Source organism: Opisthocomus hoazin, chromosome 2 (assembly GCF_030867145.1).
Source record: "Opisthocomus hoazin isolate bOpiHoa1 chromosome 2, bOpiHoa1.hap1, whole genome shotgun sequence".
In the NCBI taxonomy this organism is placed as follows: Eukaryota; Metazoa; Chordata; class Aves; order Opisthocomiformes; family Opisthocomidae; genus Opisthocomus; species Opisthocomus hoazin.
In genome coordinates this window covers 80,185,600-80,307,495 of record NC_134415.1, presented here as the reverse complement: position 1 = coordinate 80,307,495, position 121,896 = coordinate 80,185,600, and the positions used below count along the sequence as shown (strand labels likewise).

General features: G+C 44.8%; 1 protein-coding gene across 2 annotated transcripts; it reads left to right on the top strand.

Moving 5' to 3' along the window:
* Nucleotides 1–315: 315 nt before the first annotated feature.
* Nucleotides 316–118,606, top strand: SOBP (sine oculis binding protein homolog). Of its 2 annotated transcripts, XM_075414273.1 has the most exons (7): nt 316–483; nt 9,625–9,763; nt 11,652–11,837; nt 23,820–23,971; nt 67,292–67,387; nt 101,826–103,780; nt 118,518–118,606. In XM_075414273.1, exons 1-6 carry the CDS (start codon nt 388–390, stop codon nt 103,776–103,778), a joined length of 2,622 nt encoding a protein of 873 aa, XP_075270388.1. In that variant the 5' UTR covers nt 316–387; the 3' UTR covers nt 103,779–103,780; nt 118,518–118,606. The 2 variants fall into 2 exon arrangements, with proteins under 2 accessions (XP_075270388.1, XP_075270389.1); XM_075414274.1 differs by lacking the exon at nt 67,292–67,387.
* The last annotated feature ends 3,290 nt before the right edge of the window (nt 118,607–121,896 follow it).

The following is a 121,896-nucleotide window of genomic DNA, read 5'->3' as shown; positions in this document are numbered from 1 at the left end:
CAAGCCCCGCCCGCCGGCGGGCCGAGGGCGGCCTCCCCCTTCCCGCCGCCGCCCCCTCGGCGGCAGCCCGCCAGCAGCGCCACAGCAGGCGCGGGGCCGGCTCGCTCCGCGCCGCCTCTCGCCCGCCCGCCCCGCCGCCCCGCCGCGCCGCTCCCATGCAGGCCGGCGGCCAGGCAGAAGATGGCTGACTCGCCGGGGCACCCGCGCCCCCGCCCGCCCGCGACCCCCGCCCGCCCGCCGCCGCGCTCCCCCCGGGCCCTCCGCGGCGCCGCCTGCCACCACTGAGAGCCGCCGCCGCCCCCCCCCCCCCCCCCCCCCCCGCGCCCCTCCCGGCCCCCCCAGAGCACCAGCAGCCATTTCATCTCCACCACCAAGTAGGCGCAAAAAATGGCAGAAATGGAGAAAGAAGGGAGACCTCCCGAAAATAAAAGGAGCAGGAAGCCGGCGCACCCGGTGAAGCGGGAGATCAACGAGGAGATGAAGGTGGGTGCCCGTGATGGGGAAGGGAGCGGGGGTCCCGTCGTTCCCCCCCCCCCCCCCCCCGCCTCCGTGCATGGAAAGGAAATAAGAAAGGATCTCTTGTCATTTTTTTTTTTTTTGTAGGATGCACTGAATGTGTCTCAACTCCGCCTCCTGGGCTGAAAACAGAGACGAATTCACAGGCTGCAAATCCTGTTCATTGACCAGCTTTGATTTATTTATTAAAAAAAAAACACCACAAAAAAACCCGCTCCCTCGTTGGGCTTTTAAGCTCCGTGGGTGCCAGTGATGAGCATTTTTTTCTTTTTTTCTCCCCCCCCCCCCACTCCCCCCCCCGCTTTTGATAGCCACCTCCTCAGGTAGCTGGGAAGCCCGAAAGTTAAGGGAAAGAGAGGCACCTCTTTTAAACACTGTATTTCTCTCCTTTTCCCGCAGCCGGCTGCAACTGTGCAATTAAACGGCCAAAGCGAAATGTCGCGGTCGGAGCCGCGCACCCTCCTCGCCCCCGAGCGCGGGGAGCCCGTTCCGCTCCCTCCCGCCGCCGCTCCCCGTGCCCGTCCCGGGGCGGCTCTGGGCGGCGGGGTGGCTGCCCTGCCTCCCCCGGGCCGCTCCCCCTTCCAGCTGTGCGCCGGAGGCGGCCGCTCCAGATGTTGGGATGGCCGCGACCGCACGAAAACCTGGTTTCGGGACTTCTTTTCTCGTTAGGTGGCGGCTCCGGGCTTGGCCCGTCCTATTTTTTGCGCCTGTTTTCCACGGCTGTTCCGTGTCTGTTTGACTTCTCTAATTCCCCGAAGTTGGGGGCAACGTATGGCGAGACTTCAGCCGAACTTGTTGTTGTTGTTGTTTAGCGCGGAGATAAAGTGACTAAAACGGCGTCGTCGGGTTATCAGATAAAGCTGCTGACATTTCATTTGAATCTGTCATTGGTTAAGAGGCTGGCTGTGTGTGGAGGACTGCCTGGAAAACGTCAGGCGTCCGCATAGGACGCATACTACACAGCCGAGTTGGTAGATACGCACGATGCCTAGTGAAAATGTCTTTGCTTTCTGGAGCGTCCATCTCCCCGTGTCAAATCGAACGGGAACGCACAGTCCCCTCCCCTCTCCCCTCTTCTGCACACCGCTAATTTCGGCTGGGTGCCCTTCGCTGCCGAAGGCAGGCGTTCGCAAGGAGCGCGTCCGCAGCTCTGCGTCCGCAGCGGCTGGAAATGTGGGCAAGAGTAGCATGAGGGGAGCGAACAAAATCGCCCGTCGGTGCATCCCGTCGGAAACAAACCGTAGTAGTTTCACGTCCCGAGGAGCGGTATTATTCTTTGCGAGATATGTGGCACATCCTGTTTTGGGAGAGGGCTCTGGGCAGGCACCGGAGAGCGAGAGTCGTTGCTCATTGTGATCCCACGTAGTCCTGAGGACCGCGGAGGTCTGTAGTATAGGGCATTGGCCCCTTAGAGCATCGCCTGGTGCGATCTATATGGATTGCAGCTTTTGAGTTTCATAGGTTCTAGAATTACAAATTAGCTAATTTTAATCAAAACATGTGAAATGTTATCCTGGCTGGATATAAAGGCTGACTGTGCTGGATCCTCTGGGTTTGTTTTGTTTACTTTGGCTGCGGGCACACTCAGCGGTTTGGGAGATAGTTGTTCTTCTGCAGTATAACAGATGTTTGTCTGAAAGGGTGAGGAAGAAACAAAAACAACATTGTGTGAAGGAGAAAAATTACACAATTTTAAACTAATGCTTTGGTATTAAGCACTGGCGTTAATGTCTGTGTAGAGGGTTTTTCTTTTTTTAACCATGGGTGTCTGCATAAAACCTCAAGATTTCGTCTGACTTAAAAATTAAAGGCAGGTAGAAATGGCATTTCGAACCGATGTGATTTCTGGTCGAGAGTGAGGTCGCTGACGGCAGAACCTTTCACAAAACACAGGCCGCCGTTCAATGTAAACTACGCTGTATGCGCTGTGCTGGGGGACTGCATGTTTAGGAGGACGCCTGGCTGCTGTCATCCGAGGAGGGGAAAGAGAGGGGGGAGGAAAAAAAAAAAAAAGAAAAAGTGGCTTACGTTTTTGACTGGTTGAGCAAGTTAAAATCCTGTGGCGATCGTTTACTCTTTTTCTTCACTGATAAATTAAGATGTCTAGTTGCTCTTGGTAAACCCGAGGAATACAATAATGCAACAAATTGGTTACACTGTGCAAAATGTGTGCAGGGAAGTGACAGAGGGAGCACAATGTGCCCTTGTGTAGGTTCATATCTGTAACGTTCAAACAGGCTGACCGTTTCCCTTCATCTGAACTGCTTTCATCTGGACCAGTGTAAAATAAGCTCTGGTAAGTAATCACGGCAGAGCAGAAAGAAAGGAATGTATACAGCAATAGACAGCCTAAGCTGTAAAAACTGTAACCCGAGTATCAGCAGCAGATCAGATATCAAGGCTTTAAGGTAGGGGAAATGAAAGAGATGAAGGGGAGGAAAAGACGAGAGAGGGAATGGAAAAGTCAGCTTGGAAAGTGAAGGAGAAGTAGGAGGGCCCCCTCAGGGAAATTTGGCTCAGGGATTAGGGAATTTTATCATGGTGTACAGTGACCTACTCAGGTTTCAGCCCACGTTAGATCGAATTGCCTCCCTTTGCTAGCAGAAAGAAAAAGGACTGGTGTATATGTGATTTTTTTTTTTTTTTTTTCCTTTGGGTAATAAAAAGGCCATTGGTACAAGTGTCTATTTTAAGTACGGCAAAGGCAGGGCACTATGAATGAGCAATGAAATTACCTCATCACAGAGACCTCCTTCAAGATTTGCTGTTTGATACAGTTCAGATATTTACTCAAGAAGGAGCACAACACCTAACTACTTGGTTTGGCGTCTTCCAGCAGTAGTGTCACAGCTTGGTTTTAACATGACTGAATGGATATTCAGGTTGCTTGCACTTCCCTTGTGCCAGATATTAAGTTACGTTTTTGTTATCACTAACCTAATGTACATGATGGTTATAACAAATTTTAATTCGATACAATGTGTGTGCGAAAAGTACATGAGTCTGCACAGTTTTCTGAGATTACATTTCAATGAAAAATATATTCAGGAGGAATTGTTTTGTTTTGCTGTGACCTTCAAGCATCTCTTTCTTTTTTTCTAGTTATTTTTTTCTTTTGTTTCCTGTCCTCCTTCAGATGATACTTTCCATTTTTATTTCCAGAGGTAGCATTGTTCATCTCATGCTTTGGAAGAAGAGCAGATAGTTATTCCGACATGCAGTGCAATGCCATTTCTCGCTCGCTGGTGAATAACAGAACGCCTAATAGATCCAAAGCTATCACAATCAGGGAACCTGATGCTATTTTAAGATCAAAATATTTCTTCCAGTTTAATTGATGCAAGCCCTCGTCAAGGCGCGGTGATGGCTTCCCCATCCCTCCCTGCTCAGTGTACCGCCGTGTGCCATCCTGCTGCCCGGCAGCGGTGCTGCTCGGGAGGAGCAGCCGGGTGCTCCTCAGCCTTGTGAAACGAAGTTGCATCCAGTAGTGGATTGCACTGGAAGTTCTCCTGAACAAATGAGACGAAGCATCCGTGTGTCTCTGTCAATTGAAAGGCGAGCAATTAATTTGTGCTGTAATTTCACAGGGTTACTCCGTGTGCCCAAGGAGTTTACCATCTATAAATATTCTCAATAACTAATTTGTATCTAAAATTGGACTTCGTTCCTGATGCCTAGAGCTTAAGACAGCCCCATCTGTTATAGTTTAATAGTAAACTCATCGGAAGATCTTGCAGTTTAGTGTTTTAATGTTCCCCGTTTGGCATTTAAAAGTACTACTGTCAGAAGGAGGAAAGCGGTGAAGCAGGCGTAGCAGCGCTGCACTGGGTGCCAGACAGATCGCTCGGAGCACTCAAAAGGTTCCAAGGAAACTCCTCCTTTCTCTCCTGAAAAGCAAAAAATGTCTTTGGGAAAGTGGAAAAGCAGACAGACTTTATCAGTTGTACTACTTCAGGAGACCGAGGTGGGCTTTGCATGGAAGGAGCTTTCTGGGATGGCCACAAAAGGGGGTTGCAGTGTCCATAAGGGGAGCCTCACCTGCCTGTGCACAGTAGAAATCGTGCGACCCCAAACGAGGTGGGTGTCACAGAGCCAAACGTCTATGTGGGAGGACAAAGAGCATTCAAGCATCAAGATATTTTGCTTTCTGATAGCCTAAAGGTCTAACCATAAAATTCAATATGGCGACAACATAAATAAGCAAGGAAAGTGAGGGCCAGTTAAAAAAAAATAAAATCCCAAGTTCGTATTGTGGCTATAGAAACATTTTTATTTCCTCGGTGCAGTGAAAGTGAAACGTGAATTTGTGGGGCTCTGCACCGAGTGGGTTATGCAGGCAAGGAAATGGAAAGGAGCCACTGTGCTTCCTCCCAGATCTGAAATAAACATTCAGCAGTAAAACCTAGAAGAAAATGAGTCTGACAGACTCGTTCTCCCTTGCGTTTCCTGCCTCCGTGTTTGCCAGGCCTCGCGCGGTGAAGCCAGGCCTTGCCCCCTATGAATAAGGTTCATAGAGAAGGGAAGGTGAGAGGTCTAAGATGGAAAGAGAAGCATGGCTTAGCTTCAGAATGTATTAATTAGCAAAGATTTGGGAAAATGGTGCATTGGAATGTAAAAAATCAAGCTGTAGGTGTACTGTTACAATGAAATGAATCCTGAAGGAGGAATAAATGTGATTGTATTTTTACTGCCTAGCATGCAAGTCAGTCTCACAGAGGAGAGAAACCTCAGTCTGGCGAGTCAACGCACTCTTCTTCATCTTTCCTATGAATGGGAAGCAAATTCAAGTCAAAATACGAACGAGCATAATAGTTAGTGTTATCCTGGCTCTTCCAGGAGGGAGGATATTTCTGTATAGTACAAAGATAGAGAAAACGTATAGTTAAAACACGCAAATTACGCGTTGCCCAGCAGTGGTGATAAGTGGTGTGGGAATTAGCAGGGGGCAAAAAAAGAATTACCGCCTATTAGGAAGGGGGTGCTTTGGCGGTGCTGCGTGACTGGGGCCACTGGAGCGTTTTGGGGCCAATTTTCTTGGCAGGGATGAGTTGGTTGTGCCGCAGCCGTAGCGGATTCCCCGGCAGTGAGGCACCTGCGGTGGTGCTCAGCTGCACGCCTGCACTGTCGGCCAGAGGAGCGCAGGGAGCTTTGGCTCTGGTGGGATGTTAACCGAATGATAACCCAGTGCCTGGATGCGCGGGCGGCTGATGGGGTCATCGGTGCTCCCACCGCAGCCTCGGGAGCCTGGCTGCTTGGTGCGTGCACAAGAGGCCAAGCGTGGCGTGGCCGTGTGAGCACAGGACACGGGGTGGGATTTCTGTGCTCCGCTTCTTGGCACTGGGCCACACTGTGAGCGGCACCGGGGCTCCGTCTCGTGGTTTCCCGCAGGGGACTGAGCATTGCCTCACCGGCAGGGCGAGCTTAGCTCTGGTGCCGTAATTTCACGATTAAATCCACGGACCCCTGCAGAACTCCTTTTGGGCTCAGTGGGATTCGCTCTGGGCTCAAGGGTCCCAGCCTAGCAGTGTGATTGCTGATTTGGGATTTTACTGGTGATGGGCAAGACCTGGTGCGCTGGTCTTTCATGTCATCCCAGTCCTTTGGCAGGGCTGTGGGGTTGGGGTGTCAGCCTCTGTCCTGCAGACCCTCCACATCCTTTTGGGGAATGGTTCTGAAAGTAGGCACAGACTAGCTGCCTCTGCTGTGTTGTTCCTGCAGAAGCTTGGAATTGCAGCTCCTTGCACATGCTCCATCTGGTCATCCATGCTTGTCTTCACATCTCCTCCTCCCTGGGCTTTGGCAGGTCCATCATCTCTCAGTTTAGCTGGTTTCTCTCTACCCTGCTTCATCATTTAGCTGGTTTCTCTCTACCCTGCTTCATCAATACTTCTTCTGCTCTGCTACTGCAACACAAGGTCCTGCATTCTTGCTTTTCTCAAGCATCATGGTTATAATCATCACCCTTCTTTTCACTAAGCCTTTGAAGGTTGTGCATCTTCCAGTGAGCTTCTGCTCTGCATGTACAGAGCACGTAAAGGTTATGTATTAATTGGCTTGCTTCCTTTCCTTAACTTCATCAAGAACTGGGCTTTTTTTCCCCCCCTCTGCATTCACACAGAGAAAAATTTTCTCATCTCGTTGTTTGTATTTTGACTGTTGTGACCACACTGGTCTTCACATATCCCATCTTGTTGCCCTGTCTTGAATCCACGTAAACTGGGTGTACCATTGAAATGGAAAGAAGGGAGAATACCTGGAAACAATGAAATAACAGTGGCCACCTTCGGGGCAGTGGCTTCACCGAGCACATGACCTGTATGACCATCATCTAGGCTGACAGGGTGTTAGACATCACTGCAAACAGGTATTTTAGGAGTCTGAGGGAAGGTGATGTCGTAGTTCTGTGGATGCCCATCTGCGCAAGAGAGGTAGTGAGGAAGACAAAATTTCTCAGCCTTGACTGTCGGCTGGCTAAGGACAGAGTTATCCGCTTGGTTTGCCGTGTACAGTGTGCTGTGTAATGAAGCCCTGGCTGCTAGTCACTGAGAGAACAGTATTGAGTGATCACCATCACTGTAATAGGTAAGCTAAATTATGAAGGAGAATGAGTAATTTGAGAATCAAATGTATTTTTTGTTGTTAGGGCTGTTCATTTTTGCGTGTCACTCATCATGAATGGTAAAATGAGGCTTGAAAGGTACTTAAGCTTTGTGCCATTACAAACCCAACCATCACTTTGACTAAATTCTGAGGAGACATACAAGTGTATGAATTTTCAGGGAAAAAATAAACATATATTTAGCCTTGCTTACATATTCCTCGATAAGTAATTAGAAATTACTCATTGCCTGAGTTGATCAACAGTGCAACTAAAACACAAAGCATCCACAGGAGGCAAATTTAGAGCTACTCAATTAATTTGGTTGCATGGGGTTTAAGTCAGGAAGACTTTGTCAATTGGTCTCTACCTTGCTAGATTAGTCTCTAAGGCTGCATCTCCACAGCTGAAATTTAGCAAAGCGAGGGAAGCCAGCAGAGCTTGCCTCCGGGCCTCCATGGACCCCATCAGGCCATTCTGGGTGGGCTGCAGTGGTGAGGTTTCAGTCCCCGTCTCCAGGTCATTTTGTTGTTGGATTCCAATGCGTTAGAGACAGGGTTAGTGCACTGGGGCTTTCAGTGCTGTGAGAGAAGTTTTCTAAAAAGCTAAAAAACCAAATAAACTTTAGAAAAATCTCCCGTTTTTTGCTAGTATTTAAAACATTCACAGCACTGCATCATTCAAATGAGAGTTTAAATATATATTTTAGAAACGAGTGCAGGTATTAGCCACGTTATACTGCATTGTACTCGCTGTTGCAAACTGTAGTAGTGACATAGTTCAGGCGTAACGGGCTATTGTACTTCCAGTGCTGACACTAGAGGTAAATGAGGAGGGATGCTAGGTTTTCTGGAAGTTTAGGGCTGCACAGGACAGCCGTGGAATCAAGTCTTCCAGCAGGAGGTCAAGTGAAAATGAAAGGGGAAAAACCAGCGGGAAATCGATACTCCACGGGTCTGCTGTAGGTTTTTGGTTTTGTTTTTTTTCTTTTCCTGAAATGTGTGTTTGTAGCACAATCACACAGATGATACTCCTGGAAGAGTATAAATTGCTTGTGTTTATTGCTTATAGCTGCTTTACAGTGCTCCCTGAGTGACAGGAACACCTATGCAATCTGGTCTGATGAATGAGCCAGGAGCAGTGCAGCTCGCTGACGTTCTGGGGCAGAGTGCCTGCTGTAGCTTTGAATTCGGAAGCAATTATCATCTGATTAATTTTATTTATTTATTTAAAAGACTGGAGAATTGCTGTGTTCTATCGTTAGACTTGCTCCCACTCAAAAATTAATCTAGAGCAGTTACTAGACAAAATCTAGCAACCTGCAAATTTGACACGTACCATTTGTTTTGAATTGGTGCCGTGTTCTCCTTATTCCTTTGCTGGTAGCCAGAGTCCCAGAAGACGGTGCTTATCAGAAGCATTATTTTAGATGTCAAGATCTTACAGGAAAATGAAGTTTGGAATTTGTTTTAAAAGACTGATAATAAAAAAGTGTGGAGACCAAATCGAAAGGCTGTGTGTGTGGCTTTTTCATTTCATTTTATAGTTGTCATACTACTTTAAACTGATCTTTGCCATCGCAGTAATTCATTAGCTGGTTTCCTTTGGTAGTTTCCTAAATCCATAAGCCCTAGAGCTCCATGTTACTATTTGGTTTTGGAAAGCTTTGTTGCCTGGCTGCAGATTTCTTAACTTGCTCCACTAAATCTCCTGGCCCAGTAATGAGCGTTTTCTACAGAAATATTTTTGCCACATGACCTAGAGGATGTGTTTTTAATAGAATTTGAGAGTTATGACAGTCATGTTCCATATTTTGCATTTCCATACAAACATTAAATGTAACCACACGGCTGCTTGGAAATCGGTTTGAAAATAAATATGGCAAAACTGAGAAAGGTTTTCTTAAACAAATGCAAGAAATGTTCATCTGAAACATTATGGTGAAACGCTTTCCTGGTGAAGAGTTTTTAAGTGGCTTGACTATGCAAGGGCTTATAACTGAGGAAAAACGTCTTCGCTGTGATTTTATTTGATTTGGTTCATGGGCACCTCAAGGAACTGCAATTGTGTCAGTGACCTGCTCCAGCTCAAAAGACTGTAGCGCAGTAAGATTGATTAACTGCTGGTTGAAAAAAAAACCCCTAGATTTCTGTTATTCTCTAGCTGCGGTCTTAGATATTTTATGGCAACACAGACAAGTTTCTGTGACGAATGTATGTTAAAATATTTCTGACATTGAATGCCAGAGCAAAAGTCATAAATAACTCTCCTTTTCATTTTCTTTAAATTACAGACATATGAGCCTCTGTCATAATTACATGTGCCAGTCGGAGATTTAAATGCATTACACTTTATGCACTTGACTTGTGAAACGGACATTAGTCTATGAGGAGGTGGGCCAAGCCTGACACTTCCTCGTGTAGCACAGATACAGTTCGATTTATGCAGTCCTCCCTTCCTTCCAAATGGTTATTGATTACATAAATAAGTAGGTAATTTTTCTCTTTCAGAACTTTGCAGAAAACACTATGAATGAGCTGCTTGGCTGGTATGGTTATGATAAGGTTGAATTGAAAGATGGAGAAGATATTGAATTCAGGAACTACTCGGCAGATGGGGAAAGCCGCCAGCACATTTCTGTTCTCAAAGGTAATGAGACTTAATGTTTCTGTGTTCACACAAAGAAGGATTAATATCTCAAGCCATCTGAATTGGCGTGGACTGGGAAGCATGTTCTGCTGCTTGCTTCGTGGCTGGTTTAAACAAAAATATCGAAAGTATGAGGAAGCCAATAGGGTATGAGGAAAATTACTTAACAAAATTGCTGTTAGTAGGCACTTACTAATACATCTTCACAAATAATACCTTTTGTGAGTCAGTTGAAAGTCATGTACCTGTGGTACCAATAAACTACTCACAACTGGAAAAAAGAGAGCGTGCTTTCTTAGCAGCGTGGCTTGAAGGAACTCTTTTGCTTTCAAAACCAAGGATTTTTGACCTATGGCTTTTTAAAATGCTGAAAGGTTTTGTGCTGGAATATTCACAATGCATGTGGGAATAGGCATGGACTTTCACAAAAGGTTCCTCAGGGATGTTTGTGCTATACTGCCTTCCGCAAGTGCTGTAGGAGTTCTCCGGGGGTGGAATTTGTTTGGGACAGCGCTGGGTCTTCGCGTACTGTAGTATGAGATGGTTCAAAACGTGAAGGGCAGGATCCAGTCTGTTTGTTCAGCCACTCAGTTGCTCCCTTCTGGCTCCCCAGCCCCAGCAAATAGGTAGGGACTTGTGATCAGAGTGAAGAGCAATCGCTGCATCTTGACTAACCCAACAAGAGTTCCTCAAAGGTGAGGCAGAGAGAGGAAATTGCCATGGCTTTTATGCTCTTGGACTGCCACTTTTCACTGCATTTGTGGCCAGCAGTGTTTGGCTTTTCGTTCTGATGGCTGGCAGCAGCGCTGTATTCAGTGAGCGTTGCAATGAGTACTGATACCAGAGAGACCAGTTTGGATGGAGAGATGGCTAGCAAAAAGGTGGAAAAATTAGAGGTAAGGTGAAACAATCCAATCGTGATAAAACTGAATGTTTGCAGCTTGTTAGTTGTATCGTGACACTGGTGATCAATGCTTTATTTTTCAGTGAAAATGTGATGTTGTTAAGCCACCTTTGAAGAAACTTGTTCCTGTGTAGTAATGTGATTCATTTATTTGTGTTTCAATAAATAGCTCTTTTATTGAATGATCTGTGGCTCCAGTCTGTGCCTGATGGAATGTATGACATACCTTTTTTCATAGACACATGTTACAAATCATATGTTTTATGTACCAAAGAAAGATGTTGACTACCTGTTCCAGGTAGAAATTTTTGTTGTATGCAGTCTGTGAGAGGGGAGAAAGAGTGTATTTCTTTTTCAGAGAGATGGGAGGAGAGAGAATAATAAGAATTAAGTCCTGTCCCATAGCTAACTGAGGTGTGTTAGAGAAATTCCTACAAATAAGAATCCGGAGGTGATTTGGGACTAAAGAATTAGAATAATAACTGTCATCATTTCATGCACACTTTGTTGTAATTTCAATTTTTTGTTCCTTCCTTTAAGTCCTTTCCATTACTGCTACTACTCATATTATTGATAGAGAATTAGGAATTCTTTTATTTTTCAGTTTATGCTTCTTGCGTTGGTGAAGTTACAGTACACTGAGTGTGATCACCTTGCAAACAGTAGAAGTGAAGGACAGAGAGAGGGTATTGTTGATTAAATTAGGCATACTAAGGATATGTACGACAAAGTAATCCCATCTTTTAGAGTAAAAACATACAATTGTGTTTAGTGTGAGTTTGATTTTAAAAAACGGAGCATTTCTAAAGAATATTGGAAAGTATCCATTTTTTAAAAGGGACAATATCTGGGGGGTTTTGTGCACCCTTCTTCTATTAGGGTAAGTAATTTAATGAAATGAAATTCATTAATGGGTGATGGTGTGTAGGGGCATTTAAGAAATGTATTTGTCATACTGTACAATGTGTTCTTTGTGTTTTACAGAAAATTCTTTGCCAAAACCAAAATTACCTGAGGACAGTGTTATTTCACCGTACAATATAAACCCAAGCTACCCAGGGCTTGCCGCAGGAAATGGACTTTCAGACTCACCAGCAGGGTCAAAGGATCACGGGAATGTACCTATTATTGTCCCATTAATTCCACCACCTTTCATAAAGCCACCAGCAGGTAAATCCTAACGAACGTTTAAAAATGGTTGCTGTCATTGACCCATGTCCTGAGATTGCTAGATCATGATCTTTTTGTAAGAGAGCTGGTTTCAAAATCTTTGAAAACCGGTCACAGGGAACTTTAAAACAGAGTGGGAGAGCAACTTTATTTGTTAGTATTCCTGAGAATGCAATGACAACAGATTTGTGCTGCTTGTGACACACTGCGTGCTGGATTGTACTCTCAGTACTTCAACAACATCTGCTTTTAGAAAAAAAAAAAAGATTTTGTTTTGATGAATAAAGCCTTTAAATAAATTGATGGAAGATGATTAAATTAAAAATAGGCTCCATGAAGAAAACGGCGAAAGAGACAAAGCCGTCAAATCCATATCATGTCTTTCTATCAGATTAACAAGCTCATCCTGGGAAAACTGTCTGTTGATTTTCATAGAAATCCCTGACCGTGGTCTCTTGAGGGTTTAATATGATCTTGACTCTACCCAGGAGACTGCACTGAGATGTTTTACATTTTCATTAGATTTTTATCAGGAGAGATTTTGTAACATGTCAGTCCTGAGAGTTTGCGTGAAAAATTATTTATTCCACGCTGCATGCTGCTTACCATAATCTGTGAAAGTAACTCTTACGGCTACCCCAGGGTGATTAATTGCCATGTTATTATTTACTGCTGTACACGATACGATAATTGGTGAATTCAGACAGCAGCAGGATCAGTCCTGCTTCCGCGGATGTCCCTGGGTGTCATTCTGGGTGCTCTTGGGTGACCGAGGCACCGAGGAGCACAGGGTGACCTGCAAGACCAACCCAGGAACGGTAGCTCTCTGCGCAGAGGGAGGCAGCTTGGCTAAAGCGTCCCTGCCGGGTGTGAGGACGCTTCTGCAGAGGCAGAACAGCTTGTAGGATCAGGTCCTTGGTGTTAGACGGTCACCTCTACCCTTTGCTGCATTGACAAAAGGTGACTGTAAAATACCGATTGACCCACCAAGTTGTTTGCCTGTTGACAGTCGTGTGAGAGACTACAGTTTCCCCTCCCAAATTATTTATATGCCATTGAGTTTTATCTTGAAAGAAGTATACTAATATGCTATGAATAATTTTCAGATGTTACTCAATATGCATTCCCTGCCAAAGACTTTTCATCTATTTTGTACAATATTTGCTAATTACCAAAGCTATTTGGGCCCATTCCTGCAGCCTTTACACAGCTAAAGATCTCGGGCCATATGGGCTGGATCCTCAGCTGTTGTTGATTTGGCCCTAAAGCTTTAATCAAGGGCTTGTGCCATCCCAAGCTATTTTCTCCTCCAATCTGAGTCATGAATGAATCCAGAATGCTGAATTTGTGGTACACCAACACAAGGCTATAACACGCATTGTGCAAACTGCCACAGTTGCTGGATTTTTATGACATCAAACAAGCAGGAGGAGATGAACTATGAAGTAGAAAAACAAATTACTGCAACAGTAGTTAAGGGGACACAGGGGAACCTTGGCCAAGTCAACTGCCTTCTGTTCTTTGCCTGTCCACCTACTGTGTGTAATCCCGTGTTCAAATGTACTGGTAAGAGTAATATACAGAGAAGGCTTTTCGTGGGTGTTTTCCAACTTTAGGTCTTTAGTTCAGTAATTTATAATGAATTTTGTTGTTTTACTCACATGGGGGATATGAACGAATAATCTCTGCCTCCTCTGACTTTATCCCCTGATCAGTAATGAGTGCTAGATTACTGTGACTTCTGAGCAGATGAGCATATTTATCTCACCTTTGTTTTGGAAAGCAAAGCTTGGGAGGACCAGAGGGGAGGAGAACCACAACCTTTGTGGGATTTGCAATAAGCATCACTAGTAATAATTTTGTTTTATCTTAGGGCGTAGGTGATCTTAGGGCGTAGTCATGATCACCCCAAAGAGGCTGGCAAGAAACAACTGGTGAATACAAGTAGAAAAGGGAGTACAAACGAGCCAGGAGAGCCAGCGTGCGAGGCAGTGATCTTGGCACTGCACTTTGACACCGTTCTGTGGGCACCACATCAAAGCAGAGAACTTCAGAGTGAGGCAAAGCCAGACAAGAGTAACTCTGGGGATGTTTTCTAGGAGCCCCTCACAAGCACAGGGGGCAACGGCACAAAGGTGCTTCTTCGAGTTGAGCAGGCATATGAAAAAGAAGTCATTAACTGCTAAAGCTGAAAGTCAACATTTTCAGCAGGGGTGGAGACAGGCTATGACTGATCTGCTACAACAACAGAAGCAGCTTACTTTGATCGTGTTAGTAAACGAAGAAAGGGGGACAGGAGGGAGAGGCAGAAAGAATCCAAGAGAAAGCTTCAAAGTTAAGATGCTGGGCAGAGAAAGGGATTTTTGCAGCCCATTTTGAATGGACATGCATAGGACCAGGCTATGTTACAGGCCAGAGAGAAAACCAGGTAGTGATGCATTGCAGCGACTGAGATGCTGAAAATCGGGATGAGTCCAGACTTTGTGGATGCATGGGGAAAGCTTTTAGATACTATACAGGAGAAAAGTCTACAAGATCTAAATATAGCTCAAAAGAGTGTGCCTACAGATGAAAATGATATCTAAATCATGAAGCTGAAGGACAGGAAAGATGATGGTGTGGTCCACCATTATTGAGCAAATAGTGTGGAGTGAGCACTCAGGAAGAAATTAAGACTTTAGTTCTTGCTGTATTGATCTTGAACTGAAGGGTCTGCACCAGTAAAGAAGTGTTAGAGAGACTGGCTGAAGTATTCATTTGGACAGGGGAGTAGTGGCTGGAGAGGATAAGCAGATCCAAGAAACAGTCACGATGAATTATTAGTTGAATAATTTTTGCAGACCAGATTCTATACAGATAAGAGGGAGAAGAGAAAGAGCAGAGCACGAGGGGTGCTCACAGAAGCCTGAAGAGAGAAATCACAGAATGTTCGGAGTTGGAAGGGACCTCTGGGGATCATCTAGTCCAACCCCCCTGCCGAAGCAGGGGCACCTACAGCAGGCTGCACAGGACTTTGTCCAGGCGGGTCTTGAATATCTCCAGAGAAAAAGAATCCACAGCCTCCCTGGGCAGCCTGTTCCAGTGCTCCGTCACCCTCAGAGTGAAGAAGTTCTTCCTCATGTTCAGATGGAACTTCCTATGCTTCAGTTTGTGCCTATTGCCCCTTGTCCTGAAAGAGGAAGGATACTCCGCAATGTGTGCTGATATAGCAATTGCAGAGGTAGAAAAAGCACTAGGGGAGGAGAGTCAGGAAGCTGAGGGAGACAGGATTTCCAGGGAGGCAGGTATGATTCTTGGTATCAGAAACAGCTACCAGCTCAGGAAGGAGGAAGAAGGAGTGCTGATCCTGAACCGTGTCTAGGAAACAGTCATTGAAGATTTCAGCAGATTAGGTCTTCCTTGAGCGTGCTGGGGAACTTTGGACGGTGTCCTATCTGCAGTCATACTTTGAATGAACAGACTAAAACCTTGAACAGTTAACAAAATTACTTTTTTTTCCACTCCTGTTTATTTTACAGTAATTTTTTTTTTTTTCCTTTGGAAAATCAAATAATTTTGAGCAGTCTGACTAAAATTTTATCTCCAGGCCGCTCAGCTTTCTGGTTTAGTCAAATGAAATATTAGGTAAACATTTGCTTATACAATCCTCGAAAACATTAGACTGCTACCTGACCAAATACAAACAGCTCCGGTAAAGGCACTGTCTCCTTGCCGTGTTTAGTGCCGGCACCAGAATCCGAGTGATCTTCAGGGTTAGTCTCAAGTACAACCCATTGCGACAAACTGATCTCAAGATTAGTTCTGCTTGGTGTTAGAACATTTTTATTTTCTACACGGCAACGTAAAGGAAGTATTCTTTTCAACTGAAAAATTACGTAGAAACAGCAAAGAACAGAAATGCAATAGCCAGGAATTATCTAGAAATAAAAATTCCTCCACAGCTGTGCAGGGTATATGGCCATAGTATGCAGCACGCAAACATCCCAACTGTTATTCTGCAGCCCTTAGAGACAGAGTAAATCTGAGAGGGCACTTAGGGTGACTCTGCCCTTTTGCTCAGACAAGTTTGGGCGGCTGTTATTACATGGGATGAAGGAAGGCTAAAATCAAGACTAGTCAAGGAAGAATGCAGAAAATTCTTTCAATGCAGGCGAAAACATGCTGCCTCCTCCCCCCGGCACCTGCTGGAGGCTTCGGTGTCTCAGTTTCCCCGGTCTTTAAGAGTGTTCTTTGATTTACTTTCTCTTGTGATCCCCGTGGCAGTGCCTCGGTAGGGGAGGTACAATGGCTGTCTGGTCTGGCCTTTGAGCATGGGTGTTGGGAGAAGCCTTCCCTTCCCTGTGCAAGGGATGCACAGAGCGCGGCGGCTGTTCCAAGCACCCCAAGCAAGAGCACTGCAAAGGGGGGTCGCTGCCAGGGGACGCGGTGGAAAGGGAGGCAGAGAGGTTGATACCCTGCTGTTGACTGAGCTTTCCACAGGGTAAAGAAGTACAAGGGAAAAATAACGCTCCCTCCCAGGGTTTTCACAAGATAATGAGTGCGTTTGGGAAAGGAAAGGGAATTTAAATCCCCTAACGCAGATCAGTGCCTCTACATAATGTTTGGTTTGGTGGTTTCCAAGTGATAATGGTTTTGTACCAAAAGTTATCAGAACTAGTGAAAATGAAGGAGGAATGGGCTGGAGGAACTGTATCTGATGAGGCAAAATGTCTTAAAGGAGGAGCAGAAGCATTTCCAGTACTGAGTACCTTGTAAGATAGGCCTGCAACCAAAGTTGGCAAAGAAATGTCATTCAAATGCTAAAACGAGTAATTAGATGTTTTATAGAAAGGAACAAGTGATTTTCTGTGTTATGGCTTAGCATAACTTTAAAATTAAAGTTTATGGGATTTTTTTTGTAAATATAAGTGTGCATGAGTAACTTGGTGCGTCAGCAGGGCTGATGTGCTGCGACACGTGGGATTAAGCAGAGTCGCTGCCCTGCGAACACTCTGGAACTGCCCCCTGTAACCTCTCTCGATATTTAAATTGTATTGGAGGAATCTGGAAGCAGAAAAGATGTTTTAAATGGTAGTTAGCAGGGCTGTAAAAATGATTTTCAAGATCATTTGTCTAAATTCACCGAGGAATTGGTTCTATGACTGCTTTACCAAGAAGTCTGAGTTCAGGTGGAACCCAGTGGCAATTTTCCTTAAATAAAGACTGTATTATCAAATCTGACGAAATCTATATATTGAGGAGACTTTCATTTTACTACGCTCTGGATTCTGCTTCATTATTTCCCAAACCTTATTCCAGTTGCTAAACAGCATTACAATTTCTCTAACTGCAGGTTTAGGTCTCTAATAAAAGACCACCGCAACAAATCCTATAGTCACTACTTTTCAAATTCTTTCTCTTGTTTTCAGTTTGAAAAATCGTCTAATTTACATTGATCGTAGGGTTATTAGTGCCTGTGTTTTAAAATGCCAATGGTTGCCAGGATGCCTGCCCCATCTAGCCCACTGTTGATGTCTTTTGGTCTCTGTGGAGGGCCAGGTGTTTCCTTTGTGCTAAAAAGAAAATCACAAAGTCCACGTATGCGCTTTAATAGTATATATTAAAAATACACAGGGAGTTTCCCGCCTATTAGATGAAATAGCTGCTTTTTTATTTGCATGTTTAAAACCTGCCTAAGTGCCTGCTTTTATTTGTGTTTTACTTTAAGTCCTTCCTGAACTATGCAGGAGAATGTGCCTCAACTCATGCATAGAAAACGTAGGCATGCCATGGTTCCCCAAAATGATTTTTTAAAAGGAGCTGGGACACTTTGCTTTATTGGCAGAGTAGTGAACTCCAAGAGACTGGTCCTTAAAAGGAAACGCGTTGTAGAGCCCCTGAGGTATTTCCATAGCGATGGTTGCAGCGAGCTTTCTGTTGTCAGCCCTAGTTTTTAATCTTCCTTTTGTAATTGCTTTTTCCAAGGCACTTTTTGTACCTTAATTTTGTCACACCCCCCATCTATTTAGAAGATCAGCGGTTAAGTGCTATCACAAGGGGGTCTGCAGCAATGTCTCAGGAGTTTTGTTTGTTCATTTTTTAGTTTGTGATTAATTAGATAAAGCATCTCAGATGCGAGAAAAAGGTCTGAAACAGTTCTTCTACCTTGCTTGGGATCGTCAACCTCAGGAACTGCTTTGAAGTGAAAAAACGAAACACGTGCTGCTTGGTTTTCTTCAGTGGCAAGCTGGGGTTTCAAGAGTGGCTGGTGGGTAACTCAGAATTAACCATTCTGAAATCCTGGCATGTCCCAGTGGAAACAGTGAGCCTGTATTGTTAATGCTGCAGATGCTAGAGTCAAGTTAAGATCTAATTTCTTTAAAAAGGAAGTTTTGCAGCTTTTCATTAGAAAGTAGTAGAGAAAGCAGCTAAAATATTTAAAGATGTATGCCAGTGGATTGAGCACAGTTCCCAGCATGGGGTAAAAGGGCCATTCTAGCTCCCCCAAAAAACCCTGGGATCCAGACTGCCCGTGTGAGGAGCTGGGACGCAGCAAAGAGAAAAGAAAGGAGAACAGAAGAAAGCGGTAGTGGGGAGACACGGCTGCTGATGGCTGTGGTGGAAGGAAACTCACGTGCCAGGGAGAGATGGGTGGCGGGAGCCGTCGAGGAGGGATGGGGTGCCAAGATATTTTCTGTATCAGATCACAGATACAGCCAAGGTACAGGTTTCACACAGGCTCACTCAGTCCTGGGGATGTACCCTGAGATCTCAGTCCCAAACCCTGTCCCCTCATGGTCTTCTGCACACCAGCACTTCTCAGTACTGCAGTTGGACACCTTCAGGTGTGATATTTCCTTCTTGCCAGAAGAGTTGAGTATCTCCTGCTGAAGTTCTTGCAAGGAAATGTGGAAAGTAAGGTTTTGGAGTACTTGTCCAAGGATCATCATCATCTGCAGGATTAGAGCTGTAGCTGTATTTAGTTTCACTCAAATTCTTGAGACTGGAGTTAAAGTTGAAAATGCTTATTAGCTAGTTCAGAACAGTACTAGTAGAATATTGCAGCCTAAAAGTTAGTGAACTGATCAGGATTAAACTCTGCATTTGTAAGGATTTTATGATCATCCTGCTAAACACTGTAAGCTGTGCTGGTTTGCTTAGACAAAGAGACCGAGCTGTACATGATGTTTTATGCTGCTGTACTTGTTGCTTTCCTTCTCTTCCCCCCACCTCTCCAAATTACGGTTCCATACAAGATCGATTAGTCTAAACTGCTGCTCCTTGGGTTTAAGAGGAACAATTTTCTGCAGCTCCTTCACACTGGTTTGAAAGGAAAAAAAAAAACCCCAAACATTCTGTTTAATTAAGTCCTAAAGAGGCGGTGCAAACTTTTGATGATTAATTGAAGCATGCTTTAGACTGATGCATATTTAGTTATTATAATGTGATAATTTTATCTTGTTATACAAACTGCTCCCTTTGGGAACATGATTTAACACTGCAAACACTCTGTGGTTATTGCATTGTTCATTATGAAAAATACGCAGGCTAAAAAACATGGGGAGATGTATCTGAGCAGTATCTGTGTGGTGGGTGCAGGGAGTGCTTCTTCCACCTGTAATGACACAACCCAGGGGCAGAAAAACGCAGTATTGGAACTCCCACAATAGCTCTCCCTATGAAGAATTGAGAACTCGGAGAACCAGAGGCTGGAAAGTCGGATCTTGTGCTGTATGTGGAAGGAATATGTCTTTCTGTTACCTGGTGTAATTATGGAGGACAGTGGTACCGACATTCAGCTGAAAACCCTCCTGTTACTATTCAGTTGTATGTGTGCCAGCTCCTCTTTGTCTCACCTGTACGAGCACCCACGCTACCTGTCGTAAGCATGACAGATCTGAGAACATGCCGGGCACATTGCTGGAACAGGTCAGAAAGTCGCAAGCCCAGATGGAGAAAAAAATACAGTTGTTAAAATATATTTTCTTTCACTTCAAAATGATCTGTACCACGACTTGCAAATGTTATTTTTTTACTTCACTCCAGCGAGAGCTCACCTGATGGACACGGGCATGCTGTCAGGATGAGCTCTTGTTAGCCCAGCGGATATGCTAAGCTAGCCTATCAGCAAAAGTTTGTCTGTGAGCAAAGGAGAACATTGCCATGGAAGAATACTGATATAATTATTGTGGAGAAGCTTTCTTAGTGCGGACCTAATCTAGAAAACATTTGGATAAGTATTCAAGGCAGATAAGCAGTCTCAAACTACTGGATTTGAAATTCTCCCCTTCCTTGCTTTCTTGTTGCTGTAGGTTCTTCTTGCTGAGTGCTTTAGGGATGGGAATTTGATACATTTTCCTGAAAGAAGGGCAAGAGTCTGGTAAAGTGATTTTTAAAGAATTTGGCCTTACAGAACAGAGGTCTGTGAAAAAGTGAGGGGAAATCTTATCTTGCATGGAAAATTTGAATTACTGGTTTTGGATTATTCCAATTTGTGTTTAGCAAAAGACAATGATTAAATCACCAGCCTTTGGCTTTCCTTATTTCACACACTCTTGCTTTTTTTTTTTTTAAATTATTTCTTCCCACTGTTGTGGATTGTAATGATTGAAATACATGGACTGTTGCTTTTCTGTTAATGTGGCAGTCCTCTTTTTTGGTCACTAAGCTTGAAACACTGTAATGAAACATCCCTGTTAGTTCTTTTCACAACTTCTGCTCAGATCTCTACTGCAACCAGTGTCAAGAAGGAAAGCACAAGATCGGATTTGAACATTTATCATTGTCCCCAGCTGTCCTCCACACCCATAAGCCGTAGGGCCTGGCTCTGTACCCATGCCAAGTACCAAGAACGGGTCCTTTTCTCTACTGTTCTTAGCTTTACTTGAAGCTGAAGGAAAGGGTTTGGTTTTAGAGCAAGTCTTCCTCCCAGTGGGCTGCACATGTTGGTGGTCCACAGGGAATTTAGTCATGTGATATCGGATGTTTTCTTCTTTCACCTGATGAATTGCATTACAAGAAGTTAGAGTTGCATTGAAAGTTTACTTGGGCAAGCATACACCTGAGGGAGCAAAGCTGACTTAAAAGTGCCATATCAGTGTACTGTTCCAGGAATCGCCTGCTCTAAAGTGCTGCTGTTTCCTGGCTGCTTTATGTGGCCGTGCTCAGCTAATCCTTTTGTAGCATGTTCCTGAGTCCACTAGATGAAAGAGGCATCTAGTTTTATTATTACTGTTACTATTAAAAGGGTTGTATTGTATGTCACCATTCTTTGATGACTGGGGGGAGAAGGGAGTAGAAGAGAGAAATAATAGAAGTTCTTTGTATTTAGGCAGACTCTTTCCCTCCCTTTCTCCCTTTCTTCTTCCAAAATGATGAACATTTTGATTAATATTGATGATGCCTTCTGGATATCAGCTGTCTCTTCCTGGAAGTGCAGACAGTGGCTCAAAGTAGTAGTTTGCAGACCATTTTCTGGTTTTTTATTGACTGTCAGATCCATGGACCATGAGTGAAGCAATGCTGCTTCAAAGGATTTCCTGTGAGGTGGTGGTGAAGTTCTGCTGGTCAGGGCATGGGATGACAACAACTTTACAGAGTAGGTACCTCTCCCTTTCCTCTCCTCTTTCCAGGATCTATCTTGGAGGAAGTCTTTGGCAGAAGGAGGTGGGAGGAGCCTTACTGTTCTGCATAACCTCCCGCAGAGAAGTGTGTAATGCGGCTTTTGCATGTAAACTGTTGTTGCTGCTGCTGCTGCTGCTGGGATGCTGTGTAATTGAAAAAGGACAATGGGGTGGTCTTTCTGATCACCTGTGGGAGACGGTTCATGTGTGTCAGTGAACAGGAGTTGAATGGTAGCTGGGGTGCTTCCCCTATGAAATCACGCATGAAAGCCCCTGAGAATCCTGTGGCAGAGCTCTGTTGTTCTTCAAAACTGCCCTCCAGATGAGCCAGCCTGCTTCAAAAAGAGCTACTCCAGCACCTACTTTGCCAGTGAACTCTCTTTCAGCTCTGTAATTTTCTTTTTTCATTTATGACAGTTAGTCTCACCAGAAACGAAGGCTATTAGAAAGGTATCACTGGTAGATCTTCAATTTTCAGAGATAAAATACTTGTTATCAGTAGGAGAATATATGTTGCTGTTATCTGAAGCAAGACGTTGCAGTCTCTTTTCTTTGGTTCACAGGATCTTCTGTTGTCCTGATAGATTCAAAGGGGCAAGTTCAGTCTATGAGGAATTGGTTTATTATGGTGCAAAAGTAGCTGAATCAGGGCACCTTTGTAAAAACTTAGTACTTCAAATGGCTCAGGATAAAAATGTTGGGAAGAGCTATTGAGCTGTGCTGGAGTAGTTAGCATCCTCACCAAGACTGGTCCGGAGAGAAAGCTGCGACAGCACCGCCCAACACCACCCTAACAGCACCCTGCACTCCTGCGCGTCTGGCTGAGGTTGCAACTGGCTCAAGGGCAGGCTTCATGGCCCTATAGATGGCTAGTGATAATTCTGGCCAAATTGTTTTGATTTCCCTTCATGCTGAGTATATGAAAGCATTTATAGTATTGGCAAATCTCACTCTAAAGGATAAGTGGTAAAATACATTAAACACAAATTGTGTTATCACATAGCCTTGAATATAGGTTTAAAGGTAGACAGTCTGATTAAAACTAAAAGGTCATTATTTTACATTGTACAATTTTATTTGTAGCTATAAATCATAACACAATTTGTGGAAGGAAAAAAGTTATTAAACTGGCAGTATTTATTCCGTTAAGGTGAATAAAATGCGGCACGTAGTTCTGAGTTATGATGGCCGGGGAAAGGAGCCAAATCACTCTGCTAAAAATTAGTTTGCCAATAATTTTACAGAATGATGACAGTGTAGCTTCAAAAACAAATCCTTTATAGGGAAATGGGATGGCTGCATGACAGACTCTCTGAGCTATGAATTCTCCACAGCTCATGGACCAGGAACTGCTTTAACAGTTAGTCTTTGGGGATTATTTTTTTTTTCCAGAAGTTAGACAATGGCTGCTGTCTGTAACTGAAAGATCACGCTGTATCATAGACGGGACGTAAGAACTGAATAATTCTGAGTTTCAAGTCAGAAAGATTCCTGCTAACTTACTGTCTTGATCTGTTCAGGAGGCGTAACTATTCACTGCCACTGCCTGCAAAGCTGGGGTGGGAATGATGACCACATAAGGATATCGCTAGCACTTTAGTAATAAGCCCTGGGGTTTTTTTTTCACATGGCAGAAGGCATACATGCCACATTCATACCACACGTTAGAAAAGAGCTCGAAAGAGACTCGGGAGCTCTGTCTGAATTAAAATTTGACTGATGAGCATAAAGCCTGGAAAGTAACGCGGCAGACTGTACCACAGTGCTGCATCTTCCTTCCTGCTCGGGTCGGTGTGTCTGTGACTGCTGTGTTCACATGAAAGCTCCCAGTTTTGTACTCTAGTCATTCTTTTGAAACAACACTGAGAAGGGGTATTTCATGTTCCTACTTGTTTGGAAGAGGGCTCTTGTCAGAGACCTGCCTTGGTGCAGTACCTTCTGGGTGTGCTTTATCACCAGCTTGCTGAGCAGAACATCTCAGGGGCTCACTACAACAGACTGTAAGTAAGAAGAACAAAGCAGCAATACTCATTAAGCCTCTAGTCTTGGCTACTCGTTTAATGAAGAGTTGTGCACTGTTAGACGTGCTAAAAAGCTCTCGAGAATTCCAGGGCTGTTCAGCAGTGCACCATTTTTTAAGCTAATAATCTTTTTCCAGCCATCTTAGAAGCTTTGCCAATCTGCGGAGCCTGGCTGGCACAGGTCACCAGCTGCCCAAGGACAAAGCTGGTGATCACAGGCATGCACAGTTCTGCTCTCAGACAGCGAGGATTTAGAAATAAGATGAGCCGGTGCTGGTTGTATCTAAGAATAAGCGTGCAGATGTCTGAGGAAGGTGTTTTCATCTCGTGTAAACATTGTTCTTATATTTTTGTTGTAGAAGATGATGTGTCAAATGTACAAATAATGTGTGCCTGGTGCCAGAAAGTTGGAATCAAGCGCTATTCCCTGAGTATGGGAAGTGAAGTGAAATGCTTCTGCAGCGAGAAGTGCTTTGCAGCTTGCCGAAGAGCATATTTCAAGAGAAACAAGGTAAGAGAAATAAGGAAAGATGTAACCTACATAGACATAGCTTTAATCAGGCCCAGCCTGAGTCTCATTTAGCATCTAATAGAAACTCTTTTCTTTTGTTTTCTCTCTTTCACCTAGTCCCTCCTCTTTCCATCTGTATTGTCTGTTGGACTGTCAGCCCTTTACTAACCCTGTTTCTTTCAGTTTCCTTCAGCTCAATGATTGGGTTTTGTCAGAGTCAGGGAATTTAAATACTAATAAGCAGTAACATAAGAGTCACAATTTGGCCTAAGAGTCTCAGGATACTTGCTGCATATACTCAGCCAAGAGGAGGAATCATGAAAATAAGGGTAGAGAAGGGTTGCCTAGGACAGCGTCACTAAGTCCCATAGCGTTGGGATCATGGCTAGTGGGTAAATGGTTTTAGAGCCTAAGTCTGGGTCCCATCACAACAGCGGACATCTTCCAACTGCTGCTAGTGAGCTCTAGTTTCATTCTTTTAAAGTATATCATTACTAATAAACTATCATTGCTGCAAAATTCAGAGACTATGCAGGTTTTGGGTTGAGGTAAGCAATGTTAGAACATCTAGAGCAGCGTGAAAACCCCTCCCACTCAATTAAAATTTAACTCTGTCTAAAATTAGAATGCAATCCTAATATTGAATGTCTACAAAAATTGCTGTAATCACTGAAGTACAGTGCCTGAAAATGCCCCCTAGGTTACTTCAGCAGCTGTTTCTGCAGCGGAATGTGAGAAATGTCATTTAAAGAAAAATAATGAAAGAACGCTCCAGTATTTTTAGTTGTTGAAAAAGCAACTGTGTCCTTTTGGTGCTTAATAGTGTAGTCTTTGAGTGGCCTTTATTGTTTTAGAAATATTCGTTATTCATAAACCCCTTTACATTTTGTTTTTCTAAATAATGGCATTTTCCCTCATACTACAAAACATTCAAAGCCTTTCAAGTTCAAACTGAATTCGAGTCTCTAAATTTGGTCTTTTACATCTGTTGTAATACCAAATAAGTACATATGGATCCTAGATTCAGGATGCCATGTTATAGCAAATTACCCTCCCTTATAAATTTGGGTCACATCATCCTGCCCCCCACCAAAAAAAAGGGAAGAAAAATGCCTGAAGAATTAAATTACAAAAATCAGTAGAGTGGAATTTTAGTGGCAGTCTTGGAGAATCAAGCTGATAATGTCTACTGGAGCAGACAGGCAAGATAAAGTCACAGAAGTCTTCTGCGAAGAGTGGTGTTTACGTGCTTCTTATCTAGAAGAAGTGTAGAGGAGGGAAATACATGGTCCTTAGATGTTCCTCATTTAAAAACAAGTTTTCATGGATGTATGTGTATGTGCACACACGCATGTTTATGCACATGCAGTTCAATGTGCCTTACAATGTGTAGGATGCTCTGGGGTGACAGGATGCAGATCACTGTCAGCTGATACTCCTGTGACTTTCAGCTGTAAATGTACATTGGTAAAAGAGTTCATAGTAATGGAGGCATTGTCAGTGATACTAGTGAGGTGGTCCTGTGTGTCCAGCAGTGATGAGTACCAGATAATTCGGGAAACCTTGGGTAGGGAGATGAAGGAGCAGCCAGTTCATGGGGTATTCGCCTCCATCTACAGCTTAGATCCTGAAATAGGAGTTTTGATCCCTTACTAAGTGAAAATAAATACACATTAACATAATGCATAGGTGTACTTCAACCTTCTACTAACCAATGAGTAGTAGGATTCAGTAACAGTTTGTGGCCATGAATTCGATCAGTCAGGCAGTAAAAGTTCCCTGTTACCTGACTTGCAATTTATTACCTGTGGGTTTTATTGGAGGCCCTTGTCCTTGTATTATGAGAAAGGATGAATTAGAGCATCTCATTTTCTCTGATTCCCTTTCCTACACCTCTGTTAACTTCTTCTGGAAGCTAAAAGATGCTGAATATTTCCATTCAGAAAGCTCTCTGTATTCATTATTTTGTATATATCTAAATAACAGTAGATGCTCCTAATCTTTTCGTATGCCATCGTATCCCAGTGAAGTGTCCTATTCTTCACTAAAGAGGTTGCAAATTGACAAAATATCATATGGGAGGACTTGGCAAAACATGACAAGATGACATATAATTGGTAACGTGATGGTTGCTACATTGGCTCCGCTTCAGAGTTAAGCCAGTGAGTCAAATTTTCTTGCTCTTTACACCTGTGGAATCTGGAATTGCGCAGGATCTGACCCAGCAGGGGAAATCTGGAGCTTCCCCTTGCAGGTGTGTTTATGGCATTAGATGATCTGAGGATAGAATAGTTAGGAAATGCTGCCGTTAAATTAAGACAGGTACAGTAGAATTCAGCAGACCCTCATGCTTCTTATTTTGCACTTCACCTGTTAGTAATAGAGTGGAGTCTTGAGGAACAAGATCAAAGGAAAAGGCTACAATAGTTTCAGATTCAACTGCTGACCTTTAATCTGTTATTACTAGTCCAACAGCGTACCTGTCTTCTCCATGAATCTAATGGTTATTTATGTATTTGAGACATTATGCCACCCTACACTTTCTTATTTTTCAAACAGAGAAGTTAAATAGTCACGTTTCACCTGCCGTATGTATGTTTTAAACAGCAGATCTCCCAACAATATAGTGTTGTATTGCATTAAATATGTACAGTTGCTGCATTTCTGGGAGCTGATAGGACTTTGTGGTCACTTCATTTAAGGCTTGAATTTCCTAATGGATCGTGTTAAGCAGTCTTCCCTCCCTCCCCTAGATAAGAAGTGCTGTAATAAGCACTTGCTTAAAATGATAGGACTGTTCAAACAGTAAAGAATAAGTCATTGCTAATGTCTCAAAGCCTCACTAAGTAATGCTGCAAATTATCCATCCCTGAATGCCAGTTGCTGTGTTCAGAATTAGGATTTTTGTCATCATCCTAATAACAAAATCCTCTCCCATGCACAGGGCGAATGCATGCTGAAGCAATGCATGCCCACATGTTCCCAGCTGGGAGGAGGCTTGGCGTGAGACCACCCTGAAGTGCCCTTGGAGAGCAACAAGAGTGCACAACAAAGCCCCGGGTTAGCTGGGCACTGACTGCTCCCGACCTCTAACTCCATCCCAGCCCTCTCCCCCAGTAGGCTTATCAAGACCTCGCTGGCCTCGGGAGTGTTTGAACCCAAGCAGTTCAGTCAGAGGTGCACATCGCTCCCTCCTGCCTTTTGTTCCAGCGGGGCTGTGTCCGTTTGTGCTCCAGAAGCTGTGCCCCTGCACCGCTGGCGTCTGTACGCAGCCAGGGTTGTCAGGGACCTTCACGGCTGGGATGGGAAAGTCTTAAGGAGAAAGACTTGTACAACTGTAAGTTGCTTTTCTCATAAGAAATGCAAAATTTGCCCCAGGTATACTGCAGTCATGATCATTTAAAATTATCTATATTAGCAACATGCCTTGCAAGAATAGAAATATATATATATATTGAAGTTATAATGGGTCTCCCCACAGTGTGTAATTTTATCTAAATTACTAGAAATAAATGAAGGAAAAATTGGGGGGTTTACCCATTTAGGCAGAGTGAAGTGTTTAGACTATAGCCAATTTAGAAAAAAACGAAAAATACCACCCCCCCTACTCCTCAAACAAAAATAACCCAGATCTGCATTCCTGATCCTGTTTGGTCTAGTGTGCACAGTCAAATACACATAATGAACTAGTGTATAATGATAATCTGTTGTGCATAATAATACCAATTAAAAGGAAGTGTTGCAGGAAAAGGGAGCATTTCGTACTAATGTTTGTAACTGGAGATTTAAGATTTGGAGCTGTTCTGATGCTCCCTTCCTTAGAGATTTAATTTTATAGGCCAACTGATACAAAGTTAAGCACCAAAGAGGCACGTAAGGGCAAAAAGCAGTAGACCACTAAGTTTCAGAATATTAAATTTAAAGGGAACGATTGGATTCATAATTGGATCCGGTGAGTTTGAAGCCTGAAAAGATTGATTTTGAAATGAAGGTTATTGACTCAATGGGTCAGAAAACAAATTTGTTATGACCAAGTAGCCAAACCTAGAATGAGGACTGAATTCATAGAGGTTATAGGCTCAGTTCACAGATATATTAAAGGATAATTTACTTGATTTGACTAAGACATCGGAGGTGAAGTGACTGCAGGGTTGTCAGACAGTGTTTTATACTTGACCTTGTTCCTGTTTCACACCACCTCCCAATCAGGAAAAAAGATGATAGATGTTTTTGTTTACAGTGCAGTCAAAATTATTTTATGCTAATAAACAAATAGGCATCAATCAAAAAGTTAAAGTAAACTGCTGTTTAGCAATGCAAAGAGGTAAACGACGATGGCTTTCCCCCTGTATGGGATAGTGATGGGCAACACCTTGGTAGCGCAGACAGGCAGTGCGTTTTATGCTCTTTTATCTCATCTGTGTAGCAAGAATGAATGTGAACAATCAAATGGGGCTGTAAGAAGTCATGCGCATTTATTTAGTCCTGAGTTCTGTTGCATTAGAGAATTCTCTATGTTTTCAAATTATATTTAAAGACAATAAAGTGCACACAACATCAGTACTCCTTAATATGCCTTAGTATTCCTGCCTGAATTGTTTTTTGGTTAATTAGTGTATATCACTATGTGATTAATGTATCATATATATACATGTATGCACAAACATATAATATATGTATATGCAAACACATACTGAAGACTGGGAGCAAACAGAAGCTATCATTCCACCAAATTATTACCAAGGCTTGTCAGAAAAGTTCTCTTGATTTCAAGCTTAATTGTGCAGCCTAACAGCGCATGAGATACACTTAATGATCTCCCTGTTAAGTCAATGAGTAACGGCAAAAAAGATGTTACTTTCTACTTTTTCTTATGCACCTGCAAATTTTAATTTGTAAAATGGTCATCATTCATGGAAATATGGAAAATTGCTTAAAGCAACTTGATGCAAATAATGCCCCTGACAAAAAAAAAAAAAAAAAAAAAAAAAAAGAAAAGCTTAGCTGTTGCATTTTCCTTTGGAGTCTCTTTCCATAATAAGTTTTGAAACACAAGGGAGTCTGAATAGGAAACCTATTTCTCCTAGAGATTTGACTTGCATTAATTAGGTGTTCAGAAAGATCACTGTGGAGCAGGTGTCCTACCTGGTTTGTGTGAAATCATCCGTGTTGGGTTCTGCGGAGCTGTAGAGAAGTGGGATTTAATAAATGGTTCACAAAGTTGCTGCTTCTGCTCTGGGTTGGTGTAGAGTGTGTGCAAGTGCATTTCTGTGTGCTGGTGTGTGTATGTGCACATCTGCATACGCGTTTTTGCCAGAGAAGCCGATTAATAAGGTTTCTTGCAAATGCTTGAAGGTAGAAGGGGAAAAGATGACAAACATCTCCATAGCTATGATTGCTATGTAGAGATACAAATGGGTGCTGATGAGCGAATGCAGATGAGACGCTGAGCCTGCAGAGGAAATAGTTCAAGCGTGGGGCACAACTGTAAACTTCTTTGAGGAACTATCTGGAGAAGGAGGGGGAAGGAAAATATTCTCCCTCAGAGGATGAATTTAAAATTTACAGAGAGTAGAAAGCTGCAGACAGTTTTAAAATCCTGAGTTTTGAAAGAGATGAGTGGCATTGGTCAGAAAGGAGAAGAGTCAGCATCATTGTCCAGCTGTCATCAGCTGGCCTTTTTCCTTACTGGAGACTAAACCCAGAAATCTCATAAAACTCATTCCCTGAACCAGAGCTAGGATGTTTCATGATTAGAATAGGCAAATGAAATTCCAAATTAACCTTCTGAGACCATCAGTCAGAATATCTCACCGCTCACCAACATGAAAGCAAAACATAATAACATTGCTAATGCTGAAATGCATCAGCACCTGACTGATGCCACCAATGACTTAATGAAAGGATTTGGCAAATCCAGTGTGCTTGTCAGTTTGCAAACTCAATGACATCTTACTGTCCATCTGCTGCTATTTAATACTATAAATTTGAATCAAATTCCCATTGTCTGAATTACTAGCAGGTATCCAATCCAATTAAAAGGCGTGTTCACTTTTAATTTTAACCACCACGTCGTATTACATCAGTCGTGTTGCATTCTGGCTTCTTTGGTTATATCAAGATGAATATGCTAATTACAGCTTGATAATCTGCTGCCTCTTGGACAGCAGATGCAAATGAAGCAACCAGTTTACGTGAGGCGTCCTCACATCAGTTCTGGGCAGCTTCAGCAAGTGCATCTCTCCGTCTTGCCAGAAGTAGGTTTTGTTTACATACAGATGTTACAACAAAACACCACTAATTGCATTAGGACTTGACTAGAAATGCTTTTAAGGTTTTCGCGCACTAGGTGTATGCAGTTTAGACCAATGATTTGGATTTAAAGAGATGTTGTGACACCTTGATATTGGAGATGTGAAAGAAGTTGCTGCCTACCAGAGTGACTGAGGAAGAAAGCTGGCCGGTAGCGGTTTTTCTGGAGCTTACTATGGTGCTTTACTGAAGTCTTTAATCACTTCGGATGAAGTTTTGAAGGCGAGAGGGAGACGCTAGGGGAAAAACAGACATTTTGCTCCATTAAAAAGTTTGGCAAGATAGCCTTCATGAACTGTATCCAGGGCATTTTTACATCACTAAGGGATTTTTGATTAAAGAGTTTAGATGCAGAACAGTGATGGATTCAGAAAATGAGCCGATATAATACACATGGGTGCTTACTTTACCTCTGAACCCCTTTGGCTCCAACCTGTGTCAGCTAGGCAATCACTCAAAAAAATACTGCTCTCCCCTACATTCCATGTCTTGATTCAGGCTGCGTTAGGTTAGCCCACATTGCCTTGGCCTTGTGCGAAATTCGGCACATTCCAGTTTTGTTTCCACATAATCAACACAGAATGAGCATCGAGAACAGTATTCTGATGACAACTTAGGCTAGATCTCCAAAGTGAATCTGATTTGCACAGATTCTATTTGGTACAACTTTTCCCTTTTGTAACGAACACATCAATCATTAATACTAATACGAGCTGGGCAAATAATGAAATGCATATTAAAGAATATGTTTGTTCAAAAATATCATGACATTTGAATAAATTATTGCCTTAATGCATCTGTTCACTTATCAGTCAGCTCATTAACTTAAGGAAATATTGAAAACGGAGCTTGAGTATTTTTTTCACTCTATATATTTTTATTTAAAAACCAAAATTAAGCAAATATGGTTTTCAAAAATATGTTTGGATTAGGAACAATGTTGTGAATGACACCCTCTGTATACACTCCTGAAAGGATGTGTGAAATATTGCGATTAACTGTATAGTCTAATGGGGTGAAATTCTGCCCAGGCAAGGGACTGCAGTAGGCAGCAGTAGAAAACCTGAGGGTCCCCGCTGAAGGTGGAAGGTCATTTCTAGTCCTAAAGTTTCTCAGGAGCGCACGTTGCTGTCCCACCGTGCTAGTGGCGAGGTAATTTGTGCAGGCGAGGCAGCAATCCAGTGGAATCGTGTCATTTCTTGTGAGCTGACTGTCTGTATTTGATTACTCTTTTAGTCTCCCAAAGGGGTGACTTCCATCTCCATGACGCATAGAAATCTTGCGAAAAAATCAAGGATGGAACTGAGTCATACCAAGGGAGTAAATCACTTCTTATATCTTTTGGTCCCTTCTAGGTAGGAAATTTCATCCCCTTTAGGTTTGTTTGCAAACATTGGCTGGTTTATGGGAAGACTGAAGAAACCCTTACACACCTTAATCTTGAATCTGGCCTCATAAGTCTTAATGAGGCTAGGAGAGGCCAAATGGATATAACTTACAAGCTGAATGAACAGGAAAATCTACTAGCAGGAACTGTTAGTTAAAGTCACCTTCTTGCTGTACATCAAGCCGTGCTCGATGCGCAGGTGTTAAACTTGCTGGAAGAACGAGGTGGGTTTGATCGGGCAGAATTCTGAAAAAGTCAAATGGCTTTCCTGTAGAAAATCGTTTCTGCAATAATAGAAGAGTGTTTGCTGGCCAGCAAAGTTCCGTGGTGGGCTGCTCTCTGTCAAATCCCCAGGCATTTACGACTCGGCCATTTGAATTAAAATTGGGCTGAAAGTAAACATACGTTGCAAGTTGTCAGTCTGGATGCAATGTTGTATCTAAAGTAAATGTAGTCACCTGTTTAATAATTTTTCGAAGCAGTCATAAAGTATCTGATGGGTTTGGGGGTGGGAGGGTTGTGTCAGTGCGTGCGTGTGGCTTCAGATGGTTTTGGTTTATTTAATCACCGGCCTAAGAAGCAGGAGGCCAGACCCTGCCTCCGTTGCACGGAGGGGCTGATGGAGATGCTCGGGTGGGAGTCAGCTCTTTTGGCTGGGACGCGCGGGGTGGCCAAGTGGAGTCGTGGCTCCGTTGCTGTTCATGGACTTCAAAAGCAGAGCAGGGGCTTTGCGAGGGGAAGGGTCTTCCATGGGGTAGGATAGCCCAGTGCAGCTTTACTGAGGAGTACGTGTGACCGTCAAGGACTTGGCTTCCCCTGTTAGCACTGGTCAAATGCAGCAATTTTCGGTATATCGCATAGATGGATGCAGCGGTGCAGTGTCCTGTACGCCTGTGGCCCTTTCCTATCCTGAAATTCAGACTGTCAAGTCAAAGGGGAAACCCACTGAGTTAGAAGTCAAACAACAACCCAGTCTCAATTAGTCTTATTATTTTTGATTTAGCTCCCAGGCTTTCACGGTCGTGGTGCACCGTGCTGCTAAATCAGGTGGAAGAGAGCTCCTAGAACTGAATATAAGTCTTACAAGCTTAATCTACATAGTTATAAAGAAGACTGACATGTAGATTTTTATGAGGAGATACATTTAAATAATTTCATGGTGTCGTATTAAATAATGGTCAACTTCGGCCGCTGTCAAATGGGTCAATCTCATGCCTCCATTTGCAGGAGAAATATCAATGCCTGGATGAGGCAGCTCCCCTGGAGTTTTGTCTAATGCCCAGCCTTTGAAAGAGCAGGTGGCCATACTCCTAATGTCGGTGTTGGAAGATGGTAACTTCATCCTAAAGAAAGGAAGAACCACGAGCTCTGAAAGAGGAGGCTCTAAAATACCAAGGAAAAGGGTTAACCGAGAGAAAGTTTAAAAAAAGAGAAAAAAATGAAGCATTGAATCACTTTGGAGGCTATTTAAGAACACCATATTAGATGCACAGATGGTACGTATACCTCTGAGCAAGGAAAAAGTAGAAAGGGGAGAGTAAATCTGGCATAGTTATGTGAAAAAGTGCATAAGCTTAAAGGGACACTGTCAACTTAAAAATCACACTTTTATTGGAAAATTTGCTACCTACCACTGTTACAAACAACACATATGATTACTGTAACTGAAAGACAAGACAAAAAAGCTGCCTCTGCTTTTTGGTGTGCTGCCTTTGGGCCCAGTCCAAATTCCATCGGCGTCAGTGGGTGACGTCCCGTTGCTTTTAATGAGCTCCGGATCAGGCCCTGCGCATATTTGCCTGTACGATGGGTACAGACAGTTTCATTATTTCGCATGCGGTCTGTTTCCTTACTGCTTCTGTGGTTTTTCACACACAGCAAGAGGGGAACCCCCCCCCTTTCTTTTTTTTACAAATTGGAAGTGTGATTGTTAAACTATGGAAATGCCATTGAGGTCCTAGGCACATTTGTACCTGAAATACCAAGTGTTTTGCTTCTTTAAGACAAAACTTATCCTTCAAAAAATTTGAAAATGCGATCAAGTCGGTTATAAGCAAAGGTGTCTGAGATAAAGTGCAGGAATAAAAGGACAAGGAAATTATATGAAAGGCATATGTAGAAAGTATAGAAGAAGTGTCCCTGTAGAAAACAAAAGCCACCTGTAAGTCCCCTGGTCCCACAGGCCACCCAGCATTGACTCCAGACCCCTCTGAAAAAGCAGAAGAGCAGAAAAATTAAATTAGATTTTCTGCATCCATCTTCACCGCAGAGGATGATGAAGAAATTCCTGTCCCAAGGACACTTTTCACAGGAAATCGGAATGTGGCCTTATAACAGAAATTGTAGTCTCTTAGGAGGAAGTTATGGAGCAACTTCAGCAACTCGAGAGCAGTAAATCACCAGGAGCAGATGGTACTCAGCTGAGTGTTCCTAAGGAAATAAAAGTGTGAAGCAGCAGAGATATTGACAAGGATCTGCAATATATCATTAAAACCAGCAACTGTTCCTGAAAATTTGGAAGTCATTGTATGGTGTTTTTTTTTTTTTTTTAAAAAAAAAGAGAGAGATAAGAATATTGCTTTCTGCTTGAGCCTAGAAAATGAAGCTGAGAGTTCCCAAGTAATTTTTATTTGATTTGCTTAATGGCAGAATAAAGTAACTTTCCGTTAGGCATGACCTGGCAGGTTATAACATTATAAAGAACAGCCAGGATATAATTTTTATACATAACAGCTTTTTGACAAAGAGAGTTAGGTAAACATAGTTTTTTTGGACTCAGGATCATGTTTTCTGGATAAGGTACTTTATTTTGAATGTGTTATTTGATGTCTATGGGTAGTTTGATGCCCTCCATGGAAACAATGAACGCCTTTTGGCACAACAGTGGACCTTGGTCCACGTTTTTGTATGAAGTTGGACATTTAAACAAGAAGCTGATTGCATTCCAAAGACTCAAGTTTACTGCCAACACAAAAATTACTTTATAATGCTGAGGAATGTTTTTATATGTGCTAAAAAAGTTTTAAATTCAATTTACTCCAGAAAAATTAATTGTTTTTAGAAAAAAAAATGAATATTTCTACAAAAAGCAGATACTTAGATGCACAAACCCACTCGGCCAAATCCCCGTTTTCTGCAGTTACAGCATATGGGCAAGGAGTAACAGAGGAGTACAGAGGTTTTGCCAAGCAAACACAGCTCCTATGTACACACATGCACAGAAATCAGCTGAGGGAGGGAAATTAGAAGTTCTAATGGATTTGGAATTTAGTAAAGCACTTGAAATAGCATCTCATGAAATCTTACCCTCAGATTAATTCAAATTGCTTCGGTTATGAACACTGTCAAGTGGCCTGAAAACGGGCTCAAGGAATAAAGTGAAGGGTGGTGATGAAGAGCAGCATATCAGGTTGTGGAGAGAGAAGTGCCAGAGGGACTTTCGTGAGGTTGGTCTTGTTTCATATTTCATTAATGATCTCCAGGAGAGAACAGAGAGCAAGTTCACAAACTCTGTGGATGATACTGAGCTAGGAGGAGCTGCAGATACCAGACAGGACAGAAAATAGTTTTCTGAAGGAATTAGAAATAATGAAAACAACCCAACTAAATTACCTGTACTTTGACAAAAATGAGTTAATATGTCTAGGGAGGAAAAAAAACCAACCTGAACAAAACGTGTTAGTGGCATGAGTGAAGCTGGACAAGAGGCTGAAGCTGAGGATAGGTAAGGGCAATAAGGTGGACTGTGCAGATGTAGGGGTAGCTAAACGGCCATAGCTAGGGTCTGGAGCCATGGCAGTGTTGAGGAGGGTAGTTGGGGGGTTGCTGAAACATGGATAGAGCACGGAGCGGCAAGATTTGGAGGGAGTTCGGATGGGCAGGATTAAGGGGTGAACAGAGTCGAAGATGATTTAGGGAATACGAAGGTGTTAAGCCTGTGGAGAAGGAGAAGCAGGCTGGAAAAAAGTTCGTCTTTTGCAATTTGAATGTATAATACTTCGATGTGTTAGCACTTGGAATGGTGGCCTGAAATGAGCTGCTTTGCTTGGGACGGGCTAAGCTGGGACAAGCAAACACTAGTAAATACCGAAGCTGGCACTGGCAGAGGGAATGCATACACCGTCTTCTGTGTATTTTCCATCTCCAACTTCTGCAGAAATGAAAGGATAGCATACTCGGATTCAGCAGGCAGTATTACGTCCCAAAATTACACTGCCCATTTTTAGACTGAACTATCACAAATAGTAGTTAAAGGCCTGAGCCGCAAGCCACTGAAATAAACAGGAGTGCTCTGTCTGGAGCAGCAGTTGAACTGGGCCTGAAATTAAATAGCATAGTTGCATAGGTTTTGTAAAATGGATGATTATTAGCAAAATGTTTAGCTAAGCCAAGTAAAAGAGCAATGGAAACCAAACGTCATTCATCAGAGATATTGCCTGCCAGTATAAGCCCCAGATGCATCCTATAACTGCGTAGATTATAGGATATTTTTCACTCCTTCCTTCAGGTGTTTGCTATTGTCAGCTGCAATTTGCCAGGCGAGATGAACAAATGGGCTGATCGCTATGGCGAGACCCATCTTCCTAATCAGAGCGGTTGCACTGGTGGCATAGCAAGCGTGAAGGGCTCCGTGACATAATCCAAATCTAAACAGACGTGTCCCATTTGGTCGGCCAAATACATAACTGGTGTAAGCAGGCGTAGCTTTATTAAAATCAATGGGGCTACTTACACCAGCTGTGATTTTGGCCCAGTGTAGGAATTGTAATAGCTCCATTTAGTTCTTACTGGGTCTGGAGAAGCAATAGGTTTGCTATAGTGTCACTGAAAAGTTTTTTTATTATTATCATTAAAATGAAAATGTTTTGTCTCATTTTCAATCATCCTCAAATCTCATAAAAATTGTCAACATTCATAATGCAGTTACCAGTGTCACCACACTGCTCGTCTGAAGTATTTTGAAAATGTCAATATTTTCTAATTTTTACTGTTGATGCAAATACAGAGACTATGGAAGACTTTTTATAAAAAGGTTAAAGCAAGAGGTGAGATTGTGTTCAATCTCACATAGTAAGGGCTGTTTTTAAAGAAGTGTCACGTAGAGCTCTAATTCATTGTATCTGGACATTTCAGCATAAAATGTAATGTGTAGCACCTTTGCTATGCCTAACACAACTAGAGATAGAAGAGCATCTTGCATAATTTGTAAGATGTTTCCTACAACTGGTTTCCTAAAGACAGCTGATCACAAATGTGGTGATTTTGAGCTTTTTGTTCCTTCACCCTTGAACTTAGTTTTGAATAACTCAATATAAATTGCAGAAAAGAGTATCGAATATGCAATAAGGTACTGACCACCAGTTTCAAAACAAAGGAGGTGTTTTGGTCCTGCAGGTAGCAGGGGCAACATTTCCACTGATGTCAGTGGGATGAGAATTGAATCCCCAGCTACAAGCCAGTGGTGGTGTTTTAACAGGAAAAATGAGGAATTAGATACTTGTCTGCATACTTCATGGTCTACAACTAGCACTTTTTGCTGATAAAGCTGTGTAAGGTATTTTAAATTTAACCTGATTGATATTTAATAAAATAAAGCCCAGGTCTGCTACACTTGCTTGTGCTGGATAGCTCTTTATTCTCAGTAGCCCAGGGCAGGGAGGTAATGCACGTTTTTCCTCCTTCACCATTCTGCCTCATCCTTTCCCTTGCTTTACTAAATTGAACCTTTCTAGCCTTTGCGACTCGGTTCCCAAACTTTTAACCTCTCTCTTCCTACATTTCCTAACCTGTTTCTGCGTTTTCACTGGTGAGGTTAGGATAAGGTATGACATTTACTGTTCTGAGTTGTGTTCTGTGTTTGCAGAATGTCTTGTGTTATCTTATGGATGTTTTCTTAGGTTGTTTTTTTTTGGTGAAAGGTACCAAGGGGATTCTCAGTTGTTTTTTCTCTGTGCCCTTAACGGGGTTAACTTACCACCCCATTAAACAGTCATTTCTTGTGTGCAATTGTGATTACTGGAATGTAGGTTGCTATGATTAATCATCTTTCCATTCGTACTGTTACATTAATCATGTGAGGACACGAGGAGGGTGTAAGTTTGGATCCAGCAGAATGACAACTTCTTGTTCGTGGAGATCCGAAATTCAACCCGTGAAGCAAGGAATGACTTTTACAAGTCATTTTCATGTTTGCCAATTCTGAAGGAGGCTCCATGCCATTTTGCAGTACTCCGTGCTAATTGTGACCCATGTGGATTTAGGGATTTCATGAATAATACAAGAGATGCGGGAGCAGTTGGAAAAAAAACAGTTTCGCACGTTGTTTGTGTCAGGGCTCAGTAATGGATTTACCCTCAAACGCAGCCGCCGCTAAGAAGACATTCTGGTTTCCAGGGCCTCACACTGCGCACGCAGGAGTCATTCCGGTTTTGCACGCGTGGCTCTCTAGCTGCTCTCCCTTTGTTTCCAAATAGCGCGTGCTCTGCCGCATACATGTGCCTTCACATATTCCTCCAGGAAATCTACTTTCACGCCCAAGAGGAAGACTGTCTGGCACGTTTTCTGCAAATAAGCGTATTCCTTCGGGAAGCGTGCTTGCAGAGGAGCAAAGAGGACAGTACAGCTGTAAACATTCTGCTCGGAGATAATCAGTGCCCCAGCAGGAGCACCTTCCCCGCACAGCTGTACAATTCCCTTCGCTCTCTAGAAGGCACTGCACCCTACGTGCAGTTTCCAAGCTACATTTAACACAATTGCCCATCAGCACTTAGGAAGCAGTTACCACAGAAACCCAGCAGAGACCAATTAGTCACATGATTAAATTAATTAAAATAACCCAGGGTATCTGCCATCTTGCTTCTTTCTTCTACGCATAGCGCGTGACCCAGGCAGAGCTGTAATTGGGTAGCATTATTGTGCCTTTTAATCCTAGAATCATCTTCATACTGTACTGGAGGTGGTCTTTGATTTTCCCTTTTCCACTGGTCTGCGTAAATCCCTTCCCAGAGACCTGCGTTACTCCCTTGCCGCAGAGACGCATTATTCCTTTTCTGGAGATCTGCGTTATAGCACAAAAAACATTCTCCAGCCCCCTCAATAAGCCAAGTAGTATCACATTTACAAAACATCAGATTTAACAACAGTGAGATTTGTTATGTTTGGGATAAGAGGATTTGGAAACATTTTGAATTGCACAGCTAAGACTTTTGGAGGTCTTTAATGACAGCTCTAACAATACTTGCCAGAGAGAGCTCTGTAATATGTATTAGCACTTGACCTGAGAATTGTAAAGCACTAAGAAAAGACTGTATGTTGTGTCTTCATTTCCCAAGTAATACTGTTATTGCAGTGGGGAGCGTTTAAGTGGAACAAGCTGTCTGCCTTGTAATACTGCTTCCTGGGAAAGGCAGGCAGTTTGGTTTCCTCGCTCGGTTTTAAAACCTAGAAATGCACAGTCATATTCTGACTTAGTAAATCAGTCCTTTGTCCTTGGTCCTTTGGCTGCCCTAATAATGGCATCCCCTGAATATCCATGTCAGCTAGGATTTTCTTCTATTATATCGGTGTCATACTTCTGCATGCACACAGATCATCTCTACCTGAAATGGCATAAAACACGGAACATTGCAATTTCCATCTCATCAAAGATTTGCTGGTGACTGCTCTGAAGTTACCTTGATCCATGGCACCAAAAGAAAAAAAAAAAGAATTAATACTATTTCTGGCCCCAGAGCAGAGAGCAGCTTGCCTCTCCAAAGCAGATTCCATACAAACAGACTTGACAAAATAGCATGCATAAATTACATGGCTCTGATGCATTAATTCGTGCCTAACAGAGCAAGTGGCAACAACGCCACATCTACAATGGGAGGGTATAAGATGGAAGAAATGAAGTCTGTGGGTTAATGTATAAATAATCAACTGTTACGGAATTTGCAAATATTATGGAAGAAAGCTAGCAGGTTTTGCGCGTGCTGTATTGCTAAAGCGCCGTGCACAAACACATTTGCTAGGCTGAGCTGGCTCTGCCTAGCCCGTCAGGAAGGATGTACAGGTTTGGCAGTGCTGAGGCACAGATGCTCCAATACGAGATAGGGTCTAGTCATGAAATGAGGTCTGTGTCCGCCAGAGTAACGTCAGTGACAAAAGCGAGCCTCCGCGAAGTTGTAGCACGTTTCCCGAGGTGAAGCAAGCCTTGTGGCAGGTATAACGCGGGTCTGTGATATTACAGAAATTATCCCCAACTGAACCACATCACCTGCATGCAGGACACACGCACACACACAAATTGCCAGGCCTAAATGAAACCAGTGCTCTGAGTGTTTCCATTTTACTCGTGTTTTACTTGTAAATTGTCATGGGCTGCTGCAGTGTATGTAATACCCACTGAAAAATTGCTTCTCGTGTAATTCTTGATCTTGCTATTTTTGCAATAAGTGACAATAAGAACACCGAGAAAGAAATTCTCCATGGGATCTCACACAGTTTTACAATGTCGTAGTTCCACAGAATTCGGTTGAATTATGTTTCTATAAAACTGAAGTAAACTAGTGGAAAATATGGTCTGAAGATTGCAAATGAAGTGCCCACATGCTGTTGTTTCCCGAATTAAAAAATGTCCCATAAATATACTCATGAAAAGGGTCACGAGAAGGATGCTTTCTGTTTCTTATTTAAAGTGCTTAATCAACTAACTTGCCTACCAAGTTCTCAAAGCTTTTCTTCCTTTGTAACTCAGAAGAAAAAGCGTTTTTTTCAGACTAGAGCAGTGAAAAGTTTTGACTGCTGTTTCTTGACATGCTACGTAAAATAAATGTGGCTGAAAGCAAAGAGCAGGCTCTTCCGTAACAGCCAAAGTGATGGCAAAGGCTGAAGTGGCTGGTTTGAAGTTTCCAGTATAAATAGGAAGGGAGAGGTTTTGCTTTGATGCACAGGGCCTGTACGTTGTTGGTACAAGTTTCTTGGTCTGGGTTTCTAGCTGTTCCCAGGGAACAGACAGGCCCTTTCAGCTGAGCGTTACAGAGGAGCAAATGGTGATGGGAATATGGGTCCTTCTCCTAGTTGTCCTTGGAGTGGGATTCGTTAACGAGAGAGCAGAGACCGAAGTGGGTCAGTACACACCTCTGTGCCATATCTGCGTTTGAGAGCGATGTGGTGATCTCTTCCTGAAGCAGGAGATGGAACAGTCCTGTGCGCACCGCTGTCCTCGCCGGGTAGTTGCGGGGTTCATAGGGGCACTTCTAAAGTACGGTCACTGAGGTGCTGCTGGGATGGTCACTCCAGGAGCACGCAGATTAGAGGCAGGGATTACAGAAAGAGAGAAGTACTGGGGAGTAAAGGACATAATGTTTCAGTTGTGGAAGTCTTGGGCAGTGGGGGGTTTGCAAAGGACTTCAGCGGGATTCCAGGCTTCCTTTATAAAAAGGTGAATAAATTATATTTATCCTCCTTGGAATAAGAAAAAGGGAGGATATAAAAGGAAACTTGATGAAGTGCAAGCAATTTTGAAATAAAAGTTGTGAATGAATGTTACAAACGCACCGTGTATTGCATGCCAGAATAAAGGAAAGCAAATCAAGATAGCAAGAGAATTTTGGTGGAATATTTTCTGCTTGCCACAATAGCTGAAGCAAAAAGTAAAGAGCCATATCGTAACAATTTGGTTTTCCTAGGTGTTGTGAACACCTCATCTCCCAGGAACTGTGATGGGGCTTACAGCCAGACATCCACATCTGGGAAAGTCAGCTCATCTTTGGCCCATTCGTAGACAAGCTGCAGTCAATAGGAAGCCTGATCTGAGTGGCAGTAAAGCGATTAGCATTTGGCTTACATGATTTTAGACAGGAGGAATGGATAAAACATGTACTTATGAATCATTTATGTAAGATTTATTTGTGTGGTAGAGGACATATATGATAGTCTTCAGCCTTGAGTAAATAGTCTGATGTATTGCATGAGAAGGAGTGCCAGTGAAAAAGAAATGCAGTGCCCTCTCAGAGTCATGGAGAAGGCAATATAGGTGAGAGGAGGATGATTTTGGCGGATTCCTTTTTGCAAGAAGTCACTGCTGCTAGTTCAGAAAGAGCTGGTGAACTTACAGCAGTCCCATATCCAGGATTCATCCATCCCTAATCTCTCCACTCATTTGTGTTCCTAAAATGGCTCTGACATAGCAGTAGTTAGGGCAGAAATAACCTTCTGGTGGCCATCCAGGCATTCCGCTACATTGCAAGAGGGTTTGTTTAATTTAATCCTAGTCTATCCTCACGGCATTACTAGACAAAAGCATGTAATAAATAGTCTGAGAGACTGTAAGGAGGTACTCTCTCCTTTGATGTATTTCAATAGCTTTTCTGAACTCCTTGAAGCCCAGAAATTTTAACAGAATAAGTGAAATTTCACAACTAACTTTCCCTGCTTGTGTATAGTATTAACTGTGTAGGCTGTGGGGTTGAATTCTGGTCGTTCTCGTCAGTTTGTCTCGGGTGATTTTAATAGATTATCTATTTATTTTGGAACAGCTGTATTCACAAGTGGGCCATTGCTTTAGGCATGGACCTGTTAGTATGAAGGATGTTGCTGGTATTCTTGATTAGAAACAGTGTACAATTTTGGATAAATGTCAGGTGAGAATTCTCTAACTCAAAGCAGGGGACACATTTCCTAGTCAGCTGGAATAAAGGAGGATCCAGGTGATTCCAGTTTAGACAGACACAGCTTGTTCTGAGGCGATTTGGATTGGACCCAGTTTCCAAAGCCTTATCCTATATGGCTTGTGTTGTCATTGAGGCTTTATGTAAACTGGACAGGAGTCATTTTGCTGTTGCCTGTTTCTCCAAAATTCCTTTGTCTGAAGGCTCAACGCTTTTCATTTTCTCAGCAGCATGTCCATTAGTCTTATTTTCCTTTGCCCATCCTTCTCTCCCTCCTGCCACCAGCTTCTGCTTACTCCCTCAACTCTTCCCGTCTGTCGTACCTGCTCTCTGTATCTGCCCTCGTGGATCCTGGCACTTCCTATACGCCACTGGCACTTACTGTGAACTCCACAAGAAATCAGAAGAAAACTGTTTCTAAATTCCATGTAGATAAGATTTGTTTTCCCAGAAGCACTACATCGTCTTTTAACAGATATTTATATGCATTCTTTGTGCTAGGAAGTGATAGTAACTCTGTCCCAGGTATCCCCCTGCCATTGTCAGTACATTTGTAATACAATGGCAAAATGACATAGAATCATAGAATCACTAAGTTTGGAAAAGACCTCTAAGATCATCAAGTCTAACCGTCAACCCAACACCACCATGCCTGCTAAACTATGTCCTGAAGTGCCACATCTACATGTTTTTTGAACACCTCCCAGGGAGGAGAGTGGCTCTCTGCTGGGACGAGGCAGCAGTGGGACAGGCTCGGTCGAGGGAGAGCATGCCGGTGAGTGCCCGAGGAGAGGCTGAGGACACTAAACCAAGATATGTCAATATTATTATTTCTGCCTTTCTGAGCTGCTTACAGCACCGCATGCTCCTCTGTCAATTCCACTCAGATTAAAAACTGCAGTGAAATGTTCCTTTTTGTGCCTTCTGGATGGGAAATCAGAGGTGACTTAGATACCTAATATGTATCTGAAAAGAGAAGTGCGGGGTTTTCTCCCCTCCGTTGAAGAGTGTTGCAGAAAAAAACAGTTGTCATGCACTATCTATAAGATTGTTCCCTTCTCCAGAGAGTTTATTACCCTTCATCTTTCATTACCCTGGGATATTTACAGGTAGCGTATTCATTGCCTTAAACATTCCCGCATGCTTGTACGAGCACACAGTGTAGAGATGCTAGGAGACAGGCTCCTTTGCGCCCAGAGACAGGGTATTCCCATTGAACGTTTTCATTTCACTGCACCAAACTGGGGAGCTGCAACATAAGCAACTTCGGACTTACTTACTCAGCACATGAGACTCAGCGACACGGGGAGTTTTGACTGGTCACATTACGTGTCATGTTAAAGAGCCTTTTGTCTCCATTCAAGCTTTCTCAAACAAGACAAATTATGATATTTTCCTGTTAATTTCTGTTAATTTCTTTCCTTAATGAGTTTCATTAAAACCAAAGCTTCCGGAAGACTGAGCCATGACAGCTGTCTAAAGACTGTTTCACTTGCTATGGGCTGTTTGGGCTGAATAATTATTTCAGCTTTGTGAGGGTTATTTCTTTAAATAAGAACAATGATGCTCTGTTTGGGAAGAGAAACAAATGCTTGGAGTGGTGCAGCATAATTTTGTAGTGCTGACTTGTAGTACTCAATGGCTTTCAAGAATACCTGGGAAAAACACATCTCTCTCAGTCTGACATGTTTTTTAACGATTTCACTTAAGGATACAAAGGCAGCTATTTCAGCTGGCCAGAGAAAGAGGGCTTGGCTTTTAATGAAGCAAATCAGTTCTTCGAAAGGGAGAGGGGCTTATTCTTTACTGTTGCGTTGCTGTGAATGTGACCCAAGAATGAAAAAGCAAGTCTTTCTGGTTTATCGTTCATAAGAAATTCCTGTAAGCTGCAGGCCTGATACTCTCATAAGATAATGGCAGATATTTCAGTTCTTTTATATTACCAGAGCTGTAGAATTTTAAAGATGCATTGTGTATTTCACAGCTATTGTAAGTAAAAAGACAAGGCTTTTACAATGTAGTTCAGTTTGCTGAGCTGACCATTTTCTTTAGACACGGAAATTCTCAAATCAAGGGGTGGGAAGATGGGAATTTTACAGTAGTGCACTGCTTCCAAGTCTGAACTGGACACTCACCACCTGTTTTCACGAGCTGTTGCACCGAATTCCTTGTCAGAGTTGCAGAAAACCCGGCTGGTTTGACGAGCTCGTGTTCCTGTTGTGAGGTTCAGATTTCAAGACTCAAATGGTGGATTTCTGTTTGGGGAAAGTGAGCATTTTCTGAGATTTAGGGACTCCCTCTCAACTTCCTAAATCCTTGCTCCCTGCCCCTGTTTCTAATACTGTGTCCTTCCTGTGCTGGTTTTGTCACAGTGCTCTTATTCCTTGGAGGATGGAGGCCAGTGACCTCCGCTTTAAAAAAGATTGTAGTTAAGAGAAGTGGCTATTTAGAAATGGCACCTTCTTATCTAACAGTGAGACTCTGCGTGCTCTGTATGCTTCCTCTGTTGGCCCAGGCATATCTTGTCCCTGCCAGTGTGGCTGGAGAACAGCTAGATGACTTCCCACCTTGGTTAGCCGCATCAGGGTAATGGTCATGAAAGCCTGACACACCGATTTTTTACTACCAGGAGTGACAAAACACCAAAAGAGCACAGTTTAGCTTTTGAATCGCAGGTTGATTTTATAAGACAGACAGAAAAGCACAACCCCATCCGCCCTCAGAAAGCCACCACTGTAATGAAAAACGAAGCCGAGCATATCTGATGTAGTAACTGTCAACAGGGAAGTCAAGCTCGTGTCGGTACCGCAGGACTGGTCTCAGACGGCAGCCGCCGCTTGATGAATACTCGGGACACGGCATGGGTCAAGTGTTTAAGGTAATTGTTTGTGAACTGGCCGGCTGACAGCTGAAGGTCTGTGGTGAATTTGCAGCTTGGCCAGAGTTTTACAGGGAGCAGCCTCTCCCTCCACCAAACAGCAACATATCAGGAGAAGATGGGCTTCTGCCACATTATTTTCCTTTCTAATCGACGGCGGTAGCAGTCGGAGAGCTGCATGTTCCCAGCAGGAGAGGAAAGGTGCCCACAAAGGCACAGTATGAGGAAAAATGTTTCCTTTGCTCCTCTCCCCAAGGCTGGGGTTTCCAAAAGCGTGGGACAAAATTAAGCAACCGATTTCCCTGAAGAAAAGCAAACAGTGGGCTTTGTTTGCTTCACCTACACCAGATCTTCTGAGAATCCAAGCCCAAGTGGCCTTGCAAGAGGGAATCACATGGGCTCTCAGCTCCAGCACTGTCGTATAAATCCAGAGCCCACATAGAGATCTCCTTCTGTCATGTCTTAGTTACTGCTGCAACATACTTTTAATTGGAAATTTCTGCAAGAAATCAATCCCTCCTAAAACTTTCCTCTGATGGAAAATGAGAATGGGAGATGTAGTTTTGGGCTGGTTTGAGGAAGGCTGCGTATTCATTCCTAGAAAGGCCAGAAGAGCTGTTGCAATTTTCTCTTCACACTCGCATTTACATGATCTTCCTTTTACTTCCTTTTACTTCTGGTTTTTTTTTTTTAAAAAAAAACAAACCAGGAGGGCCACTTTTCAGTCTGTCATTTTATAGGCATCCAGTGTCAAAAAAGCAGGTGTATGTGAGCCCATTTATAAAGATACACCCATAATTACCTTTTTTCTATATCAGATATTCTAAGCACCCTAGATTTAGTTGTTGCTTAATCTCAAATGTTAGCACCATAAAATCAGTCGCATTTAAACACTTTTCCTAAGAGACATGCTGTCTTTCCAGTCAGTTGTCGGCTTGCTTTGCTGCACGAGTTCAGGACCTGCCTCTCTGCCTTTGCTGTTTCATGAAGTTTCACTGAGGAGACTTAATCTCCAACCATGAAAGCTATTTCAGATTTGCTAAGAGCCCCTCAGCTTCTATGCCCTGGGAGCCTGTGGAATGAAAGCCTTTGCGTGCGTGGTGGGCTTGGTTCTGCTGCTTTCCGCTTCGTGGCTAAAAGTAGCCGGTGTATAAATTCGCTGCCTTTCTTGTTGAGTGGCAGCTTTTAGAAATCAGTCCATCTCCTGCATATCAGACGTAACGAGCACAAAGGAGCTGCATGCTCTGTTATCATGAGAGGATGCCCTCAGAGGGGTGTTTAGAGTTTAGCCGCCTTCCAAAAGTTTTGGTTATTTTTTCACATTAATCGCCACTGGCCGATACCCAGCCTGGCAGAGAAACTCCAGAAGTCTGTGCTTTCAGCCTCAGTGGGTGAACCTGGAACCCAGTTATTTTTAGCATATATTGTGCATGGATTTCTAGCTGCCTCTCAATAATGTGAAAGCTCTTAATTGAATGTAATCCATGAAAGATTTATTCTCCTGATCAGCTTTCTTGCAGGAAGTGGTTTTAGACTCATCAGATTCCAGCTGTTGCTTAAATCCATTCAGCCATCAAGCCTGTCAATTTTATTGTGAGTATTCCAGGTCGGTTCTCTGCTGAGGCCTAAACGTGGGCCTCCTTTTCTTCGGTTTTCCGTTAAAGTCAATCTGTAGAATAACACAGCTCCTCCCTGGTGTGTGGTGAGACAGGCAAGGATGTGGAAGAAAATGGAGGTTGGTCTGATCTAGCTGATCCGACAAGGGTGGTTTAAAAACCCCTTTTCAGCCTTGTTCTCAAGATCCTTCTTCTTCCTGTGGTGATCTTTCTACAGCAGCCAGCACTTGATGCCCGAGAGGGATGAAAAATGATAAAAAAAATATAATATGTAGGCTTCTGTGAGCTCTCGGATTATTTGACCAGCTTCAGTGACATGTCGCAGCTCCGCCGTCTTGTGAAGCAACTCAGTTACAGTTTTAGGATGTTAAGGGTCTAAAATTTCCAATTACTTCTCACAAGTGGTGGAACTAAAACTAGAGATTCATGCTCTTTTACACGTAAGTGCACATGGCAAGGCTGCTGTATCTTTTCCTCAGAACTGTCTAAAGAGAAATGGCATATCTTGGCATGGCCGGCAGGTTTTACTTTTTTCCATCACTACATTCTCCTTTCTGTGGCTCAGTGCTACACAGATGTTCCCCATTCCACCTGTTATCACAGCATGTGACTGATAGTAGCAAGAGACTGTTTTGAGGGTCTTGAGATGGATTAGAGGGTCTCGTAGAAACCAATAGAGCTATTGAAGATGATTTTGAAAGACCTAAGTAGTATACTTAGTAAAACTGTAGTATCAAAGTTTGTTAAAACTATGTCCAAGACTCGTATTTTTTTTTTTTTAAATCACAGTTTTAGTGAAGAAAATGTTAAAGGTCCTGCTGAGTGTCTAGACAAAATAATTTCCTAACATCTATAATTGCCTTTTCCCTTCCTGCTCATGTGTTATAGGGAAAGTGTCTGTGTAGTTGGTAATACTTAGCAAGCTCCCATTCCAGTAGTGGTGTTTTCTGCAATGCTCATTTGCAATTGTCTGAATTCCTCTGAGCAGCTCTGCATTCCTTAGATCAGGAGAGAAAGATTTAAACTCCTGCTGAAAGGCATCATGAGAGTGATGACATTTCTGATTCCTTCATGTATCTCTATAAGTATAACCTAAGTTGTTTTCCTGGATAGTCATGCCATTGAACTCACAAATGCAGGAAAATTAGAAGAAAGAAAAATGAGTAATCGGAGCAAAATTTATCTCTGTTGTACTCCTCATTGTATTTGCATGCTTCCATGTGGATATTTACATGTTCCAAGTCCAGTTGTCTCATTTTGACCCAAGTCAGGATATTCAAAGTTGTTGAGCTTGAAGAGCGCTCGGCTTTCTCACAACAGGAGTGGACACCCAGAAAAATGGTTGTGGTGTGAACAGACCTGGAAGGCCAGAGAAGCTCTGACCTCCTGGCTTTCCAAAAGCCCTTTAATGACAAACTTTTCCTAGAGCAAGTATAATAAGAAAAGCTAGTGCACGTTCAGTACCACCAGGAGATGCGCATGTGTTTTGCCCTTCCATCTCTCAGCCAATGTAGAGTGCAACCAGGTGTGCTTGCTGTGCGTGTTAAATTCTAACCCTGTCTCTGAAGTTTCTCACCACTTTCAGCAACAATTTGTCTACCTTTGTCTGGAGGTAGAAATGATAGCCCCAACTAATATTCACGGGTTGCTTTCGAGGTTTGAAACCAGATCCAGAGTTCGATTTCCAAAGTCAATTCCAAGAGCCTGAGCACGAATGTCCCAAAACTCCAGCTGAAGCCAGCCTGCACTCCACAGGCCAGACTCATGGCTCTTTACATCGAGGCCATCTCTGTACCGATTCCTTGCAACTACTCCAGCGTGGGAGCGCTCGTACCATTGTTGTTAATAGATGACGAATGTGTCCTTCGAGAATGCAGGAGAACTCCTTGTGGATTCGTGCGTAGGTTTGGCCTGCACACCACCCAGCTTGGTGACTTGTTTTGCAAAGAAGTATTTTCTTTCACTTGTTTTTACACATTTATTGAACATCCAACTTTTTGAATCTGAGAAGCAGTGGTTAGTTAATAGTCAGTAGCCACTTTTTTTTGGCAACAGCAAGATGGGGGGTTTTTTGGTAACATAATAATATAGCATCCTACACAGACTGCTATCATATTCGTTCTCATCTTTCTTCCTTTTTTTTTTTTTAAGTGGATAAGTCCTTGTCATTTAATATCTTACAGAAGAGCTGTTCCAAACCTCTGATTACCCTTCACTGATACTATTTCCTTTAGTGCAGACCGTGGCCTGGTTTTAAGGAGGAGCCTGCCAAGTATTTAAAATAATATTTGAAAAAGAAGGTTTATCCAGTGTGAAGATACAGTTAAAGTCGGTTCTTGAAAATGAACTAACATCAGCAGCAATTACTGCTCGAGGCAAGAGCTTGTTATTTTCCCATTTCCTTACTTCTTTTTTTTTTCATATCTTTGATAGGAGACGTGACAAAATGTCTGGCTGAGCCTTAAATTGCCATTTCTTGTCTCCACCCTGAAAGTGTGACAGCTGTGTCCCTCTTCCCCTTTGCCATGGAGTTAGGCAGGGAGCCACCCGCTGGGCTGGGGAAGAAGACAGCGGACACGGGGCAATGGCGAAGCCCCGCAGCTACGCTCCCATGAGACGAGGCAGACGAACTAAACTTGGCTGGGGGTTGTATTTCGTGATGACATGCTGGGCAAGGCAGTCGTCCTTCCAGGGGAGCCCTGGGGCGCAGGGCTGTGGTGGGAGTGGGCTGAGAGCCAGTGCCCTGCCGCAGGACTCCTCCGATGCCTTTCGGGTTGGAGATGCCGTCATGACTGCGTCAGAGGAGGGAAGCCCCCTCTCAGCTGAGGGATGTGGAGGAGGCTGGGAGAAAGCCTCCTATGGGAAGCGTCTTTCCCTCTGTTCCCGTTGGCAAGATGGTCAGGCTTCTACTTCCCCTGGGGATCTGTTGGGTCTTGCCTCAGAGAAGTAAGTTTGGGTGAGGAGGTGAAAAGTGTCCAGTTCTCCTGGCTGAGTGGCTGCAGGATGCCGGGGTGCTCTCCCACCGTAAGGCTGTGCTTTCCACAAGCTGTAGCTGTCAAGGAAGCTGCTGGAGCCAGAGGCTCAGTATGGGACCTGCTATCGTCTTGGGCAGTGGTGTGGCTGGGCAGGACGGATTTTTTCCCAGTCGTTAGCCAAGGCTTCCTCTGGCGAGGGAGCCCTCACAGCATGCAGAGGAAGCACACAAGTCAGCCCTGATGCTCAGCATCGTGAGGAGTTGATTCCTCAGGGAGGAAAAGTAATGTCTTGTTCTGGTTCGGCTGCAGCCGGCAACAAAAGCACCATGCGGCCGCCCCTCCCCCCGCCGGGGTGTGGAGGAGAATGGAAAGAAAGAGGCAGAAACCGGTGGGTCGGGATAAGGGCAGTTTAACAGAACAGCAAACAGAGGGAACAGGAACAACAACGATACAGAAAAGGGGAATACACAAAACAAACCAGCAGAACAGAGCCCGCACAACAGAACCACTCTCTGGGACCAAACCGCCGCTGTGTGCTCCCGAGCGGTGAGAGAGTTCCTGCCGCGCCGCCCCCCCCCAGGAACCCAGCATGACGGCACATGGTGTGGAATACCCTGCTCTGTTTGGCCAGGTTGGGGTTGGGTCAGCCCACCTGGCTGTGCCCCTTCCTGGATTCTGGTGAAAATTAACCCTGTCCTGGCTGAACCCAGGACAGTCTCCAGTCATGGCTTTCTTATCAGGGCAGTCTCTCTTCATCCTAAAAATGCCACCCCACCTTGTGTTTCCCTTCCCTCTTTTGCTTACTCACCACACTTGCTCTGCCTACACAAACAAGCGTGTATGGAGTCCATCAGTAGGGAGGAGAGGAGATGTACTACAATCTCACCTAGCTCGGCGCTGCACAGTGAGGTATGTGTAAAAAAATCCAGGAACAGTGGACATACAGGCCAAACTCACTTATCAAACCTCTCACATGCCCACTCCCACTGCCCTTGTGGCAGGGCTGTACCTCCGGCCCATTGGTCCTCAGACTGTGCACAAGAGGGTGATACTGGCCGCTGCTGGAGACAAGCGTGGGCTAGGGTGTGCCCCTGTACTCAGCACTGGTGAGGCTGCACCTCGAGTACTGTGTTCAGTTTTGGGCCCCTCACTACAAGAAGGACATTGAGTTTCTGGCGCGTCTCCAAAGAAGGGCCACGAGGCTGGTGAGGGGTCTAGAGAACAAGTCTTATGAGGAGCGACTGAGGGAGCAGGGGCTGTTTAGTCTGGAGAAGAGGAGGCTGAGGAAGGACCTTATTGCTCTCTACAACTACCTGAAAGGAGGTTGTAATGAGGCAGCTGTTGGTCTCTTCTCCCAGGTAACTAGCGATAGGACAAGAGGCAATGGCCTCAAGTTGCGTCAGGAGAGGTTTAGATTAGGTATTAGGAAAAATTTCTTTACTGAAAGAGTGGTCAGACATTGGAACAGGCTGCCTAGGGAAGTGGTTGAGTCCCCATCCCTGGAGGTGTTTAAAAAACGTGTAGATGTGGCACTTCGGGATACGGTTTAGCAGGCATGGTGGTGTTGGGTTGATGGTTGGACTTGATGATCTTAGAGGTCTTTTCCAACCCATGATTCTATGATAGGGTACTTTAGATCTGACCTAGTGTAGCCATTCTTACTCAGATTAAAACAAAGAGTCCCTGTTTTGTGGTTGTGGTAGAAAAAAAAGCTACTTGGACATCTGGCCCGTCCAGTGTAGGAGAGTTTCCCACCATATGTTTCCACTACCTTCAATCCAAAGAGCTGGGGGAGTAGGAGACACAGGACTGATCATAGCTTGAAGGCTACTGTGCTGGGTGAGGAAGAGAGCCATGACCGCTCTTTGGCTTTTGCCCACCCACTCCTTGAATGCTGTCCTTTGGGTGCAGAGGTGCACCAGGGGATGGCACGTGTGTTTCCTTGCCAGTCAGTAGCTGGAAGCCATGCGCCGTGGTTGGGAATCATTGTCCTAGAAGAAGCCAGCGATGCTATTTGTGACCCACAGCAGTGAAAGCCCAAAACATGAAGTTAGGGCTGACGCTCCCTCTTTAACTTGAGCCACTGTGCTTTTCATCACGATGCCAGGCGTTGTCAGCTTTATCTCCGGCTTTTTTTGGCTTGTGTCACAACCTAATAAGTTATAGGCCAGCTTCTCCTGTCGATGTTTTTGCTGCACAGAAGGCTTCACATTTTGTAAGCTTTTACAGCACAGCTGTGCTCAGAGATAAAACAGAATGTGTATACAGTACAGTATGCATTCAACTGATGCACTAGATTCTTCCCACCATATGTATGGAGTGGTGTGCATTTCGCTCCGATACCTCACTGCCAAAACTGCCAGAAGCAAATAAACAAATGGCGGAAGAGAGACACCATATGACGCAGTGCCAGGCACATGACCTAGACTTTCGGAAAGAGATCCTGGCTGCTTTTAAAGGGTTATGGTGGTCCAAGTTTTTAAACCTCTCCTCCCACCGTGTGAAGTGTTCTGCCAGTGTACGCTGTGAAGCGTGCCGGTTGTTAAAGAACACCCATAGGTTTCCCATTCCTGCTAAGCAGCCGATGTTGCAGCTCCTCATGCTCAATACTCGTTTCCCTTTTCTTCGATGCCAGTGATTCCCCATCAGGTTTCTAAACTGAGAGAGAGGAACAATGGAGAAGTGTGAAGCAGTCTAATTCTGGAAGGAATGCTACTGTAAAAAGACAGAACACATGTAATTAGCATAATGAGATTAATATTATTAGCAACAATTCAACGATTAATATATAAACAATGCAAGTGAGACAAATGGTTGTTCCATCTCATTCCCTGCAAAAAAAGTCACTAAGTTGCGTTTCACAGCATCGATGGTGAAGATGCTTGTAATAAACTGACATGAATGTTAGTTAGCTGTAATTAATTTAAATTGTAATGCTGTTCCCGGAACTCACACTCGGAGTATGAAAAGGGAATTCCTCAGATTCTTTTCTCTGTGACGAACCTGTTGCTAAAGAAAACACGATGACGGCCACCACCACGGTGCTCCTCCTTCTAGTAGAACTGAGAAACACGGATGGATTTTCCTGTCTATCGGCCTCAATCTTATGTTACGCTGAATATCTGTCACTAGCCCGGTGGTTATTTTGCTAGCTCTGGCCTTTGCCTAAGCTTAGCTTTACTGGTGATTGCGTGAAGGGCAAGCAGGTGCTTTCTTCACTTTAGAGGATCTTTAGGCACAGATAGATTGAAAAAGTGCACGAAGAGCAACAGAGGTTAAGACTGTGACTGTTCCGACTGTTGTAACTGACTGTTAGAAACCTCATACCAAATGCAGAACGGTCTGGATGCAGGTGAGAGAATTGGGTCTTGGATGTTGATGGAATCAGATACAGAGTAGAAAATAGCGTGAAGTTTTTCAGGTAGCAGTAATATTCAGTACAGTAAGAATGTGCTGAAAGTGTTATTTAGGGCTGGTCCTTTGCTTGATGCTTTTGTACTTCTGTGCAGTGGTAGTAACAAGAGCATCAGCTTCCCCCAAGCCTTGCTGCCTCCTGCTGTAATACATGCTGTGACCAAGATAAAGAACTCTATATCTTGGTTGAACAATGGGGAATTTGTGGAGCTGTACACGGTGGCTGAAACACTGAAGGCCGCATTTCTACAAGTTTCTCTGTACTCTGCTTAAACAGAGACGTTATTTTCACTCTGCCCTAAAATGAGATAGATCTCAGTCTCTGCACTGGTGACAGAAGAGGCAGGCTTTCGATTTACAGCCTGGGAGTGGAGAAACACCAGCAGTACTTCGCTCTCTGAATGTTGCAAATCCCACCTGGCTGCTTCAAGCCCAACCCTTGAATGGAGGAGCCAGCGGCACTCACTGTGCGGGGGGTGTGATTTTTGCAGCTCCCAGCTCTGGGGCTGTGGCACCCACCATGCACAGGAATGTCCTACTTCCATCTCTTTTCTTCCCCGTGGAAGCAGTAGCTCTATCTTTGAAGAAAATGGGACAGACCTGTGGCAGCAGACCTACAGCACAGGCCACCAGCTGGACTTTGGTGGGCCCAGCAACGCAATGAGTACACATCTGAGGCGACACCAAATAGTCCATTGCACAGTGAGGAAACATTTAAGAAGGCCAGAGCTGTAAACAAGGTTACTGGCTAAGTATTGGAGGTGTTGGACAAGTAGGAGTTATATAAGGGACCAGCACATGAGAGGCTGGAATAAATCCATGGAAACTTTAAAAAGCGGATAGTGCCACACTGAATGGGAAGGATGGCGTGGACATGCTCATGCGTACGCATGAGGACACACCAGTGCTAGCTGGGAATGTGCAGGAGTCTGGTGCGGCCTCAAGGGATGCTTTTCAAGACAGGAGCTGCAGGGGAGAAGTAGGAAAGAGCAAATCAGGGTTACAGGAAAGGTGGTAGGACAGCAAAACACGCAAGCCTCTGCCATGTGGTAAGGGGCCAGGCAGGTCGTGTCGGGGACAGAGGTGGCAAACAAGCCATTGGAGTCAGTGCAGAAGACAAAACGATCATGAATGTGTTTCTACCTTCTCCTTTCTCTAGTGGAAGCATCCCCATTTTTAAGCCTATATTTAAGAGTTAGGGTAGTATATTTTTTTTTTCTTTAATAACAATGCACAGAGCTGAAAACAAAGGTGTAGTCTGATAAACACTAGCCAGAAGTAGACTGCTGGGAATAGTTAAAGTAGATTCCTGTAGGCTCAGAAATGTGGCCAAGGATCTACAGACAACTGTTCCCTGTGGAAGAAGGTTATGAAGGAAACTGGGAAGACAGAGGTGTTTTTCAGCACATTTTAGAATCTTACTGTGACAGAAGGGAGAAAACTCAGAATGGGACTTCTCAAATCCCAAGGCAAGTTGGGAGGATAAATTATAGTTGGTTGCCTCCCATTGCCTGAAAGGATCTGCATGCTCTGAACTTCCTTAGAGTTTGAACAGACAGTTTCCTGGTTTGAGACATGATATATGTTACTGGAATCCCTCCGGGTGATAGGGGTTTGCAGCGGGCAGTGGAAAACTCAGGCATGCCACTGTGATTTGGAAATAACTTTCTGCCTGTGTTGGGAACAAGCTCAGAGGTGTTTGAGTTACATCCCGCTTGTCAGTGAGAGCATGGCATCCCCCATGGTCATGACTTCTTCTTCTTTAAAGAAGAGTGGAAATCCTGGAAAAGGAGAGCTACCTCATTTGGACTTTATCAGCCCATTACTCTGCAAACTGTCTTTGACAGTAAAACTTTGAATAAAGGCCTCAAAAAAAGGTGGCGGGAGGGGAGGGAGAAGTACTGTACCTGATGTTAGACCCAAAGCCAGTGGCGATATGGTGACCTCAGTCCCTGACCTCCAGCTGGGCTGTCAGGAATTATAACGAATGCTCCTCACCACCAGCCAGTTTTTGCTTTTGTGCTGCTTATATGTGCCACTATCCCACCTTTTATTGCAGCCATTCATCATCAGCAGAAAGACTGGGAGATTATATTAAGGTTGTACAAGATGTCGTTTGTATCAAAGCTTCCCCTCCTTTCTTCTCACCCTCTCCTTGCCCATTCTCCTGCATGTGCTCCATTCCTATTGGGCTTTGCCCCCCTCTCCAGACCACTCATCCCTTCACCCAGCTCGTAAGTGATGGCTTTAATAATACTACGGCCCCCCATTTCCATGTGTGAATGGCCCAAGTGGCATGTCGCCTGTAAGCAAAGCAGGGAGAGATTTCTATTTTCACCCTTTGAAAGGCCACAGAAAATACAGAGAACAGGATCCTGCCTGTCTTGCACGGACCCCAGACAGGCATTTATTGCTGCGGAGTAGCTTGCAGGCAGCCCATTTGAAGGAAAGCTTTGCCAACCAGACCTGGCCGTTGTTTTTCCTTCTCCGCATTTATTCAAAGTGCAGAACTGTTTATATACCACAAAGGTGGGAATTAAAGAAAAAAGTACATGTGGAATTTACCAGCTGTTTAAGTCTTATTGTTACCTTCTGTATTGATCAAATCCGTTGCCTCTTAATTGGATATTGACGGTTGTGAGGCAAATAAGGCAAGCTGTCAGAGAGGGGAGGGATGGGGCGCGAGGTTTATCTTAATGGTATGTTGATCATGACTAGTCTATAAAAGCCAGTGGGAGAGGAGTTCATTAAACCAGCCTGCAATTGCTTTAAAAAAATATGCTCCGAGTCAAGATGATTAATCGTATACGTGACACCGCAATCAGAGAAAATCCGCATTGTTGCTCTGGTATTTACAACGCCGAAGCTTGGAATAAGCAGATGTATTGAAACAAATTCATTAGGGACAGTGACTTGTTTGGTCTGTGAGCCTTAGCTAACCGTAACCAACATTTGAGGAGCTTTTTTCCCTCCCTTGGCGTTGTGTTTTGTTTTTCTGCCTGCCTGCTTCTCTGTCAGGCTGATTGGAAACGTGTGCTTGCCCTGCACAGCAGCCTCTCATCTGTGCTGGGCAACCCTTGTAGAAATGGCAGCAGTGAGAAAGGATACTTGAGCTTCCTGACAGGGAACCACGCAGAATACTTTGGGAAACGCTTTTGTCTCATAAATTATAATAAGCAGGGAGTGCAAAGAGAGAGGGAAAGCTTATCGGCTACGCTGGTGTGAGCTACCCATTATAAAAGTGGAATCTGCTGGGCAGTCTGTAGTATATTTTCATTGCTTTCCTAGCCATATTTTAGGCTACTTATTGAATAAGTTGCAATAACTGTCAGGCGTGGTCAATTAGTGTCTCTGGATCAGGGCTGTTGTGAATCAGAAGGGAGATTAGTAGGATAGGGTCACTTCTGCGAAGGTCCCACGCAGCTGTGACTTGTTGAAGAAGTGTTCAAAGGGGCAATAAACAAAGTTTATTTCAAATTATCTCGATGTTATGTGTTTGTTATCATATCTATTCTTTGGCAATTCGAAACTGGTTATTAAAAATTTACAATATGGGTAAAGGTTTGTGCAGTTTGAAAAATGAACTCGTGAGGTAACCATCTGAACATTTCTCATGCATCACGATGCTGTGTACTGTCAGGGAAAGGGTAGCGCAGTCCCGCGGAAGCCGGTAAAGCTGCGGAAACTGCCTGGTTGTTAGCTGATAGAGGAAGGAAAAAGGTGCGAAAGTCTGGAATGCAATGAGAAAATGAGGTTTAATGGGGAGTTTTCATTTGAGAGCATAAGGCAGTTCCCTGCTAGAGAAACTGGATCGAGGCTGGACCGCCTTTGCTCGCTTGTGGGCCGGAGTCTTTTAACATCTCAGTCCTTCTACTCCTCTTCCTATAAAAATTAGAAGAGTGGTCCAGGGTAGCAGACACTGCTATTTTTGCTTCAATTGCTCTTTCTGGATGTATTGTGAAACTGAAGGTGATCATCAGTTTTTCCTAAGCATTTTGTGACTGTGGTACAAGGGGCTATAAATGTACAGCATTGCAAGCTATAGAACAAGAAAATCCTGATTTTTCCTGGAAGGATGGGAAGTCCAGCAGGAAATCAGGGTTCTTCTATAAAGTATATGAAACAAAACTGGGAGAAAGGGAGAAAAAGTTGCACAGAATCTAGAGAGATTAATCCTTTTTTTTTTGGTGTAAGTTTTGAGTGACTTTTAAACACAGTAGGACGAAAGTTATGACTTTAGCAGGCACTCGAGTAGTACTGTTATTAGTATTTCCTTTTGATTCACTTATATTACTTACATTATAATAGAGTTTGCAGCTTGCATTTTAAATATAAACTGTGGGTAATTTTATACCGTGAAATTCTAAGAAAAAAATTTAATACATAAAGCTGGACCGTTTGGAGCCATAGCCTGTGGAAGACAAGCATTATTCAAAAAAAGAAAGGATCCATAAATAACCATTTATCAGATTTTCAGGCACATTTGTTTGGATTTTTTAGTGTGCTTCAGATATGCAAGAAAATGAACGTGACATTCCTGAGTTGCTTTGACGAGGATAATTTCAGAAACGCTGCCCTATCATTCCACAGATTGGCACCTTCACCTTTTTTCTCGTAATATATTTTTTCTGGGGCAGCTTTTCTCAGCAAAACTGCCTGTTTCCCAGGAGTTTTTACACCTGTTCAGAAAGGGACAATGAGGGGGTGTGGGTTGGGTTTGGTTGGAATAGCAGGTTTGACCTGGTGACTATTTATTTTTGAAGTCAGGGAGTATTTCTTCTGTCATCACAATGGAGAAGATTGCAGGCTATTCTGAATGATGTATTTTCTCCAGTTTTGATCACACTGGCCAGGCCATTGGCTCCCGTAGGCATTTCCACACCAATCTGAACGCAACACCACTAATGGCAGACTGGATTAGAAGAGCATCTCGAATCCACATCGAGATGCTCTTCTAATCCAGTCTGCCATTAGTGGTGTTGCGTTCAGATTTTGTATTTGCTTTTGAAATACCAGCTAAAATTTGAACACAGGTTAGAGTTTGGGTCTAGATTCACCACTGTTTCCAATGGACATATCACAGTAAAGCATAAGCAGCTCTTACCAAGAGATATGCCAATGGTAGGGGCCCATGTCTTGCCAAGGATGCCTGCAGGGAAATGAACCTCAGGCTCTACTGAGGGACTGCATCTTTGTGGGGACATCTTTGCTCCTTCTCAGTGACCGTATAACTTCACTCTCCGTGAAAGTGACTGTGCAGCTGTGGAGTCTGTACTGTAACATATAGGAGCCAGGAGCAGCTGAGTGCAGGGAGAGATTACAAGGAAAGCTGTGGATAGATCCTGGGCTACAAAATGGGACGAACCTGGCTCCAGCGGTACACCCTCTGCTCAGGACCTGGGAAGAGCCGCGTGCACGGTCCCAAGGTTTTGCTTTTCACATGTATACTGTTTCTGTCCACTGGTGACTTCTTCCAGTGTAGACAAGACCTCAATTCCTAACTTAAGTAATGGGTGGAGATGCGCACTTGTGTCTTGGTATGTGTGTTCGTGTGTGCATTGGGGTGGTGGGTGTAGGGAGAGAGGAGAGGAGGCCACAGAAAAAGTCAGCAAAAGCCCTTCTGGTTTTCCTCTGCATACTTAATAAAGAAATTATAAGAGGGCATATTCCCAGTTTCTTTTTAACTTTGTAGATCACCTCCAGTAGACAGATTGTCTCGTGGACCACTTCCCCTCCCCTTGGCGATCAAATAACATTCCTGTGGTGACTACAGCAGTTGCTTACATGGAAAAATAACATTAGGAAAGTATTTAATGTATTTTTAGCTGTCTTTAAATGCATTTTAGCAGCTGGAAACAAGGGGAGTTAGTAGCACGTGATCTGCAAGCTCTTCATAGACCACCACCAAACGTGCAGAAAGCCACTGCTGGCAGAGAGACCCCAGGCTGGGAAATGTTGGGTAGGGTGGTCACCTCTAACCTGGGGTGGTCACCAGAGGTCAGGCAAAAGCGATAACCTCGATTTTACTGGAATGTAAATGGTAAGAATGTGATACACAACCAGTGTTTTTTTATGTCCTTTATTTTCACTGATGGTGGTGGGACAACTCTCATGACTGGAGTGCTGTGATGGATGGCTTTAAGCTCTTCAGAAGGGATAGGCGAGGAAAGAGAGGCGCTGGGGTGGTGCTGTATGTTAGGGACTGCTTTGGTTGTATAGAGCTCAACGATTGTGATGACAAGGTCGAATGCTAACAGGTAAAGATGAGGGGGAAAGCAAGCAAGGCAGACATCCTGCTGGGAGTCTGTTATAGACCACCCAACCAGGATGAAGAGGTAGATGAAGTTTTCTACAAGAGGCTGGCAGAAGTCTCACAATTGCTAGCCCTTGTTCTCATGGGGGACTTGAACTTACCGAACATCTACTGGAAACACAACACAGCAGAGAGGAAACAGTCTAGGAGGTTCCTGAAGTGTGTGGAAGATGACTTCCTGATGCAGCTGGTACGTGAGTCTGCCAGGGGAGGTGCCTTGCTAGACCTGCTGTTTACTAACAGAGAAGGACCGGTGGGAGATGTGGTGGTCAGAGGCTGTCTTGGGTTTAGTGACCATGAAATGACAGAGTTCTCGGTTCATGGTGAAGTAAAGAGGGGGGCCAGCAAAACTACCACCATGGACTTTTAGAGGGCAGACTTTGGCCTGTTCAGGATGGTGGTTGAGAGGGCCCCTGGGATACAGTCCTGAAGGGCAAAGGGGTCCAGGAAGGCTGGACATTCTTCAAGGAGGAAGTCTTAAAGGCACAGGAGCAGGCTGTCCCCATGTGCCGCAAGATGAACTGGCGGGGAAGACAACTGGCCTGGCTGAACAGGGAGCTCTTGCTGGGACTCAGGAAAAAAAGGAGGGTCTACCACTGATGGAATAAAGGGCAGGCGACTCAAGAGGAGTACAGGGGTCTTGTTAAGTCGTGCAGAGAGGAAATTAAAAAGGCAAAAGCCCAGCTAGAACTCAGGCTGGCCACTGTTGTAAGTGACAACAAAAAATGTTTTTACAAATACATCAACAACAAAAAGAAGGCCAAAGAGAATCTCCATCCCTTATTGGATGGGGGGGGGGGGAAAATTGCCAAGAAGGATGAGGAAAAGGCTGAGGTACTTAATGCCTTCTTTGCCTCAGTCTTCAATAGTCAGCCTGGTTATTCCCAGGGTAGTCAGGCCCTTGAGCTGGAAGACAGGGATGGGGAGCAGAATAAAACTCCCATAACTCAGGAGGAAGCAGTTAACAACATACTGTGCCACCTGAACACTTAGTAGTCTATGGGGCCGGATGGGATCCACCCAAGAGTGCTGAGGGAACTGGTGGAGGAGCTGGCCAAGCCACTCTCCATCATCTGTCAGCAGTCCTGGCTAACAGGAGAGGTCCCAGATGACTGGATGATCGCCAGTGTAACGCCCATCTACAGGAAGGGCTGGAAGGAGGATCCTGGGAACTACAGGCCGGTCAGCCTGACTTTGGTGCCGGGGAAGGTTATGGAGTGGTTCATCTTGAGTGCACTCACTGGGCATGTGAAGGGCAACCAGGGGTTCAGGCCTAGCTAGCATGGGTTCAGGCAAGTCCTGCTTGACCAGCCTGATCTTCTATGACTAGGTGACCCACTTAGCGGATGAGGGAAAGGCTGTGGATGTTGTCTACCTGGACTTTACTAAGGCCTTTGACACTGTTCCCCACAGCACCCTCCTGGAGAAACTAGCTGCCCATGGTTCGGATGGGTGTACTCTTCACTGGATAAAGAACTGGCTGAATGGCCAAGCGCAGAGCGTGGTGGTGAATGGAGTTAAATCCAGCTGGCGGCAGGTCACAAGTGGTGTTCCCCAGGGCTCAGTTTTGGGTCCGGTCTTCTTTAACATCTTTATCAATGATCTGGATGAAGGGATTGAATTCTCCCTCAGTAAGTTTGCAGATGACACCAAGCTGGGCGGAGTGTCGATCTGCTTGAGGATAGGAAGGGTCTGCAGAGGGATCTGGACAGGCTGGATCAATGGGCCGAGGCCAACTGTATGAGTCTCAAGGCCAAGTGCCAGGTCCTGCACTTCGGTCACAACAACCCCATGCAACGCTGCAGGCTTGGGGAGGGGTGGCTGGAAAAGGACCTTGGGATGCTGATCGACAGCCGGCTGAACATGAGGCAGCAGTATGCCCAGGTGGCCAAGAAGGCCAGCAGCATCCTGGCTTGTATCAGGAATAGTGTGGCCAGAGGAGTAGGGAGGTGATCGTGCCCTTGTACTCAGCACTGGTGAGCCTGCACCTCAAGTACTGTCTTCTGTTTCAGGCCCCTCACTACAAGAAGGACACTGAGTTGCTGAAGCATGTCCAGAGAAGGGCAACGAGGCTGGTGAGGGGTCTAGAGAACAAGTCTTATAAGGAACAGCTGAGGGAGCTGGGGCTGTTTAGTCTGGAGAAGAGGAGGCTGAGGAAGGACCTTATTGCTCTCTACAACTACCTGAAAGGAGGTTGTAATGAGGCAGGTGTTGGTCTCTTCTCCCAGGTAACTAGCTATAGGACAAGAGGCAATGGCCTCAAGTTGCCTCAGGGGAGGTTTAGATTAGATATTAGGAAAAATTTCTTTACTGAAAGAGTGGTCAGACATTGGAACAGGCTGCCTAGGGAGGTGGTTGAGTCCCCATCCCTGGAGGTGTTTAAAAAACGTGTAGATGTGGCACTTCGGGATATGGTTTAGCAGGCATGGTGGTGTTGGGTTGACAGTTGGACTTCGTGATCTTAGAGGACTTTTCCAACTTATGATTCTATGATTCTGTGATTCTATGATTCTATGATCTGAGTTTTGGGAGATTTTATGAAACATTGTTTTGACATGTTTCACATTACCTGGGATTTTTTTGAAAAGCTTAAGATTTTAGAGGCTTGGAGTGGCAAAATATTACATCTGTAGAGATTAGTGAATGGAGTGGCAACAAGCTAATAAATACCGCTTATTCCATCACTCCACAAATCAGGAAAATCCTGAAATCCTTGTGAAGAGCAAACCTCTCATAGAACATTAGTGGGAGTTTTCCCTGAGGAAAGACTTTCCCTGAGCCTAGGGTTCACTCACTCCTGCAACTGCAGAGTTTCTGAACTAGGGACGTCCTCCCTGGACCATTGACCCTGACCCTGCTCTTCTCCCAGCATGAGGCCACGACCTGGCACCTTGACGTTGGACTCCCCTGCCGAACCAGCCCATAGCAAGTACATGAATATTTCTGGGAAGCATATATTCAACAGATGGAAGTTTAGCGCTATTTTTACCGTTGCTGGTGCAGTGAATGTAGAGAGCATGATAATTGATTATGTGCGACAACAGAAATGCACAGGAACTGGAATTTCAAGGATTAGGGTCTCCCTGAGGATTTCCTTCGAGCTTTAATGACAGGAGAGATAACCTTTGTGGTGGAAACGGAAACACGGCTTTCTGTTCCCATCTGCAGCCAGCCTCCGGAGACAATAGCATTAAGGGTGATGTGAACTTCCTCTGTTCATCGCTGCGGGACGGCAGGCTCAGTGCAGTTATCTGTGCTTCTATAGCAACGCTCTTCAACTTCTCACAACTTTTCTTTTGTCCTGCCAGAGACGTTCAACCAATGCCTGCATTAAACATGCTGGGGAGGGTAACGGTCCCATGTTTCATCTGTTTTAAAGGACTTTTATGGAAATTAGGTGGCAATTTTATCCTGAGTAAGCAGGCTAACATTCTGTCACTGCATTACTCAAGTGGCCGTCACTCTTAGAAAATAGATGTTAGGTGTTTTCAGTTAAGTGGCATTAAACTTTTGTGGACCAAGCAGTAGGTTTTCATTGCAAATGCATTGTCCCATTTTAGTGGAAGCTTTGCATTAACAAGTTCCATCAGTAAATTATTCTGTTCAGCCTGCCTTGTGACTTATACTATCGTAAGATCCTTCCCTTAGTATTAAAATGTAAGCACAGATTTCCTCTGCCAAGGCTAAGGCTGCGTGAAAAGACTTACACTGAAGCTAAGAAATCCACTGTCTGGATCAAGATCATTTTTCTCTGGAATAAGGAGAAACAAATATCCGTGCACTTGGGAGAGGAGGAAATTCTGCTGTAGCTTGTTCTTCCTCTGTCTTGTTAAAAAAAGGAATCTTGACTTAATATATTGTCTGTTTCCAAACTGTTGGCATCTTTCACAAATATAGGCTGGCTGGCTTACTAACAGATAGCACACTTTATGTAGCCAAAGATAGTTGTCATCATGCACTTATTAACGAGTACACATATCTCTGAACATCAAATGCGATTCTGTATTCAAAGAGGTCCTTTCAGATCCCTTTTTCTGTTCTTTTATAAATTATGTTTTTCCTTACCCTCCTGCCATTTTCCTTCAAAGCTCAGTGCTAGAAAGCAGAGGGAAGGGACCTGGGAAAGGAGATGTTCTCATCCGTCCAGCTTCCCCACATCAGGAGCTACTCTGTGCCTGTCATTCCTGACAGGTGTTTGCCTAATCTGCTCTTAAAAAACTCCAGTGATGGGCCTTTGACAGTGTCCTTAGGCAATCTGCCCCAGCGCTTTGCTGTACCTATCATTAAGAAGGGTTTCCTGATATCTAACCTGCAATTAATGGCCATGGCTGCCCGCAAAACCCGTCATCAGGCTGACCTTACAGCCGAGCCAGCTCCACCACGTCGACTGCACTTTCCTTGCTAGATCTTCCTTGCCAACACCGTTCCTTGGGCAAGGTGGTCTCTGCTGCCTGGAGCAGCCGGGGCAGGGTGAGCGCCGCCGGTTTTGCTGAGCGTCCAGCCCGGCATCCCACGGGCTGGTGATGGTCAGGTTTCCCTCTCGGATCCCAGGCAGCTGATGGGAAGGCGGCTGCCTGCCAGTAGACGCTATTGAATTAGGAGATTCAGTAGGTCCCAGGAGAGGCGCTGCCACAGAGAAGTTGCAGCAGTTCTGCGCTGATAAAACTGGCAGCGCTCATCACAGTCCCAGGCCTCAGAACAGGAGCTGAAGCCTTTTTTGTCCTGGAACAAAACGTGCTGTGAGAGCAGCTGTACCATATATTGCATATATGCAAACAATTGCATCTAGCACTTTGGACATACGTTTTTTGAAAAAAGCATTTCTATAATGATTTTAGCAGTTTAAAAGCATTTTAAAAAATCAGAGAGGTCACAGTTTCGGCTTGTTTTTTTTCCAGTTGCTTCCTTTCAAACAGTAGCACATGAAATACATCCCATGGCAGCCAGGCCTGATGGAGAAGCTGTAGATGCCAGCCTGCTGTGAGTGAGGTCGAGATGCTGGGGAGCTGAGGCAGTCGCTTGCTGGTGTGCAGCAGCGACTGAGAGTGAGTCGGTATAGATGCAGACATGCCACAATATTACCATGGCAAGATAAACCCTGAGCCACTTTTTTAATACACTTAGAACAGCGCTGAACGTTGTAAGAGTATTTGCTTCTGCAAATTATTTACAATAGGAAGATGGTAGTAATGAATTCATGTAAAGCAACTGGAGAATTAGCCCTGACTGCTGAGAACAGGGATTTTTTACAACGGAAAGCAGCTAGCTAAACTAGGTTTACTTTTGATGCCTGAGTAAATGATAGCAGTATGTAGCTAAACTGGTTTTGAGACTAGGAATTTTTGGTGACATCCAAAATTAAATAAAATAAGGTTTGGATCAGTAGGAGGGGGGCCAGGTTGCCGTCAGCAGGGGTGAATAACCTGTGTGTAACTGGCAACTTTAGTAAGCGGGTCAAGGTCGGTGAGGTTTGTCTCTATATTTTGACACATGCACTACAAACACCCTGATATCCATTTCATTTTACAAGGTGTGTGCGTGCACCAAGATAATGCTCCAGAGGGTCACTGGCAGGTTACAACGTGCCAGCCGTCACGTGCACAATGTCTAGAATAGTGCCAAGATACAATTTCAGGGGTCTGGGGGCAGCGGCAGCATTCAGAGCCCTACGTGACACCTGTGCCCCACACAACGTCTCGCTAGCGCTCTGTCACTGAGCATCCCATTGGCACCTGTGATCCCGAGCTGACAGGTCCATTTCTATTTGTGCAAGGCATTTTTAAAGCATTCGTCCCCCACTTGTCTTCTAGATGACCTGGACGAGCTTCAGCGAGTTGCCCATATTCCTTCATGGAGGAGAGCAAAGGACAAAGTTTGTTTTCAAAATGAGAATTGGGTTTTTTTTTTGACAAAACACAGGCAAATTTGGACTTTGTTATTCCATGCAGCATGGGAGGTAGATTTATTGTGTGAGAGAGGTTTCAATTTCAAACTAATAATTAGAAGAATACATTTAAGCCTTCATCAGTATAAATGTGATTTCAGGTGCTCAGGAATGCTCTGCCTCTTCCTTGTGGTCTGAAGGAAAAATTTTAAGCATTTTCCACCCTGCAGCTATTGAGGGCAGTGAAAGAAAATACCTATAAGCTGCTAGGAAACGTGCAGAATGAACTTGTTTCCCACTTCCCACTTCTTGTAATAGTCGTAAATTGTAGGTACTACTCAAAACATACTTTTGGACAAACCTCGCACTTTTAAAAATGGTATTTTCTATCGGGCAGAGTTTGTTCATGCCCCATGGCTGACAAGAAGGGGCCCAAGTCAAAACTCACTGGAGTCAGAGGGCTTTTGATGACATGCAACCTCTTCACGTTTTCCTAAAAATCCCTGGTGCTTGTAACCCACAGCTGCCCTTTCCCACCCCGTCTCCCTGGGGAGAGGCAGAAGCCTATTTGAAGGCAAACAAGCCGTAGAGCCTACAAGGTGTAAATATCTTTTCATAAATGCCAACGCTGAAAAAGCCTGGGCACTGGGAGTGTGACATGCGATGACAGGCAGTTCACGCCGCACAAGGGGCGAAGGATACGCCGGCGCTGCCGCGGCCGCTGCGATGGGCACAGGTTGTGCCCGGGCACCCCCGTAACCCCCGTCCCAGGGAGGTGACATGGGGTATCTGGGGGGATGGGGAGTGGGACTACCTGCTCCTCACCCCATCACCTCCGCCTGCTCCCCTCGTCCCCCTGACTGTCCGCCCCCCCAGCTCTGCCCTCCTCCTCTCCCTGGCTTCTTCGGGCAGGGGCTGATTTAAATAGGTTGGCAGGGAGCCAGCAGCTCATCATTTTAATGCAGTGTAAAATGGAATGTGCATAATTATATGCAAGCCATATGTGAGGGAGACAGCTCAGCTGTGAATTTCGGGAGGCTGCGAGAGGGAGAGAGCGAACAGTCAGGGATCAGATGAGATGGAGCGGAACGGAGTGCAAGTGTCACCCAAATGAACAGTGTAATGAGTGTATTGCTGACACTCCTCCTTTCACCTGCTTCTCCCTTTTGCTTTAACTCGAAAGCAGAAAACACTGTAGATGAGAAGGGAAATATACTATATGCAAGCAGGATTGCTAATGGGCTCTGGTAATGTCTCCATTTAAACTTCAGCTTTCTTAATTAACAGCGTAGTTCCAAATAACCGGTAACTTTTAATGCATCTTTGTCATTAAATATTTTGACCGCATTTGACTGAAGGATCATTGTTCTCGCTAGATGATTGCTCCTTTCAAAGCTTCACTTAAACATGGAGGGGGAATCCATTTATCTGTAATAGTATTACGTGTAAATTATGAGTATGAAAACTTTTTTTTTTTTGGCCTTGCTGTTAAACTGAAAATACAAGTACATTATCTAGGGATTGCTTAAGCATTTCCAAAAGTTTGAATGAGTACATATGTAATGTAATCCTGAAAAATGCAATGGAGTAAATTGAAACCCTGAGTTACTCACAGTTTCCAGCTCAAATATTTCGTTTTGGGTTTGTCTTTTGTTGTTCTAATTATTACACCACAATGAATTTGCATGTTCAACCTAAGCTATGTAAGAAAACAGCATCCCAAGTTCTCATATCTAAAAGGTGTACTGCGTATTTAAAGAAACTTTTTAATAATGTTGTATTTTGGGATTCCCGTCTGTTTTAATGATCTGAGCTGTTATGCTTTTAGCTATTTTTTTTTCCTTCCATTATTTGTAAGTCCCTAAATAGGCCATTATATTTCCCTTCAGGCTAGAGATGAAGATGGACATGCTGAAAATTTTCCCCAGCAGCACTATGCTAAGGAAACTCCAAGACTTGCCTTCAAGAATAACTGCGAACTACTTGTAAGAATAACATACTTACAACAAGTCTAGATTGTTACTTTAGCACAGTGAAAACCGTTTTTTTTTTTAAAGGCTTTTGTTCATTATGACATACATTATGAAATAAGATAGGTTTTTTTTTTTTTATTTTTCCTGTTTAGCGTTCTAATGCTAGTTCTGCTATCCGTTTAAGATCTCAGATTGCTTGAAAAATCTCTTATATTTGATGACAGCACGTGAATGGCCTTGTCGTACTACCTTGTCTTGCACGGTAAATCAGGGAGAACCATGCAGGGAGCGACTGGTGATGCACGAAAAGGGCCCCCCCACCCCCCACCCCCGAGGCGCCCCGAAACTCACTCTCCCATCCACGTTTTAGCTCTGCCTTGTTTTCGAGCGGCGTCGCCACATTTCGTTCTGCTGACACGCGGTACTCCCTTTAGAGCTCGCCTATTCCCCCTCTTCCTAGCTGCATGCAAGCGGGAGCATCCTCTCCTCTCCACTCCTCTCTGCTCCTCTCCTCCCCTCCTCTCCTCTCCACTCCTCTCCTCCTCTCCACTCCTCTCCTCCACTCTCCTCTCCTCTGCGGCGGGGCAAGAGCAAAAGCCAGGAAAGCACATACAGGGAGCCTGGAGTGTTTACAAGCCGTAAGAGAGATGATATCAGCTGTGAAAGGATCTCTGTTCCAAGGCAGGGTTAATTCGCTGTTCATTTTAGCATTTGCAGCTAGGCAAGATTAAAAGCAAGCACGAATGCCTATTATATTTCTATTAAATGAATCTGTTGGGACCTCATGTTCTTGATTAGCTTGTGAAAATGAGTGCTCCACGATGAGTTTTTCTGTTTGCCTAAAGTAAACAGAGAAGGAATTGTAATACATTCAAGAGAGATTCATGCCTGGCTTTCAGAAAGGGAGTTTTAGGTGAAGTGGTAGATGTCTCCCTCACATTTGCCTTTCTTCTCGGCTGTACTTAAGTAAAATGTATCATTTGGCTAAATGGAAGGATTTGTGGGGAGTCAGAACACAGGGTTATATATTGAAACAACACCACTTTTTTCCTTGTTATAACTCCAGAAGAGGGGGGCGGCAGTGGAGGAGCAAACTGCAGTTCCTCTGCATCAAAAGCCGGGTCTGCCTCCGCCGTAGAAGATGCAGGGCCAGACGCTAATCTCGGTATCCCAGGTGCAACATCCAGCGAAGCTGAGCTGCTGAGCTGACAGAACCCCGCGCCGAAGCTGGCCCCCAGGTTCAAGCAGTCGATCAGAGAAGCCCAGAGTACTGGCCAGAGCACAGAGCATCTTGGCCACAGTTGCAGCAGTGGGCCCACAGGCTCTCCTACCCGCCCCAGGCACCCCCTGTGCTGAGCCAACCCCTGGCTGGGTGACAACAGTGCTTTTTAGAGCCACAGGTATCCCTCGGAAGGGTCAGTTTGTTCCCAGTGTAATTCTCCCCAGGCAAAAGCGATGTGACCTGTAAGACCTGATCTTGCTTCCTCTTAAACCCTTGCAAAGTTCCTGTTGGTTTCAGGGGTGGCAGGGGTTGCGTCCTAAGAGGGGGGAAACTAGACAAACACAAAAAGCAATTCCTCAGTGCAGTCACAATTCTTGTGCCAAACAAATGAAACTGTTCCTTCAAGGCCGTGCTTAATTACTGTGCCACTGGTCAAATCAGGCCTGGTGAACCATCACAGCATACTGAGATGCCCCCGAAGTCAATAGGGCTGCTCAGTGTTGGAGGAGTTCAGGACAAGAGGTGGGAGACAACATGATATAAAATAAGTCATGTATCATTTTGATTGAAAATTGTCTTTATTTTTAGTGCAAGCAATCAATGAACCAATTAACCCCCTTTGTGCTTTTAAAACCGAGCATTCTTTTAATGCCCAGTTCATTATTCCTCTATTAATATGCATGCAAGGTTTTGCTTTATTATATCACTTCTGTACCTGGCAAAAGCTCAAGTCATCCAAGTTAGTCTTTCATGTGCTTTTTTGGACAAGTTTCAGTTCTTGTTTAAGGAAGTAATAAAAGCGATTTGTCATAGTTTTATTTTTCCTATGCTATTGGAAACAAAATTGGCAGGGTTGTAATCTGTACTCAATTTGTATGTGAAAAAAAAAGTAGACAAATAATGAATATGTACTTCTGCTATCTTTAAAGATTTATTTTAGGAAATTTTAGTGAAAATATGATGTTGGGCCTAGGCTTTGGGGGGGGTGGAACTAGTGTTATTTGTCAAAGATGCTACGTGTTTCACAGAGAGGCAGTGGTTTTCCTTCTATGTTTTTACTTTTTGGGCAATAATGCTATATTAAAAAATGCTTGACAGTAAAGTGAATTTCACAGAAAGTGGCGATTAAGACAGCATCTTTCTCCTAAAGGCTAGTCAGTGTTCCTGCGTTTGTGCTGGGAATTGTCTCCTGGGGGGGGAGAGGGGGAAAAAAATATGAAAGTAAGGAGTGGGGACAGCTGTTTCCTCTAAAAAAATACTTTCCCAATGGTCAAAACTTACCCAGAGTCTAACAGTGCAAGTCAGTTGCTGGCTGAGTGAAAAGCTGAGGTTTTTTTAAACGAAAGAGAAACTGAAACTTGTTTATGCTTTTGAGAATTGGCAAATCCTTGGAGTTTTCTCAGTGCAGTTGAGAGTGAGTACTGTAATAGCCTGTCAGGTGAAATGGGAGCCTTCGGCTCCAAAGTGCTTTCTTTGCTTTAGGGTTCAGCTGCCATTTTCCAGCAAGGTTTGTTCCGGCAAGCGCAGGCTCCTCTGTTTGGGCAGTGCTGGTGCTGGGAGGGTGCTGCCGGGCGGGATCTGGGGGCTGGGGCGTTGGTGCTGAGTCCACGGGCCAGGGCTCTCTCGACAGAGCCGTGCTGCAGCGACTGAATCTCAGCATCCCAGGTCACAGGCATGCACGGCAAGCTTTAAATCCTCAGTACTCGGAGAGATTTGAGAGCATAGTAATGTGTAGTATTACAAATTGTATGCGTTTCTCACAGCTTACTCCTTGGAAGAGGAGATGTTTTGGGTAGTGAGGTACAACTCAGATGTCTGGTTTTTGAGGTTTTTTTGATAGAGAGCTTGATAGGAAACAGGAGGAAGAAAGAGGTATAATTTAGGCAAAAGAAACCCCTGAGTGCTTACGGTAGTTTTGCACATGAAGAAAAGCAGTGACAAAGATTTTGGTTGGTGTAGAAAGCCATTATGCAGTTATGGGATTAGGTTAGGGTATTCGTTTCTCACGTTAAATCCAGATAGGTTGTGTGTCATGCCGTTTGTTGCAGAGCACAGAAAGCAGTGAAGTTATTCTAGTCAATGGGGACATTAAATTTTGCTTGTGAACTTTTCTGTATTTTTGAGAATTGTGTTTTCTTAAGGTTAGCTACCCATAATAAATACTGGGAACTACATAATATAAATTCATTTTTAAAGAGCCAGGCCAGCATGCTGTCTTGGCCAGCCGTCCACCCTTCTCCCGTAGGCACTGCCTCAGGATTTTAATTTCTTTTTCCACGAGTGACTGGAAGCTTTTCTTTCAGGCACATCTTTTTGTTTCCGGAAGGAAAAGGCAGAATTTAGTCTTCTGGAAGCTGATTGTCGAGGAGCCTTACAGTCCAGATAATAGTGGATGTGGGGAGAGAGATGGGATTAACTGAGAAAGGGTAGACTGGAGAGAAAAGGCCAGTGAAAAGCCCACAGCCTCAGCTCTAGCCAGCTGAAATTCCTGAGCCATTGCCTAGAGAAAGGAAAAACCCGTCTGGCACCTACCCAGGTTAGTCAGGGTAGGAAGAGCCATGCTTGGATGCCTTTTAACAAAAGTGGGAAAGAAAAACCAACAGTTCATCCTTCCCCCCCTCCAGTTACACAGAATATTGAGTCAAGGTTTCAGATCGGCATGCTGCTGTATGAGTAAAGGAGGGTTTGATGGCTTGAGGAAATTAAACGCCAGGTTGCTTTCCAGATCATTTGTTTATCGAGATGATCTCCGTGCCACCCACCGCTATGGGATTATATGTAAAGCAAACAAATAACCAAACAAAATGTAAACATCCTGAAAAAAATATTTCATTTCCAGTCCCACACCCAGCTGTGATCCATGGTTTTCCTGCAGTAAAATCATGATCTTCTTCTCTTTGTAATCAAAAAATCTCCTCCTAGTAGTTCTGCTCTGGGAGGATAAATTCGTGACCCCAGTATGCGATGAATTGTAAGGTAGTCCTGGTGCTTGGAAGCTGTTACATAAAAGACACAAAATAAAACATGCTTGTTACTGGATTTCATGCAAACTCACCTACGGCCAGTTATCTTTAATCACTAACAAAAAGAGGCAGAGAAAGCTCTGAAAACACATCTACAACTGAAACATGAAATGCAAAATGTTCTCCTATGAGCAAAAGGCCATTGGGGTGGCTGTGGCTAGGCTGAGAGGAGCCAGAGCTACAGCTGATGCTTCGCTTGAAGTCGTGTCGCTTTGCTCTGCTGTTCTGGCACCAGAGGCAGGGTCAGGAAGCACAGCAGATGCGGGGCGTCCAGACAGAGCGGCAAGGATGCAGGCAGGTTAACCACAGCGTTATGGCACTGGAATGTGGGGAAGATTGCGTACCTGCAAGACTGATTTTAAAAAGCACTGAGAATGTTTGTGATCAGATGAGGCCAGCAGGTTTTGTAGTCGTAGTCAAGTTAAATGTAAATATGCATACTGGTATCCTTTGGAGGCTATGAGAGTTTTGGTTTCAGAAAGCGAGGTTTGGATTCTTTCTTTTAAGGTACCTGATCTGTTTCCTGTGCCCCAGTATCACGCAAAACCGGTCCCTGTTAGTGCTTCAGCATTACAAGGAAACACCCATCAGTCCATTTGTAACTGCAGGGCCCGCAAAGGAGGACTGAATTTGGGGAAGATAGCTCTGCTCATCCCCTCTCTCACTTTTCCCTACTTTTTGTCCCCCATGCTGTCTCCTTATTCTTAGCGGAGGGTAGAGAAAAAGCAGAGGCTCTTCCCTGTTGTAGCTCTCCCTGGCTCTTCCTTCACCCTGCTAGGTGCAAACCAGCGGAGCGAGAGGGAGAGCGCTTCCTTCATCCCGGACCAGGCTTTAGGAGGCACAGAGCTTTCGACCAGAAAGCTGGAGCGGGACTGCTCTGAGGGATGCAGGGCCACATCTGGTCTTTGAGGCACTGACCTTGGAGTCAGGAGGCGATTTCACCGCCCTGGAGAGGCGGGAGGGGAGAGCAGGACAAGTGCTGTGGTAGCCCGTGACACTCCGGGTTGTAGAGCTACTGGTACCCAAGCCTGCCGAGAGTTCTCCACAGCGGTGCCCACCACTGTTTCCGCATCACTCGACATTTGCTGTGTGTCTCTGCTGGTGCTATTTTTTGGTGGTTTAACGACGGATTTCATCAGTTGCTTGCTCAGTTTGCTGCCTCAGTTTGAGACCAACTGATACTACTCCATCAGCTGCACTGTGGCATATGCAGTGATTTGAGCAAGTGGCCGTGCAAAACCCGTAACAGCCAACAGAGAGCCCGCCGTTGGTGTCAGGGACTTTGGATCAGGCACAGAGAGCTGTCAGAACGGCAGTTACAGCTCTGGAACAAAATTAAGAAAAGCAATTGTAGCGGTGAATTGATACTGATGTTCTTAAAACCTCAGTAGTCTTGGCCACATGAAATTCAACCTTTCTTGTGACTGAAATAACAGTGAGGCTTAGGTCATATAGTAGACTAATCGCCTGTAACATTTCATTTTCAAAAACTAGATTGTTCATGAGTTATAGCAGAATATTTTAAAAAGAACCTCCCCTAAACCCCACCAAAAAGCCTGCATTCTGTTTCTTTTCAAGCAAGGGCAACAAACCAGGCAAAATTATCGCAAAGTTCTTTTGGTCCTTAACTGCTGCCAGGCTGAACGAGGGGCTATGTGGTGTTCATCTTACACACACTCCTAAAGACTGTTGAAGTCCACAGATGCTGGGTAAACGCACTGAAAAAATTCAGGGCCCAGCTCAGGGGCAGATTTGCAGCCTGAGGTGGGGTGGGGGGAAACTTGGGCTGAGCCTCCCTGTCCGCTGCCTGTGAGTCATCTCGTCAGGATAGCGTGGGACCGAACGCGGAGCTGCAGCCTGCCAGCCGCCCCGCGACAGGCTGTCCCCAGGAAAGGACAGGCTCTGTGCCTGTTCACACAGGTCTGTCTACTGGTTTAGAACAAATGCATCCACTGTCTTGCCCAGCGCACGGGCTGCATCACTCTTGCCCTGCTTTTTAAGCATATGTTTGTCTACTCTGTAATAGCCGTGAAAGCCGTTGCCTGCATTACAGCAACATGGGCTACACCTGGGATGTTTCAATCCTGTTCCTCAGATTGCAGCAGGCCTTCTCGGGGATCTTGAGAGCTCTCCTTGGTCTTTCAGGCTTCTTGTTCCCCTTTCCCCATCCTGCACCAGCCTCCTGCTAAAGAAATCACAGAATCACAGAATCACAGAATGGTAGGGGTTGGAAGGGACCTCTGTGGGTCATCTAGTCCAACCCTCCCTGCTTTTTTTTTCATGACTCACACCATGTTGGACTTGATGATCTTAGAGGTCTTTTCCAACCTTAATGATTCTATGGTTCTATGTTTAGGACTCCACAACCTCTGATCCAAAGCCCATGAAATCAATAGGATCCCTCCCATTAACTTGAAGTGGGCTCTGAATGACACCCTGTATTCGGTAGACAAGAAAAGACGAAGGGCTGCTTCGAGATGTCTTCCCCCTCTCTGACCAAAAATTGCTGTAGGCTAGCTAAGGGCTAATTTGAAGTGTAGCAAACATGACCTTTATTAATAACATTTAAGCTGAAGGCTGCAATCAGAGACCAGCTGCAGGAACTTACAGAAAATAGAACCCTGTCATAGCAAGTCTCAGATAGCAACTCTACTGGAAATAAGACCCAAACCTCACACCTTTTGTACTGGGGGTTAGCGAGTGACCGTGAGCTACAGGATTAAGGAGGGCAAGGGATTCCCCACGCCTCCTGCAGAGGTGGGCAGGGGAGTGCCATTAACCCCCGAGAGCAGCAAGGAGGGCAAGTCTCTGCCAGTTCCCAGCGACACACAAAATGCAAGGTAGAAAATCCCCAGGAGCATGGGGAATGGGGAGAAGGAAGGGAAGGAGATGGGGATAAAAGGAACGAAGGTTCCCCGTGGCCAGAGATGCGGCTTCCCACGCAAGCAGGCTGGTACCCCCAACAGCTCTACATAATCCCCGCCTTTTCGGTCCAGTGAACTGAGTTAAGGGAGACGATTCCACAAGCTGAAGAGATGGAATAAAAGGTGCGACAGTGAGAGGGGCGGGCGGCACGGGAAGACGAGTGATGGGAAAGCAGTGGATTTGAGAAAGACCACGGCTACCAATGGTGGGTGTTTGGCCTCCCAGAGCCAAGAGCGAGTCGTATCCCCCTTCTTGCAGCACTCGCCTCGGGTGCGCTAGAAATAGCAAGCAACTTTGCCTGAGTGTCTCTAGTTAAACATTTTCCTTCATACCAATACAGGAGCATTATTTTAGGATGTGACACTTGACACTTAGCAAGCAGAAACTTGCCTTTCCTCAGGAGGAGGCATGTTTTCTAGTTTTTGACATCACCGTTATTATATCAGAAGAGAAACAAAAGGCATTTGTTAAAAAGGCAAATAATTAAAATCCCATTACAGCTCCAAATCTGTCATCTTCCTCCCCAGAACAAGCATTAAAATTTTTATTAATAAATGAGCAATTACTGGTGACCTCTGAATAATTTCTCCAACCTTAATTTCTCATCACTGCAATGCTATGTTGTGTTACTCTAATTTTACTTTGTGCTTTTCGCATTTGATGTGTTTACTGAAGTTATAATTTCCATATTAAACAAGTTCTCATTGAAAAATTGCTTTTTCAAAAATGATGTTAAAAAAATACCAGTCTTTTTATTGACTGGGAATTTAAACAAGTAAAAAGTTAAGAAACTGTTAGCTGAAAATGCATTTTTAGTGGGCTACTTTTTGGTAATGATTTCCATAAATTTTAAAGTAAAAAAGACTGAAAAACATTGTCAGCCATCCACCCACCCAAACTTCTATAAAACTGAAAAAAAAGAAGCAGGTTTGTATCCCTTGGAAAGAAAACCAGTTGTGAATGGTGGCTTTGCTTTATGAAACTGGCATTCATAACCGATTTAAATAAAATTCAGACAGTTTTTATGGAACATTAAAGAATAAAGATATGCCTTGTTCCAAAGGAAGTGAAGTGTGGTGAAATAAAATTCATCAGATTTCCTTCCACGTAAATTGGAAATAAAATTTCCAAAGTCATCACCCAGAGCTATAAATATTTTCTCCTTGGGGTCCATGCAGGAGATGCAGGTGACTCGGTAGGGCCCAGGGGAAGTATCGTGTGGGGCAACCTGGCAGCTACCTTGGAGCAGCCGTCCCTCGCTCCGCACCTCGCCGTGGCCGTACCTGGAGCACCAGGGTCAGGCCAGAAAACTGGCTTTAGTCCCCTGGTGCTCAGGTCCTTCTGCACCTCTGAGCCTGGCTCTTGCTCGTGGAAGGTTTTAATGACAAGAGGTTTTGTCAGGTCTGAAAAGTTGCTTCTGTGTGTGACTCTCTGTAATGGTGCGGTTGGCCTATGTCTCATATTGCTGCACGTGTTGCCCTCCGCATTAAAAAGGGAAAGAGTTCAAAGGCTTTGACCCCTTCAAGAGCCAATATACAGCGGTAATAGAGTGGGATTTTGAAAATCAGGAGCCCATCCTCTTTGTATTTCTCAGAGTAAAGATCCAGCCCGTGGCAAGGAGGGTTGAGAAGAGCCTGGCCGCCATTCAGCGGGGAGGCTTGGGGGTGCGCTGGGATATTGACCATGTGGCCTCCTCTCTTTGGGAATCCCCAGGACTGTGCAGGGCTTCCCGGAATGACGTCCCAAGAGGGCAAATTAATGCCATGCAGTTATTTGAAGGCACACTGAAGAAGATCTCTCTGCAAGGAGCACGCGTCTCACTGCTCACTGCTGTCTGTAAGAGACACCATATTTACATCTCAGCAGTGACTTGTACTATATTGCTTTCGAGATGGGAAGAAAAATACCAAAATATAAATCCTGCATTTTATTATAGAAGTTAATACCAATAATTACTTAAAATTTAATGAATTTCAGTTTTCACTTAATTGCTTTTGAGTAGTTCACTTAACTTATTAAAAAGAAGCAAGGACATATTCATTTAATGAGCAGCAGCAGCCTTGGCCTAGCATCTGCCTACATTCTCTTTTCAATTAATCAATTATAGTCCAATGGTGTGTAATTACACATTAAGAAAGTTATTGGATATCGCAGCATGGCTGTCCCAGGGGGCTCATGAATACACTAATATAACACACCTGTAATGACCTGTTCTCAGATCTGCAAATTGCTCCCATTTCTCTCTCTCTCTCTCATTGCTAAATGAAGATGAGAGCAATTACCATTAACTTTTTGAGTCACATCTAGTCAATGAGAGAGAAAAAAGATCCCTACCAGCATTCATAATAAATCTGCCTGTTGGTATCGAGTATTTTAAGTGCACGAGGCATCGAGCTGGAAGGCAGGAAACGCACATCGGGATCGCACTGGGTTGTGGGGATCCCGGGGCCAGTCTGGCCTGAGCGGACACTTCACCTGTAGACGAGAGAAACAGGCCAGCAGGAAAACCTCAGCAGATCACACCCAGGTGTAATTTGCCTGGGTTGGTTCATATCAAACCAAACTCTGGAACTGATCCCTATGCAGTGGCCCCGAGTCTTTGCATAGCAACTAAGCCGTGTTGCTGTTGTGTTGGGTTTTTTTTCGAACGCTAGAAAGAACAAAATTTACTATGTAATGGCAGAAAGGCTTTGGCTGTGCGAGAGGATACAGTCACCAATGCTCTCTTATTAATGCATAACAAATGAAACGAAGGAGAGACTCTCAATCTGCATAATGAAGTCTGACAGATTCTAAATTGGTGATTTAGTCAACTAAAGGGTCCAAAAATGCTCCGTGGAAGTGAGCTTTCGATGGCTCCATAAGTCAAACGGGGGATGATATCTGTCAACATTTTTATAAATGTTGTCTTGCACAGTGTGATTTTGATGTGCTGTTGTCTCTCTCTCTCTGGGAAGAAGCGTCTGTTTTCCTACATGAAGTTTTCTTGTTCATGCTTTCATTTGCAGACTGGGGTCTCTCAGATGGGTGTACATGCAGATCAACACGCAGCAATATCTTGAGCACAGCTGTTCTTTATAAGCAGGGTCCATTTTGCTGATGGTAATCTGAATTATTTCCATGCTGTATGCCTTGCGTCAAACTAGCATTGACAACTTCAGTGAAGCCTTCATCATGCCAGACGTTACTTCTCTTTTTAAGGACTGTGCATGTCTCCTTGTGGTTGATGTCCCTCGGGGTAACACTCCTGTGGGATTCAGGTGGTCAAACGTTGCTCTCAGTTGCACTGACAGTGAGGCGATGGATGTTTCAGTCTGAGCTTCAGCTGGGTCCACATTTCACTCTGGGTTTCACCTGTGCCACGTTTCTTCCCAGTTCCGCAGCACCCTGAGGTTTAGGACGCTGTTCGGTTCACATGCCTAGCTGCAGCATCTTAGTATTTGACATCTGGGCTGGACTCTCTCTAGGTCCCACTGATAGTTAACAGAGGAAGGCAAGCAATTCTAGAGTGTGATTTACTCAAAAAGATTAGGTGCTGATTTAGGATTGGGTAAACCACCTTTAGATGTGCCTGTATCTGTTCATTAACTAGATAAGTACCTTCCATATGACACCCACATTTTCGACAGCTACAGTCGTCAGTTGAACTGCTGATTTCTGCATGTGTCTGACTTCAGGCTTGCACGTAGAGCCATTCAGTTCAAGCAGAGGGACTAATGGTATGCTTGAAGTTAGGTATCTGCTAACTTTGTGTTTAGATATCTGGTCTCCACCTTTGAGATGGGGGTGCTGTTATTTAATTGCCTTTGCATGCAATTTGAGATTGAGATTGAAATGTTAGGATTGCAAAGTGATATCTATTATTTAATGTTGTGTTATACTCTAGATAGCTAACAACAGCACCCTTGGTATTTGCAGAGAAGTTCATTTATTTTGCATTATTATCTGACACAATAGGAGAAAACAGGTTCTGAGGTTTTCTTTTAGGTATTTAAAAACAATTTGACTACCCAGGCAGTGCATAGTAACTGAAGCAAGCAGAGCAGTGAGTGTGAATCCCACAAAGTGATTCATAGTGTGCATGTGTACAGCGTTCTCAAATTCTGCTCAGTGCACAGCCTTGTTTATGTTCAGGACCAAAATTCAATTCTGTGCTTTTGCTTTTTTTTTTTTTTTTGATCAGTGCCTGAATGATCAATTAAACATGTTTTAAGCAGAGAAAGGAATACAATTGTAGTCTAGAGCTTTAATAAACAATACAATATTCAGTTCTACAGGGTAGTTAAATATTGGTCCTAAAATACCTGTCAGTTGGCTCTTAAGCTGTGTAGTTTTTGTGTGTCTGATGGGGAGGAGGGTGGTATTTCATTCAGCTGCAAAAATGTGTTTCTAGCTGCAAAAATGTGTTTCTAGCTGTATTCTCCACGAGATGCTGTAACTCTTTGCATGTCACTTTCCTAATTGAGCAATAAACTCTGTATTGTACTAATACTTTTTATTATGAGGAATAAACATGGTTCTCTAGACAGGCAGAGGAATAATTGACCACCTGTGGCCAGTCCTGAATGAACATTACTGCACATGCCACTGAAAGTAATGTCTCCTTAGTCAAAAGGGGAAACAGTCGTTTTCTGAGAGATTTTTTTGTGGTTAGGCAGCTAACACACCCAATACATTTCCACTTTCTAACAACATGGACTCCCGACTGCCAAGGGAAGAAGCGCTTGGTGCTCACTCGGTTACTGACCCTCTCACTGTCTTTGGGATTCAAACAGCCGCTTCATTTGTCAAACACATTAAGCAAAGGGCCAGATTCTGGCTCGAGCCAGGGGTGCCTTTACATCACTTTGGCAATAGAAGGAAGTCTCAAAAGGTGGTGTGCATGTGATGTACTCCCGTGGCCCCTTTCTGCTGCCAGAGCAGTGCAAAGGAGTCTCAAAGTGGATGAGAATCTGTCCCCAGCGTAGGTTTATGTAATGCCGGAAGACAGCGCTAGGATGTTGTGCTGCTGTATTGTGTTACAGCTGGCCCGGCACCCAGTCGTGAGGGCTGAAGGATGCTGGAAACAAAAATATTAAACAGCTAAGAGATGGACTCAGTAGAGAGAAATGGTAAATGCTTCTCTTATCAGTTACTTTTCACTTTGTATTAATAAATCTCTGGGACCATATCTCATGTAAACTGCCAGATCCTTCAGGATCCAGTCTCTTCTTTAAGCTGGAAGCAGGGAATGCCATGAGCAAAGCACACCAGTGGGAATCCCAGGTGCGCACGCTCCCACAGCACATGATGCCTGTGCCAGAGCACGTGCCCGGGGAGGAACGGTGTCCTTGGTAGGTGTGCACACACCCTTACCGCACAGGGCTTGTGCAGGGCCTGGAAAATGTGCCCAGTCTTATCTTATGCATATCCTATTTCTTCCTTTCCAAGACATCGCAGGGGGCTGCGTTGAGCAAGGGCTTTTCTCCCCAGCGGGTGCGCCTGGTGTGTTGCCACAGGGCTCTGGGCAACACCTTCCTCTTAGTCACCACACCATGTTCATTTAATGAGGGGTTGTAACTGATGTGCGTGCACATCCAGTTATAGGTCTCTTCTTCCTCCAGCCGTAAACTAGGGCTGAAAGTAGTAGCGAGGCGTGGCCAAGGCCTGGATGAGTGCAAGCTGTCCAAAGTTCAAACCAGATTAGCTCAAGATCACTGCGACTGGTGAAAGGAAATAACCAGAGGGCCTGGCTGCTGGCATACCCCCCACATAAATGAATGTATTTGCCCACATTCGTTATCAAAACCCTTCCTTGGGGACCTTGTTGAAATCTCAGCTGCCCTAAGTCACCATACAGCAGCAGTGACAGAAGTGGTGGCTTCTTTCTTCCAGGAGGAAAGACCTTTTCTCTCCAATGCCGCCCTGGTGAGATATGTCCCTTTGCTGTCCCCAAGCTCCTGTCCCTCTGTGGCCACCTCTGCGCTCGGCCAGGAGGTGGGGACCAACCGGACCACAGCAGCCTGCTTGGGTGAGCTGCAGTGCCTTGCATACTTCGAGAGCAGGCTGTGCTTGCCTGCATGGAATTTACTATAAACCCACCGCTGTTTCCCTGCAGCTCAGCTAAGTCAGTGTGAGTGCTGGGAGGAGCCATCATCTAGACAACTTTGGCCCAATTTTCCACCCATGCTGTTACAAAAATCTGCTGAAAGCAAATCTGATTAACACAGCAGAGAAAATAGCTCTGCTGTAAAACATTGAGGATTGCCCCTAGTGCAGGTACGTTGCGAGAAGTGGAAATACCTTTTTGAATTTTTGCGTACTGATGGGCACTGCAGCTCATGGTCTGTGCTGGCCGTCTGCGGGTTCGTAGGTGCTGAGCTAGCAAAATATTGCTTGGCCTGGGGAATCTCCCTTTCATTTTCAGAGCCACTTTTTGAATGTCAGAGTGGCAGCACATCGATACTGCAGTGCCCTGCCACAGCAGGAGTGTCGTGGAGGTACCGCATCCCTGGTGTGCAAAACCCTGGTCGTGCACCAAAATCCATCCGGGTGAATGTGAGCACCCATGCCAGAGGTATAAGCTGCTGCAGGCGTGGGGACCCCCCAGTGCCCATAGGGCTAGGAAACCGCAAAGAGGGCAAATCCAAAATAGCCTGGACCTTGTTGACCCTCCGGGAACTCTGCATAGCTCTGTCTTAGAAGAGGGATTTGGAGAGTGCCCAGATTGCGGCACTCAGAGGGAATTAGAAGTGTTCAGATTTCACATTGTGTGTTTTCTCACTGCTGCTTGTTTCCTGGGTGGGATTTTCTCCTTTTCATAGCTGTAAACACAGCGCCCGGGTGAGCTCTGGGAACAGCCTGACTCAGAGCAGGCCACCCTGAATTCGAGAGAAGTAGAAAGCTAGAAATGGAGAAGATCTATCAGTTCCTCCAGCCGGTACTTTGATTCAAAAGCACATCTGTAACGCGCTGTAGGCTGTGAGAGAGAAGAGAAAATCGCTCACTTTTCCGTAAATGGAGGAGCAGTGTGTATCACGATCTGGTCTGAGAAACCACTCCGCAGCCTTGACAGCGTGTGCTCCCTTTCAGACAACCTCATGCTCGAGTGAAGGCGTTGGGGCCATTTGAAGCTGTGCCCGGCACCCCTGCCTGTAAGCATGATAGAGAAAGAGAGCAAGTGAGAGAAGAGAGAGAAAAGGGCACAGGCTTTTGGTGAGGACAGGGAATCAATTTCAGGTGTTTGTGGCACCATGCGAACCTTGCGTGGTTATTATCTTCCTGAGCGTGACATACCCTGGAGGCTGGAGGAAACAGTAACGGGTGGAGATGGGGTGGAGGGAGTGAAAACTACCTGCAGACCTGGCATCTGAAAAAATCCAGAGACAACGCGACTATTTTTAGCAAAAGTGCAAACAGTGATAGATGCCATGGGGCTGCTGTCACTAAAATTTGGCTATAAGCAACATATTCATATTTAAACAAGTCAGCTTTGCACACTGAAATGAGCAAACACTGTCTCTGTGCTTGTTTGTTTGTTGTGCAGAAGCCATCAGCTTCGCTCCTTATCCCTGCACCGTGGTGGTGATGCGGAGCCAGGATGATGGACCGGCTGTCTATCTAGCTTATCTGCAAGGCCACAAAAGATTTGTATCTTATGCGGCGTGATAGGCTGTTCTCATGCAACAGTGGAAAATAGGAATTTGGGGCTGCCCTTGCAAAAGTACCATCTCCTGCACAACATTGCCATTCTGGTAAGCTCACTTGGCACAGTTTGTACAGCTAAGCACATCCACTGTGAAACCTAACACTGGGATGCACATGAATAAAATCACACAAAATCCGGAGAGGAGCAAGCATCAGAGAAGCTTTTGAACGCAGGGGGCAAACCAGCAAGGATGGAGTTCCTGCAGTTTCTCTCCTGCTTAGAGGGGGCCTGTGTCACCTCTGGTCAAAGACCCCCAGCTTACACCAGCATTATACCTGGCCAATTATCTTATTTAGGTATCTCGTATATATTTAGGTCTTGAAAAGGTCAACAGCAGAGCACGGCTTGGCAGGGTTTTTTGAAGCTATATAGGACTGGAAGCTTTGCTTCTAGCATCATTAGAAAATAATTGCTTGTGAATGTCCAGGGATTTAAATCTACATGTTGGAGCTCTGAAAAGGAGGGCAGGAAGGTTTAAAACATTATTGAAACAGCTGCTGCTAACATTACACTCGCTGCAGACGCCGAGCGGGGAGCGAGTGGAGCGCAGCGGGGGGAAGGACGGCTGCGCCTCGCCTGCCTCGGTACCCTTGTTCTGGGAGCCTGTCTCCTCGGGCTGCTCCTCCTGTGACTGTCCCCCTCACGAACACGCTTCTCCGTCCAGAATTCACGGGAGCTGGTGCATGTTTATTGGAAGCAGCAGCAAGGCAGGGATTGTGCTGGTGGCACTCCAGCTGAGCTGTTTTCACCCAAGTGCATCTGCTGTTCTTCCCTTTCAAATGATTTTTGTCCTTTGGTTTTGGTTTTCTGCTCCTTGCAACTTTTTCCCTGGGTGTCTCTTCCCCTGCTGAATATCTCTCTTCCTCCATTACTATATTTCCTTTCTCTCAGTTTAACTATCTTCTTCCCCAGGTCCATAATAAACCATATCACTTACATTTTATGGCCCCACTTGTTTCCAAAGTTCCTGTAGTCTTTGGCTCCTCGGTGCTGTTAGCTGTAGAAAGTCCCCTTTCCTAAATGTTGTAACGCCGAGATATTACTAACTGGGATGTTTACCGCCTGAAAACCTGTCAGTTACCTGCCGCTGCTCACAGCTTGATTCCTCAGCATGACCAGACTGGGTGGCTTGTCACTCTGAACATGAGCCCTGAGTTCCTCACAAGGAAGACTGCCTCGACACCTGGTGTTAGACCAGTCCTTAATGAGGCGTCTGCTCACTCCTCAGCTCTGTTACAGATATTCCCCACGACCCCGGCCAAGTCATTGTATCTCTTCTTGTCTCTGCTCCCCATTCAGAAAATGGGCATAATTGCACTTCTGAAGCTCATGTGGAAATGCGACGATTAATTCCTCCTGCTTGCTTTGCCTTTACCTCATCCCTTTTGTCTGCACGATTGTCACCTGGGGTAAAGTGCCACCGAGTCGGGGTAGCCATGGTCGGTCCAAAGCTGATGCTCCAAGCAGCTGGCCCTGTCGCTCGCCGTATCCCAATAACATTGACAGCAGAGGGCCAGCTGTGTTACTGTTTGCATAGCAGTCCTCTGTGCTTTGAGGAGCTTCCTCTGCTGTCAGTAGCGAACAGAGGAGCTTCCAAGGCAGGGTGCGCAGGAGCGTGCAGTGGTTGTTGCAGGACAAAGGGGTAAAATGGCTTCCTTTGAGGGCTTGCTCCCTGGGGTCGTTAGCAGAAAATGTGGGGCCTTGGAAGTACCAGAAGGAGAGGGAGGGAAGCAAGGCAGTCGCTCCAGTTGTAAAACCCATCTCCGGTTTTCATCCCTGTTGTCCATCCTCTTTCCCTCACCCTCCCCGCTTTACTTCTGTGACATTAATGAAATGAAGGAATGCAAGGTAAAGGCATCCTTAAGGCTGTCATGGTTGCCAGGTAATGCTAATAGCACTTTCTCTCTCACATACCTGCTTCTGAACGCTGATGTCATTTAATTATTGTGATGTTGCAAATGAAGGTGCCCACACACAAATTCAATATGGTTGTAATTATTAGAGGTGGAATGCCAATTAAGCACACACCAAAAGCAAGTGGTATATTTTTGATTTGTCATCTGATTTATTATCATTTACCTCGCGCGCCTCGGACAGCACCGCCTGAGTCAGGAGTAGAGAATCAGCCCTTTGTACATAAAGCTTGCTCTTAAATCTACACTTCGCAAGAAAACAGCAACTGGCATAAAACATTTGTTTTTAAAATACAACTGGGAGTGTAGTTTTGAAGCATTCTCCATCTCAGGTAAGGAACACAAGGGAAGTTTGACTTTTGGTAGGCAGATGCACATCTCCAAAAAAAAGCACTGACCACAGTACCATTCGCGTTCATAACGTATGTCAAAAAGACTTCAGTGAAAATCCAAATTATGCAGGGAAGAAAATCCGGATTGCAACCCGTTTAAATGTGTTGGCCAAGTCATCTAAGAAGATCTGCAGGCTTGGGCTTCAGCAGCTAAGGGCACATTGTCTGCCTACTAGCTAATTACCAGGGTTTTCAATTTTTAGGTATCTCTTAGCATTGCATTTTTCAATTCTAGTCAGTCAGTGTTGCCTTTTGGGGTGAGGAGCACAATGCTGGTGGAGCATCCCGCCTTGCTGGGCAGCCTGGGCACATTTATAAAGTTCTCCTGCTCTCCCAACCTGGAAAGAAGCCTTCTTTGAATACTGCGCACTGCTCACCATGCAAGCAGCTCATTATCCCAGGCATTTCAAGACTAATTTATAGCACATTTGGCTAATTTGCATAAGCCATGCAGTACACAGAAGATGTCTCCACAATAAAGTAGTATGCCAAAATCGGGATTTATGTGAAAACATGCATACTGGGGGGAGGGGGGGCATTTTTAAGAAGCTGTCGTTAGCACTGATCTCTAAACTAATACCTCTGGTAAAAAGTCACAGAATCTGCATCTTCACCTACTGTATGTGAAGCTCCCATATAATTTTCTGCTTTGAATCTTACTCGTCTTTTTATTGAGCAAGATAGGTTTTGATCCTTAAAACAGCCTTGAAATATGAATACTTGGCGCTGTTGGCTTTGTCTAAAAAGGAAACAAAATCCCCCAAACTGGATCCAAATTGAGGGCTGCACGTTCAGCTATCGCTGCGAGGAGCCTCACGCGTCCGCTGCTCTGATTATTACCTTGACACCAGGAACAGGAGGGCCTGTAATCCTTGAAACAGCTGACATCTGAAGCGCTGATTCTTCCTGTGCTTTGAGTTAGTCGGTCCTTGATCTCCGTGCCTGGCATGCAAGCCTGGCTTTCACTGAAACCTGACCTCGTGGTCCCTTCTTCTGCAGCCCTGTTTGTCTTCTGCCGTTCAGAAATGCACGGCTTCTGTCCTCAGGACTGTGAATTAGAGCTGCACGGGTCAAAGGAGCAAACAGGAGAGTTGTCATTATCGGATTCAATGCCTGCCCTTGATTTAGGTGTCCTTGGTGGTTATTTTTTTAATAACAATTACAAAATAAGAACGTTGCAAGACGTTTTTTAAGCAAACCTTTCCCCTGAAAGGTGACACTGGCTTTCCGTGATCTCTCACGCATGACTGCTTCACCTATGGGTACAGATGTTTTTGCTCCCTTCCTTGCAAAGCCAGCCTGGGATTTGAAAGTCAAGTTGGTTCCTTTCTTCTCTCCCTAATATGTCTTCTGCCACTATGAGGCCTCTGAAGAGCACATTAAGTCCATATTTACCCCTGTGCAATCTAATTAACTTCCAGAATAACTGTGCAGGTGTAACTGAGATCTCAGTTTGAAGGCAGCTTTGCTCCACTTATTATAATTGAAGGAACTGTTTGGCCAGCAGTATTTCTATTAGTAGTAATGCTGCTTGAAAAGGAAATAACTTAGTTGGACTTTCAGACTGATTTTGTAGGAATGCCAGCTAGAATTGCAGAAGTGAACGCATATATATCTGCTTACTTGTAAACAGAAACTAACTTGAGCTGGAAATCACATGTACGATAAACATGTAATCCTGATGTCATTGCTACAAATTCATCTCCCAGGGCAGAGCTATGGTTTCAAGAGCCAGTTTCAGTGCTTTATTGTTTCGAAGGTTTGAACGGTGTTGGTTGGTTGCTTTGGTGCATCACGTGTAGTTCCAGTTAGGTGAAACCTGCTGGGTATTTAATGGCTTGTTCAGCTTGAACCAGAAGTTACTCTGTTATATCTGTTATTCTAGCTTTTGAGATTAGTATTTTCAGTTGCAGGAATTTGTGGGGCTGCTTAATCAAACTGTACTACAGGTTACAGAGAACTGACAGCGTTAGCTTGAACGTAACCAATATGTTCAATAGGAACAATACATGCAGTTTTTTGGTTTGCTCTCTTCCAACTTGAATCACTTTTTGCTATTCTAAGATCTCAGAAGCACATTTTTATCCTCTGGGGATTTACAGTTTCTCTTAGTGTTTTGATTACTTGTGAATAATTTGATAGAAAACCCCTTACACATGTGCCTGTGATGTACAGCATCTAGCTTGGATTTGGTTTTTGACTGATCCCTCATAACTGAAGTTACTGTATACAACAAAAAATATTTGTAATGCTGTCAGACAGGAAAAATGTCTCTTCTGCAACTTGACTCAAATTTGTTATGTGTATAGCTCCATGAAGTTCAATAGATGTAAATACAGATTAATTATTTAAAAAGTAATAGGAAGGAATGAGCTTCCAAACATGTAGTGTTCAATTATTTAAAACCTATAATGGAATTTCAACCCTCGCACATACCTCAGATTTCTTGTTGTGCTTGTACAAGTGCCTGAGGTTAACTGGCATGTCCCCACCTCCCAGTCATCTCTCCTCCTATATCACGGGGTGATAAATGTGCCTGGTAGAGGTGAAGAACAGTCAATATTCTCAGTCGTGTCTACCAGTGAATATGCTATACTTACCTCTGTCTTCCTTTCCCCCCTTGCTATATTGCATCCTGCAGTAAGCCATTCCATGCAACACTTCATGTAACAAGATGTGTACGAGTGCGCAAGTGTGTGCACGTCTGTACCTAGCCACGTAGGACTAAATCCTAAAGTCTGGGCTTGGGCAAAGCCCCTCGTGATTGCTGATCCCACAGAAGCCCCATAGTAATGTTGCACATTGGTCGTTTGATGGCAGCGGTTCAAGGCACCCACTGTATGTGATTGATTGTACTGGATGTTGTAGGCACATGTAGGGCAACCTGATACCCATTTCAGAAAATTCATGCTCTAAGTAGGCTGGTCAGATAAGGGGAAGCCTTCTCCCCATTTTAAAAGGAGGATCAAAGATACAGACTGAAAATAAAGAACATATATGCCTCCCAGCTTTATAGACCTGTCTGAGCCTACCCTCCCTTTGCTCCCTCTGCAATGGATGGAGAGGGGGACTTCTGTTGGCACCAGTTCAGAGCGTTAACTAGGTTCCTGTTGTGGTCCAGCCTCCTGAGATGCCTGCCTCTGTCCACAGATGTGAGCTGGGCAATCAAAGTAAATACTTAAATTGGGCCGTCTGGATTATTTCACTGCCTACCCTTCCTCTTGTCCAAAGTTAGGAATTTGTGCTTGCAGGGAATTACTAATGCCAATCTGGGAAGTCCCATCCTAGCACCCTAGCTACATAACCTTTTTTCTTTTACTGCTGTAAGTCACTGGATGAGGAGCACTTGACCCAGAGTGGGTGTTAAAATAAATCTTAAGAAAAGCCGTTAAAAGAAAAGCAAGCACTTCAGTTGCATTGACCAAATACACAGTTAGGAGTCTTTGTATGTGATGGCTACTGGTCTTCATTTGCCAGCCAGATCTCAGCTGGTTCGATGAAGAGTATTTCCAGTGGTGATCTACCTTGTGAAATTGTTGTAAGAAGGAGTTTTGTGGAAAGATTTAGGGAAGGAAGGGGGCTGGAGAAAACAAGACAGAGTTGGTTCTCTTTGAGGAGGACTCTAAAGAGCGTAGCACTCTTGAGAGCCTTGCTTGCAATACGCTTGCAGGGTGAGGGTTTAAATACCCTGATTTCTTTTGTCCTGGTGTGCAGCTTCCACATAGCTGCTTTGTTGCACATATCATGCAAAGAGAAAATCATCTGCATGATCTTGTAAGTATGAAAGGGTTTGCCATGATGCATTTACATAATAAAATCTATGCAGTCACAGCGTGCATCATACATACAGGCAAGGAATGAGTGCCATCTGCAGTAACACAATGCATTACTAAAGGGTCCTCTGTAATTGTGGTCTTTACCAAATACCCTTCTGCTGTAATGTACCCTCCTTGGTGAGAAATTAATACTTTGTGCCAAATTCAACTCTCAGTTACACAGTACAAACCGAAAAAACAACACTGGCTTCAGTGGAGTTATCCCAGATTCATCCCAGGGTTACTAAGAATAGATATGATTTATGTAAATAGCCGGGTGTCCGGTATGCTCCAGTGCTAAACACTTTCTAAACAGAGGGATAAGTAAGACCTTTTCATTTGAATGACAAAGACCTGGTGGGACTTTTTTCTTCCCACATGAGCATCCTGCTGAGAAAGAGGTAGGTGTAAATCACCAAGCAAGAAGGTGCATTTCCCATTCTTTGAGAACCAGCAAAAGTTTCGGGCCTGACAAAAGCATCATAGTGGGCCATGGGGTATGTGAAGGCTGGCCCTCGCTCCCTCAGGTGTCAGTCACGAGTAAAGCTGGTTGCTGCCCACCACCCTCACAGCCAGCGTGTCCTGTCGGAGGAAGCCCAGCTTCATGGCAGGAATGTTCTTAGTGAAACAAGAGGGGTATTAGCAGAAGAGGACAAGAAAGTTTTCACACACGTTAGTTCACCATATGTTTGGCTCTAGGCTGCCGTTTCAGACCTTTATAACTCCTCATTGGTTATTTTTAAGGCTAAAATCCTGGAAAACAGTGGTTTAAGATAGCAAGGGATGATAATAGTCGTGGTGAATCCTATGTACCAGAGACAGTAAATTTTTTTCATTTTTCTCTTTTATTTTTCTCTTTTTTTCTTTCTTCTCTTCTATTTTTCCCTTCCTCTCCTCTCCTCTCCTCTCCTCTCCTCTCCTCTCCTCTCCTCTCCTCTCCTCTCCTCTCCTCTCCTCTCCTCTCCTCTCCTCTCCTCTCCTCTCCTCTCCTCTCCTCTCCTCTCCTCTCCTCTCCTTCCCTTGCTATTTGGAGGATGTGCAGACTGTTGCATTTCCCATCTCTTCTTTTCCCTGGCCCTTATTTCATCCTTACCTGCTACATATGGGAGTGCCCAAGAGTGAGCCTAACAGTTGCTCAGAATAAACCTCTCTGCACTGGTGATTTTTTGCTAATAGAAGGCGGAAGGGGAGCTGGGTTTCTACCAGCGGGCTCTGGGTTTCAGCCAGGATCAGTGCCTTGCAGCAGAGAAACTAGAGCGATGCAGAATGCTTCCTCTGTGCGTGGCCGAGAAATTTCCCTCTCTTGGCTTCGTCTTCTCCAGCCCCCAACTCCAGAGGAAATGGGTAAATGAATTCCACTCTCCATGCCCAATCTGCCAGAGATGTGGCACGTCTCGGTTCTGGGCTGAAACTGATGTGACACACTTTTCCTTGATCCAAGCAGATTTTGGAGCTGGCCCAGGGTTGTTCTAATCAAATGTGGTTTCCAGAGAGAGGGCTACTCTTTAAACTGAACATATTCTGGGACATGGGGTGGTGCGTACCATTACCAGCGGTGAAACCAGCAATTCTCAAAGGGTGAATCACATGCCGTCAAATCTGGAACAGTTTTGACTCCCTTCAAAGCTCTATAGACTAAAACCCAGCAATGCTCCTCTTGGAAAGTTTTGGGGTTTTTTCATCCATTTTTACCAACGGTCAAGTCAATCTGTCCCAAATCAAGTCAGTCTTTCCCTAACATTATTTTTCCAAGCAAGCAGATGATGCAGTCCCTCAAGGATTTTATGTGTTTGGGAAAGGTGGGGAAATGTGTGCGGGGGGTCTGCCCCAGGTAGACTGTCAGACCCAGCCAGTTCTGCTGCAGCCCACACTATAGTCAGGTATATGTTAGAGCAGATAGCGGAATGAGTCCTGGCCTGTAAATATCATTGCATGATAAAGATTAACATGTAATAATAAAGGCTGAAGATCCCTGACCTATATAGATAGGTGGAAAAGATCCACACACACATATATATATACACACACACATACAGTCCAAGGCACCCGGAGACTTCTATTCTGTAAGCTTCTTGCCTATACAAGCATATATCAGAAGAAACAACACAAAAATCTGTGAGAAATATGCCACTGTAATATAGCACAGGTGAGAGGAAGAGTTGGACTTAGAACCCTTCTTTACAGGTAAATAAAGATTTCTCAAGGTTTCAGGTTGCATTCCTACTTGCTTTTCTACGGACTAATGATATTTCAAATCTGGATTACAGTAATATTCTCTAGACCCAGTAATATTACATTTAAGTCTGAGTGATTTAATGGCTGTTCAGTGGTGATTTTGGTCCAGGTGAAGTGGTATTTGCCTCCAGCAATACCTTGGGCTAAAAGCATCATGTGTTAGCAAAAAACATTAACCTGCCCCTCAAACCTCCTCATTATTACATTTATAGCCCTGTCAACCAACCTATGAGCCACTGGAAACATAATGGAGGGGGTTTTATTGTTATTTTTATATTCTCTTGAATATTAAAAAGAAAATATATTGGAGAAAAAATACATATAAGATATTACTAGATATAAATTCTAGACAGATGAGCCACATGGGTTATTTTCTGTCTCACAATGTTACTTTGCTATATGACCAGAATAAAGTTTTGTTCAGGAAAAAAGGGTGAACAAGTTTATTCAGGTACTGAATAAAAAAGTGAATTAATTAGAGAATATAAATCTTCATTTGGCTTCTGAAGTTGTCTGCAGACTTGGTAGCATGAGATTGTCAAGGGTGAAGATTTCTCATTTGGAGAGATTTTGGTCACTCAGTAAGTGAGATGCTATTTGAGGCTAGTCAAGTGCCCCTTTCCTCTTTTAGCGTTAAGTTTTCCTGTGCTTAACAGCATCCGTAATTCTCAAAAGAATTTGATAGAAACTTTTACAGTGTTAATTGCTCTCAATTTCCCTTGCTTTTCCTGGTTGCTGGGGCTGACTGCGGGGAGTACTGCAAAGCCTGGAGCATACCGTCTCTCTTTCCTCAGTGCACTGGTTAACAGCTGCTCTACAGAAGAAACCTTCTGTGGCTGATGTTTGGTCCTGCTCTCATGAGGAGCAGGGTCTCTGCAGCCCCTGTGTAGGAGCAAGGAGCTCCTGGCATGGCAGCGGTGCTGGCCCTCTCATCTGTCCGCTGAAGGGGGGCTGGCAGCGGTTCTCAGCCCGGGCACTGGTGAGATCTCGCAGCTTGGGCACCCCGGGGCTGGAGAAGCTGCTCTGCTGCCTCCTGTAGCTGGGCATGTGAGAATGTAAGCTGTGCAGAAGGTTCTCCAAGGGCATGGAGGTAAATGTCCCCATGAGGAAGGGAATGCATTTCCACTCTCTGAGGGAGAGGAAGGAGGGGGGTTTCCTAGTTCAACCTTCCCCTGTTGTCCTGAAGAGATGGCAGGCCCTGGGCACTGTGAGGAAGTATTTCTAAGCCCCAGAAATGTTTTTCCAGCCACAAGCTTTGATTTCTTTCTTTTGCCACTCTGAACATTCAAAGCCAACAGTTCTTGTCCTGTTCTCAGGGTGTTTACAACAGTCCTCGCTGCCGATACTTTGCATGGCTTTAGTGGCAGCAGTTTGAGGAGGTATCTTCGTGTCATCTTTAGGAAGAAGCGAAGCTCTCAGCTGTGGCACTAACAGCTTAAGGATCATAAAGCAAAACCTCCTGTTGTGGAAAGGCACATGCTGTCGTTCACCAAGACTCCCAGCTTCACCTGCTTGATCTATTTCTTGCTCCTGGCTGCTCAGTTTTTCCCAAGATCGTTTCAGGACCGGGGGAATTTGAGAATGCACATCATGGGAAGTGTTGGCCTGGAAATCAAGCGTCAGAAATAAAGGTGACCAATGCCCACATAACCCGAATCAAACTGCTTGCCTGACCAGCAAATATGTCTATGCTACTGGTCTGCCAAGCTGGCATCTCCCAGTGCCACCCACGAGCTAAGGGCCATGAGGAGAGTGGTGGAGACACTTGGTTGACTCCACAGATCTCTACCCTCGAGTTAGGTTCACCAAGAACGAGGCTACAGACACTCTTGAATGGTCTCCTGTCAGACCAGGTTAAGTCTGAAGGAGGAGCTGCCTCTTGGCCTTTTTGTGTGGGCACAACACCATTGCAAGTGTTGGGCTACTGCTTGCAGATCTGTGGCAGCCGTCTGATGAGCTTGAGGCTTGATGGGAGCTGGGTAGTTGAGCCTGGGACTCGATCGCTTGAGCCGGGGCTTGTTCTGCCCCGCAGTCTCTTGCATGGCATAGTCATGCTCAAAGGCCAGTGGACTCGTGGTGGGATGAGCTTTCTTGGGGCCTGCATTACCCTTGGAAAGGGCATTCAGGCTTCGGTGTTCTTTAGGCGTTTCTGAAACGTGTGTCTTGGCAAGCCAGATCGTCCCCCCACCTCTCCTGCTCTTGCCCTCCTTTTATCTTCTGCATCATATTAATTTTATTTAGGACTTCTGTCACTGCTGGAGTGGTGGCCTTAGCCAGTACTGAAACAGCAGTGTGAACGTGCCCTGTAATCAGCTCTTGTGTGGTACAAGTGTAAAAAACCCACATTAAGGATTTTAAGGTTTAAATGCTGTTATTGTCCCATTCTGTGTTGTTTCAGCCAGGAAGGTTTCTGGAGAGATGAACTTCCCTCTTGGCAAGCCCCACCTCACACTACATTCATTTTCCCTGAAGTTTCGCTCACCATATTGTGGGCTTCACCAGCGGTTTCAGATCCAAAGTTCCTCCTGTGGTTTCAAAGCCTCAGACTGAAGTTGAAAACACGGAGCTCAGCTGTTTATATACAAAATCAAATATGTAGCCACTCTGATGAAACAAGACCCAACCTGGATTTCCACCGGGTATTAGCATAACTTACATTCGTTGCTTTTTGCTGGTAACATTAAAAAGCCCCCCAACACAAAGGAACGCAAGGGCTTTGAAAAGACTGTTTTAAATACCACAGGTGACAACTGCAATGATTCAAAAAATGAAATCAATTTATCATTAGCCATTAATTACCAAATAGCTCTATTTTCTCCTTATGCTTCATGTAGCTTAGACTTTTGCATAATTAGGATGAAATATGGGGAGAGACTGGGTCTTGCATTTAGATGACATCAAGTCAGTATTCACTCCTCAGAAAACTATGGTAAAGATTTTTGGGAGGACAAGAAGTTTAGTAAGGTTATATCAGGGAAAGGAAACGCAAGCCAGTAGGGAAGCTTTAGTCTCTTTTAAACAGAGAAACTTGTCACAGGACAGTTTTAAGTTGTAGGCAACTGCAGTGTTCTGTTTTGTCAACTGTCTTTGCACAAAGCTCCAAACATTGTAAAAATCTGTTTTCCTTCACACCTAGCATCGCTATGAGCTATATTGTAACCGCATTCACAGTGTGTTAGAGCCTGCCTCGGGGTTCCTTTGCAGCAGGTTTCAGCTGGAATGATTTTTTTATTTTTTTTTTTATAATAATCACTCCATTCAAATGGAACAATCATAATAAAAAATTATCACAAGCCATCTTGGACAGAAAAATCCTGATGCTATAAACATGCTGAATGTCTTGCGATAAGCACATCAAGAATGGTGATCGAGGCTGGAAAACTGCTTAGAGCCACACTTTGGATTATGCCTGTTACCAGTATAGTTGGCATTTGGTAGTGAAAGAGCATTAATTCCCAGTCACAACAGCAGAGGTGGGGACTTGGTCACAGTCGTCTTGAAAGTAGATGCTGTGAACTGCCCTCCTGCTTTGGGGACAGTCTGCATCCCTGCCAGGCACCCCTGGACCAAAGCCCCCTGCACCGTGGGCTAGCATGCAGCGGCTGCGGTGCTGGACACGCAGACCCCTGCCCACCCTGCTCAGGCACCGGCTGTGCCCCAGGCAAGCCAGTCCCTCTTGGGAGGAAGCTTGAGCAGGTCCAGGGTGGGTGTTTTGGAGGAGGATCAGGTAGGGAAACATGGGACACCTTGGTGACCAATGGCAGGTTGTGCAGCTTCTGGTGAGGCTGCACCCACTCCATCGCTTGACACAACGTGCTGGCAGCTGAATACCTTTTGTGATAACTCAGTCAGCTGGGAAAAAAGCACAGCAGCATTAGGATAAGCAAAAAAAGCCTTTAAATTATGAATTTCAATTCCGTTATGCTGATTATCGCTAACCTCTCAAAGGAGTTTGTCATTTGCTGTTGTCTCTGGCTGGAACATATTCCCCTCCTCTTCCTCACTCTGATCCCATGTATCTGAGCAGAGCATGGCCGTGTCCTTCTGCAGATCTTCACCTGCTCACCTTCACAATCGGCATGGCGGGGTGCCTACCTTGTACTGCGTAATATTCATCCTTTTTCTGAGTTGGGAAATGCGAAAAGGGAACTCCAGTGCCTTGGAACAATCTTTATGTCACACAAACCACTGTCTGTTTGTGTGCTAACAGCTGAGCAGCACCTTCCCAGCCCGGCGGGGTCTTTACTTCCCCAGGGGCAGCTCCGGGGGGGACCCTCAGGACTTGAGCGGGGCAGGGGGTGAAGAATTGGTACAGAGCTTCAAGCTGATGTTTGCAGGAGGGGTCAGTCCAACCCAGAGAGCCGTGGCTTCTCACAAGCATCAAATACGTTAACACTCGAGGTACAGCTCTTGCCCCAAAGTTTCTTCATACTGGTCATTCAACAGGCTGCAGAGATTAAGAAGAGTGTGGTCAGCAGGTCGAGGGAGGTTCTCCTCCCCCTCTATTCTGCCCTAGTGAGGCCCCATCTGGAGTACTGCATCCTGGGCTCCCCAGTTCACGAAAGACAAGGAACTACTGGAGAGAGTCCAATGGAGGGCTATGAAGATGATGAGGGGACTGGAGCATCTCTCCTATGAGGAAAGGCTGAGGGAGCTGGGCTTGTTTAGCCTGAAGAAGAGAAGGCTGAGAAGGGACCTTATAAATGCTTATACATATCTTAAGGGTGGATGTCAAGAGGATGGGGCCAGACTCTTTTCAGTGGTGCTCAGTGACAGGACAAGGGACAACGGACACAAGCTAAAGCATAGGAAGTTCCATCTGAACATGAGAAAAAACTTCCTTGAAGCTTGAGGGTGACAGAGCACTGGAACAGGCTGCCCGGAGCGGTTGTGGAGTCTGCTGTTCTGGAGATACTCAAAACCCACCTGGATGCAGTCTTGTGCAGCCTGCTTTAGGCGACCCTGTTTTAACAGGGCATTGGACTAGATGATGCCCAGAGGTCCCTTCCAACCCCTACCATTCTGTGATTCTGTGATGATTCTGTGATTGTGTGATGGGGCTGTGGGAGGGATTTAGCACTCTGGGTGGGATCTACAAGGGGATTTGTTTAGATATTACCATTACCTTCTAGGTGACCTATCCAAAGAGGGGCCTTGGTGGTGGATAAATGAAGGAAAGAAGGGAGGGAGCCAGCAGCCACATTGCCCAACAAGCTGGGGGAGCTGGTGATGACAGCTGAGAGTGGTTTCACACTTTTTTTTTTTTTGCCTTTTAAAGATAGCTCGGCACATAGTCCTTCAGGACACACAGATCTGGGTTTCTTTCCTTCTGATACAATGAATTTTCCCGTGGTGTCGTGCTGGGGGTGCTTCCCAGCCTTGCACAGGGGCCCGGGTGACGAGGTGCCTTGGTGTCCATGCTACAGCGGCCGCTGGGTGATCTGCAAAGGGTCTGACTAAGCTGTGTGTAAGAGGAGCACCAGTTGTGACTCATTTGGCTGTTTACTAGAAACCTCTGTATGTGCCTCTCAAGCCACTTCCTAATTTCTAGCTTACTGCTGTGTCCAATGTTTGGCAGGCTTCAAAAAACTTGAGCCCTTGCTGAAAAACATATGGCTGGTGTGTCGGGTTCTTGCTTGGCTGCAAGGCAGGAGCGTGTGCAGCGGGAGGGCAGTTGTGTCCTCGCCTTGTGGCTTTGGGATGGGGTGGGAGCCTCTGCCTCCACGTCCCACACATCCTGGGTGGGTGGCAGGGTTGGAAACTGCAGAGAAGGGCCTGGGACACAGTTGGGGCTAAAAGGAAAGCCAACCAGGGCCAGAATGGGATATGGGAAACATGCAGTGGCATCCGTGAAGCCAGATCATATGCCTGAGCCTATATGAAGAGGCAGCAGTTGGATACCACAGTGGGAAAAAGGAGTAGAAAATACTCAGCAAAGTTGAATACGTGGATTTTATGCCAGGAAGCAAGCCTTTGATCACCTTCAGTACCATGTTTCGGCATCTTTGATAAAAGCTTGTTCCTCAGGATGCGATGCAGCTCTCCCATGTGCAGGGTGTCCCACGACAGCGTTCTCCTGAGCAAGGAGAGGAGCTTCTTTAGTCACCCTCTGGTTCTGGAAAAGCTGAAAAGGGACTGTCTTTGCCCTAGTGACCCCTTTCTGTCCCCTCACTAAGCTTTACCAGGCAGCCGATACGGGTCCAAAGTGCTGTGTGTAAGGCACAGGCTCCCTTCCATCGCAGCGGTGGTGTTCACACGTTGCTCATCCCTGGTTTCTGTCGGACTGGTGTAAATACCTCCACAGACAGATTTTAGAAATAATTTTTCATAATGAAGTAGTGTCTGATACTAGATTATCGTTCAGAGGTTAGTGGTGGACTGCACTCGTGGATTAACTTTGTGTCTGCATTTGACAGCCAACGGAAGTATTAATTACCCTGTGCCTAAAGCCCAAGCGTGGCCCTTTTAAACACAGCAGGATGCCTGTTTTGTGCCTGTGGGGCAATCTTGTGGCTAAGCCTGGACTCGGCTTTGGACATATCTATCAAAATAAAGGTACAGATGCCAATAGGAATGTTTTTTTTCCCCTCTTTGTGTTAGAGAAATCCGAGTGTTAGAGGATCTCTCAGTCTCGGCTTCCTCGGTGTTCCCGTAGCGGGCACGAGTCGTGTTTCTGCTGATGCAGTGTCTTCTGAGTTGTCTCCTGGTGTAGGTTGCTGCATGTTTCACAGGAAAGCGGATGAATGATATCGAGTCATTGAGCTTATAAGTAGCACACTGGCAACCCGCCACTAAAATATAAATACATTAAATGTACTGAAGGAAATGTTCATTCTGTTGTTTAGCGTTGGACATGCCCCAGTTAGGTAAATTTAATCTTCTTGAGGGTTGTTGTGTTACAGCTGAATGAGATAGGCAGTTATCTTATTACTGATCTTTCTGTCATTCAGGGTTTGTGTTCTGGCATTCGCGGTGTGAAGTGTGAAATGTCTGAAACTCGGCCTCGTGGCATTTGTTTTCTTCTCGTGTATTCCTTTTGTTAGCCTGTGCTATGGGATTTTCTGCCGCAGCTCCTTCCAACATCCCTGGCCGTGCCTCTGCTCCTGTTGAGGTCAGGGGCAAGGCTCCTGCCGACTCCTGGGTGAGCGGAGGCCGGCGTTAAGCACCAGACCCAAAGCCGATTGATTGCGTTAAAGATGAGTCTCTCCATTGGTTTCCACAAGTGCTCGGTCAGACCCTCCCAGTGTGATCCTGCAGCATTAACTCTCGTGGCTAATCGCGCTGAAACCAGGGAGCTACTCCCGTGCGTAAGCACTGCCGCATCCAATACGCAGCGTTGACAAGCACCCTGCAACAGTTTAGCTCTTCTCTTGGTTGTATGGTGAAGGGAAAGGATGAGGCAGGAAAAGGGGAGCAGAAGGAATAAATGAAGAGAGGGATTTTGAGCTGGTTGTGAAGAATGATGGTATTCTGTACAGAACACAGGTACTTAAAAAAATAAGACATTGGCTGTGTGTTTTATAGATAGGAAAATGTTATTTTATTGAACGGAAAAATATAGGTTTCACCTATCACATCTGAACTAATCAGTGCAGGCTTTTAGAATAAGTCTGTAATTACTCTGAGCATGTCATTAGTTAGATGTAAAATGAATGATATTGCTCCATTTTATTACGTCTCGGTGATATAGCCATTTGTATCATAAATTCATTGACCTCATCTTAAATGATCAATCCTGTAAGACAGACTTGATTCATTAATTCTTAAGTGACACTTTTTCTCCTCCAGTAATTTCCTCCTCATCGTAGGGACTGTTTTTCTGCCTTTTAGTATGATATTGTAAGGTGTCATATTACCGGCATACGACATGCACATTTTATACTTGTATCCTAAATAAGCAGCATAAAGTGATTGCTCAAGATAGATGGATAGATAGAAAATAATGAAATACATGGGTGTAGTACATAGACTTTTGTCACTGATGTTAACTTCAACACTTTGAGAGGTTGCATAAAATCAATGAGGTAATTATTTGATTTTTGGTCCATCCAGGATGTTCAGAGGAATGGAATCACCACCTTTAATTTCTGTGGCTATAATTAATTTTATCTAGTGATAAAATATACAGAACGGTCTGTGATCAATATGTGAGTGAGGCAGGCAGACTTCAGGGTTTCTTGTACCTCAGTGAATTATTGAAAACAGGAGAAATCAGTATAGAATTTTTAAGCAGGATTTCTAAATATTTTACCGAGGAAGAGAAAATATTTGTTTAGCTAGGAGTGACATAGGAGCCCACTTGAGATGAACAAATCAATACAGCAATAAAACACTAAAGTATTTCAGTGAATTTTTCAACTGATAACTAATAAAATTAAATGATTAGAAAAGATGTCACAGGTTTTTTGGGGGCTGTATTTTTCTTTCAGTCTGTTTAATTAAAGTCATTGAGGGAGCTCTTCCTAGAAAGATAAGGAGGCTGGGTTTACTCTCTTGTATTTCTCAGGTGCTTCTTTGGCAGCCGGCTTACAAGTTGGTTTGCTTCCTTTGCTCCGAAGGAAGGGCACATCTTAGCTGCACTATCCCAGGACTAAATCAGGGAAGCAGCTGCATCTGGAGTCCTGCCCCATCCCTTACAGCAGTCACCTCCAGGACCAGTCTCCTCCTTGTCTTTCCCCTGCAAGCAGACATGTTTTGGTGGGTGATGGGCTGGGGTGGGCTTCATCCCCTAGCCCTCCTCAGGCTGGGAGCTCCTGGGACCTCTTCATACAGCCCTTGGTGCAAAAGCATGCCCTGCAAGCAGCAGACGGAGCGCAGTGGTTCACATCCTGATTCCATACATGCGAAAAGATAGCATTTTGTGGCTACAGCAGTGAGCTCTCGATCAAAAATGACTTAAAGGTCAATTCAGCAGCTTTACTGAGTTATACAGTACCTTATTAACTTGCGGTGTAGACTCACAAATTCCCCTTTTGTCTGCTTGGAAAATAGCAGCAAGTCAGAACATTTCAGGAGGTCAGTTAAAAGGTGTTTCCATCAGATCGTCCTGTGTTGATTTGCCAGGTGGGTGGCAGAACCCGTACCCATGCCAAATACCCGGGATGGTTCAGTGCCCACTGCTGCGCGCTTGCACTATTTGCGGCGAGGGGTTGCCCGGCTCCGGTGCTGTCTGCGACGGCTGCTGAGCCTTCCTGCGGGGAGCAGAGGGAGAGCCGATGCCTGGTAAAACCCGGGGGCCCTTGGAGGTGGAGGTGCCCCCGCTCTGCCTTCCTCTGTGCGCTCCTGCTTCCCACCCACCCTACGCCGTGGGGGGATGCACGTGCCCTGGCAGCGGAGGCGTTTATCTCGGCTCTTCTGTGCATTTGGCAGCCTTTTTGTCCACGTTTTTTAGGGCGCTACATCGTCAGCGTGCGTTCAGTGCAGACTTAATAGGTGCTACTTCTCAAGTAATTGTTTAGTTGGATTTAAATGTTGGGATAAAAACTTCGTGGTAGAGAGAGGGAGCATGTGTGTGTGAGTGTGTGAATGAGGTGGGGAGGCAGGAGAGGGAATCAAGTAGCAACCCGTCCGGCTAACCGAAAGGTTGCAGAGTTAAAATAAACAGGCTAATGGCTATAGCATACAAGGGGTGTGGGTGTGTATATGTGTGTGTATATATATATTAAAGATATGTTATAGAAAACTCAAAAATGTCACCACTGTTTATATTAAAGGAAAGCTGAGAGTTAAATGAGATGGGTAATCAGATGCCCGACATATGTTGTTTGGAATTGTTTATATGGCCAATAGTTATTAAAATTAATTATCCTTTTAATGCAGTCTTCACAATCATATTCTTTTTTTCTTTTTTGTACAAAAGATATAGTAATTTCAAAGCAAGGTAATATGGGCTATTTAGAAAAGGCAGAACAAACAATACCAGGATGTATTCTGACATGGTCATAGGCTCAATGTGCCGATAGAAAGCACCAAAAGTCTCTGTCAGCGGAGTATTTTGAGAACTAATGTAAATGACAAAAATGGGGGTTTTGTGTGTGTAAAATTCTGTCAAAAAAGTAAGGCACTGAAAAATCTGACATCTGTTTATCTGTTTATAGCTATGGCAAGATTACTCATATTAATTCTTGTTTAAAATGCCATATGAAGGAAAGGCATTTGTGCAAACAAGAGTCATATTTGAATTGTAGATCATGTCTTCACCATCTGTGAGAGCTGTTGGTGTTGCAAAATTAATGTGTTAATGAAATCACAATAATTTCTCTGAAGTAATGGATTCTGAAGCCTAGAATGACTATTTTTTGAACTTTGCTGTCTAGTGTTTTACAATTGGGAAAACCTTTCACAGCTTAATTAGTTCTGCAGCCTTACTTCAAAAAAAATTGACTGTGCCTTCACCACACCAATAGTAACACAGAAATGGGTTAAATGGAAAGCAGAGAAACAAAATAAAAATGAGCTTGCAACGCAAACTTTTTGCTATAGTATTTTAAAAGTTGCTAAATAGACCCTTGCTTGCCAAAAAGTTTTACTCAAAGTGACTCGTACACAAGAGTGGGCAAACAGCTCAGAAAATAATTCCAGCTTGCCGAAACATCATGAACTGGGACTATTCGAACCTCACACAAATGTCCTGACTATTTCCAAGTTTCTTCTTGGAATGAAGGGCAAAGGATGAATGATGCTTTTAGCTTCATGATGCCATTTTAAAATACCGCACCCTTTCCAACTTTCTATTTGATACTCTTAATAGAATACTAAATGCTACAGCGTGCTGCAGTTTAGCAGAAATGATTTGCATTCCTTTCCAGCAACTTCCTGAGTCCTTTTCCAGTTACCATATTTCTTGTGTAGCATGGCATCCTAGGCGGTATAGGTGTGCTTACATTACCACTGAGGAGTAATCACAGCCATACTCGTATGGATTTTGTATAGTTACACACGCGTATGACACTACTTTATGCCAGCTGAGGATTCTTCTCTGTGGTATAGGTTTGAGATATATAATGTATAATGTTAAGGTAGAATTGAGATCATGGGAGCCAGAAGAGGGAGTGACATTCAATTCACCAGTAGTTTGGAGAAAAAAAAGCATCATTTTCACAAATGTAACTTTTTTTTTTTTTCTGGTAGAAACATGTTGTGAGTATTTAGAAAGCAACTGAAAAATTGCTTTTGAAATAACACTATGAAGAGAAGATTGTTTTTCTTACCTGATTTGATTTTATTACTGTGTTGTAGGTATGTGACTGGTGTAAGCACATAAGACACACAAAAGAGTATCTGGATTTTGGGGACGGGGAAAGAAGGCTTCAGTTCTGCAGTGCAAAATGTCTCAATCAGTACAAAATGGACATTTTCTACAAAGAGACACAGGCCAATCTTCCAGCTGGACTGTGCAGTACATTACATCCTCCAGTCGAAAATAAAGCAGAAGGCACTGGGGTGCAGCTGCTGACTCCAGATTCTTGGAATATACCGCTAGCAGATGCTCGGAGAAAAGCCCCATCCCCAGCGTCTGCAGCTGGCCAAATTCAAGGTCCTGGACCATCAGCGTCTACCACTGCCTCTCCGTCTGACGCTGCCAACTGCTCTGTCACTAAAATCCCCACGCCAGTTCCCAAACCTATTCCCATCAGTGAGAATCCAAATATTCCACCAGTTTCTGTCCAGCCACCTGCTAGCATTGTGCCTCCAATTGGTGTCCCACCTCGCAGTCCTCCCATGGTGATGACAAACCGTGGGCCAGTTCCTCTGCCCATATTCATGGAACAGCAAATTATGCAGCAAATCCGTCCACCATTTATTCGTGGGCCGCCTCACCATGCCTCAAATCCTAACAGCCCTCTGTCAAATCCAATGATTCCTGGAATCGGTCCCCCGCCAGGTGGTCCCAGAAATATGGGTCCCACCTCTAGCCCCATGCACAGGCCGATGCTTTCCCCTCATATCCATCCCCCCACAACACCTACCATGCCTGGGAATCCTCCAGGCTTGTTGCCGCCTCCCCCTCCTGGAGCTCCTTTGCCCAGTCTTCCCTTTCCCCCTGTCAGCATGATGCCAAATGGTCCTATGCCTATGCCACAGATGATGAACTTTGGATTGCCATCCCTTGCCCCGCTGGTGCCACCCCCGACTCTACTAGTGCCATACCCTGTCATTGTCCCTTTGCCCGTCCCCATCCCCATTCCCATCCCCATCCCTCACATCAATGACTCCAAACCCCCCAATGGCTTCTCCAGCAACGGCGAAAGTTTCATTCCGAGTACCTCCAGTGAGACGCCCGGGGCAAAGCCAACCAATAGCTCTTCATCCCCTCGAGAGTCAAAGCAAGGATCGTCTAAATCCTCTGACTCATCACCGAGCTGCTCAGGCCAGTCCCTAAATCAAGCTCAAGTGCTTCAGGAGCACAGTAAAAATGAAGTTGTTGACTTGACTGTCAGACCTAGTAGTCCAGTGAACAGTAAATTTGGTTTCCCCAGTGTGCTACAGGGTCCACAGGACGGTGTGATAGACCTAACAGTAGGCCACCGGTCTAGGCTGCACAATGTTATCCACAGGGCTTTACACGCCCAAGTGAAAGTTGAACGTGAAACTAACAGTGTTGTAAATTTGGCTTTTGGTAGCTCAGACAAAAGGAACTGCAGCGACTGCAGGGACAACTGCAGCCCAGTTGACTCAAAAACATTACCGTGCAGTGACGGAGCTCACTGTTGTCCCGTCTCCTTGGCCTCCAGCACGCCAGGACTGGAAGGTGGTGCAGCGGTGTGCAACGTCATTGTGAATGGCACGAAGAGCACGGAGGGTTCCAAGAACCTGGAGCCGCCCCAGGAGCCGAAAAAGCCCCAGCCCCCGGAGGAGCTGGCGGTGAGCGAGCTGGAGTCTGTTAAGGAAAACAACTGTGCATCAAACTGCCTTCTTGAGGGAGATGCTGGCAAGAAGACTGGGGAAGAGCCCCTCGCTGGGGGAGACAAACAGGACCCGAACCTTAACAATCCAGCAGATGAGGACCATGCGTATGCTTTGCGGATGCTGCCCAAGACAGGTTGCGTGATCCAGCCTGTGCCAAAACCAGCAGAAAAGACTGCTATCGCACCGTGCATTATCTCAACGCCAATACTCAGCACAGGGCCAGAGGATCTGGAGCCACCATTGAAAAGGAGGTGTCTCCGAATTCGAAATCAGAATAAGTAAAGGTTTGTGTAATCACTGCTGCCTTCCGTGTGAGTAGAATGAGTATTTTCAGGTATGAGGTCAAACTCGTGTGGATGTGGCCTTGTGAAACAAGATACAGATCCCGATTTATCAGCACTTTCAGAAAACTATTGGTATTTATGTTTTAATATTGTTGTGTGTGTTGTATTGCATCTCTACTTATCAGTACTCCATCCACCAGCAGCCTCATTACACTTTTGCTCACAGAACATTTTGTGGTGGTCCTGGCTGTGAAATTATTGTGTTGTGTATGTCAAAGTCAGTGTTTTTTTGCCTAAGATATGGTTCAGGTCCGGGCCATTAATCTGCTTACTTATACCAGCTGAGTTATGCAGGAACCCAGGGCTTCATGACAATGATTGAAACTGCCCTACAGCATAGCATAGAGCAGGACGAGCCAGCTGCTTCCTGCTAGCTCACAACCAATTGATTTACCAAATACTCATCTCCAACCATCTTACTTCGGTCTGCCTCCAGACCGCACCCTGCCTTTCAGCCGGGCTGTTCTCCAGGGGGAACACCCTCTCCCTGAGCTTCCCTTCCTCGGGTATTGGTGCTTAGGCACTGCCTGCTGTTTGGGACCTACCTGCTGTGGCTTATCTCAGACCTGTGCCATGGGGCTCTCCTCTCTTACCCAAGGTGTTTGCCTTTGGTGCAAGTCTCCCACCTTAGAAAAGCCTTAGCTGAGGTTTCCCCCAGCCCTGCGGTTGTTAGATGTGCGTGGTTCCTGGTAGGGCTGCAAAGCAAGGCAGAGATATGGGTAAGTCCATCAGTTTGTCCAAGGACAATGGTCCAGAGGCAGAACCCCCCTGCCCTTCATTCTCTATTCCCAGCCAGCTGGATCCCTCAGATGAAACAGCGCCTTTGTAAAACTGTTAGTTTGCTATATGTCTGTTGCTTCAAACCTGTGAGCAATAGAGAAATGAATTTGTTTAGATCACAAGCGTGGAGAGCTTCTTTCAGGAAAAGGGAGAATGGTGGGTGTTGCAAGAAATCTGTTCAGCAGTAAAATACTGACGGTTTGCCGGATGTGGCTTGATGACATGCCAGATTTCATTACAATCCGTGGAATATTCTGAAGCCTCCAGTAAATCCCTGTCCCTGGTAGCATAAATAGTGACTGCAGTGGAGCAATGCGAATATTGCCTTCAAGGGCTTGGCACCTACAGCCGTAGATAGCAGCGCAGGCTGCGGAATCTGGGCCATTGCAACATCTCCCTGCTCCATCAGTGCAGGCTAATTGCACCGTTAAAGATACCGCAGTGTAGTCAGAGCTCCCTTTTTATTTGTTAATGTCACGTTCCTTGTGCTGGCCGCAGCGCCGGAAACGTTACTTCCCTTGATCACAAACAGTAGTTATTTACTTTCTTTGGTAGAACAAAACCATTATTCTTTGCTCTCAGCATGTGCTGACACATTTAAAAGATACATTTGCAAGAACAGAGGACAACTGTAACTTTTTTGGACTAATAACCAACATACACAATAACTCAGAAGTCAAATAAATATTTAAAATGTTTACACACTCCTAGGCCCTGCTGGTGGTGATCCCCCTACCCACCCCTGAGGTATGGATGGACTACATGTCCTTCTCAACAACAAGATCTTTATTGCAACCCCCAGTGTGCCACCTTTGGAGCTTGAAAGATTGTCTCTTCATAAATGTATGCATGCTTTTACCTAGGGGTCGTGATTTGAACTAGTGAACAGGCCCCTATTTGACTGTATCCTTTTTGTTTAATTCTAGGGGAGCCATGGTTAACCGATCCTTTCCCACCTTTCTCAAGCTCCCCATAGCTGTGGTTTGTTTCAAGCCAGCACTAAGAGACTTACACATTTGTGTAAGTCAAAGGCAGGCTGGTTCTTAGCAAATATGTTTATGCTTGCCCAGACCATCCAGGCTGCAGTAATACCACCTTTCCAAGGTCCTGATCTCAAGAAAGGTTTAGTATCATCAAGAGCCAAAGCCTTAAAGATCAGAGAGAGTTCTGGCTTCACCGAGTTGTGTATTTTTGCATGTTGACATGATTATACATGACATCACTTCACAGATAGTATTTGACAGAGAAAGTGGGCAAAATGAACAAGCTGCATTGAAAAGACAAGAAGGATGCTTTATCACTCAGTTATTGTCCTCAGCTCTTTGTATTCTCTAGATGACAATAACTGTCACTGTGGTTATCCCCAGGAATAACCATTTTCCCATTCACCAAGAGTTTTATATATTCCTTTGTCTCAGTGCGAGGCTTGTCTTACAGGAAAGTTTTCAGGTTGCCAAGCAAGATTAATCTGACCCAATATAGACATCTGGAACAAAGACGCAGCTCAGCTAATTGTCTAAAGTCTCTTTAAAATCAACCTAGAGAAGCAGGCGCTTCAAAAAGACAGCTGAGCTCATCCTGAAGTCAACACCTAAGACAGCTCAGACGAATTATGCCCTAGGAGTGCCTATTTCTCCCTGCTGTGAAGGAAACATAGGGTGACTGGCCCAGATATAGATGTCCCCATAGACAGTGGAAGTCAAAAAGCCCACCCTAGGTGTCTGCCGTGCCTCTGAGGTTTGTGCAATAGCATTGCATGGAATAGTGACGGTTATTAGTCAGTCTGTGTTCGTCCCCTCATTTCTCCACAAAAATAAAAGATGTAGCCTCTGTGCAGAAGAGATATGAGACCAGGATCCTTTTGTGCTTCAAGGGAAAGAGGATACCAAAAATACTCAGCAGAAATAAACAGCGTGATAACCATCTCATTCCAGTGGGTAGCTCAGTGAAACACGGATGGGTTTTGAGCCTCCCAAAGCACGCACAAGTGATTTGTGCAGCTCTGATCATTGATTTGAGATGAGGACTCTGGTTTCATGCAGAGCCCTGGTTTCACTAGTGCGGGTAATAGCCAGTCTGGGGGAGCAAGAAGGCTGCATGGATTTCGGGCCTCCCAGCAGCCTGTCTGTGGAGGCTGCACAGGGCTCAGAGCCTGCCCGTGTCTGCACAGAGGGGACGGCCAGGGGGAGCAGAGCATCAGTGTAGCCCCTTGGCCACTGCCTGGATCTCCGCCGTGCCCGTGAGTTCCTCCTGCCCCAGCCTGGGGAAGGGCAGAGGTAAAACCCCGCTCCTTCGGCAGTCTGGTTGTGGGGAAGATCCCTTGGGAGAGACTCCCAGCCTCACAGAAATTCTACTGAAATGCAAAGAGGGTAGGAGCTGCACTAATAATTGTGTTGACTTCGGCCCTTGGAGGCTTGTGTTGATTGCGCTGGCCACGCTAACCTGGGAGAAGAAAAAGTCCAAAGAGTTGTCTTTTTCTCTCTTGCTCCCCACCTACTCTAATTGGAAAATCTCAACATATTGCCCTAATGTGCAACTTTTCCTGGATTTTATTTCCCACCTAATTGTATGAAAATAAGGAAATTAGCCAAATATTTTCACGCTAGAGCTCTGAACAGACAGATTGAATTCGTATAATAGCAACATGGACTCCCTAAAAAGGAATCAATGCAAGCGTGACCTTTTCAGGCAAGTCGCCAAACTCTGGATTATTTAATGTACCAATTACTTGATTATTGGAAGTGCTAATCAGCAACATAATCCTTGATGTTAAAGTTTAGTCTCTGCATCAGGATGTGGACTGTCAAGCTGTTCTAGCTTGATGCAATTTGAAGAACCAGCAAAAGATGTCTCGGTGCCAAAGTCCTACTATGATAAAGGAATGAAGCTAGGAAGAATATTCCGTTGAGTGTTATTTTTTCAAGTTTGAGCAATGTGAGTTTCTAAAATTAGCAGTGTTAGTATTGCCTGCCTACATGCTTTATGTCCAGGCAGGATCAGTTTTAACCCTCTGGTTTTGGTGTCAAGGTTTCCTAAAGCAAATAAATAAAAACACTAAGGTCTGCTTGGATTTAACATGATAGTTATGATAAACTAAATTAGAAAATTAAGTGGCACATACTAAACTCACAACTAGCTTCTCTGTGTGCGTGTGTGAGTGTACGTTGACTAATCCAATGTTGAGGGCAGAGCGGTAAGAAAAGGAAGGAGTTTTTCTGCTTGTGCCAGCAGAATTTCTTCAAGAAGTAATGGAAACAGTAGGCGTGTGGCCACCTACCGAGCCAGCTCGCATGTGCTGGGGTCAGCGTCTGCTGAGTTACAGGCCCAAACCTCCAGCTGTCTAGTCCATACATTGTAGTCGTAAAAACATACGATATGCAGAACACTCTAGTTCAGAGCAGAAGTAATATGTATCCCACTGTGATCTCCCCTGCCCATAATGGTCCAGCACAAGATTTCCTGCTCTGGTCAGGATTCCTGAGGCAAGGGGCATAGCTATTAATCTCCCTTTCTGCCTTAAGAGTTTTTATGGCTCCCCTGTCACTGTAGCATCTATCTACCAGCATCTTACCCTTCCCTGCCCTGCTATTGCTATGATCAGGACACAGTTTGACCATAAAAGTATACTTGAAAACAGATTTTGTACATTTAAACACATTTTTTATGCTAGTCATCTTCGTTGACACAGTACTATGGGCCAGAGCCTTTGCTAATTTTAACTGGATATAGCTCCACTGGTGCTAAACTAATTTAAATCAGTAGAGTAATTGGACTCATACACTTAACACCTACTCTTCTGGTTCAGAAGTTTTCCTTCACCTGGCTTCTTATGAGCCTACAGAAATATTCTATTTATCCAAAGAGCCAGAGGATAGACTGTTAACACCACAAAGCCTTAAACACATTTGCTTGGAACTGAAGCTTTGCCCTTGAGAGCTGCCTGGCTCTAGCAGTGTGATCTTATGTTTCAAAATTGCCTGTGTAGCTTCTCAGATATATTAAATCAGAAAAGGGATTTCCCAGGGAAAGAAAAAAAAAATTTTAAAAAAAGAAAAGAAAGGGTTCTCAAAATGGTGAAGTATAAAATGACAAACTTCCAGGGTAGCTTTCAGCTCCCACATCTTGCTGCTGGGGTGTGGGAGCACTAACTTCCGTCTCAGTGGCAGTAAATAGCAGGCTCGCGGTACGCTGCTGTAAATCACTGCACACTCTTTGAATCGAAGGAACAAATGCTGATTTCTGATGAGTTCCTCCTGCTTTTCTGTAAAACCTCCTAGGGCATATGTTTCAAACGTGAAATCTGATTCTTGAACCCAATTTAGAAAATAACTACACCTGGTTTGATTTGCAAAGGTAGTGAGCATCTAGGACTGTTGGCAAACAAAACACACGGCCAGAACTTCAGCCAGCAAAAAATGCCATAGCTCGACTGACAGACCCACAGAAATCTGCAGAGCCTGCGGCTGCTGGAGGCTGTAGCTTACCTGACAGCTCCCTGACCTGGGACCACTGACTTCAGAGATCATGTCAGTGCTTACTTGCCCTTATTAGTTTTAATTGTCTTGTGAAATGAAAATTATTTGAACTGAAATAAGCATCTAATCCATGCCATTCCCTAAGCTGGTACAACCCACATTCATACTGAAAGGACGAGTTACTGATAATTCTTTGCCAGGCTTTAAAGACTGACCAGGCACTTTCATACATATAAGGCCTAATGCTCCTCTTATTTAAGTTGGTGCAAGGCAGATTTGGCTGCATTCAAAGGTGTTCAGTGTAAAGTGGGCATAGAGGGAGACTCTAGCTCTCCATCAGTCTGTACTTGTGCTTGTCGAGCTACTGAAGTCGGTGACAGAGGGAAAGTTTATGAGGAAAAAAAGCATAATTCATGATTAAACACAGTCCCTAACAACAAAGACCATAGTAAAACAGAGGCACCCTTGTAAAAACATCATCTGAGACAACGATTGCCTTTACATTCAGAGGCTGAGATCCTGGACAGTATGTGTCTGGTTGCCGCTGCAATCTGATAAGGAGCTAAACACCTAATAGCCTTTGTGAAGCTTGACCCTGATAAAACCATGGCCAACTTCAGTACGGAGTGGTGAGCTCTGAATAACTGTGACGAGCTTATAAACTGTTCCTCAGTTTTATGAGCAATACCTGAAAGTGGGTCAGAAAGGAGCAAAACACTTTTGAGGACTACGGTTGCAAAAAAAGTTGGACATAATCAAGCAGCAAGCAATAGATTTTAAGATAAAATTAAATTCTTGTTAAAAAAGCAGAGGGAGATTCAAGCAAAGCAGAAGCAAAGCTGTTTGAGCAAGAAATCAGGAGGAAATCAGACTGTGAAAAGCAAGCTTTTCTGATGCACTTTTTGTTTCCAGACTACCTGCTGAGCCCTGTCTATTTTGAGGTCCCATGGAGCAAAACAGGCAAGTTAAGCACATTCCTGGGTGCCTCCATCAGTCGAGGCCTCACGGCTGAGGCCTACTAATCATTACCTTATTTACACTGTTTTGATAATGAGCTGCATTTCACTCCTGGGACCAGAGGTTGTGTTTGGAAGCGTGTGTGATCATCTCGTGAGAGCTGCGAATCGAAGTAACCTCTGACATTTTGCAGAACCCTCAACTATTCAACGTTTGCTCCTACTGTGAAAATTACAGCTAATTAAATAGCTGGGCTTGATCCTGTGCAGTACTGTGCGCAGTCAGCACTCGATGCCTGTAATGCAAGTTGAAGGCCCTCGGCACGTTGCGGACCGAGGTCTTGCCTCTGACTCATTTGCACAGCTTCACTTCCCCAAACACGATTTTGGTATTTGAAAAGAATGGTATTCCTGTACAACATGTGTCTCAATTTGTAACGATATCCTCCCTGCAGCTGGCTTGCTTTTCCAAGTGTTTCTGAAACATTACTGTCTTAAATTCGAGCCAACCTACAACAAAGTGTCTAGAGAGAAAGAGGCTGAACTGTGTTTGTCAAGAGGACGCCTCTGCTCTCTCCTGCACTCCATCTTCCAGTCCCGGTTTAGGACTTTCAGGCTTTGTAATGCTATCATCTTCTATGGAAGCACACATTTAAAAAAAAACAAAAATAAAAAATAGGGGGTTTAGGGACTGGGTAGTGCGGAGTGAAATAACTATTGAGTTCTGACCTCTCTGGAAAGATCTGCATCCCATCATCGGCCAATTGATATTGAAACCTACAGTTAGAGCAATTTTTAGCTGTTTATTTGGAGCCCACGTGGTTAAATGTAAAACTTTCTGTTGCCTGCCTATGCTCCAAGTATTTATAAGCTTTCATGAACCACTTGTGCTGCCACTTCTAAGTTGCTTATCCAGAAGAGAGGAAAAAACTCCCTTTCCCACAAGAATTCCCCAACTGAGAGATGCTTGAACACTAGTATGAAAGAAAAGATACATGATGAGGTCACTGAAAATTTGAATTCTGATCCTACCTTTCAAAGTACAATTACAATGCCAGTTCAAGCATGTTTTGCTTGAAGCTGTTTACCGACTATTGCTGAACTGGTTATCTTGGTGGTAAAAATACTGTTCTTGTTTTCTTGGGGTTGATAGGGGAGGCAGGAAATAGAGAAAATCTAAAAGAACGGTTGGGTCCAACGCAGGTCGCTTAGGGGCCAGCAGTGCCAGGGGTAAGGGAGATGCCCTCAGGTGCCTGGTACTGCACCGAGGTCTATGCCTGGTCTCACCCGCTTGTTCCTTATGTGTTCTGGGTGGGTTTTTTCTCTCCCTTCCCCCACAGCACAGTGTACCTGACATTTTGGCCACTGAATTCAGCACACCCCTTTGGCTTTGGAAGAATCTGCATCTGCTCTTGCTTAGGCTGAAATGAACCAGGACGGGGGCTGTGAAAACCAAGGAGAAACCCCATGGGGACAGTGGCAAGCCCACAGCCCTGGAGGGTTACGGACGGAGGAGTTGTTTGGAGGAAAATGTTGATTGCTTCCTGATATGGGATGCTAAAACTTTTCACTAAAAAGTTTCAATGCTGCTTCTGAAAAAAAAAATTATTATTATTATTATTATCATCATCATCATCATCATCATCATCATCATCATCATCATCATCATCATTATTCATGGTGGTGTTGGTTTTGTTACTGCTATTATTTTGTGGTCCACAACAGCATTTCAGATGAAAAAGTCAGGCCCAGGCATAACCCAGGTGAGGAGGAGGACTCTCACAGGGAGGTACAGGCTGTTGCTCGGCAAGACCCCCATCCTCACCACTGGTCCTCCTCCAGAGTGCTACCCACAGTTAATCTGCCTTTTTGTGGCTTTTTATCTGGTTTTACTGGAGAGATCAGCTTGGAGAAGAAAATTGAGAAGCACCTCAGAATAGCCAAAAGCCTAGCGGTTTAAGCCCACAGGAGGCTGCTGAAATTCGAGTTGAAGTTTCTATTCTGATTCAGACAAAATTGGAGGCTTAAAGAAGGGTTATCACATCACAGTGGTTGCCTGTTTTCAGGAAGGGAGAGCAGAAACTGTCGGGATTTGGTTTTCTTTCTGTTTTAGTTTTTCTGTTTTGTTTTTTTGTTTGTTATTTTTTTGCAAAAAGGTCCTTGCAAAGTTTCAGCTTTATCCCAGCGCAGAATGGGAGAATTAGTTGAATATTTGGCTGGGTTTTTTTGAAGGAAAAACATATATTCTGCCACATCTGCACATGAAGCATCAGTGGGGCAAGGCGAACTATTTAGAGGTCTGCCCAATACACTGGTGCTGTGCTAACTGGAGGGCAATGGGCTGCCTTGCTATTGTGGAGATACACCTGGTTACCCCAGTGTAAAGCAGAATCTGTCCCAGGCAGGATCCGGGATGTGCCACAGCGGCCATGGCCAGAGACAGCTGAGATTACAAGTCCAGAGCCGTGGTGGCATTTTCCTCTTTCCATGACTTGCATATGTACCTTGAAATGGCCCAAAATGTACACCAGAGAGTCACTGTCATTGAAAGCCTGGAGAAAGATGGTGCCGTGGGACTGGGCAGGAGGGCCTGGTTGGCGTTGGTTTTGTCTTTAGTTCAGACTGAAAGTGAAGAGGAGTTTCATGAACTCACTGAGCAATTGTTCGAGAAAAAGTTAAACCGTAAGAAATTTCCTTGAAATGGTGAAAAATTATATGAAGAGAATATTTAGAGAGGTTCTGGGGAGACTGCTACTTTGAAAAGTAGCAAGTGGTAGAGGTGGGAAAGGAAGGATGACAGCAGCAGAGAAACCCGACAGCAGCACCAATGCTGAAATCTGGGGAGCTGAGCCCAAATGTTCATCTTAGCCTTCCGAGACTGGTCTCCTCTGTCTCCCTCCATGGCTGGTGGATAGAGAGGCTCTTCCCAGATGTGTTTCAGAGAACCTAACGCAATGCCTGCTCTGGAGCACCCTGGGCATGGGAAGGAGAATGAGGACACTGGTCCACCTGGATTAAAGTTTGTGAGCTGTTGCTTCTCCTCCGCCTGTAGCACAAGCAGAGGAAAGTAGAAAGCAGTGCGATTTGGTGGGGAGCTGCTTTCACAGAAAGCTTGACAGTGATGGGAACATGAGGAAATGGAAATTTAAAATGCTGTGGCATGGGTTCCTGGTGGCAGATGGTTTTTGCCCAGGAGAACCCAAACCCGGAGGGCAGAGGAGATGCTGTGTCCCCTGGGTCTGTGCAGATCAAGTTGCACGGTGAAGTTGCATTGCTGCTTTGTGGTAGAGGGGAGGATTTACAGCAGCTCAGGCCATTCTCCCCAAGTGTGTGGCTGCTCTCTGCTGAGTTTAGGGAATCCTGTTTCCACTGGCTATGAAGAAGAGCTGCATGCTTACCCAGGCCAAGACTGTACTCCTATTTTGGGGGGAGCACTGTCTTTATGGAGGTGTATAATGGAGGGAAGAAAATACTTTTCCCTTTGCCTTATGCCGTATCCCTACCATGGAGTTTGGGGCTGGAACAAAGCAGTCAAGAGCAGACTCTGCTGCTAGATACCTGGGTTTTGAATGATTGTCGCCAATTTTGAAAGAGGTAGAGAGGACTTCATTTCTGTCTTGGATCTCTGCAGTGAACTGACTGCCTAGTAAATCCAGGAGCATGGACCCCATATCTTCTTGGTGACTCTCAGGGTCTCTTCCACAGTGATGATTCCTTTGCTCCCTCTTTTTAAGAGGTGATTTTCCCTTGGGCCATCCTGGAGCATGAAGGAGAGTCTGGAACTGTATTTCCTTCATTTCCTTGCTACATAACTGGGCCATGGTGACATACATCCCTGTTCTTAACTTCACTAGCTAGTTTCTGAGCTCAGTTTAGCATACATTGAAGGAGTTTAGGGAGAGATGGTACTAAATGTACCAGCAAGGGGCCCAACGTAGATGTAAACTGGTGAAACTTTCTAAAAGGCTTTTCTAGGAATAGATGCAGGAAAGCAGGAGTCAGCACATAACAGACCTGCTGCTTTCTAGTTCATGTCTCTTCCTCAAGGTCCTTCCTTGACTACTGGATACAATTGCAAGCATGGCCTCTGCTGCATCCCTGCAATAATTCAGTCAGAGAGTGGGGGGTGACTAAGCTGTCCCTAACACTTCTTCTGCCTAGGCAGCAAAGGAGGGCAGATCCCAAGCCTCTTCCCCAATGCATTCCTTGAAGTCACAATGTCCGCTCAGATTACGGCTCACGTTTCAGTAGGCGGGAGAGCCTGAGTTGTATCTCTGACCCAAAGCTGAGAAGGATCCATAGCTTACAAGACCAGAGCAGAAGGCAAACACCACCTTCAAAACCAAGGGATGGTACTTAAGGACCCTTCTTGTTATCCCATTCGTGCTAAAGGCCTCCCCAGACTCTTGTAGTGTGGCATCCCTTCAGTTTGCTCATGGAAAGATGAATCATCAAGTATTCAAAGGGGAAGGTTTTAATGAAGAAGCTTGAACTGCTTTAAGAATTACTAAAAAAAAAAATTAAAAAAAAATTACAGAACTATTACAAGTAACAGATGATTCCAGAGTGTTTCCAGGGCTGAGCTTGCTCCCATGCTGGCTTTAGCTGCACTCTTGTGGTTTATCCTCAGAGCAGTTTCCCTGAGAAAATAATTGCAGTGCCTTTACTCTAGGGCCATGCATGTCCCAGATGAAGTAGGCCTCTTTTAGCACATCAGCATTCATTGTCCGGGTGAATTAAGTGCTGTGCTAAATGGTGGAAACTCTGCCATGCCAGCCCACATCAACAGTTGCCTCAGCCCTCCCCACCCAGTCACTAATTTTTTTCTGAACAATAAGATGTGAATCTGGAGACAGAAATGTTCAATGGGGCACAGAATGAGGGGGAAGCAACCATGGGAAAAAATGTGTGTGTCTGCATGCGTGCATGTGCCCAAAGCCATGTCAATGGCATGGCCCCTCCGAGGAGGTAGGACATGACTGGGGAGGGCAGTGGGTAGGAGCAGCTATTTCTGGCGGCTGTTACTGCCAGCCAGAGCCTGCTGCTAGCATGGCAACCTAAGGCAGAGCTGGGATCCGTGCTTGGGTATGGGGGGAGCAGGAGGAGGAAATGCCCCCGCAGCCGAGCTGCCCAGCTCCTCAGCATGGAGGGGCAGTGGGGCAAGGAGGCCTTCTACCAAATGGCTTCACCAAACAGGGCCAAGCTTCCCACCACACCAGTCCCCAGGGCTGCACAGGACGAAGGGCTGTAGGTCTGCAGCAGCACCTGGAAAGAGATAGCTAGCTGCGGAAAGGGAGGAGGGAAGCTCGCTGGGGAGGCTTTGCCCTAGTTGCCAAACTGTCTGGCCAAGCTCTAACACTGTGTTGTTTCGAGCAAGGATTTAAATCCTCACGAGTCAGGGCATAAACCGAAGAGGAAGCTCTGCACTGGTGCAGCCTGTTCCGTAGTTGCCCATTGCTCAGGTTATGACTAACAGCCACAGAGAGCATCCACGCAGCTCTCACCTGCTGTTCAGAGAAGCACTGCCTTGCTATCTGAGCCCACACAGGTGGACCTCCAAGGCATCTGCCTGAGCTGGGTCATCATACAGTTGAGTTTTTCTCCTTTTGCCCTGCTGCATTGATAGTGGGGCAGAAATGAGCCTTCCTACTTACTGTCTTTTCTGTCTTCTTTTCCATGCTGCCTCCTGGGGTTGGAACTACAGCCTATCTCTGACTTTTAGGTGGTCTTCCACCCCGGGATCAGCCCAAACCTGCTTAGCTTTGGAAAGCAGGCAAAACCCAGCATGCTCACCTCAGTGCAACTCCCATAAGCTCAACCCCATGGCTTTATGCTTACCAAAATTATTCTTCCGTGGCTGATGCAATTTTTCTGTGTGATCAGCAATATTTGATGTGTGTTGAGGGCAGGTTCAGCTGGGGTGAAGAGCATATGTTGCTCCCCTAAAAAGTAATTTGTTTTGGGGGGAGATATAAATAGATTACTTTATTGTGCTGGTCATGCACGCTGGTGTTGGCACGAGGTGTGTAACGTCTAACTGTGAAGTGGTGATGACTAGTGTGTTCTCGTTTCTTTATAAAACTTTGCATGCTATGCCTGATACGGATTTTTATTCTGTCACTTGATAGCTACAAAGATGCATTCATCAACCTCAATGACTGCCATATGAGCCAACCAACAGAGAAGGTCCTTCTCTCCGATCTGCACACTCTGTTACACTGAGTCTGTTGGCAGGAGGGGACTTACAAAGCTAGCTGACTGCTCCTGCCAGAAAGCATCAAGAGCTAGGGAACTTCTTCATGCCCTCCCTCCCAAATCACTTCCATCAATCTGTGCTATGCCATGCCACTTGAGACTGATTAGTGAGGGATGGAAATTTGTTTCTGTTGACATATGGAAAGAGAGGAGCAGGCAAAATACCTGAAGTGCAGAGTGAAGTTTCATACACACGTTACAGATTTTAATTTCTCTGCTTCCCTTTTTAGTTAATCTCAGAGCAAGATTTCGAGCCAAAAAGTGACAGAAAGCAGTCGTGTACTTTATGGGGAGTACTTTCTAGGTGGATACATCCCAGTTCTCAGTCTAGTTCTTGTCCACAGCTCTCTGTACACCCAAAACTTCTCATCCTGCTGGGCACATTGCCTGAAAGCCCAAATGTTACTCCTTAACCTAGATATAGTGGTCTCCATGCTCTGGGAGTTTGTGCTGGTCAACGTATTCAATGTGCCTTCCAGTCTCTGCTTTGAGAAGGGTGGAGGTTTGGCAGGGGGATACGAGCACAGTGACGTGAGTGATCGCAGAGGAGCCAGTGTGAAGGGGAGATTGTGGAGCATACTAAGGAAAATGTGACCCAGCACCAAAATTAAGGCAAATAAGTACTTCAGAGTTTCAGTCCGAATCGTTAGGGGACAGCAGATCCCATCCAAGGAGACAGAGTCCAAAGCACACTGCGTAGAGAGAGAGGACAGTCCCTGCTAGGCAGCCTATATGGTCAACTGACAAGGGAAGCAGAAGCACATGAGGCCATGGTGTATCACCCAGTACCCCCTAGATCAACTAGGGCATCAGGAGCTTATAACCACTGGAGTGGTGTTAGTTGCATTACATTGATGAGAAGGTGATCTGGGTTTTCAAAACTGCGATTCCAAAGATTTTCGTGACCTTGGCCTTCACCACTGGCAAAGTTCACCTTATTGTAGGGGAGCTATAATGCAGCTTTCTGAAGGCCTCAAAATCAATAAAGCTGTGTTTGCTTCAGTATTGTTCACCCAGTCAAAGCACCTGTGGGCTTCAGAAGGGCTTGTCTGAATAAGTCCTGTGGGATGCATTCCTTTTGTGTCCTAAAAAATGAGAAAAGAAAGAAGACAAAAGCACTCAGTACATCTGGTCAGACAGCAGGAGAAAAATGCACCTGGAAATGAGGACCAGGATAGAAAAAGGGAACAACTGGAAAGTTAAATTCTTTGCCTAATTCTCTGAGCTGCTCTAGCAGGATCTTGAAAGTTTTGTTCTCATCTCATACATGGTCCATGGAAACATATGCGTTCAACACTGAAAATACCAGATCTTAGTAGCAGTTTACCTCAGTGCAAGTAATGCCTAGTTCTGCTCTGGGCCCTAAAATGCCTTTATTTGAGTTCTATTTGTCATGCTACACAGTGTCAGTTACCGTGCTCTGCTGATTGTAACCTCCTGGCACTATAGCTGCTGTGGTGGTCGTACAAGACTTGTTGCAGACCATCCCAAGAGAGGGCCGAGGAGGTTGAGGGGAACTCCACCCCGACCTCCCTCATTGCAGCTCGGTTTTGCTGTGTTGAGCATACATCTCTCCTTTGTATGACTACGGATTTGAGGAAGGGCCAAGAGGGGCATCTTCAGTTTGCTTGCACAGCACAGATAGTACCTACAGAGTTAGCTCTGTTAGTGGGAGAGGCATATTTACGTGAGAGTGGAGCTGTCTCCAGGTACTGTCCCAATTTCTCTGTGAGACCGATGAGCCCTCTGGAGCTGCACACCAGCCCGTGCAGTGAGGTGTGTCTGGGGAGCCCCAGCACATGCGGTGTTCCCCATCCTATCCCCATCCCAGGTGTTGAGGGGTTGTGGTCCAAATGCTTCTCCTTCTCTGACTCCACTTTCCCGCCTGTGCTGTGCGGAGAGTGGTACATCCCAGCTCTGTAAAGCACACTGAGATCAAGGGGTGAAGGGTACTGTGTAATTGCAAAGTATCATTATTCACCCATGCTCTTGTAGGATGAAAGGCGCTCTATGAAACCCAGAGAATGAACTATTAATATATCAGTTTCCAGCTTTTTATCGGAGGAATTGCTCCACCTTCCTTTCCAGCGACCTCGGAGGCTGCATGCACCGACAGCCCATGCGGCACCAAGATCAGCTGAGGCTGAAGCAGTGGGCTTGTGCCTCTGCCCAACCTCTCGTCCTGACCACCTCTCCTTCTCTGCTTCACAGGAACGCTTGCTGACAGGGTACCTTGCATGGAGAAAGGGAGCAGAGCAAACCACGTCACTCCACCGAATGACACCAGCTGGTCCGCTCACCACCCCCTCTGGCTGGAAGTCCAGCAAAGAAAGCAGCTTCCCGTCACGAAGCCCCTCCGAGGAAGCCTCGGTCCCAAGGGTGCCTTTGACCCAGAAGACAGCACATCATGGACCCACACCGTGTGCTCAGCATTCCTGCGACCACCCCTCTTCTCCTCCAAGGAACGCTTTTTCCTCTTGGCTTCTTGCTGGGGGGGATTTTTCACCCTGGTTTCAAAAACCACACGGACCAACATAGGTACTTTTCCCTCTCTGACTTCAATGTTCAGATATTTGAGGAGACTGGACAATGATACGGATTTTTTTTTTTTCCTTCGAAAAACTGCTGTGGTTTTGCTGCTACACTAAGAATCGTGATTTGCATTGTATGGTTTTGGACCTATTCAAGTTTTGATGGGGGAAAGGGGTAATACTGGAGTAGCAACGCTTCAGAGTCATCTCTGTCCTACCCATGATGCACTTTTAAATGAAGAGTTAGAATATTTTATTGGCTAATATACTTTCCTTGTTATTTTTACAAAGGCCACCTTTATCCTTTCTAATGCCATATTTTCAGTGTTACACTTTTATGGCTTTTAATTTTTGATTTGACAGATGTAAGAAGCAGCATGAATAGTTTATACTGTGGTTTTTCAGAGACTGAATGCCAAGAGAACTCAGTAAATGTTTATTCTTCTCAGCTTTCTCTTTAAATTCCCCTAAATAGCGCCCCATTTGGGAACAGAGCAAGAGTGTTGAACTAAAGACCAAAATTCCCTCAAGGTGTAAAGTAATCCGAGGGGAATATTTGCTGGGCGTCACGAAAGACTTGGATGAAATTTCAACCCTGATGGTTTTCAGTGATCCAGGAAGGCAGTGAGACAATCTCTCCATATGCATAGCCCTTTCATGATAATTAGAATGGTATGGACAAACCAATGAAAACAAGGGTAAAGTGAGAAAGATCCCCCATGATTCTGTTTCACTGTTTGCTTTCTCCTGTCATGGTTAAGAGAAATGTGCAATTCGATCCTCAATCAGTGGGTGGAGGATAACAGGGTAGAATTTACTTGTGTGCACTTGTACAGTTGTAGCCAAGAGTCCAAAAGTACACTAGAGCATGTTATACTGGCACTGAATTGGTAAGAGAGTTGTGGAGTATCCCATTCTGACAAATACAAAAAAAAAAAGAAAAGAAAAAAAAAAAAAAAAAAACAAAAAACCCCCACAAAAACCCCACAAAAAAAAAAATCAAAAACAAACAAAAAGAACTTAAAAAAAAATTCAGATCACCTTGTGATTCAGTGTAACTGTTTACTAACTCGAATAAAGCAATTGTTCACTCTCGAGTGTTCAGAGTACACCTTTTCTATAAGGCTGCTGCAGGGAGGTGAGGAGCAGTGGGCAGGAGCAGTGTCTCCGACGGTGTCAGCGGTGTTGGGAGCAGGGTAGCAGAGTCAGTTGAACCAGAGCCTTGTAGTGATGGTGCACTATGAGCACTATGTATATACTGTATTTCTATATTTTCCTTTGTACAGATTCACTTAAGTCAAGCTACTGTTTTACAGGTGCTCCTTATTTATTAGAGCTGTGAAAGCTTGGAAAACACACCGGGCGAGTAAGCTCGCTTTTTAAAAAAAAAAAAACTAAAAAAAAAACAAAAAAAAGAAAAGAGGGGGAAATCCAACAACTCCTGAGTCTAGGGAGAGAGCTCAAAGAGATACTGATGAAACATCTTCACGAGAGCAAGAATCTGCAGCACCCTCAGTGTGCTCTGCCTTCCTTTTGGTCTTGCAACGCTTTTCTCTCTCCCTGACTCGTGTCAGATTTGTTAAAACAAAATAAATCTCCAAGAAAAAAAAATGCACTTCAATGTGCTGTTGTTTTATTATTTTTTTTTTTCCTTTTTGTGCATGCGGCTATTCATTCCTCTGCCTGCCTGGTCACAGATCAAAGAAAACTCAGTCGGAAGTCTCAGCAAAATATGTGTAAGTGTTCTTGGAGGCTGTATCTACGTCCCTTCCATTTTCGCTCCTCCCTCGTCACCTCTCATTTTCTGCAGTGTTTAAGGCATGGGGAAGAAAAAACCCCACGCAGTTAGCACAGTGCAGAGTCAGGTCCTGATCTTAGAGAAGAGCCCCAGGTGGATGCACTGGCTGCAGCTTCATTCACTTCAAGGGGATCCGTGCAAGCACCGTTTGCTGGTGCTGCATTTGGGGACGGGCACCGAGCGTGTTCTCCCTGTCCTTTTGTGAGGACGGGGTTTTTCTGTCTGTGAACTCCCCCTGAAATCAAGCCTAGGTTCTTCAAAGCACCAAACTCCTCCCAAATGCCCCCAAAACTCGGCAACGTATTTGCAGGCCCTGAGCTACCTCGCGCAACAGCGTTTGCTTCCCAGCTCTTGGCCAGCGCTGCTGATGGAGGGGGTTGAAATGTCCGGTGAGCTCTGTGACTAGCTGACTGATTTCATTAACCAGCCGTGTAAGGCAAGCAACAACAGCATAAGCGTGCCTGCTTGGAAGGGCACATAGAGCAAAGCTGGTCTCCCTAGCAAACAGCTTGCTGCATCTCTATTTATTCATCTGAACTTGGCTGTAAAATGAAGGCCGTGTGTATTGATTTTGCTTTTGTCAGTGGTCCAGAATTGTTAGCACACATTTTCACTCTTCTGAAAAACAACAGACTCTTTAAGAGAAATCTTTCTGTCTTGTGAACTGCTTTTTCCAGAAATGGAATCAGCTTGTCAAAAAGCATCAGGACAGCAGAGGTAGGGGAAGCCATCTAGACTGGAGCTGGCTTCACGCGTTTCCAATGATCACAAAGTTACCTTAGCTTTCCTGAAAATTTGCCCACCTTACACTTTCTTAACAACTTACCCCAAAATTCAGAATCTGAACAACTGCTTTGGACAGTTGCATCAGTTCATTGTTTTCTATTTAAAAAATATCTACAGCTGCATATCTGGGGAGAAATCTCGAAGTACACATAAACCTTCAGCAAAATGTAGACCAAATGGTACAATACATTATGCAAAAGAAACCTGCTTTATTTTTGAGGCCAAATCCATCCCTCGCACGGCGCCAACAAAATGAACGGAATTACACAAAGGATGTACGAAGGTCCTTCGCAATTAACGGGAACCCAGCAAAGCCTTGCAGAACGGGGCTCGCTCGCTGCTGACATTATTTATTGCACGCTAAGACCTGATCGTCGAGCCAAGCTCTTTCCTGGATTGCTCACCATCAAGGGGCCAAAGAAAATCCCGATGCACTGGGAGATACAGGGGAAGGTTCCTGCATGCAACAGCGACC

What these genes read in the sequence shown, in the direction of transcription:
- SOBP (XM_075414273.1), top strand. Translation starts at nt 388, where the DNA reads ATGGCAGAAATGGAGAAAGAAGGGAGACCTCCCGAAAATAAAAGGAGC. An exon ending in AGATCAACGAGGAGATGAAG is followed by an intron (nt 484 to 9,624) that starts GTGGGTGCCCGT and finishes TTTCTCTTTCAG; the next exon opens with AACTTTGCAGAAAACACTAT. An exon ending in GCACATTTCTGTTCTCAAAG is followed by an intron (nt 9,764 to 11,651) that starts GTAATGAGACTT and finishes TGTGTTTTACAG; the next exon opens with AAAATTCTTTGCCAAAACCA.